General features: G+C 42.2%; 3 protein-coding genes across 3 annotated transcripts in view; 2 read left to right on the top strand and 1 right to left on the bottom strand.

Annotated features, from left to right (window-relative positions):
* ATP4B (ATPase H+/K+ transporting subunit beta) overlaps nucleotides 1-8,338 on the bottom strand; it is a 17,324-nt gene extending 8,986 nt beyond the window's left edge. Inside the window, exons 1-4 of the mRNA XM_077482831.1 lie at nucleotides 8,162-8,338; nucleotides 7,021-7,149; nucleotides 4,823-4,936; nucleotides 382-587 (exon numbers count right to left, since the gene is read on the bottom strand). Coding sequence (XP_077338957.1) covers nucleotides 382-587; nucleotides 4,823-4,936; nucleotides 7,021-7,149; nucleotides 8,162-8,273 — 561 coding nt within the window. The 5' untranslated portion in view covers nucleotides 8,274-8,338. The remainder of the gene's footprint in view (nucleotides 1-381; nucleotides 588-4,822; nucleotides 4,937-7,020; nucleotides 7,150-8,161) is intronic.
* A 37,670-nt stretch (nucleotides 8,339-46,008) lies between these two features.
* Nucleotides 46,009-105,443, top strand: GRK1 (G protein-coupled receptor kinase 1). Its single transcript, XM_077482830.1, has 7 exons — nucleotides 46,009-47,008; nucleotides 74,097-74,224; nucleotides 82,096-82,253; nucleotides 87,020-87,103; nucleotides 92,464-92,588; nucleotides 99,499-99,700; nucleotides 104,708-105,443. Exons 1-7 carry the CDS (start codon nucleotides 46,307-46,309, stop codon nucleotides 104,983-104,985), a joined length of 1,677 nt encoding a protein of 558 aa, XP_077338956.1. The 5' UTR covers nucleotides 46,009-46,306; the 3' UTR covers nucleotides 104,986-105,443.
* Nucleotides 105,444-142,060: 36,617 nt separating this feature from the next.
* The window catches only part of LOC143983303 (cytokine receptor-like factor 2), a 59,407-nt gene continuing 57,288 nt past the window's right edge, over nucleotides 142,061-144,179 (top strand). The window contains exon 1 of the mRNA XM_077482828.1: nucleotides 142,061-142,202. Coding sequence (XP_077338954.1) covers nucleotides 142,109-142,202 — 94 coding nt within the window. The 5' untranslated portion in view covers nucleotides 142,061-142,108. The remainder of the gene's footprint in view (nucleotides 142,203-144,179) is intronic.

The following is a 144,179-nucleotide window of genomic DNA, read 5'->3' as shown; positions in this document are numbered from 1 at the left end:
TGTCTTTCGACCCAGAAAACCAAGGATATCTTGTCAGTGCAGGGCATCATAAACCTGCTTTCTAAGGCAGTGTCACCACAGTGCCCTGCACTCAGAATGTGATAATCTAAGAATGGAGCTGATGTCATTACATGGGGGATTGCAGAGTCCGAATTCGGGATTTAAAATCATGGATGTGTTTATCATGATGTATGTCTATATATGTAGAGGTCAGCTTGTAAAAGAGTCGTACCATCCCTTTAAAGATCTGGATGTATTTTTTTTGCATTATCTGAAGGCAATAACTAGTTTAGTTGCTGCCTGTACAAACTAAAAAATGTATATTCAGTATGAGCAATTGTATATTGCACAATATTGATAGGAACAGTTTCAAATTCTTACCCTGTTGATTCTTATAAAAATGCATGGCTGTCCTTTTTGAAATCCAAAAGGGTCTTTATCATCAAGATTATAGGCACAGTCTCCAAGCTCTGATTCCAAAAACTGGCATGCATGCTTTGAGCGACCAGAAGTGGACAAGAAAGCTGCCACATCCGTGACACCAGTACAATTTTTATTAATTCTTTGCTGTGTTGTTGTGTTGTATGCTGTAAAAATGTAAAATTGTATTATACACTGCAAATACAAAAAACACTATGATGCTAAACACATGGTTATATTTTTGATCTGCTAAAAGCATCAGATTTCCAGTATGCCATTACCAAGTATTTTACTATCTTTTAGCGGGCTTTAGCAAAATTTGCCATAGATTTGGGCTGAAGGGTACTTTAAGGGTTTATAAAAAGGTGCTATCTTAATCTTATAGCACAGGACACCGGATGGATATTCATAGACCATGTGTCATAGGCTACTACCTTCAGGTGATTGGACACTGGCAAAAGCTTTACTGAACACGCACCCAAGGCATACTCCTATAACCACACCCCACTTTTGGAGTCCTTGTTTTTTTGCTAGTGTACTTAGGTGATGGACCTCTTCTCTCTTATAGAGGCGTTTTCTGTGATTAACCAGTTTTACCTTTTTTTAATTTTGAATCTTCAATCAACTATTTAGTGCCTTTTACTATAAAAATAGGGGCAGTGTATCTGGACTGGTGTACCCTTGGTAATACTATGAGAACTGTACCCGGACCCCACACTGTGGAGAGGACTGTAGTGTGCCTTTGGGCACTGGATCCTACTTCGACACTCACCTTGGCATTGACTGCAATGAGTGTAATTATCTGCAGGGTGGTATATAAATCCAGGGTCGTGATCCATCCCTATAATTTCCAGACCCTTAGGACCCCTCTGGTTGTATAGACACCATTATATGAAGCCTGGACCCATATAAGGACCAGCAACCCAAAAAGGTTAGACAGGTTATTTTGATCATTTGCTACTGTAGCTTTACAGCAAATATGAGACTCAGTACCTTTATTACTTGAAATACACTTATTTAAGTACTCCCTGGTATTCACTTTGTGAGATCAGCAGAAAGCTGGGAATGTGTTTGAGTTTATTTGCTTATCAGGTGTTTAAACTTTCAAACTTGAAGATAAAAATTCTTCCATGCCTTGGGGATGACCAGGTGTTACATCACACCACATCTCACACTTTTACAACCACTCTTCCAAACAGGCCTGATCTACTGTCCCTAGGCCCCCTATAACGTCCTGCATGGGTTATCTCTGACTGTCTTTCCAACCTTACTCAGAGCCTGAAAGGCCACTTCGCAATAAATGTTTATACCTGGAAATAATTTTTTGCCTGGTGTGAACACAAGCTTTTTAACCCCAGAAATTCCCCTCTATCTCACATTCTGGCCTTCCTACAATCAGCACTTGACAAGATTTTGGCCTTAAGTACCCTTAGGTGATATACTTCGTCCTTATCCATTCTATTCCAGAAAACTTTGACTTTGCTTTCCCTTGTAGAATCTTTATTCAACATGTCTCACAGATCAGACCCTCATTACAGCACACTGTGCTTCCTTAGAATCTAAATTTTTTTCTCTTTGTCCTGAAGAAGCTCATTTGGACGCATTAGGGAACTCCGCATGGATGATCTTTCCTGCAAAGTGGCCTTTTCGGTGGCTATTATGCTTGTCAGACGTGTTTTTTATTTGGTGACTTTCCTAAAGTTTCATACAGATAAAGTGGTCTTGCACCCAAGATCCTCCATTGTTTGGACGTGGTCAGAGCTGCTAGGGACTAACAGACAGACACGTCTCTATCTGTGAAATGGAGAATTTCCTCTTTGTATTGAAGACAGGGTCCTGTAAAGGACAGCCTGCTTCTAAGTCCACTATTGCTTGGTAGATAAGACAACTCCTTGTGAGGGCTTATGCTCTCAAAGACAAGGCACCTCCAGTACCTATATGTGCTCACATCACCATATCATTTGGAGTGTTCAAAGCTTTCTGAAATCGGCAATCTCTTGTTAGATTTGTAAGGCTTCTGCTTTGTTTTCTATTCATACCTTCTCCAAGTTTTACCAGTCGGATATCTAGGCTCTGCAGATGCAGATTTCATCTGTAAGGTTCTTGCAGTACTTTGAAGTTGGGTCTGTTGATCCTTATTGTTATTTGGCCTGTTGCCACAGTTCTGTGTGCCTAATTGTTGCCCAGACTCTCACTCTTTGCTTGTCAATGTCCCAGGGTCTATGATTATCCAGCCTGTGCCCTGTACTGTATGATTAAGATAGGAGGAAATTTTGACTTCCCTGTAAACTCCATATTTTGAAGTACAGTCCCCTCTGTTAGCAATTTTTTGCTGAAAAACTGAGTACTCACAGAGTGGGGTGGGGTCACAGGAGTACACCCAGGGAGCCTTCCCAGAAAATTGTTGGGCATTGTCCAGTCACCTGAAGGTAGCAGCCTTTAACCCAAGGTCTATGAATATCCAGTCTGTGTACTGTACTTTAAGATATGGAATATATAGTCGAAATTCCTACTTTTAGCTTCTTTGCACATGCTTTTAAATTCCTTGCTATACCTGACTCGCATTTACAAGCTAAGAGCTTTAAAAACTGTACCTTAATGTTTATTATTTATGTTAATTAAGGTGTAAAGTATGTAAAAAAAAAAACGTTTGCTTGCCATGAATAAAAAACTGCTGTTTCCTATCACACACACAGAGATCAAATGCCTTTTGTCTGTCAAACATTGCTGCAGAGGATCTATTGTTTTCAATGAGTAATGAGCACATAGGATAAAATATGGATGCCATACGTACACACATTTTTACAACCTATACATAGAAACATGACTTTTAATTAAAGTGTATGTAAACCCTCACCTTGTAAAATACCCCATCCTGATTAAAATAGAAATCAAAGGCAAAACTGCGTGTGTAGATATAAAAAAAAATTATAAATATCTTTTTTATAGGTGCTCACATTCCCTCTGTTCTCAGCTGTATACCAGCTGAGAGGAGAAACAGCAGCACACTGATCTTCCCAATGAATGGCTGTGCAGGATGCATGTTAGCACAAGTCTGATCATTGGAGGAGAGCAGGCTGAGTTCTCAGCACAGCTAGAGAACTGACCACACTGTCCTTTCATGCCCAGTGCAGTCAGTTTTAATAGGAAAGCAAAGGGACTGGCAGGACAACCAGGGACCTTACACAAAGGAAGCACTACAAAGAGAATAGGATACTTTTTCGTACAAGTACATAGTACAGCAGGCACATAGCATGACTATGAAATGTTGGGTTTACAGACTTTCTAATTAACAAACATTGATGCACAATTTACAGTGACTTCCGTCAAATGTATATCTTCAAAACATTAAATAAACAATAGTTCCCTTTAAAGTGGTTGTAAACCCTAACATATATCCAGTGAAGTGACTGGCCTCAGTTGATACACAGAGAGGAAACAAATCTTCCTACATAAGTTGTACCTGTTTATTTGCAAATTTCACTTCTCTACATCTATTTAAAGTCCAGTTATAAAGCTTGTCTGAGCTGTTAGAAAAAAGGGGGCGGAGAGCTGAAGTCACACTCTGCAAAGCTTAGTGAGGAGAGCTCTAATAGCTTATTCGAGGAAGGAGACACACACCCTTCAAACGGGCAGGCTTTTAATCTGCTGTAGGTTCCTCTCCCTTTACCTGTTTTTCTTTTGGTATCAGGAAAACTTGTCACAAATGACTCATTCCGTTAATTGAGACTGTAGAGCTATGTACTTTGTTCATATTTCATGTCTGAGGTTCACAACCACTTTAAAATGGTAGTAAATGCCTTTTGTTTATGTTTTACATACAGGTAAGCCTATGAGACTTACCTCTAGGTACTGTAAATACCATATCTCCTAAACGTGCACTGTTTAGGATATATATATATATATATATATATATATATATATATATATATACTTGTAAAGCCGCTGGTGACGTCACCAGGGCATGCGCTCTAAAGGAGTGGCATGCCCATGCCGTTCCTTCAGAGCCCTGTGTTGTAAACAGTGACTCCTGCGTGCATGCGGGAGTGACGTCATTGCGGATCCTCCATTCAAAGGATTGGAGCCCGGAAACCCAGAAGGAAGACCAGGTAAAGATGGAACCCCTGTCAGCGGTCACAGTGCACCACTGGAAGGCTTCGTTTTAAGGTAAGTTTTACATAATGTGCTCATATGTGATGCATACAAGCACATTATAATATTTTTTTTCTGTTTACTACTGCTTTAGGTTTACAGTTGGTTTTCAATCAATAGCTGTGAGTAATATCCCACATTTATTTTCCAGTTTAGGTATGGGAAACCTACTACTAGACAGTGACGCAGTATTGTGCAGATGCAACCTTAAACCTTACTTTGAAAAAGTGCTAATAAATAAGTTACATACGCTCAAGAAACTGGATCAGAGCCTTCACAGATGGTTCATATGTTGCTTTGTTGGACATGTTATAATATAACACTATGGCATCATCGCTATATACATCTGGCCTCATTGTCACACCTGTTAACAAAGAAATACACATTTAAATGTATATGTAATAATTGTTGGTGGATGGTACACCTCTTTCTGTTTGCTAAACCAAACAGAAAGAAGTATATGGTTGAGAGTGGCAGAGATTGTGATACATTTCAAAGAAGCAGGGACATAAACAGCCAGCACATATTTCAATGTTACTTGTTTTTACATTTTTGTTCAGCATTAAGTAAATCTTTCCTAAAGATAAAGGAACCACTGCTGCTCACCTGTTTCTGAAATATGAGTTGGCTGTCTGTTTTACTGACCTTTTGTATTCAGTACATTCTGAGCCCTATGCTGCAATGCACTTTCTATAAACAGCCTCACACAGACACAGGGCTGCTATTAGAAATCCTAGGGCCCCATAAAGCCTCATGCCATGTTCGAAAGTCCATTCGTTTTCAGCATGATGATGTAAATGGGACTAAACAAGGAAGTTCAATAGCCAGTAGCCAATAGCTGCCCTTGCTTCGTATTTGGTCAGTTTGGTTTTCCCGATTTAAGTCTGTCTGGAATTGAGTTTGTCGGATAGATTTGAAACATGTTCTATTTCTAGGTTCGTCTGATTTTTTTTTTGGGGGAAAAACGATTGGACTAGCCTACACATGGTCGGATTGTCTGACGGACTGATCCCATCGGACCTAGTCTGACGGAAAGTCCAGGTCGTGTGTACGCGGCATAAGGCCTCATGCAAACTGGACATTTTTACAGCTGTTGCTTTTGGCTTCAGGTGTTTTTTTTCTGCAACCAGTAAACTTTCCAGCATGTTATCCTATGTGTCCATGCACACATAGCCTGTTATCGGCGTTTTTTGTCAGGGGCGTTTTCTAGCTAGAACCGCCTCCCCCCACCATGAACTAGTGGGTTTTAAGAGTTTTTTAGCTGTAAAAATTCTCTATCACTGATAAAAGCTTAAAGTGGGTGTAAACTGTCACATATACCCAGTGAAGTGAACAGCCTCAGATGATACACAGGGATGAAACAAATCTCCCTACATCAGTTTTACATGTATATCTGCTGTCTTCAGCTTTATATATTCTTTAGAAAGTTCAGATCATGTTAGGAGATTTTCTCTTCCTGGTTAGCACTGCAGTGAAGCCTGGCCATACAGCTAAGACAGCTGATTGGAGGAAAGGCACACACCCCCTCTCCTCATAGTTAGAGACTTTCAGAACTATTCATTGAATAGTTCAGCACTCTGCTAATCTATTTATAGCATCCTCCCCAACACAAAACTCAGGCTGCTTTTATCACATGTGACGGAGATCTTGTCAGATGTTATCAGAATGATAACAGAAGAATGGAACAGGAGACAGCCATGGGAATTAGTGCTTTGAAGAGAGATAAGAAAACACTACAGATATATGTGCCCAGCTCAAATTTCATTAATCGGGTTTATATCCACTTCTACACTTATTCTACAGACAACACTACTGGCTTTTTCATAGCATCCACTGTGCATGAGGCCTAACTGTATGGAACTATGACTGAAGTGTCAGACTTTCTGTAAATTAGATGCTAGCTGCAGTGTTCAGAGGTAAGTTGCCCCCATCTTCAGCCTCCAAACAGCTAGAAATGAATCTTCCCCATGCTCCCTACTCCAAACTGAAGCTGGGAACTGCATGAGAATTATATAACCATAAACTGCACATACTTTGTTTTCATGTCTTTTGACATTTAAATTCAGGACCAATGCTGGAAGGTGCCAGTACATGGTACTGGCACTTTGCAGCACAAAAAAGAGTTCCTGGATAGCAGAGTAGAGGTATATGCTGAAAGCATGCACAAGTAAAATCTAAAATGCAAAAAATATTTCTCTAAATAAAATCTAGTTAAATTCCTCAAATTATTTTTATCTCTATATCAGCACTCATTTTACAGTTTTGGTGATTTATGCTATTGGCACTGGATCCAGGCTGATATTCCTTTTGCCTTAATTCTCAATAACTCTTTCATCATGCAAGAATTGCTTCTGTACACCAACTTCAAACTAAAATGAAGTGTAACAACTAGCAAAACCTTTAAAGAGATACTTGGTATGAACAGCATGACTAAGATTGATCAATTACCTGGTGACTTTATTTGGTCCTGATAAAATGGTTCGTAAGGGCTGATGGTTTTCATCAGGGAATAGATGGAAAGAGCAAATATTCCAATCATAATAATGTAAAAAGCTATATAGTAAGACACAATGTACACTGTAAAGAGAATAGAAAAAAATAATTGTTATCAATTTATGATCCTTACCTTGGCTAATAAATTTTTCATCAGATAAGGACATGCAATACTGCCACAAACTAACTGTAAGTTTTGTTAACTTTGTTATATAACACTTTTTATAAACTCTTCCTGAATGACAGACACATTGAATGATTCGTTGAATGTTAATCACAAAACTCAGAATTCAGTAACAGGTATTTATTTCTTAATTAATTAAATTATAATGTATGTAAAGACTAAATGTTTTGTCTTTGTTTCTAATGGAGTATGAAAGGGCTAGACTCTATGCCAAGTTTTTATTGCAGTCTGTATGTCATGATAATCACTGTAGAAAACAAAAAATATTGGATAAATGACAGAGTTGCCATAAGAGCAAAAGGCCATTGAAATCTTTCAGTATAGAGAAATGTTGGGTGTCTAATATGACAAATCCTCCCAATTGGGAGATTTCCTCACACTTCCTGTTGTGACAGGAAATAATAGACTATCTCCACAGAAGAACACAGACCACCAAATAACCCTTCCACATGCTATCCTAAACAAAAAAAACAAAAAAAGTTTTGGCTACTTTGTGTTTTTAAATATTTTCCGATTTAAACATGTTCTTCCATATGTAAATACAGTTTAGTGCTTGAGCTTACAGGTGTAGTCCCCTGTATCTACCGTCTTTTCCTTTTTACTAAAATAGGAAGGCATGATGGTCAGGATACTATATAGGACATGTATGTCACTATACCACCTGATACAGATGTAGACGATAAAAAGAATGGAAAAGATGTGAATATTTTCTATTGCCCAGACATTCGAAGCAGACTGATCTGCCCAGATAATATAAAATAATAATAAACATAGCCTGTTGTTTTTGTCACTTTGTGTTCTTTTTTATATACTGAAAATTGATAAAGAAGAGAGATTGATAAAGAATTAAAAAAAAATATATATTATATTTCTGCTAAAATGAGCTAGTTACAAACATGAAAAGTAATATACCCCATTTGATTGGCGCTCTTCCCATGAATTCTGATGTGTCAGGATTCCATAGAAAGCGGCTAAAATTTTCCATCCGTTGGCTGCATGTCTTCTTTTCATTAAAAGTGGCCATTTTTGAAGATCAAGGTTGAACCCTTCTATACAGTATGCAAAAAGCAGCACCTTACTAAACTAGCTCTCTCTTTTATAGAAGTTTGTGAAGGTTGGTTAGATGTCATTGGTTCTGCTGTCAAATCAGATTCAGTTACTATTCTGGCATTAGCATTGTTATCATGCTACTCCATAAGGCTGTAGATATCAGGTAGCATAGAGTTTGTGGTTATCACATGCCCTTCCATTTTCTTCTACATTCTTCAGAAAGTAGCATTACGCACATTCTGCACTTGTTGAGCACCATGAAAGTTCACCTTGATTGGTTTATTTACCAAGATAAGTGCATATGAACTCATGTAGCAAAGCAGAGACCTCTAGTCACATTTTCTTTTGTTAACCCTGGCCAGCTAAAAGCAGGCACAGTGCTAGTTTATATAGAAGAAAACATAATATAACATTTGTAACCAGTTTTGTATTTTTTTACTTTGAAGCAATCGCATAATAGGGCTCATTCAATGAAGGAATACAAAGATCAATAATGATACATAAATTTAGTCCTCAAAAGCAGTCTCTGTGGTTTACTGCAGTAAGACAACCAAATGATGACTTATGTTTAGGTTCTAATGATTTTCATTTAATACACCTCTCCTTGGCGACTAGTGTATTATGCTAATTGATACACAAATTAATATGCCAATTTCTTTAAAGTTTTAAATTATAAATCCAAACTAAAAACAAACATATTCATTCATATTTTATATATTCCAGTGCCTGTTAGTATTTTAATATTTTTGTTGGCATTCTATGGTGGCCAGTGTTATATATGGAACTATAATGCATAATACCCATTTTCTAGTCATCACCAGTTCAGAATAAGTTTATCTTGATCTCATCAGACCACAGGACATGGTTCCAGTAATCCATGTCCTTAGTCTGCTTGTCTTCAGTAAACTGTTTGCAGGCTTTGTTGTGGATCTTCTTTAGAAGAGGCTTCCTTCTGGGATGACAGCCATGCGGACCAATTTTATGCAGCGTGCGTCGTATGGTCTGAGCACTGACAGGCTGACCCCTTCAAATTCTGCAGAAATGCTGGCAGCACTCATACGTCTATTTCCCAAAGACAACCTCTGGATATGACGCTGAGCATGTGCACTCTTTGGTCGACCATGACAAGGCCTGTTCTGAGTAGAACCTGTCCTGTTAAACCACTGTATGGTCTTGGCCACCATGCTGTAGCCCGGTTTCAGGGTCTTGGCAATCGTCTTATAGCCTAGGCCATCTTTATGTAGAGCAACAATTCTTTTTTTTCAGATCATCAGAGAGTTCTTTGCCATGAGGTGCCATGTTGAACTTCCAGTATGAGAGAGAGAGAGAGAGTGATAACACCAAATTTAACACACCTACTCCCCATTCACACCTGAGACCTTGTAACACTAATGAGTCACATGACACATTTTGGACATTTTCACTTAGGGGTGTACTCACTTTTGTTGTTTAGACATTAATGGCTGCGTATTGACTTATTTTGAAGGGGCAGTAAATTTACACTGTTATACAAACTGTGCACTCGCTACTTTACATTGTAGCAAAGTGTAATTTCTTCAGTGTTGTCACATGAAAAGATATAATAAAATATTTACAAAAATGTGAAGGGTGTACTCATTTTTGTGCGATTCTGTGTGTGTGTGTGTGTCTATATATATATATATATATATATATATATATATATATATATATATATATATATAATGTAGTGCCCTGCTCATAATGGGCAGATGCTATTGCTCTTTTTCAAATTTATTTGTCTGAAGCTGTAGTTTGGCTTAGACTAATTTCTCTAAAAGTTCTGGATTCAGTACCAGTCCAGCTGGGTTGCACTGATTCCCACTTGACCGTAGGTGTCACTGTCACCGTTGGTAGGTGTGGAACAGCAGCAGGCTGGATGCATTGAATGCCACCTCTTGCTCGGAAGTGGTTCAGTGGGTGTGATTTCCCTGCTGTGCATTCTGGGAGAGGGTATTTAAGGTACCAACACCATTTTTCTGGGTCTGTCTATCCGTCTGTTCCCAGGTCCCTGTCTTGGGGTCCGCTATCCAGACCCCTTGGCCCTCCTGGCCTGGGGCTTTTGTCGCATGGATCTGTGCCTCTGGGCTGGCTTGCCTGAGGCCTCGCAACTGAGAGTGTAGGCCCAGGAATGTCTTGGGCCCACTGATCCAGGGGTGGTCCTGTGCTGTCTCGCCTGCGGGGAGAAGCCAAGCGACTAGAGGATCCAGGGGAGGACTTCTAAGGTTGAGGACAAGGCTGGTGTCCCTGGAGGAGCTGTCTTTGGAGCTCTTTGTCCTCTGGATCCGACTAATACCTCTAACCCGCAATTACTAGGTGCCTGAACTCCCCTTTATCCTCTAACTCTCTATTGAAGGACTATCTTTTGTCTTTCTTTGGTGTTATCCCTAAAACAATCTTCAAAAAGGACTAAGTGTCGGATTTATCATCATTTGGGCTACTTTCCACGGGACCCCCCTAACACGAAGAGGCGAGCAGGTGAAGTAATGGTAAGCCCGAATAAAACCAACAGCTCCTTCAGGGGTTAGTGCTATATATATATATATATATATATATATATATATATATATACATATGTATACAAAAGTTTCAGGGACTTTAGAAAAATTATATAAAGTGAGGATACTTTGAAAAATGATGAAATTATCACATTTTAATTGTCATTTAACAACCTACAAAGTGTGGAGAATGGGAAAATCAATAATTGTCAAACGTTATGAGAATGGCTGCGCTAAGTGCTGCCTCCTTGGAGTATTTTCAAGATTTAGATGTCTCCTCGCCATCCAAACATTTCCTCTAGGAAGGTGATTGTTTTAAATTGGACATAAACTGCTGTGTTACATTGGTTTATGTAAAAAAAATGTATCAATCAAACATTACCTCTTTACAAACTCACGCATGAGGCTGGGAAAGACAGAGAAAGTTTTAAAAGATTTGGGGCCCTTGGCAGGATACCCGGAGTACCAGTGATTCCATGCTTTCAATGATGTCTGATTAGCAGACTGATTCTCCACTGTGCTTTATACCCTTTTTGTTACAGTAGTACCGTATTTCCCCCGAAAATAAGTCCTACCCTGATAATAAGACCTAGCATGGTTTTCCAGGATGGTTTCAATATAAGCCCTATCCCAAAAATAAGCCTTAATTAAAGTGACTGTAAAATACTGTAATCTGCTCTGTTATTATTATTATATGATTATGTAATATGCAATGTGTTTGTTTCTGTAACATTATTATGCAAAAAACCTTCTTTAAGCTGGGTTCACACTAGTGCGAATTGGATGCAGGTTTCCCCACATCCAATTCGCATGTCAGGAGACTGTGACTGGCTCTCAATGGAGCTGGTTCACACACCTCCGGGGGGGCTGTGGAGTGGTTTGCAGAAGAGCCCTGTGAGTTTTCCTGGTCTATTTCCAGTCCAAATTTAGCCAAAAGTTCGGGCCAGATTTGTCCCTGAAACAGAGAACAGGGACACACCGGACCCCTGCTGTGAGCCTCTCTGCACGCCAGTACTACAGTGCTGCTAGAAGTGTCCTCCTGCTGTGCTCTCCTCCTCTCCTCCCGGCTGATGTCAGTGAGGGATCTTGGCCCCTCCCTCTGCAGTTCTCAGAGCAGGGAAGAGAGCAGGGAAGAGAGCTCTGGCGGGTCATTTGAGCGCCCAATGGCGATGTACAGAAGGTATTTTTCAAAGTAATGTTACAGAAACACACATACACTGCACATTATATAATACTGTAATAGAGTGGATTACAAGATTCCTTAATGCTAAATGCTAATGACTCCTGAGCTGTCAGGCAGGGAGGGAGAGGGGGAGAGCAGACAGGGGACACAGAAAATGGCAAATGAGAGCAGAGTGTTCAATCTAATGGCAAAATATGAAGTTACTGTACAGTATTTTATATACAGTATTTACTCACTATTTTTTTTATTTTTTTTTATTCTATGGTATTATTCCTGTAAAAAAAAAAAAAAAATAACATATGCGCAAAACAGTTTCCTTTCAACACATCCAAGGGCAGAAAAATAACTTGCATGCTGATTACAGGAAAAGATGGGCCTCCTGCAGGACCTGGCAGGATCAACCAGGTTTTTTAGAACATACTGTAGAGAGGGGTAAATGGTACAGTACAAGCACTGTGCTGTCTATCATGCTTTAAAGGATCAGGATATATATATTTTTTATTTTAGAGTTACAACCACTTTAATCGTATATAAATATTATGATCCCCAGACAAGATGAGTGTAAAAAGAAAGAGCTATTCCATCATGTACAAGAAAGGAATCGTGGAGGACTCCTGAGGCAAGAATTTTATAGCTTTCTGCAGAGATGAAGTTAAATCTCTGAATGGTCCAAAAATGGCAAGAATAGTACGCTAACCTCAGTAAAAAGGTGGGCGAGGGAAATGCTAAGAAGCGCAAGTGTGGATCAGGTCGGCAGCCATTATTTCCTGAGCTGGTAGACATCATCTGTGAATGGATTTCTGACAAGAGAGCAAAGGCTTTGGTTGTGCACATGGCTGATTTTCGAACATTTGCCCTTGCAATGGCACCACAGTTTGAACTATCCCCAGAAGAATTCAAAGCATTAAAACACTAGCTGGATAGCTTCTTTCAGCGATATCAACTGTCTCTAATAAAATCGACAACACTGTTCAAGCTGGAAGATACTGAAGTTATTAAACGTGCACTTGCATTCGAGTTCTTTGTTGATAGCATCGACTTTTCTAAATACTCACTCTCCTACATGATTGCTATGGATGAAACGGCAGTGTTTATGAGCCAAGGATCTCAAATGACAATTGATCAGAGGGGTGCCTCGTCAATCTACATTCCCTTCACTGGTTCCCTTGCCTGTATTTTGTCAATTTGTCTGGATGGAAAGAAAGCACCTCCTCTAATCATCACAAAGGGCAAGAAAGATAAGATTGAAGGTGTTTCAGGAATTTACATGTGTTCATGTAAACATGTGTTCAACCGGAAAAGCCTGGTGAACACAAGCAGTTATAAGGAATTGGGTTGATTTAATGCTGCCACTTGTTTTGCGAGGTGGCCAAAGAGGTCTACTAGTCTAGGATTCAACCAGTACACACCACGCAAAAGACGCTTATCTCCAGACTCTTGATATTGCAATAAACAAGCCATTCAAAGACCAATTGCGCATGGAAATCAATGAATAAACTGAAAATAGATTGGAGAGAAATTGGCATGCAAACCTTTGTGAAGCCTAGCCTGCAAGAATTTGTGACCTGGGTGAAGAATTAACGGGATAAAATAAAAATTTGCACATTCATGTTGATGAATTGGTGGAACTATTTTCTAATTTTATGTTTATTTCACTTTTTGGCACTGCATCACAAAAATTAACATCTATTTCACCCCTCAATGATTAGAAAAATGAACAAACTTTCTTAGAACATTCTTAACCTAAGAGTTTTCTTTTAAAAAACATTCTTAGAACATTCTGAGGCCGCGTACACACACGGGGACTGTCTGCCGAAACTAAGTTCGTCAAACAGTCCGCTCAAACTTTTGAATGAACGAACACGCCCACACACGGCACTTTTTGAGCGGACAAATACGGCAAACTTTGTTCGTCGTACTAAGTCCGCGCAACTTTTGAAATGAACGGACTCGCCCACACTCGAGGCAACAGTCCGCTCATTTCGAGTGCGTGTGCAGGTAGGCGGGGCCCGCGACGGAGCCGCCTGGTATGGACTTAAAGGGGAACCCCAACGCCGAAAAAAAACGGCGTGGGGGTCCCCCCAAAGTCCACAACAGACCCTTGTCCGAGCACGCTACCCGGCCGGCCAGGAAAGGGGGGCGAGCGAGCGCGCCCCCCCTCCCGAGCCGTACCAGGCCACGTGCCCTCAACATGGGGGGTGCCTTGGGGAAGGGGGGGCCGCGCGGCCCCCCCACCCCAAAGCACCTTGTCCCCATGTTGATGAGGACAAGGGCCTCTTCCCGACAACCCTGGCCGTTGGTTGTCGGGGTCTGCGGGCGGGGGGCTTATCGGAATCCGGGAGCCCCCTTTAATAAGGGGGCCCCCGGATACCGGCCCCCCACCCTATGTGAATGAGTATGGGGTACAATGTACCCCTACCCATTCACCTGTAAAATAAAAGTACCCCAAAAAAAAACACAACACACGAGATAAAATATTTTATTGCACAGCTCCGGGGGTCTTCCGTCTTCGGGGGTCTTCTCGCCGGACTCCTCCGCTATCTTCTTGTAGCTCTTTTGCTAGCGGAGGAGTCCGGCTTTCTTCCTCCCCACCGCCGGCCTCTTCTCCCGACTTCGGGGGTCTTGTCCCCCTCTTCGGTTCTTCTGCCGGGCCACCGCGCCTTCTTATAGCTCTTTTGCAGGCGGTGGCCCGGTCTTCTGTCGCCGCTGTCGCCTTCCGGTCGCCTTCCGTTCTTCTTCTTGTTCTTCTTCTCCAGGAGATGTTGACACGTCGCTCTCTCCGGCCGGAATGCCAGAGCCGCGCTGCGCGGCCACTTATATAGTGACAATGGGGCGGTGTCACATGGTATATGTCACATGGGTTGGTCACATGGGTTGATGTCACATGGGGACTATGACATCGTAAGGGGGCGGGGTCACCATGTGACCAACCCATGTGACATATACCATGTGACACCGCCCCATTGTCACTATATAAGTGGCCGCACAGCGTGGCTCTGGCATTCCGGCCGGAGAGAGCGACGTGTCAACATCTCCTGGAGAAGAAGAAGAAGAACAAGAAGAAGAACGGAAGGCGACCGGAAGGCGACAGCGGCGACAGAAGACCGGGCCACCGCCTGCAAAAGAGCTATAAGAAGGCGCGGTGGCTTGGCAGAAGAACCGAAGAGGGGGACAAGACCCCCGAAGTCGGGAGAAGAGGCCGGCGGCGGGGAGGAAGAAAGCCGGACTCCTCCGCTAGCAAAAGAGCTACAAGAAGATAGCGAGGAGTCCGGCGAGAAGACCCCCGAAGACGGAAGACCACCGGAGCTGTGCAATAAAATATTTTATCTCGTGTGTTGTGTTTTTTTTTTGGGTACTTTTATTTTACAGGTGAATGGGTAGGGGTACATTGTACCCCATACTCATTCACATAGGGTGGGGGGCCGGTATCCGGGGGCCCCCTTATTAAAGGGGGCTCCCGGATTCCGATAAGCCCCCAGCCCGCAGACCCCGACAACCAACGGCCAGGGTTGTCGGGAAGAGGCCCTTGTCCTCATCAACATGGGGACAAGGTGCTTTGGGGTGGGGGGGCCGCGCGGCCCCCCCTTCCCCAAGGCACCCCCCATGTTGAGGGCACGCGGCCTGGTACGGCTCGGGAGGGGGGCGCGCTCGCTCGCCCCCCTTTCCTGGCCGGCCGGGTAGCGTGCTCGGACAAGGGTCTGTTGTGGACTTTGGGGGGACCCCCACGCCGATTTTTTTCGGCGTTGGGGTTCCCCTTTAAGTCCATACCAGGCGGCGGGGCCCGCGACGTCTCCTTCGCGGGCCCCGCCTACCTGGAGACGCGCTCGAAATGAGCAGACTTTCCTCCGAGCGGGAACAGTTTGCTCATTTCGAAAGTGGCCTACACACGGGCGGACTGTCCGCTCAAACCAAGTTTCAGCGGACAGTTTTTCGGAATTTCCGAAAAACTTTGTTCGTCAAACTGTCCGCTGAAACTGTCCGCTGAAGCCCCACACACGAGCGGACTGTCCGCTGAAACACTGTTCAGCGGACAAAGTTGAGCGAACAGTCTGCCCGTGTGTACGCGGCCTTAACCTAATGCCGCGTACACACGAGCTGACTTTTCGACGGACTAGGTCCAATGGTCTTTCCGACTGACTTTTGGCAGAGTTCCGATGGACTTCCCGAATGAATGGATTTGGCCACACACCATCACACCAAAGTCCGGCAGATTTGAGCATGATAACGTACGACTGGACTAGAATAAGGAAGTTCATAGCCAGTAGCCGTTGGACTAGCATACACACGAGCGGATTTCTCGATAGGAACTGGGTCCGGCGGAGTTCCGGCAAATTTTTTTTAAGCATGTACTATTTCTAAAGTCCATCAGATTTTTGGATAGCAAAGGTCCGCTGGAGCCCACACACGATCGAATTGTCCAACGGATTCGCTCTGTTGGACCTTTGCTGTCAAAGTCCGGTCGTGTGTACGTGGCATTAGAGTTTTCTTTTAAAATTCTACCCATCTATGGCTAGCCTAAAGCATTTGTAAAGGCTTTTTTTTTGTAAAAATAACAAACATGCTTTACTTAGCCGCTCTTTGCAAAGGTGTGGCCATGAACACACACACAGTGCGGCTCGGCCCCCACTCCCCGCTCTGCTCACAGGATTTGAGAAGAGAAAGAGATGAGAGCATCACTGCAGACAGGCACAGCGTTGGATCAAGATCAGGCTCGGGTGAGTATAAGGGTGGTTGAGGGGACAATACCTCAGTGGAACATTTCTGCCTTTAGGACCAATTTAAGGAACTCAGCAGGTAGTTTGTTTAAAAAAATATGGAAAACATAACCACAGTCCCTCTGGGTATTTAGGTTATCTGTTTTACTTCCGTCTCTTCATGTAATCCCGGAACAGACTTGATTATGCCAAGGCCATTCTAACCACTTGCAGACCGCCCGCCATACATATACTGTGGCAGGGCAGCTGCTCTGTGCCAGATCAGGCACTTAGTATGTGATCTGACACTTCCGGGTCTGGGGCGCGCGCTGCTGGCAACCCACTCCTGCTGTGATCACTCGATGTCTGCCAGCACCTGCCAATTACAAAGTACACAGGCAGAAAGGCATTCTGCCTATTTAAACATGGCAGATTGCCGACCTGTCAGAAGAGGAGGTAGTGATCCTGTGTTCGTCCAAAGCAGGAACAGGGATCCTTACCTTCCCCTAGTCAAATCACCCCCAACACAGTGAGTAAGCACAGGCTAGGCACACAGTTAACCCTTTGCCCCTGATGTTAACCCCTTCCCAGTCATTGTCATTAGTACAGTGACAGTGCATAGTAACTAGTAAATAATATATATATATATATATATATATATATATATATATATATATATATATATATATATATATTCCATAGTTTGTAGGCGATAAAACTTTTGCACAAACCAATCACACCAAAAATATGTAGCAGATTACATATTTGCCTAAATTGATGAAGAAATTTGATTTTTTTTTTAAATGTATTGGGTATGTTTTATAACAGAAAGTTTAAAATATATATATATTCTTGTTTATAGTACAAAAAATAAAAATCGTGCAATTGTCAGTTAAAGTAATGCAGTGCCGTATCACAAAAAAATGGTCTGGTCATGAAGGGGGGTAAATCTTCCAGAGGTCAAGTGGTTAAATAGCTTTATATGTCCTTATTAAAATATCCTCACTTTAGAGCATATAGGCATTTAATACATGACAAAGGATATCCAGAGTAATATGAAATATGAATACTGAATGAGAAAGCACAGCAGAGACATCTTCTTTTGGTGTTCTGTTTGACTGAAACAGAATGGAAGGTGATCTTGCAATGGAGGAACCTGTAAGGTGTCTTGACTAGTGGCGATCTGTCCATTAGGGGCGCTGCCCCCCTAATCCATGCTCCTGACCCCTAATCTATATGCAGAGCACCAGACGCATAGATTTCAATGTTTTTTTTTGTTTTGTTTTTTATTAAACACATGATTAATGTCTAAGGCTCTAATTGGCTTCAAAAAAGGGTAGGCTCAGGGGCGCAGAGCACTGCACCCTAAACCCACCCAGTTGTGTGACAATAGTGAATTAATATTCGCTATTGTCTTCCTGCTTCACCTCCCGGCCAATCAAGAAGCGGGTCCTGAGAGACCCAATTGGCCAGGAAGTTTGTCAAGGGCTTGCTGACCATAGCAGAGAAGATGTACAGAGACATGTTCGCAGTTCCTGGCGAACGCCACTGCGTATGCAAGCGCGTGTATGTGCGCCCATTAGCATGGGCGCTAATTGTAGTATATAGAGATGGCAGATGCACTAGGGCCTTTGCTGTCTGATTTGCAGTTTTCCCTCCGTATCCTGTTTCCAGTGCCTGCCCTTGATCTGATTGTACCCGGCTTCCTGACTCCTGATTTTCTCCATTCCTGACCTCGGCTTGCTTAGATTTGCCAAAATCTCACTGCTCTTTCACAGGCCGTCAAGTCCCTTCAGGAGGGTTATACTCAGTTGGAAGAATGGGTACAGGCTGGCTACTCCACCCAGCTCTTTGACCAGTCCTACTCCAGCCCAGGGGGCTCCTCCACTGATAGTGATGATGCCGCCACCAGAACCACGGGTCCCCACACCTGAACGATTCTCTGGGGATCGGAACAAGTTTCAGGCCTTCCGCACCACCTGTCAGTTATATTTTGCACTCTGAACCTTTTCTCTGGAGGCCACAAAGGTTGGGTTCATCATTGTTCTTCTGCAAGGGGAGCCTCAGTCCTGCTCTCACCAGTTACTGCAGAAGAATGATACACAGGTCCAGGAGATGTCATCTTTTTTCATCCTATCTGGATGACACCAAGAGCCCCAATTCCAGCTTATCACACACAGTCTAACCCAACCATGACACATGCCAGTTCTGCCAGCTCAGCTCCCAATGAGCCTAAACCGATGCAAATCCGATTGATATGCCCTACATTATCTCCTGAAGAGCATCTGTGGTGCAGGCAGAGGGACTTATGCTTATACTGTGGGGAGGCCGGCCATTACATACACCCCTGTCCAGTAAAAACTACGCAAATGCTCCACGGTACCTCCAACCCATCTGTCATCCTTGTCAAGACAAGCAACTCATCTCGCTCTTCTCTCTTTTCAGCTTCTGAACAGAACAGTATGGGTCAACGTCATTATTGATACGGGGGCATGCAGCTTCTTCATTGACCCGTCCTTTGCCAACCAGCAGCACTTCCCATTATGATCAAAGATGCAAGGGCTGTCGGTATACCTGGCCAACAGATCCTGCAATAAATCAGGACTAGTCACTGAGGCGAAAGGGCCCCTATCTGTGACTACACCAGCTTAGCATAAGGAACTCCTAAACTTGGATGCTATTTCATCTCCACTGTTTCCCATCATCCTGGGCCTTCCTTGGCCCCAAGCCCATAACCCTCAGATTGATTAGATCACTGGAGAAATCAAGTTTCAGTCTCAATACTGCCAAGAACACTGCTCTCCCAGGCCTCTGAGGCCGCAACCACCTTTTTATGTATGGACTCCAACCTGCAGACAAGTCAGCCTATACCCAAGGCCTATGAGGAATACCTAGACATGTTAAGTAAACAGGGGGCAGACACACTGCATCCCCATACGACTACCCCATACTCCCTGGGGCTGGGATCCACTTGGGGGCGCATTTTTCCCCTATCTGAGAAGGGGCACTAAGGGAGACCATGGACGAGAATCTAAAGAAAGGATTCATCTGCCCGTCCACATCCCCCGCAGGGGCTGGAATCTTTTTTGTGACCAAGAAAGACCTTACGGCCATGTGTTGATTACAGAGAACTGAATACGATCACGGTTAAGAACTGCTATCCTCTCCCCTTGATGCCTGAATTATTCCAAAAATTAAGAGCAGCAACCAACTTCACCAAACTGGACCTAAGAGGAGCATACAACTTGGTCCGCATCAGAGAAGGGGATGAGTGGATGACAGCTTTTCGCACCAGGTTTGGCCACTATGAATATTTGGTGATGTCTTTTGGCCTATGCAATTCACCAGCTACCTTCCAGCACTTCATCAATTATGTTTTCCAGGACTTTCTAGACGTTTTAGGATTTGTCAACTTCTATAGGAAATTCATCAAGGGGTTTTCAGCCATTATAACCCCTGTCACCCAGTTAACCAAGTCGCACCTGCAATTCATCTGGAGTACAGAAGCACAAGAAACGTTCCAGACCTTAAAAGAATTGTTCCCCTCTGCACCTATACTAAGCCACCCTAACCCAGCACTACCCTACATTCTGGGTGTAGATGCCTCAGAGTCAGCAATAGGAGTGGTGGAGTCACAAAGCCGAGGACTGAAGGACCTGATGCACCCGGTAGCCATGTTCTCCCGCCGACTCTCCCCAGTGGAAAGAAATTATGATGTGGGTGACCGAGAATTACTCACCATTAAAGTGGCATTAGAGGGATGGAGATACCTACTCGAAGGCGCAGCACGCCCCATACTGATCTGCACAGTTCACAAGAATTTAGAATAGCCACAAACTGCCGGTGGCTGAGGCCATGCCAAGGTCGGTGGGCGCTGTTCTTCACAAGATTCTATATCACGTACAGACCCAGATCCAGGGACGTTAAGCCAGATGCGCTGTCAAGGATGTATGACAACTCAAGGGAACTAGTTGTACCAGATACCATTTTACCCGCAGGTAACTTTCTGCTTTTACAACCTGATCTGCTCTCACAGATTAAACAGGCCTCCACTGATATCAGTAGTCCCCTCGGGGTGACCTTGGTAGCCAGAGGCGGATTACGATGGGAGAGTCAGATTTTTGTACCAGACCAAGTCCGGGTACAGGTGCTAAAACTTCTCCATGATCACCCACTAGCAGGCCACTTTGGCATCACAAAGACAATAGACTTGGTACGTCGAACTTTCTGGTGGCCAGATCTAGAAGGGTTCTGCAGGAGTTATGTGAACTCTTGTCCCATCTGTAACTGAAGCAAGACCGCAAAAAGCAGAGCTTGAGGGTTACTGAAACCACTACCTGTCCCGGATAGACCATGAAAAATGATTGCAATGGACTTTATCGTAGAGCTCCTGCCATCAGAGGAATGCATGGCAATCTTTGTGGTAGCAGATAGGCTATCAAAGATGGCCCACTTCCTACCATTGAAGAATACTCCGTCTGCCATGGAAACGTCTTTATTAAGGAAATTGTAAGATTGTATGGGGTTCCGGTGAACATTGTATCTGACTGGGGGGTGCAGTTCACCTCACGGTTTTGGAGAGCATTATGTGAGCTCCTGAATATTGAGCTATCCTTGTCCTCTGCATACCACCCCCAAACTAACAGACAGACAGAGAGGACAAACCAGACACTGGAGCAGCACATTGGGCATTTTACTTCCTTTGTACAGAATAATTGGGGGTTATTGCTGCCCCTGGCAAAGTTTGCATATAATAATGGCAGCCATTTTGCCACAAGGTAATCCCCATTTTTTGCAAACTATGGTTTCCATGTATCTTTTTTACCTGATTTTGTTTGAGTCTTCAGTTCCAGCAGTACAGAATACAATGGAGTTCCCCAGTCACAATAACAAGATCCTACAGGAAGTGCAGATGGATAACAAATGGGCGTTCAACAAGAAGAGGAGAGGGGAGCTGAATTTTCAAACGGGAGATCAAGTTTGGTTATCCACAGCAAACCTCAGGCTGGCATGCCCATCAAAAAAGCTGGCGCCCAAGTTTGTGGGTCCTTTTCCAGTAAAATGGAGATTAAACGAGATATCGTATGAACTATCTTTACTGGAATGGTTTAGAATCCACCCGGTTTTCATGTGTCACTACTGAAACCTGAGATACAGGACCCCTTCCCTGACAGAGGGTCGGGTCCACCTGAACCAGTGTTAGTCAATAGTGATGAGGAATATGAGGTGGAGGCCATTCTGAACTGCAGGAGAAGGAGAAAACAATTGCAACATCTCATAAAATGGAGGAGTCATGGTCCAGAGGACAACTCCTGGGAAATATCCATGCAAAGGAGTTGAATGGGATTTTCTCCATAGGCACCCACAGAGGGAGTGCCATGCAGGCATCCGCAGGCTGCCTGTAAGGGGGGGGGGGCAATGTCAGGGACTTGCTGGCCATAGCAGGGTAGATGTGCAGAGGCATATCCGTGGGTCCGGGTGCATCCACGGTACCAGGCACCAGCAACCTTCCTGCATTGGCAGCCCCCAACCGCAGCTCCACTACTGCTGCCGGCTGCTACAAGTGTCTCCCTGTTACTGACTACAACTCTGGCACTCCTACCTAACCGTGCTCTCATGGCCGCTGTTGCAAACTCAGTGGTCCCTGAACCAGGGCCTTACCAGAAAGGTACATGACAGAGTCTTGGGACTCCTGGCCAATAGAGTCTCAGGACCCACTTCCTGTTTGACTGGGAGGAGAAACAATGCCTGTTATGGCCAGGAGGAGCGAGGAGAAGCCTTCTAAGGTAAGGCCACTGATCGTCGCCGTCCGTCTCCCGCGGTAGCACTGATCGCCACGGTCTATCTCTCGCTGGAGGGGACTGATCGCCGCCCTCTGTCTCCCATAGGAAAAGGGGGGGCAAGTTTGTTTGCCGGACCCCCCCTCAAATAATTGAGGGCCAGCCGCTACTGGTTCCAAAACAACAACACAGAAAGATTTGGCTTCACATACTTTCAGAAACAATACATCTAAAGAGGAAACATGAAACTCTTCCTGTTCTTGCGAATGAGAGCTGAATAATCAACTAAAATAAATACGCTTATTATTAGAAAGAAGGGGGGCGTTGGCTAGTGCATCAGCCAAGGTTTTTTTTTCTGGAATAACTACATAACAAAACAAACATATGTTACCTATACACAATACCTATAATGTTGCCTTACGGAGTGAACTTGTAAAGATTCTACTTACAGGCTTAACCAAATGACTGTCAGTGAAGTGATTCAATATAATTGAACTGCTTACTCTATTATTAGTACTTCATCCTTTCAGACTGTACACTTGTTTATAATGTTTACACTATAGATTAATTGACTTTAAGTAGTTTGTAATGGAGTTGTTCTCCACCTGGGATTTCCAGTTATTCACATATCCTGTCTTTGATCTGATAGAGGTCAAGAACTGTAATCTTGGATTTAAAGGATCAGCGGTGTCATTGCCTACATGAAGCTGCTTGGGGTCATAGCATATCCTATCACATAATTTATTTAGCTGTCAATGAGATTTTGCTATCCTTGAAAGTAGAAATATAATTTTGACTGTAGAGAAAAAAAAAAAATTAATTAACGGACTATGACCTTCTGGTAGTAATGTTGGAAATCACCTGCCATTGAAAGTTACAAGTTACAATATCTGTTTACAGAAATTACAATTACATGTTGCAGTTCAGTCCTTGGGCCATTTGTCATTGAGATTTCTGCCACTGTACATTTTCTGTGCTAACTATACAGTTGATTGAACATACAGTATATAAAACAAGAATTAAGCAATTTATAAAATAAATGTAACACTCGGTTCTAACCACATTTCTTGTGCAGAAGCACAATGTATATCCCTTTCACACTGAGGTGCTTTTCAGGCGCTTTCACACTAAAAGTGCCTGAAAAGCTAAAAAGAAAACAACAATTTCCATTAAAATAAATGAATGCTTTCACACTGGAGAAGTGCGCTGGCAGGATGATAAAAAAAACGCCCCTCTCTGTTGAAATTATTGGAAAGCTCTTCAAAAGCACCTAAAAAACTCTTCAAAAGCACTCAGTGTTTTACTGGCAGTTTAGAAGCACCTCAGTGTGAAAGGGGCCTAAATGATGCATTTTAATACAGAAATACATTAACAGATACATAACATACATACATTAACAGATAAATTAAATATTATAGAGAGCAAAAAATGAAAAACAAAATGTCCTTTCATATATATAGTTGACCTTGTAACTACAAAGATTCATGTGTCCTGTCCTCATTTATAATTGCTAAATACAAATGTATTATCTTTCATTCTAATGCTACAATTATAAAAAGAAGCACTTTTGAATTTTATATGATTGCAGTATTTTGGATTTTGGGGGCTTATTTTTTACTTTAACTACTTCAGATCCACGCGATAGCCGAATGACGGCTACAGCACGGACCTGCTTTGCCGGGAGTATGTCGATTGGCGTCCTCCCATGTCCGAGTGGCCTGCATGCCCCCTGCAGGGCGCGCGTTGCACGCTCTGTGATCAGTGAGTCTATGAGACTTGCTAGATCACAGATCGGAGTAAAGGGTCGATCCAGACCCTTTACCACATGATCAGCTGTCAGCCAATGACAGCTGATCATGTGATGTCAATAGAGCCGGTAATCTGCTATTTTTTCTCCTCATGCTGACAGCATGAGGAGAGCAAAAAAGCAGAACACCGGCGGCCGTGAGAGGGACATCAGTGCCCACAGTGCCACCTATCAGTGCCCACAATCAGTGCCTCAACAGTGCTGCATATCAGTACCACCTATTAGTGCCCATCAGTGCCACCTATCAGTGCCAATCAGTGCTATCTATCAGTGGTACCTATCAGGGCCCGTCAGGGCCATAAGTACTGCCTTATCTGTCCCCATCAGTGCCGCCTTATCTGTGCCTATAAGTGCTGCCTTAACTGTGCCTATCAGTGCCCACCAGTGCAGCCTATCAGTGCCCACCAGTGCAGCCTCATCAGCGCATCAATAAAGGAGAAAAATTACCTGTTTGCAAAATTTTATAACAAACTATTAAACATGATTTTTTTATTTTTTTTCAACATTTTCCATATTTATTTGCTTGTTTAGCAAAAAATAAAAATCCCAGCTGTGATTATATACCAACAAAAGAAAGCTCTATTTGTGGGAAAAAAATTATAAAAATTTCATTTGGGTACAGTGTTCTATGTGTGCGCAATTGTCATTCAAAGTGCGTCAGTGCTGAAAGCTATAAAATTGGTCAGGGCAGGAGGTCGGTTTAAGTGCCCAGTAAGCAAGTGGTTAATGTAGGTTCACTTTGAAGGATAACTCCATAGACCGTATTGGGACGTACACACGATTAGATTTTCCAACGGCAAATGTTCGATGTAAGCGTGTTGTCGGAAATTCCGACCGTGTGTATGCTCCATCGGACATTTCCGACAACTGTTTGGGAGCAGGTTCTCAAATTTTCAGACAAAAAACTTTGTTATCGGAAATTCCGAGCGTGTGTACACAAGTCTGAGGCACAAAATTCTACGCATGCTCAGAATCAATTACGAGACAGAAGCACTCGGTCTGGTAAAACTAGCATTTGTTATAGAGATAGCACATTTGTCACACTGCAAATTTTGAAATATTTCAATGCAGCACATTCTCTTCTTCTTTATAATGCTAGAATAATGAAGTTGTTTTGCTGCTGATATTCTCACATGCTGACAAACTGATTTCTTTATTATTTCTCGTGATCTCCTGAATAATCTTTTTTTTTTTTTTTGCCAGATCTCCAGAACAATGTTTTAATTTTTTTTTTACAGTGATCTAATTTTTTTTTTATCAAGATCTCCTGATTTATAATTTTTTTTTCTAGCGATCTCCAGAATATTTTTTGTCATTTTGTGTCAAGTTACCACAACACCACCAATGCCCAGCATCCCCACATTAGATTTTATTCAGCAGGCCAGGCTCCGAGGAACTACAAATACCAGCAGGTACTGTGCTGAGTTCTGCAGCTCCTTCCCAACTGGAAATCCACAGGTTGTTTCCATCCTCCATCCAGAACTTTTTGAGCACAAATTATTGAACTTTAAGGGAAAACTATGATTAATTTGACTTTATTACTTTTATTTTTATTTCACGTCATCATCCATATTTTTCAATTTTCATTTTTAATATTTATACTTACATTTATGTTTGGAATTGATGTTCACCAATGTGTATGTTATACATGTTTTTTTGCACATAACTGTACTAAGCAATTTTTGCACAGAATATACTAAGCTATTAGGTTTTAAGGTTTAAGGGAGTATTTGCTATAAATACTGATAGTACACATTTTTGATCTCAGGTGGATGAGATCACACCTCACAGAGACTGCACATTGTTTCACTGCAACACATCACTAATAATCTAAATATTTTTAGACAACTATATTTCATATTTCAGATTAGAAGTTATTGTTTGAATCGCATGAGCAGCGCCACATCTACTTTCATTCCCTTTCAAAATTTTCTTACCCCACCCAGGTGGGAGTAATTTGTAGAGGCAGCAGTTATCCTGATTCTTCCCTTATCTCTCCTTTTTTTCCTTGCTGGTACTTTTCCTTTGGGCGGAATCACACATATTTATTTTATAGCTCCCTGTACTTATCAATGAAGTTGGGGAGGAAGTCATGATCATTGAATTTATCCATATTCTCTGCAAGACAAACCCTAATGTCAGGCTAAACTCTCCTACTCTTGTCCCAATATAGTATATTATATATACTGTGCATGCATGAAACGCCGCCCCTGACATTCTTTCTAGTATATTCCCCGCCTCTTCTCTTTTGGCGCAGTGGGAGAGCACATGGCGCAGAGACAACAGGTGCATGCAGAGGAGAGAAACGACAAAAGCCTGGAGCCAGAAACTTTCCGATCCAGGAGGAGATTTAAGGCCTCAAATATGTCATTTGTAGAGATGGTGGAGATCTTAAAGAGGGCGGACTATGATGGGAAATATGGACCCTACAGCAACCCAAATGTGAGAGAGGCCAAGATCATGACTAAAGTTGTGAAAAGTTTGCAGAAGAATTTTGGGGTACGGCGATCCAATGAGCAATTGAGGAAACGCTGGTCAGACCTCAATTTGAGGGAGCAGGATCAGTACAGAAGGATCAAGAGAGTGCTGCAAAAAAGTAAAGTATTTTGTTGTGTGTTCCTATTATTATTATTTCCATGCTGCTCCATGTTCTTTTCTTTACTGTTGTACAGTTTAACAGCTTCAGCCCCGGAGGATTTTACCCCCTTCCTTACCAGAGCACTTTTTGCGATTTGGCACTGCGTCACTTTAACTGATAATTGCGCGGTCATGCGATGTTGCACCCAAACAAAATTGACGTCCTTTTTTTCCCACAAATAGAGCTTTATTTTGGTGGTATTTGATCACCTCTGCAGTTTTTATTTTTTTGCGCTATAAACAAAAGAAGAGCGACAATTTTGAAAAAAAACACAATATTTTTTACTTTTTGCTATAATAAATATCCCATTTAAAAAAAAAAAAAAAATTTTTTTCCTCAGTTTAGGCTGATACGTATTCTTCTACATATTTTTGGTAAAAAAATTGCAATAAGCGTATATTGATTGGTTTGTGCAAAAGTTATAGCATCTACAAAATAGGGGATAGATTTATGTTTTTTTTTTTACTAGTAATGGTGAAGATCTGCGATTTTTTTCGTGATTGCGACATTATGGCAGACACATTGGACACTTTTGACACATTTTTGTGACCATTTACATTTACACAGCGATCGGTGCTATAAAATTGCACTGATTACTGTTTACATGTGACTGGCAGGGAAGGGGTTAATACCAGGGGGTGCTGCAGGGTTTAATATGTTCCCTATGGGAGTGATTCTAACTGTGGGGGGAGGGGACTCACAAGGGGATCGGTGTTCCTCTGTACTGGGAACACACCATCGGTCTCTTCTCCACTGACAGGACATGGATCTGTGTGTTTAAATACACAGATCCATGGTCCTGCTGTGTTCGTGGCCACCAGGCACGCACACCGGGTCCCAAGCGATGCCGCTGGTGAGCACGCCCCCTAGAGGGCCGGAAGTGAGAGGACGTCATATGACGCCCGCCCAGGATAGGAGATCCCATCTGCTGACATCATATGACTTATACGCCGGTGCTGAAGTGGTTAAAATGGCAAGTTTCAAGTTCGTGGGCAAAGTAATTATTTGTAGTAAACAACGTTCGTTCGCCCACTAATACTAAGTTTTTGTCAGGTGCAGGTTAACTACATTTGTTCATGCCTATTTGTATTAAAAGAAGTTTATTACATTGTTGTCTAGATGGCTTTGTCACTAGAATGAAATGCAAACTTGATTCAGTGTAAGGAGAGGACACTCAGCAGCTGTTTACACATCTGGACGCAGGAGTACTAATGTGGCACACCAGAACACCCTTTTTAGGGTGTCCCACACAGGTGTTCCAGTGGATACTAGGGGTGTCTCCATGTGTGAAACTTTACCAAAAAAGGTAAGCATTCCAGTTTTAAGAAAGGGAAAATATCATGTCTTCTGCTTGGAACTCTGCCAAAAGAGACAATTGTACATTACTTCCATGCAATGTTTCATATTCTTATTTCTTGCCTCAAATATCTGTGTGCTAAGTATACCTTTTTTTTTATTCACATAGGGGAGAAAAGACTCGGGACATCTGAGAACACCAAGAACACCACACCTCCTAAAGAAGGGAAAATCCCCACACCACAACCTGAGGATGTGGATTCCGAGGTACATGAATTGGGCAAAATAGTGACCACAACAGGCGAGTGTCTGAGACCACAGCTTCAGGTAATAGATGTATGCCTGCATATTTATAATACATATTGTGTTTTTTATTTTAGGTGATGTGGATGTTGTGGAAGAAGAAATTCATTTCATCAGTGCAAGTGCACACGTCCTCATTGGGAGATCATGGTGTGCAATCGGGATTTAGAGAAGATTAAAAAAACAATCAATGATGTTCAACAAAAAACGAAGAACATCATTGATGTTTTAGGCATAATCTAAAACACACAAAAATTGTACAGTTTTGTTATGGAATTTGTTCTTTTAAATCTATTTTTAAAGTAATTTTAAAGCCACATTTTGAAGATGCACACAGAGGGGGTTATTTACTAAAGGAAAATCCACTTTGCACTGCAAGTGCACTTGAAAGTGCACTTGGAATTAAAGTTGCTGTTGATCTGAGGGGGACATGCAAGGAAAATAAAAAAAAGCATTTTAGCTTGCACATGACTGGATTATAAAATCAGCAGAGCTTCCACTCATTTCAGATCTACCCCTTAGATTTAGAGTGACTGCACTTCCAAGTCCACTTTAAGTGCACTTTCAAGTGCACTTGCAGTGCAAAGTGGATTTGCCTTTTGTAAACAACCCCCAGTGTGTCAACATGTGCTACTGTTATGGATTGTTTAATGCTCTGATTAAATGACTATTTTATATTATGTCAAGATACAGTATATGCTGAATCTCCTTACTCAAAATGCCTCACCTATAGACCCCCCTCCCATCGGAGCCAGTCCAGGAGTCCACAAGCCATCCGCAGAAAACCTGGATGAAACTGGCCACACGACGCCTTAGATAAGGGTCCTCCAATCTCTGCTTGAAAGCACGGAATACACCTTAGATGATGTTTTTGCAAACAATGAGTCATCTCTTACTATAAAGGGGGCTATACGCCCAGAGCAATAAAGGAAGCTCTTCACTGAACAGTGTGTGTCAGCGTACTCCTAAACATGCATGCATGGACATTTGAATTAGACCAGGTGCAGATAATGGCCAGACATTTGTCTGGCATCCAAAACACTATCTGCCATCACGGGATATCAATGTACGCGTTTGTAGGTGCAACCCTTTCCTTGCAACTTAAGTAGGTGAGAGGAAGGGGTTGCACCCCCGAAACACGTCCATTGATCCCCCATGATGGGAGCTAGCACATGTTGACAGGCATGGGATCAGGAGGGAAATCCACATTTTGACTCCTAATTTGAGTGCATCTTCAAAATTTGGCTTTTACAGGGGTGACATCACCCCATCTGATGAAGGCAAGATCAGCACAGTTTTGACATACTAATGTCTGATATTGCCTTCACTTTTTTCAAATTTGAACTTTGTACGTTCCTGAGTTTTGTATGTTATTATGGTTTTAAACATGCCTGTTTAACAAAAAAAAGCATATTTCTAATGTCAACCATAAAAATGTTATACACCAAAGATGTTGGTTTGTTCAAAAACCCTTTTCTATTGCACATGTGAATGTGCACGGGTAAAATGTTTTCTACTCAACAATGTGTGGCTTCTTCTTTCAATGCTCAATACCAGTTTTTGGAGTAAGTTGGTGTTTACAGTGACAATAGGGGTTATTTGCTAAAGACAAATCCACTTTGCACTACAATTGCAGTTTCAGTAAATAGTAAATAACCCCCACAGTGCTCTAAAATTTGCCCCAATCAGGCCATTTTAGGGACTCAAAACAATTAATTCATGGTGCTGAAAAGGATGATTATTTTTATTATTAATGCATTACATACATTAACAACAAAAACAATGTGTGTGTGTAGCAGACCCACAACATAATAGTTAGCTGAAGAAGAGATTGGCACCTCATGTATCAAATAAATTACGTTTGCACTATTGAAGTAAATGGCCAAAAAGAAAAGCCCATTGGAGAACCTAGGAGATATCTAAAATAAACACAAGCAGTAAATCAAATGAAATATTAGTTCAGTTTATAATAAAAATGTATTTAAAAAATGTTTCACACATTCACTTGCAGAGTAATGGCCCCTCTATACTATACAAAGTACTCCAGATAATTTTGTCTCACTTCGCGGGCGCTTTGGGGGGGCAAGCCAGGACGGCCAGCTTCAAGTGCCATCAAATTACTAGTTGGTAATCCGGCCTCAGCCCCAACTGAGGCCACATAGTTTGTAGCAATTTTTTTTCCGTCCCAGCGATTATCGATTTTTGTGCCCATTAACTGGCCAAAAAACAAACTAACTGTCTAAATGACCGAATTTCAGCCTATTTTTCATATAGTGTATAGCCAGCATTAGTCTCTTAGGCTATGTATGTGCAGCTGCAACTTTTCAGTGCAAATTTCTAGTTTTTTACTGTCCAGGTCAGGACAGACAAAGGCCCAAGCCTGTGAGGATGTGTCAGCTGGGAGCTACAGGAGAAATAGTCAAGCTGACAAAGGTACAGCGTTTTGTGCACACGCACTGGGGCAGTGTGTTTGACAGTCTAAAGGACCAAGGCAGGAGGCCTAAGCACTGAAACTGCAAAGAGAGCAACGGGGATGAATTGTTTTCTTGCAATAATGGTGAGAACCCCCTGCATGGGAAATGATTCAGGTGTGAACATTTTGCTTTGTTTTAACCACTTCAGCTCTGGAAGGTTTTACCCCCTTCATGACCAGGCCATTTTTTGTAATACGGCACTGCATTACTTTAACTGACAATTGTGTGGTCGTGTGACTCTGGTACCCAAATAGAATTGATGTTCTTTTTTTCCCCACAAATATAGCTTTCTTTTGGTGGTATTTGATCACATCTGCAGTTTTTATTTTTGACAATTTAGAAAAAAAAAACTTTCTAGTTTTTTTGAAAGGCAAAACATTTGTGTATGCATATTAAAAAGGAAAAAAAAGGTATTCATAATGTTTTTTTACAAGTGATCACATACCCATGTTTTCCAGCTGCATAAGGAGCTCAGAGGACTGGGGGAGGAGAAACAGCATTACACTGAACTTCCCAGTGAATGGCTCTGCAGGGAGGATGTGTTAGTCTAATCAATGGATAAGAACAGGCCCTGTTCTCAGCACAGTCAGAAACTCACTATGCTATGCTCTCATGCCTAGTGTGGTCATTTTTTAATAGGAAAGCCATGACTGGCAGGAACACCAGGTATTTCACACAAAGGAAACAATACAAAGAGAATAGGGTACTTTTTTGTACATGTGACATGGGACAACATGGACAGTACATGGGACAGCAGGCACATATCAGGAATACAAAATGTTGAGGTAACATATTCTTTATCCACTTCCTGACCAGCGCACGACGATGTACGTCGACAGAATGGCACGGGCAGGCATATTGGTGTACAGGTACGTCCAATATTCAATGCCGCCCTGCCATCGGGAGCACGCCACCGGCGGCGCGCTCCCGCGCTGGTCGGGACCCCCGTGAGTCCGGTCGCGGGACCCGTGGACTCGATCGCCGCGGGCATCCCCGCGATCGTCTCACGGAGCGGCCGAATGGAGGAAATGCCGTGTAAACAGCATTTCTCCATTCTGCCTAGCAACTAGTGACGCTGATCTCTGCTCCATGTGATTGGAGCAGAGATCAGTGTTCACTAAATGAAAGCTCAACCCCCCCACAGTTAGTAACACACCCCTAGGAACACTTAACCCCTACACTGCCACCCACTGGTTAACCCCTTCACTGCCAGTGTCATTTACACAGGAATCACTGCATTTATATAGCAGTGATTACTGTATAAATGACAATGGTCCCAAAAATGTCCGATGGGTCCCCCACAATGTCGCAGTCACAATAAAAATCACTGATCGCCGCCATTACTAGTAAAAAAAAAAATAATAAAAAATTATTAATAAAAATGCTATAAAACTATCCCTATTTTGTAAATGCTATAACTTTTGCGCAAACCAATCAATAATCGCTTATTGCGATTTTTTTTACCAAAAATATGTAGAAGAATACGTATCGGCCTAAACTGAGGGAAAAAAATGTTTTTTTTATATATTTTTGGGGGATATTTATTATAACAAAAAGTAAAAAATAATGCGTTTTTTTTTTCAAAATTGTCGCTCTATTTTTGTTTATAGCGCAAAAAATAAAAACCGCAGGGGTGATCAAATACCACCAAAAGAAAGCTCTATTTGTGGGAAAAAAAGGACGTCAATTTTGTTTGGGAGCCACGTCGCACGACCGCGCAATTGTCAGTTAAAGCGACGCAGTGCCGAATCGCAAAAAGTGATCTGGTCTTTGACCAGCAAAATGGTTCAGTCTGAAAGTGGTTAAAGGTTTCAAATTATGGTATTTATTTGTTCTGGGAAAAGGGTGATTTTGTGTCTGCCTACGTCCACGTCACAGGGATTTAGCTTACTTTCTGTGCTAGTGAACACCAAGGTAAATAAGGGCATGTCTGCTCAACAATGGTATAGTGAGCAATTAAAGGCTGGTGTACGTTTTAACATTTCTACAGTCTATCCAAAACAAAAAAAAAGTTTATATTGAAGTGCCATTTAAATACTCCAGCTTTCACTACCATCTGGCAGAGAATCAACATTTTCTAAACTTTTTCTAAATTTTTAGTTTAGTGATGCCACAAGCAGGGTCATATAGATCAGCATATTTATTCTAAGAAGCAGAGCAATTTCTCCTTAGCCATCAATCAGCATAAGCCATGCCCTAAATGTCTGAATTTAATTGGTTGCTGTGGGGAAATAGCCATTTGCCCATTAAAAAAACACATTGATGCATATAGTCTCTAGTTAACTGGTCACATTGAGCTTCATTAGTCCCACTTAACATAGATATTGCTTACCCACACTTTTAGAGAGAGCCTCTGGAGCAAATATTTTCCTTAACTAGATGCACCTATTGTAGCGGGAGAGCGTCATATGACGTCCTCCCGTTTAAACAGGGAATTGTGCGCGCGCATCCCTGTTCCTTCGGTGGCGGCGTGTCACGGAGACACCGCTCGCCACCGATGGGGGTGAACAGCCATGGCTGTTTACCACGTGATCGGCCCCACTGTGCACGGCACATGTGCGCGATCGTGAGCACGCTGCACGTGTACCTCGGTGGCGGCATGTTCCCGGGAACACTGCTTGTCACCGACGCTGGTAAACAGCCATTGGCTGGCTGTTTACCCACATGATCGGCTGTGATCCTTTCACAGCCAATCACTACAAGATGTTACTGGGTTCTTCTCCTCAGACACCGATCGTGTGAGGAGGAGATTGCGGTAACATCTCGTTACCACTTACAGTGTACACCAACACACACTGATTGCCCCCCCCCCCCCCAATAAAGAGGACCTGGCACCACCCATCATAGTACCTGTCACTCACAGTCTATCAGAGTAACCAAGTAACTGTCACAGTCCAATTCAGAGTGCCTGAGTACCTGTCACAGTCCATCAAAGTACCCGAGTACCTGTCACAGCCCATCAGAGTACCCAAGTACCTGTCACAGCCCATCAGAGTATCAGAGTACCTGTCACAGTCTATCAGAGTACCCGAGTACCTGTCACAGCCCATCAGAGTACCCGAGTACCTGTCACAGTCCATCCGAGTACCCGAGTACCTGTCACAGCCCATCAAAGTACCCGAGTACCTGTCACAGCCCATCGGAGTACCCGAGTACCTGTCACAGTCCATCCGAGTACCCGTCACAGTCCCTCTGAGTATGCGAGTACCTGTCACAGCCCATCAGAGTACCCTGAGTACCTGTCACAGTCCATCCGAGTACCCGTCACAGCGCATCAAAGTACCCGAGTACCTGTCACAGCCCATCAGACTACTCGAGTACCTGTCACAGTCCATCCGAGTACCCGAGTACCTGTCACAGTCCATCCAAGTACCCGAGTACCTGTCACAGTCCATATGAGTACCTGAGTACCTATCACCGCCCTTCAGAGTTCCTAAATACCAGTCACCAGGCCACCAGAGAACCTGTCACCAGCCCATCAGAGTACCAGAGTACCTATCTGCAGCCCATCAGAGTACCCGAGTACCTATTTGCAGCCCATGCCTCATAGAATATATGTTGGGGTGTTTGCTTTCCAAAATGGGGTCATTTTGTAGGTAATTTCACTGTCCTGGTGCTCCAGAACCTTAAAAAGTGTGATAGGTAGGAATGAAAGGAGATGTGTCATTTATGCTCCTAGAACGCCTGAAGGTACTACTTCAATGTTTGGCCTCTCTATGTGACCAGGCTGTGTAAAAGTCCTACACATGTTGTATCACCATACTTGGGAGGAGTAGCAGAATGTGTTTTGGGGTGTCATTTTTGCTATATACATGCTATGTGTTAGAAATATCTTATAAACCGACAACTTTGTTTAAAAAAAAATGTGTTTTAATTTTTTTCCACATTTTCCAAAAACTTCTGGAAAAAAAATGAACCATTCTAAAGTCTCATTATACCTCACAGATTATACGTTGGGGCGTTAGCTTTCCGAAATGGGGTCATTTTATGGGCAATTCCATTGTCCTGGTACTCCAGGGCCTTTAAAGTGTAATAGGTGGCTGTGAAATGAGATAATTTTTGCTCGTAGAACACCTGAAGACACTACTTCAATGTTGGTCCTCTGTATGTGGCCATGCTGTGTAAAAGTCTCACACATGTGGTATCACCATACTCGGGAAGAGTAGCAGAATGTATTTTGGGGTGTAATTTGTTGTATGCATATGCTGTGTTTGAGAAATAACCTGATAATACGACAATTTTGTAAAAAACAAATAATTAAAAAAAAATCTTCATTTTGCAAAGAATTGTGGGAAAAAATGAAAACTTAAAAAAACTCACCATGCTACTTACTTAATACCTTGGAATGTCTACTTTCTAAAATGGGGTCATTTGGGGGGTATTTGTACTTACCTGACTTGTTAGTGTCTCATGAAATGAGATATACCTGATGTATTGAAGGCCTGAACAGATGACAGCGGCGTCAGAAGACCGGGCCACCGCCTGTAAAAAAGCTATAAGAAGGCGCGGTGGCCCAGCAGAAGAACCAAAGAGGGGGACAAGCCGGGCTCCTCCGCTAGCAAAAGAGCTAGAAGAAGATAGCGGAGAAGTCCGGCGAGAAGACCCCTGAAGACGGAAGACCCCCGGAGCTGTGCAATAAACAATTTTTACCCTGTGTTGTGTTTTTTTTTGTACTTTTTTCACAGGTGAATGGGTAGGGGTACATTGTACCCCATACTCATTCACATAGGGTGGGGGGCCCGGTATCTGGGGGCCCCCTTATTAAAGGGGGCTCCCGGATTCCGATAAGCCCCTCGCCCGCAGACCCCGTCAACCAACGGCCAGGGTTGTCAGGAAGAGGCCCTTGTCCTCATCAACATGGGGACAAGGTGCTTTGGGGTGGGGTGCCACGCGGTCCCCCTTTCCCCAAGGCACCCCCCATGTTGAGGGCACGCGGCCTGGTACGGCTCAGGGGGGGCGCTCGCTCGTCCCCCCCTTTCCTGACCGGCCGGGTAACGTGCTCGGATAGGGGTCTGATGCGGACCTGGGGGGACCCCCACGCCGGCGGAGTTGGGGTTCCCCTTTAAGTCCATACCAGGTGGCGGGGCCAGCAACGTCTCCTTCGCGGGCTCCGCCTACCTGGAGACCCGCTTGAAATGAGCGGACTTTTCTCCGGGCGGGAAAAGTCCGTTCATTTCAAAAGTACGGCGGACTGGCACACACACGGTCGGATTGTCCGCCAAAATGCAAGTCCGGCGGGAAGATTGGAGTGCAAAACTACTTTCTAAGTCCACCGTACTTTCGGGTCAAAAAATTATGCCGGAGGCTACACACGGGGGGATTGTCCGGCGGACTTCAGTTTGCCGGACTTTTCCACCCGATTGTTTGATCGTGTGTACGCGGCATAACTGGTGTCGCAAAGTGCTGCTGTGCCAGTCTCAGCATGCGAGAGATTTCAGGGCATAAACTCACCCCTCTTTATGGTCATGAAAAGGAACAGCCTGCGGAGGCCGGTTTTAGACGTTGTGCACCTGAGGCAATTTTCAGATCTGATTTACAGGGGGTCCAGCCAGGTGACTGGCTTGTTTGCAATAGACCTAAAGATGCCTACTTGCATGTGCCCATTGTAAAAGACTACCGCAAGTTCCTTTGGTTCGCTGTAGGTCAAGACCATCTCCAGCTCGCTTGTCTACCATTCGGGCTTTCAACATCACCCTATGTGTTTTCAGGGCCTGCATAGTTACTTGGATGTCCTTCTCATACTGTCCCAGAGGGCAGCTGCTGGAGCCCAGAGCTCAGGTCTTTTCTATGTCTCTCAAATTCGGCTCATGGCTGAATCTGCAAAAGAGAAACCTGGAGCCCATTTAATCTCTTGTGTGCCTCAGGGCTCAGTTTAATATAACTAAGAGGACCATTGCTTTGTCTCTGGATCCCGAATTCTAATCCAGAATACTCCTGGTCCTGTATTCTTCCCACCTGCGTGCCTTTCAGTGTCTAAAATGATTGGACAACAAATGCTCTCTACATGTGGAGGTTATCAGGCACAGATGCCCTGACGGATCATTGGAAATTCAGCGAGACATGTGCGTTTCTTCCAGTCCTGGTCAACTTAGGGTTTCTACGAAGTCTCCGAACAGAGGCTATAGAGGTAGTGCAAGTGATGCCTTATTAGCCAATTAGGCGATGGTTCCCCTTGTTAGCACAGTTCAGCTGTTGGAACCCAGTGCTCCTTCTCCTCAGGCCAGACATTCTGTCACTGGGTGCAATTCTACATCAATGTCCAGTATAGATGTGTCTGACGGTCTGGTTCTTGAGATTGGAGGTGCTCGGCTGATCCTCCAGAGTCATATCTGAGTCAGAGTCTTGAATGCTAGAAGAATGAACACAACGTTTACGGGAGAATCTGTTCAAAGGTTGTGCAATACATGTCTACTGCTGACAGATCGTGTAGTGATCTAAAAGTTCTGAATATTCTAGGCCTCCTCCAGTCAGATTTAGATCGGTCAGCTCCCTCAGAGTACAAGTGTTAGCTTTATCGGCCTTGACAGGTGTATGTAGCTGGCCAGCTAAAACCTTTCCTAGGTTGCTAATGTGACTTACATGTGTATACAGCTAGAACTGCTAATAACCATAATACAGTTTATATGCTCACATGTGAGAGATAAAAGCAGAGTTATTTACTGTGATTTTATATACGGATGACATATAACAGTTGTGTATTGTATTCACAGAAGAAAAACAAGAAAAATGTGCCTTTTAACCAATTTCAGACCAGACCACTTTTGCGATTCAGCACTGCGCGGTCACAAGACGTGGCTCCCAAACAAAATTGACGTTCTTTTTTTCCCACAAATAGAGCTTTCTTTTGGTGGTATTTCATCACCCCTGCGGTTTTTATTTTTTGTGCTAAAAACAAAAATAGAGCGACAATTTTGAAACAAAACACATTATTTTTTACTTTTTGTTATAATAAATATCCCCCTAGGACCACCATGGTGGGTATCTATTTATTGGGTGCAACCTCATCTTTTATATTTTACCAAAAATTTGGTAATTTATTGCATTTATGTACCCTACTTTAGTGTATTATATCATGTGGCATAATTTTTTTTTTAGACTACTGCTATTTTTATCTCCAGGCTCTCTACCTTCAGAAAATATATAACATTTTGGAGACTTTAACCACTTAAGGACCGCCGCATGTAATTATACGTCGGCAGAATGGCATGTACGGGCACAAGCACGTACCCGTACCTGCCTGCCTCCAGCTGGTGGGGGGTCCACTGTGTAAAAAAGTTGTCACTGTAATATTCCCACAACTTGTGGCAAAATATAAAAGTTGTCACTAATATTCCCGCAACTTGTGGCAAAATATAAAATATTTCATGGACTCAACATGTCTCTCAGTAAATAGCTTGGGGTGTCTACTTTCCAAAATGGGGTCATTTGGGGGGGGGGGGGGGTTGTGCTATTTTGGCATTTTATGGCCTTCGAAACTGTGATAGGTAGTGAGGAGTGAAATAAAAAATTTGCACCCTTAGAAATTTTGAAGGCAGTGATTGGATTTCGGGGTGGCGTACACAGCTAGACTCCCAAAAAGTCCCCCACATGTAGTATCCCCGTACTCAGGAGAAGCAGCAGAATTTATTTTGGGGTGTAATTTCACTTATGCCCATAGCATGTGTGAGCAATATATCATTTAGTGACAACTTTGTGCAAAAAAAAAACGTGCACACCGCCCACACCGTCTCCTCGGTTAGGGCGATATGTGCCTCTAAGATTGTGTACACCCCTTCAACACATCCCTAATATGGACCTGCCGTGCAGTGCATGCATGGACAATCCAAAACAGAGGACAGTGTCTTGGCATACGTCAACGTCTGGTCTCATCTTAGTCCGGACCGAGAGACAGCAGAGGGGAGGGACCCAGAGCTGAGAAGGAGTGCGGTAGGACAACCCTTCAGATTAGCCGAACACTAAGCTGTGTACACAGGAACTAATGCTCTATAAATTGGATGTTTGTGAGTGCAATGTTTGATGTTTTATAATTAAATAAAAGACTTGTTTTTTATGGAATTACACTATATGTGTTTTTCTGAACATTTATTTTCGAGATATTTAATTAATGAATTGCACATGATGGTGAAGGAGAATTAAGCCGAGAACCAACAGGAGATTCTGATAAGTCTTGCGAAACCAGCTGGTTCTGGTAAGAGGAATATCAAAGGGGGATTTTCATCCATCACATATCCCCCTGTGTGTGGTGTATTTGTGCACGTGTGGAGGTGTTTTGGAGCAATTGGCAGAAGTGCAATATATGTCAAGACACTTAATAAACTTGCCAGAGTCTTCTTATATCTATATCTATATTTGCTGGATAAAGATGGACATTTGATATGGGCTACATGACTATATGCATATTTTGATTTTATGTTTTTTTAGACCATATGAACATTTATTGCACTTAGCAAGCATCTGAGTTTGCATAAATTGATAAGTGCGGCTTGATCTATTGATGGATTGATTTATTGTATCATTGATTTATTTATTTATTTATTTATAGATCTGGTGGGTATTTTTACTGTTTATTCTGTATAGAATAAATTTAAAACAGCTGCAGAAGAGTAGGGAAATTCCACAGCCCCCAGTAAAAATACACACAAATTTTTGTTGTGTAAGCACTTGGGTTTGCACACTTAACTGGGCGGTGGTTTTTGTGACAAAGTTGGAAACAATAAATGCTTATTGCAATTTTTTTACCAAAAATATGTCGAAGAATATGTATCAGCCTAAACTGAAAAAAATGTTTTTTTTTGATATTTTTTGGGGATATTTATTATAGCAAAAAGTAAAAAATAATTTTTTTTATTTTTTAAAATAAGAATTTTTTTTTAAATTGTCGCTTTTTTTTTTGTTTATAGCGCAAAAAATAAAAACCGCAGAGGTGATCAAATACCACCAAAAGAAAGCTCTATTTGTGAGGCAAAAAGGGTGCCAATTTTGTTTGGGAGCCAAGCTGCACGACCGTGCAATTATCAGTTAAAATGACGCAGTGCCGAATCGCAAAAAGTGGTCTGGTCTGTGGCCAGCAAAATGGTCCAGGGCTTAAGTGGTTATACCTCTCTACTGTAATACCCTCTACAGACAGCAGCTTGAGAGGGAAGGACTAGGCAGCATACTAGTACCTGGGAGGCAAAGACTGTACCCCTCTACAGTAATACTCTCTGCCGATAGCAGCCTCAGAGGGAAGGACTAGATCTTGCTACACTCACATAAACACCAGGCAGAACCTGCAAAAGAAAAGACCATTCTAGAAGGTATCTCCAAATATTTATCTTCTTCCCCAGCCCACATCACTGCCGTAAACTCTTTAGTGATTAACCACTTGAGATCCGCGCTATTGCCAAATGACGGCATTAGCGCGGACCTACATTTCCAGGACTACGTCTATTGACGTCGTCCTGGTTACGAGCGGCCTGCGCGCCCCCTGAGGGGCGCGCGCGGCGCGCTCTGTGATCGGCGAGTCCATGAGACTCGCCTGATCACCGATCCGTGTAAGGGGTCGATCCCGACTCAACTGGCTGAAAATAAAAGTTTTTTTATACAACAGAACCATTTTGAGGAGTGAGAAGCAACTGGGCACATGCTAGCTATGATGGCGCATGCGCAGAGGTCCACCTCTCTTATCTTGGCCATTTGTGATGAACAGGGAACCCCCCAACACCAAACCTCAAATATACTGCAATTTTTTAGATCATTCTATGCCTCTCTGTACACTTCTAAGTACAACCTACAGGGGAGCAGATAGATCCAGGGCCTACTACACAGCGTCCCAGCTCCAGCAACTGGAGGCATACACAAAAAATTTTTTGGGGATCAGGGGCTTTCTAAGTCACACGCTAATTTGTTGCAATGTTAATTACTAACTGCTGAAGTTAAAGGGGTTCAGGAATTGGGAAATGTTAGGAATTCGCTATCTGTCCCAAATATACAATGGATCAAATTTCAAGTCCTTTATGAAAATCCAAGTGGAATTTGAAATTCAATGCACCAACTTTTTCAAATACTTACAGCTACGTCATGCAATACAAACACAATCACAACACACTCCCCTTCAGCTGACTGACCACACATTGATACATGGGATCTTTATGGAAGACAATAAGGAGGGAATGATCTCTAGAGCATATAATATGCTTATTAGTGTCATAAAAGACCCTTCCAGCCTTCCCTGTAGGCGGGGTTGGGAGGGGGATATAGGCAACATAGATGGGGAAACATGGGATTTGTGCCTCTCATCTGCCCCTTTGGTGTCGGTATCCTCCTCTCAAAAGCTGTCACCCTTATATTTGTTACACAGAGAATATAGGACTATTGTATGGCTATACAAATGGGAGATAAGGGATACCTCACTTTGTCTGAAATGTGAAGGTGGTCATGGGGACCAAATCCACATCATGTGGAGGTGCCCCAAAATTTTCCATTATTGGAAGGAAGTTCTAGATGTAATATCACAGGTTTATACGATAAATATTCCATGAGAACCAGTTGTATGTCTATTGGGCACACTGGCTCTAACCCCCTCGGCTTATATGGCAGTCATACAATTAGTATATGCTTAAAAGTTATGGTGTAGCACTAAAACAATAATATGATAGAAACAAAAGTTCATATGGATTATTTGTGTGGTTCAAACTCCAAAAGAAGAAAAAATCCATCCGTGTCAGTCCAGAAAGGTAGAGAAAGAAGGGACTATCACCAGCACCCAACAACACTGACTCACTTACCATCAGTGCAATTTGGTAATGCACTTAAAGCACGTTCCTGAACTCAGAAATCCAATCCAGAGCATATCATCAGATGGTATATATATATATATATATATATATATAAATATTGACTCCACCACACTCCACCAGATATATCCTCAATAATAATTCAATGGTCACATGCAGGAATGAAGAAAATAATCTCATTACGCAGATACCATAAAAAATCTGAACAATCTTTATTCAAAACATTCTAATGAAAATACACTCACATTTTGTGTGAAATTTACCAGCATGAAGATAGGGAAGTAACCAGGACTCCCTAACACCAAAATGGAAGCCACTCCTGAACTCCTCCGCATGTCACTAGTCCCCCAACGTTTCGTCACAATCGTGCATCCTCAGGGGCGTGTCTATGACATGAGCTGGCGGTCTTTTTATAAGGAATGTAATTACCTTAAACAGATAAAGCTGTCCACAAGGGGGAAACATCCTTCCACAGAGACAGCCCAACCGAATACCGCTCGTGCTTCAATTCCTGGAAGTGGCGCTATGGCACGATCAGGAACGCCATGATCAAGCCGGTAAATTTCACACAAAATGTGAGTGTATTTTCATTAGAATGTTTTGAATAAAGATTGTTCAGATTTTTTTATGGTATCTGCTCAATGAGATTATTTTCTTCATTCCTGCATGTGGCCATTGAATTATTATTGAGGATATATCTGGTGGAGTGTGGTGGAGTCAATATTTATATATATATCATCTGATGATATGCTCTGGATTGGATTGCTGAGTTCAGGAACGTGCTTTAAAGAGGAAGTAAAGGCAGTTGAAAAAAAAAAAAAAAAGCAACCTGCAAGGCAAAGGCATAATGAGCTAGTATGCAAACATGTCTTCATGTTTGCCGCTGCCATGTATCCCGGAGTGACTTCCGGGTCTCGCTACTCCGGCGCTGTGATTGGCCGGAGCCGTGATGACGTCACTCCCACACATGCACATGGGAGGCGACACGAGCGGCATATCGCCGCGATCTGCGGCCTGCCCAGTGCGCATGTAGACAGCAATGGCTGTCTTTTTGTAAATATCTCCTAAACCGTATAGGTTTAGGAGATATTTCTTGGACCTAGAGGTAAGCCTTAATCTAGGCTTACCTGTAGGTCAAAGTGGTTTGTAAGGGTTTACAACCACTTTAAGCGCATTACCAAATTGCACTGATGGTAAGTGAGTCAGTGTTGTTGGGTGCTGGTGATGGTCCCTTCTTTCTCTACCTTTCTGGACTGACACGGATGGATTTTTTCTTCTTTTGGAGTTTGAACCACACGAATAATCCATATGAACTTTTGTTTCTATCATATTATAGTTTTAGCGCTACACCATAACTTTTAATTATTTTATATTGTATCCAGCAATATTGTGTGAGCGGCTGTATTTTTATTTCAGTTTATTTTTTGCTTATAGTGCAACAAATTTTACTTTTAGATTACTATATGCTGCACGCAAATTAATTGCACAACTATGGATCACCCCCAGGGTAACCACAGAACTGTCCCACTTAAACTCTATTCATTATGGCAGGCTTGGCTAGATGTCCCAGGATTGGCACCACATCAGCTGATTAAGGACAGGCTCTTATAAATGTAGAGGGCTAGTGGAATCCAAGTAAATGTCTATCAATGCTTGACAACACGTACAATCCCAGAAGATACAGAAAACCCTGGAGGGTCGGGGTAAATTCTTCGTTCAGATATATCACACCCTCAAGGTTCTGAGGGAGTTTAAGTAAGTTTAAGTTTGCAAATGTGTACTAACTAAACCCCAGCTTTTAACAGACGGTTAGACATGTTAATTTGGTTGGTGAGTTGAGCTATGAAATTGTTTTTGTCTAACCCAGTTTAAGGAAAGGCCTCTACACTAACATTTCTTAACATATTTGTTTACCTTATATGTATTAACCACTTAAAGTGGTTGTAAACCCTTACAACACACTTTGACCTACAGGTAAGCCTAGATTATACAGTTTAGGAGATATTTGCCCAAAGACAGGCACATTGTGCACTGAGCGTGGCATCGTCAACGACAAAGATGCTGCGCGTGTCGGCTCCCGTGCACATGCGCAGTAGTGATGTCATCGCGGCTTCGCCGAATGACAGCGGCGGAGCTGCGAGACCCCACCGAGAAGATGGATGCGCCGGACTACAGGGGACAGCGATGAATTCGCTGGCTCCTGTGTCAGGTAAGTGACACAAAATGGGCTATGCGATGCATAGTAGTCCATTATGCTTTGCCTTTGCAGGGAATGAAAGAGGAAGTAAACCCATCAGGGTTTACTTCCTCTTTAAGGACCAGGCCTTTTTTTCAGACTCTGTGTCTACATGTTTAAAACAGGTTTTTTTGCTAGAAAATTACTTAGATTTTATTTAGTTTTTTTTTCTAACACACTGGAGAATAAAATGGCTGTCATTGCAATACTTTTTTTCACACCGTATTTGCGCAGCGGTCTTACAAGTCCCCTTTTTTGGAAAAAAATAAGACAACAGTAAAATTAGCCCAATTTTTTTTATATTGTGAAAGATAATGTTACGCCAAGTAAATTGATACCCAACATGTCATGCTGAAAAATTGCGCCCGCTCGTGGAATGGCGTCAAACTTTTAGCCTCAAAAATCTCCATAAGCAACATTAAAAAAATTCTACAGGATGCATTTTTTGCGTTACAGAGGGGGTCTAGGGCTAGAATTATTGCTCTCGCTCTACTGATCGCGGCAATACCTTACATGTGTGGTTTGACCGCCGTGTTCATATGTAGGCGCTACTCACATATGCGCTCGCTTCTGTGCGCTCACTCGTCGGGACGGGGTGTTTTTAAAAACCTTTTTTTTCTTATTTATTTTAATTGATTTTATTTATTTTTACACTGTTTTAAAAAAAAAAATGGATCATTTTTATTCCTATTACAAGGAATAGAAAAAAAAAAAAAAGCATGACAGGTCCTCTTAAATATGAGATCTGGGGTCAAAAAGTCCTCAGATCTCATATTTGGACTTAAATGCAATAAAAAAAAAAAAATTGAAAAAATAACATTAAAAAAATATACCTTTAAGAGGTATGGACGAAAGTGAAGTTTTGACGTTCCTTCTGCCCTCCCATGGTATAGAGATGAGTGGGGGCCATCTTAGCCTCACTCGTCTCTATACCCAGCTAGGAAGAGGACCCGATCGCTTCCGCCGCTACCGACGGCTCCAGTAAGCGGAGGAGGGCATGAGAGGGCGGCGGGAGGGAGGTGGCACCTCTCCCTCTGCCAATAGTGGTGATCTCGCGGCGAATCCACCGTGGAGACCACCGTTATCATACAGACTATTGGCAAGTGAAGAGATGGATATCTCGGTTGTGGCAGCAGCTGCTGCTGTTACCGAGATATCCCTCTTCAAAAATAGGACGTACATCGGCGTGTGCTGGTCGTTAAGTGGTTAAAACACATCATCACTTTATTCTTCAGGCCTCGTTGCACAATATATTTTCTGCATACTGTCATGTTTTTGCTGTTAATAAAGATTGTGATTTCACATTTGTGTAAGTCACCCCCAAGTGTAGGAATTATATCACGCACCTCTGTAACATTTGTGGCCTATAGAATAGATACAGTAGCTAGAAGCTACTGGAATTCAGTGTCACCAATTTAACACACACTCTAGAAGGCATGCACTAATCTGGAGATTTTGTTTTATATATGTCTGTAAAGACTGTAATCCTATTTCCATCACCACAAGAGTACTTGCTTGTCTTTGCTAGATGAACACAGTGCTGTTTATTTTTCTTTCTTCATTCCCCATTAAATACATCTATAACTCAGAATAAATATATGCCTTTCTCCTGAAAAGAATTGAATGTTGAATGCTAGCAAACAGTTCTTTTAGCTAAACAGCACAAGTAGGTAATACAGTCAATTGTAGTAATAATAATAATTTATCCTGTATATATAATGCCATTGTATTGTTCCAGCAGTAAGTTACTATTTAAAAACATTTTTTTGCAGCACAACATAGTGAGCCTGCAGGAAATATCAGAAATAAATAGTGTTTTATTTGTGTGGCTCAGACAACAGAGTAAGTTTAAGAGATAATGATGGAGAGAGAGAGAGAAAGAGAGTCGCATTAACTATGTAAGTGGATAAAGAGTTTATAGAGGTGTTGACTCAGGCGTATTAGTTTCTCACCTGTCATTTAGTTATCTCTTTTAGACAGACATTCTTGCATTATATCATGCAAGCTCTGGATTAATGTTGCACATCTGGAGTGATTTTCCATCTTGCTTTTTGTTTTAATTTTTTGTATTTTTTTCCATTTAGCTAAGGATTTTAGGTCATGAGCTTGTGTGCCTGCTCTTTTTTCATGCACAGTATCACAGACATGCAGAACCCGATTGAAGTCCTTAGTCCATAATTCAAGGGGATTTTACTAAGCCTGGAAGCGCTGATTGTAGTGTGGGCTGGACTTCCTTTCAGTCAAGATTTGCTTTCTCTAGCTACCAAGTGGTTCATGTTTGGTCCAGGAGACTAAACAATCAAAGATGGATTTTGGGGCTTTGGAAACAGTGGTAGCCAACTCAGCATATATTACAGCTCGGGGCAGCTTTGATGGGGGCTTCAACCCTCAAATTACAAGAAATAAGAAATTTCGCTCCAAGCTTAAATTGCCTCCACTATCAGAGTGTGAACATCTGAAGGATCAGCTTGATCTGGAATTTGACAATATTTGTGTCAAGCAACCCATTGGAAAGAAGTTGTTTCAGGAGTTTTTGGGAACTGTGGAGCAATTCGTACCAGCTCTGGACATTTGGGGGGATATTGAGGATTACGATGTTGCAGAGGATGAGGACCGATTGCGAAAAGCTACTGGCATCATCAACAAACATCTTGAGCCACGTTCAAAGTATTTTTGTGTCTATTTAGATGAGAAAAAAATTGCACCAGTAGTTGAGGAGTATTCCAAGGTCCCGGATGGGCTCTTTAAAGACCTACTTCAATCTACTTTGGATTATTTAAAAGAACATGCTTTTCCACTGTACAAGGAGGGAAAATATTTTTCCAAATTTCTTCAGTGGAAATGGCTAGAAGCTCAGCCCGTTGGAGAGGAATGGTTCATGGACTTTAGAATTCTTGGCAAAGGGGGATTTGGGGAGGTCTCAGCTTCTCAAATGAGAGGAACAGGAAAAATGTATGCCTGCAAGAAACTCAACAAGAAACGTTTGAAGAAAAGAAAGGGATTGGATGTAAGTATTTGATTTTTGCATACATAATATGTCAAATGATTATGTAGAGGACGCCTATAGATAATATGTCTTTAGGAGCTATGTGATTGGCTTAAGATCATATGGCCAGGATGTTCTTTAGAAGCTTAGTCTTTGAAGGTCATGGTTAATCACACTTAACAGAATTTGTCTCTGGTTATGATGCTGTTAAAATCTTGTTTTTTTCAACCTCAATTAATAGTTACTTTGATAATTTAGATATCAGGGGCATGCAAATTAGGTAATGCATAGAAACAAAATGTTGATTTTTCAAAAATATTCCCTTATTTGCTGACAATTTACTTGCATTTTATACTTTTCAGAAGGAATTTATTTATTTATTTATTTTTTACTTTTTACCATATACAGTACATGATAATGGTGTATCTTAACTGTAGTCCTGAGGGAATTCTAGGACTATATTTGCCATAGTCTTCCAGGGAGAAACTCAAACTGGATAGATTATAATCATTTTAATACATAACTATTTAAGCTTTTAGTATATGAAAAACTGAAAACCATGGGATAAAGTACCTAGAAGACGATAATGGAAAAGAAAAATAGTGCAGAGCAAAGCTCTCTGCTTGTATATAAAATAAAAGTAAATAATAAACTTATAGAATTGTACCAAAAAAGGGAAATTTTCTATTTTAACAGAAGGGTCAGTAGTAACATGCAATATTCTTTATGAATATTTAACAGCTTTATAAATTATTTAAATGGTACAGGGAGAATAGTCTATCATTTAGGACAAGAAAAAAAAATCACAATTCGCTAGTTTTATCCAATTTATGCTCATTTCTGATCGCTAGCTCCAAAGAGAATACTGGTGTAGCAGAAATTACACCACTTAAAACGAATGTAGACCCTCACCTTGAAAAATAACCCATTCAATTTAAAATAGAAAGTCAAAAAATGTGCATATAGATATAAAACAATTATACCCTTTTTCTCTTTTATTATAAGTGATTACATATCCTCTGTTCTCAGCTGCATAAAAGCTGGGGGAGGAGAAGCTGCAGTACACTGATCACGCCAGTGGGTGGGCATGTCAGATAAGTCTGATCATTGGAAGAGAGCTGGTTGAGCTCCCAGAATAGTTAAGGAACTGACCACGATGTGTTCTCCTGCCTAGTGTAGTAGGTTTTTAATAGGAAAGCAGAGAGACTGTCAGGAACTCCAGAGATTTCGCACAAAGGAAGCGATACAAAGAGAACAGGATACTTTTTCACACAAGTACATGGTGCAGCAGGCATATATCAATAATAGTACATTTTGGGTTTATAAACACCTTAAAGAGGATCTCCAGTCTCTCCCCAAAAAAATAAAAGTCAGTAGCTACATATACTGTAGTTGCTGACTTTTAATACAAGGACACCTACCTGTTCAGGGACCCAGCGCTGTCTTTACCCTAGCTGATTCTTCAATCAGCTTTGGGTCTAGGTGCCTGTGTCTTAACTAAGGGAAACCAGCAGTGAAGCTTTGCATGGGCTACACTGTGTTTTGTGAATTGGCCCCCCAGTCTTCTGGGACCTGTGATGTGTTTCAGAAGGCTGCAGGGAAAGGCTGGGGGTGAACTTTCTGCACAAATCCCACGACGATCCGACTGGAAGTGGGAATGGGTACCTGTCCAGATCCCCCCCCCACACACACAAAGTGCAAATTGTTAAAGAGTAGGGGGGAGGATACAAACAAGTGGAACTTTCACCTTTGGGTGAATTTCCACTTTAATGGGTCAATTCACCCAAATGTGATATTTTAAGTTAAAGGTGGAGTCTGATGGGCTGTGTCACCCTATGGCTTCTAACATCAATATCTCTTTGCCATAATTCCCAATTCTGTTACTGCCCATTTGTGAGTTTTTGGTGTTTCCACCTATCTTTGTGTGTTCCCGCACCTCCTAGTGAATTTGATATACTATAAAATAAATAAACAATCTAACAGGCAAAGGAAAAACCCCTTATAATGCCCACAGCAGGTTTTGCATACAGAGAAAAGAAAGACAGAAAAAATCAGCAAAAAACAAAAATATCAATTTAAGGTGGACTAACCCTTTAAATTTCTTAAAATGTGCACTCTGTAGTAACCATCCTCAAAATCAATACATTTTGTGAATCATGCTATAAAACGAACCATTCTGCTTTTGACTAAAATCTTTTCTATTGCCTTTTTTATTACCGTATTTATCGGCGTATAACATGCGCCAGCGTATAACACGCACCCCAAGTTTAGGAGGGAATTTTAAGGAAAAAAACTTTTAGGAGGGAAATTTAAGGAAAAAAAAATTACATTTAAGTGCCTATCAATGCAGCCTTATCAGTGTCCATCTGAAGCCTTGTCAGCGTCATTTGCAGCCTTGTCATGCAGCTTGTCCATCATTGCAGCCTTGTCATTGCAGCCTGTCCATCATTGCAGCCATGTCATTGCAGCCTGTCCATCATTGCAGCCTTATCATTGCAGCCTGCAGCCTGTCCGTCATTGCAGCCTTGTCATTGCAGCCTGTCCGTCATGCAGTTTGTCCGTCATTGCAGCCTTGTCCCCTCAGCTTTTGTTTTTAAAGATGTCCTTCGTATCTCGGCGGCGCCCAGAAGTTCTCGATGGCTTTCGGCATCCTCGGCTGTACTCGGAGGCTTTCAGCCACCTCGGCCGTACTCGGAGGCTTTCGGCCACCTCGGCCGTACTCTGAGCCTTTTGGCCGCCTCGGCCATACTCGGAGGCTTTCGGGCACTCTTGAAAACCGCCGAGAAGCGCCGAAGGAGGCTGAAAGCCGCGAGAAGGGCCAAAGGTGGCTTAAAGCCACCCAGAGCCCAAAAATCGCAAGGGAATCGCGGCGGATTGGCGTATAACACACACCCGCGATTTTCCCCTGATTTTAAGGGGAAAAAAGTGCGTGTTATACGCCGATAAATACGGTATATGGAATTCAATTACTTTCTCATTCCCACTATCTCACCTACTCAACCTAACAATGCCAAACCTCAAATAAAATCCATATCCTTTGACAAATTGTTCAGTACTATGTAACCGTACTGAAAATCACAGGTAATCACATGGTACTTTCATGATGAGCTTCCTAGAAATCTAGTGGAACTAAGCTCAAATAATTCACTGGTGCAATAAGTGAACAAAAGCAGAAACAAATTATTTTGTTTCTGTGACAATGCAATATTTTACCACAATAATGTCTGCAAAGGTTCATACAAAAGTTCTGAGAAATTCATGTGATATTTGCAAATCCTGTAAGTAGATTTGCCGTTTCACCCAATTCTAGATATTGTAGTAAATGTAACCACACCCACCCATAACCTGTATCAAAGATTAAAGGTACATTAGATACAAAAAATGCATTTTATTCATAAAAAAATATGTTCATATTTATAAATTGTATTTAAAGCAAAGGCAGGATAAATGTTTCACGAGTTCAGGGTGCTTATTCTGAACTCATCAAGTCAGTTTTGTGATTTATATATTATCTTTTGTACTGACAATATTGGCAATGATATGTGGGATCAGGGCTTTGTTGAACATAACAGTACTTGTTGACCAGTGCCCAAAAATCATGATATGGTGTTGATTTACTAAAATTTGTGGGTGTAATATCTGGTGCAGCTGTGCATGGTAGCTAATCAGCTTCTAACATCAACTTGTTCAATTAAGCTTTGACAATAAAACATGGAAGCTGATTGGTTTATTTGCAGAGCTGCATCAGATTTTGCAAGCCCAAGTTTTAGTAAATTAACCCCTATGTGTTTATGTGTGGGTGATCTTATTCCCAAGCAATTACCATACCCCTATCGTGGGGAAGACAGTGAAAAGTTTTTTGAAGCTGTCAAAACTCTCAGCCAGTAGTGATGGCCGAACGGTTCGCCTGGCGGTCGTTTCGCGGCAAATTTCGGCTGTTCGCGGTCCGCCTGTTCGGCGGACTATTGGCGCTGTTCGCCCGGCGGACTTCCGCGTTTACTGTGTAAAAGAACTTTGACCTATGATGACACATCCATCATGGGGCACAGGACAGCCAATTGAGACATTACAGCACTTGGACATTCCCCCTAACTTATAAATACACCCGATCCGGCGGCCATTTTACATTCTTTCTTCTGTCACTATAGGGAGAGGTTGCTGTGTGGAGCAGGGAGAGATTACAGTAACCCAAATCGCTAGCTATTTGGTACACAAAAGTTCTTTTCAGGACTGGTATAGGTGTTAGGTGTATATAGGTTTGCTGTGCTACTGATTGTTGCAGCAGCCTGAGTGTCTTTTGTCAGTTTAGAGAAAGGGACAGGACGCTGTGTCTGCTGTAGGGACAGTCAGTTTAGTCATCATCATTAGCTGTTAGTACTGTTACTATCAGGTCCACAAAAGTGCTATTCCAGTTATTGTTCCAGTAGCCTCTGTTTTGTCAGTTTATATAGGGACAGGCAGGAAGCAGTGTGTGAGGCAGTGAGGGTCAGTTTAATCAGTAGCTGTTACTATTAGTTCCACAAAGGTTCTTTTCAAGACTGGTATCAGTGGTATGGTAATAGGCTTGTACACGTATAATATTCTTTCTTCCAAATATAGAAAGAATATTATACTTGACTGCTGCCCTTCTGCTGCAGTCTGCTAATCATTCACAACTCACTTGTTCCACAAAGCTCTTTATCAGGACTGGTAACAGTACATAGGGTTGAGTGAGGTACAGTCTGCTATTCTATAAGGACTGGTATCGGTCCACAATACATAGGGTTGAGGTGCACAACTGCTGACCTCTGCCCTATACTGCAGCATTCCTTCATCGGTATAGGGACTGACGTACAGTCTGCTAATCACTCACACACAACCTACTTGGTCCACAAAGCTCCTTATAAGGACTGGTAACTTGGTCTGTCTAGGGTGCTACAGTACATAGGGTTGAGTGAGGTACAGTCTGCTATTCTATAAGGACTGGTATCGGTCCACAATACATAGGGTTGAGGTGCACTACTGCTGACCGCTGCCCTATACTGCAGCAGTCCTTCATCGGTATAGGGACTGAGAGTTTTGTCACAGGGTCATTTAAAAAATGACAGGCAGAGAAAGAGGCAGGCCCTTCCGCAGGGGTGGTAGGGGTAGGGCAGGAGCAACAGGCTTGAGCCAAAGTGGGAAGTTGCAGAAGGTGCGTTCAATTACTTTAAAGGACGCACCAGACTTGGTTGAATGGCTCGCTCAGCCTTACTCTTCTGCACCCTCCTCATCCTCTCGATCTGCACCCTCTTCTTCACTCTCTGCTATGTGCACCCCCAAAGACATTACCACCAACAACACCACCACCACCACCACCACATACCTTCCGCTTGAGTCACAGGAATTATTTTCCGATCCATATCAAGAGGACATTTCTGATGTGCAGCCACTCTTGGTATTGGATCAGGAAGAGGAGGTAGCAACAACCGCTACTCAGCAGTCTGACGACAGTACCTAGATCAGCCCAAGGAGGAGGTTGGTCCCCGGTGTTGCTGCCTACTCCGAGATCTCTACTTATAGCGGTGGGGAAGGTGACGTTGATGATGAAGTGTCTAGTGATGTCACGTGGGTGCCCACAAGAGAGGAAGAGGAGGGGAGTTCAGAGGGAGAGATGGACCAGCAGATAGGGAGGAGAAGCAGAAATAACTTACATTGCACAGGAGGGACAAAGCAGACTGCAAATGTATCAGGAGCGAGTCATCGACCATGTACGGTCACATCTGGCGCTCCCAGGACACCGGCACATGGCTCCGCAGTGTGGGCTTTTTTTAACGTGTCCGCTGCTGACAATAGCGTTGCCATCTGCAATCTTTGCAGTCAACGCATTAGTCGCAGTAAGCCCAACACTCACCTAGGGACGACCGCCTTAAGAAGGCACATGGGCAGCCATCACCGAGCCGAGTGGGAGCAACGGAACACACAAAGCCACACTACAGGCTCTCACCGTCCAGCCTCGTCTTCTACTTCTCCTTCTCCTCTCTCCTCACAATTGTCCTCCACTCCACCTTCCATCACGCCAAGCTCACGTTTTTCTGCAAAAAGACAGGCTTCCGTGGGCCTAATGTTAGAGCGTAAAAAAATGATTACGCCGGATAACCCTCTTGCCCTACGGTTGACGGCTGGTTTGTCAGAACTCATAGCCCGCCAACTACTGCCATATAAACTGGTGGACTCGGAGGCTTTTCGCAAATTTGTGGCCATTGGAACACCACAATGAAAGGTCCCAGGAAGGAAGTATTTCTCAGAGAAGGGCATCCCAGAGCTATATGGCCATGTTCAGTGGCAAGTGAATGTATCTCTGGCACACAGTGTCGGTGCCAAGATACATCTGACCACAGACACGTGGTCTAGCAAACACGGGCAAGGAAGGTATATCACTTTTACTGCCCACTGGGTGAACCTTCTGACAGCCGTCAAGCATGTAACCCGTGGCACCCTTGTAGATTTGGTTTTACCGCCACGGATTGCATGCAGGCCTGACTCTTCTTCTCCTCCTCCTCCTACTCCATCCTCCTCCCTCTCCTCCTCAGCTGACTCCTCCTTTTCCGCTGCTAGCGTCTCTTCCGCTGCACCGCCCAAGCTCCCCAGAACCTATTCGACATGCCAGGTGAGACGTTGCCATGCGGTGGTGAGTTTGTTGTGCCTGGAAGCCAAGAGCCACACTGGCCTGGCACTCCTTTCAGCTTTGCGTTCACAGGCAGATCAGTGGCTAACACCGCTCAATTTGACAGTTGGTAAAGTGGTGTGTGACAACGGTGCCAATCTGCTTAGCGCATTGAAACAGGGCAAAATCACGCACGTGCCATGCATGGCACACGTCTTAAACTTGGTCGTGCAGCGATTCGTTGTCAAATACCCTGGGGTCCAGGACATCTTGCGGCAGGCAAGGAAAATCTTGGCCAATTTCAGAAGATCTTACACGGCCATGGCTCGCCTTGCTGACATTCAGCGGCGACACAATCTGCCGGTCAGACGTCTTATTTGCGATTGCCCGACGCGATGGAACTCAACCTTCTATATGCTTGATAGGCTGCTCCAGCAGAAATGTGCAGTTAACGTCTACCTGTATGAACTCTGCGACAGAACCGGTTCTGGGGAGCTGGGGGTTTTTTCACCGCGCCAATGGCTGCTCATGCGCGACGCATGCAGACTTCTGCGCCCATTTGAGGAGATCACCAAACTGGTCAGTCGCAGCCATGGCGCCATCAGTGACATGGTACCTTATGCCTTCTTTATGGAGCGTGCATTGCGTCATGTCATTGATCAAGCTGTGGAGGCGCAGGAGCGGGAAGATGAGGAAGTCGCAATGCTGGATGAATTCCCAGGGGGGGCTACTCTATCTGAGACAAGTCAACAACAGGAGTCTGAAGAGGAGTCAGAGGAGGATGGTGCCGGGGCGGATGAGGAGGAGCAAGAAGAGCATGCTTTAAACCTTTCTGGGATCTCTGTTGTGCGTGGATGGGGAGAGGAGAATGAAGAGGACGACATTATCCTGGATGATGAGCAGGAGCCAGGCCACCACACCGCTTCAACTTTAGTGAAATGGGGGCCTTCATGCTCCAGTGTTTTAATAGGGACCCCCGTAAAAGAAGCATAAGGGTCAAGGACCAGTACTGGGTGGCAATGTACTTAGACCCCCGGTACAAACACAAAATAGCGGAAATTTTACCGCCGTCGCAGAGGGCTGTCAAAATGCAGCACTTCCAGGCCTCGCTTCGAGAAATGCTGCATTCTGCTTTTGCGTGCGCTGGCAGAGGAGCAATTCCCACTCCCAGAGAAGGAGTTGCGGGTACCAATCCAACAGCGCCTGCAAGAAGAGGCCGGTTTGAAGATGTGTTGGTGACTTCGGATATGAGGTCATTCTTTCAGCCGACCCATCGGCAGGTGTCATCCGGATCCAGCATCAGGGAACGCCTAGACCGCCAGGTGTCCGACTACATCGGGTTAACGGCCGATGTGGACGCTCTGAGGAGTGATGAACCCCTGGACTACTGGGTGGGCAGGCTTGACCTCTGGCCAGAGCTTGCCCAATTTGCAATCGAACTGTTGGCTTGCCCCTCATCCAGTGTCCTGTCCGAAAGGACATTCAGCGCGGCAGGGGGGATCGTGACCGATAAGCGTACTCGCCTAGCTCACGACAGTGTTGACTACCTCACATTTCTAAAAATGAATGAGGCATGGATCTCGGAGGAATTCAACACATGTGACCAGTAGACCATGTATATGTCTATAAACAATTTTTTTAATCGAGCACAGAGACCTTCTTTCTTCATTTGTCTCACTTCCTTGTCCAAAAAAAGCACACCGTACTATATGCCCGTACCCTCCTCCTTGAAGAGTTTGAGCGGTGTCATATTTCTACTGGGGCTGCTTATTATGAGGGGCTCCCACCATCCCTGTGCTGTGCTGACATCCTCCTGGGGCTGTATCTCTGCTGTGCATATTATGAGGGGATCCCACCATCCCTGTGCTGTGCTGACTTCCTCCTGGGGCTGTACCTCTGCTGTGCATATTTTGAGGTGCTCCCACCATCCCTGTGCTATGCTCATTATGAGGGGTTCCCACCATCCCTGTGCTGTGCTGACTTCCTCCTGGGGCTGTACCTCTGCTGTGCCTATTTTGAGGTGCTCCCACCATCCCTGTGCTATGCTCATTATGAGGGGCTCCCACCATCCCTGTGCTGTGCTGACTTACTCCTGGGGCTGCTTATTATGAGGGGCTCCCACCATCCCTGTGCTATGCTGACATCCTCCTGGGGCTGCTTATTATGAGGGGCTCCCACCATCCCTGTGCTATGCTCATTATGAGGGGCTCCCACCATCCCTGTGCTATGCTGACTTCATCCTGGGGCTGCTTACGGTGCAGGTGTCAGTGCTGTATATCACGGTGCTGATGTCAGTGCTCTCTGTCACGGTTCTGCTGTCAGTGCTGTATATCACGGTGCTGGTGTGAGTGCTTTATGTCACGCTGCTGATGTCAGTGCTCTCTATCACGGTGCTGCTGTCAGTGCTGTATATCACGGTGCTGGTGTGAGTGCTTTATGTCACGCTGCTGACGTCAGTGCTCTCTATCACGGTGCTGCTGTCAGTGCTGTATATCACAGTGCTGGTGTGAGTGCTTTATGTCACAGTGCTGATGTCAGTGCTCTCTGTCACGGTGCTGCTGTCAGTGCTGTATATCACGGTGCTGGTGTGAGTGCTTTATGTCACGCTGCTGATGTCAGTGCTCTCTATCACGGTGCTGTTGTCAGATGACTCTATCACGGTGCAGGTGTCATTGCTGTATGTCACGCTGCTGATGTCAGTGCTCTCTATCATGGTGCTGCTGTCAGATGACTCTATCACGGTGCAGGTGTCATTGCTGTATGTCACGCTGCTGGTGATCATCTCCTGCACCCTCTTCTTTGCCTACCCTGGTCCCTGACCTTCCCTCTCCTCCATTGCCTTCATGCGCTCCACAGTCCTGAATTGTCACAACAATTTCCCATATTAAAAAAGAATGCTTGTAGCTGTCAATCCCAGATTCACCTCATACATGTGTTATGTCATTGGCCATGTGGTGGGACTATGTTTGCACAGCTATTAATTATTTTGTGGCTGCAAATTTGACCTGTAGGTTTGCGAAGTTCGCCTCCCATTGAAGTCAATGGGGCCCGCCGCGAACGTTCCGGTTCGCGAACTATCGGCCGAGTTCGCGAAACGTCCTGTCGGAAGTTCGTCCATCACTATCAGCCAGTATCACTTCCTGGGGAGGGAATTTCACATTTTTACTACTTTAGCAATAAAAAACCCTTTCCAATCTAAGGTCAGACCCCCTTTCTTCTAACCTCAAATTGTGGCTGTGTGTCCTCCTCAGGGATCTTAGCGTAAACAGGCTATTGCAATTACTGACGTCACCTTTGATATATTTGTATGTTGTAATAATATCCTCTCTCAAGTGCCTTTTCTCCAGAGTGAATAAATGTAATCTATCTGCTAGTTAGAGTATAGGATGCTAGGTAAACTTAGGTAAATTTTGGCTCCTCTATAGTCAGTGTAGCAGTTGTCGATTGTTTTTGCCTGCTCAATGTTTCACAGACTTCTGGTTGATTATTCCCATTCTAGAGAATTCTAAAATTAAAGTGGGAGTAAAGGCCAAAAATATTTATGGGAACCAAGCCAATCCCTGTGCAGTTGTGCCCAGTAGGTGGATGGAGAACCCCTAAATAGTCTGAGGCCCGGAGCAGAGTTAGTTGGTCTTGGGCCCAGTCCTGCAGGAAGAGTCCCTAGCCTAAGGGGGCTCTGCCCCTAAGGGCAGTTCACTGGAACACTGCCATATGCCTAACAAGGTCTCAGCTGTAGCACAACTGGGGGCATACTTCAAAAGCTTTAATCTGGGGTTTCGCTCTGGAGAGCTTGCTGCAGAGTACCCTCTGATACTGTAGTAGGAAAGGTGTCCTTTGGTTATTCTGTACCATTGGGGTATCCCATGCTTACTTTCACCCCATCCAAGTTTTCTACAAGCAATAAAAAGCATAAAAGACTCTCCATCGACTATTTACAAGATAAATTGAACAGCATTGGCCCCAAGACAGAACCCTGGGACTCAGCACTCACAATTTTAATCCATTTAGAGAATAGGGTTGGAGGAGTAATTTATCACTACTTTCTGGACCTGCTCATGTAACCACTTTCCCATCCATGTACTACCATGTCCTACCAACAGACCTTATTTTATTGATTACATTTTTATGAGATGGTGATTTATGATGATAAATTGGCCTGACTATGTGCTTGCATTGGTATTTTCTGAAACTGAGCTCTTTCTAACCACCACTAGAGGGTACTGTTTGAAAACAGGAGACCTGCTTTGCATTGAGCAGCATGAGGAATCCAAAAAAGAAAATGTTGAAGTAACATATTGGCATTTTTTCAAATGCTGCTGAGACAAGTACAAATATATGATTTTTGGGAAATTATAGTTAAAGTGGTGCTCCACCCAAAAAAATAAAAATGTATGAATATGCCTAAAAAAACTTTTTTTTTACTCACCTCTAAATGGCTGTTGCTAGGGGTCCCTCGTAGTCTAACTCCTTCAGTGCCTGGGCTTTTGACGTCACTTCCCCTTGGCACAGGAAGGGCTCAGCTCTGCCCCCTCCCTCTTGTCAATCATCTGGGACACATGATCCCAGATGATTGCGTGGCCAATCACAGCCCACGCAGTGGGTGCCCAGCTGTGAAAACACAGCCAGGCACCCACAGTTACAATGCTGGCGCCACCAAATGGAGGGGGAGATGAGCGGAGCTTCGATCCCCGCATTGCTGGACCCTGGGACAGGTAAGTGTCCGATTATTAAAAGTCAGCAGCTGCAGTATTTATAGCTACTGACTTTTAATTTTTTTTTATATAATGGGAACACCACTTTAAAGCGGAACTTCACCTAAAAGGCAAAGTTCCTATTGTTTCCTTCTCCCCTACCCTGACACATTTGACACTTTTTGAGGGGGGAGGGAGAAGCGGGTAAATGTTTTTGACAGGTACCTGAACCCACTTCTGGGTCAGATTGCTGCGACAATTTGTGAGGATGTTCGCCTCCCTCCTCCTTCCCCTGCAGCCTTCTGGGACACATATAGGTCCCAGAAGACTATGAGACTATTCAGAAAGCACAGTGGGGCTTTCACATGCACAGTAGGAAGCTGGCTGTAAAGCCAGAAGCCCTTACCTAAGATGCCGATTAAAGAATAGCCTCAGGTGCAGACATCACTGGATCCCTGGACACGTAAGTGCTGACTTTTAATTTGTTTGGGGGAGACTGGACCTCCTCTTTAGGAGGAAAGTAAAATATGCTTGCTGATGTTGTTGACATCTTCCATTAAGCTGTTGTGTGGCTGTCATAATACACAACTGGCTCAGGATGGCAAAAAATGCTTACACTTAAAATTAAAATTGGGTTTCGAAAGCTGCACAAACATGGACTCTTCACTTTCTGTGACTCAGTCAGGGTAACGTGTCTGCATAGCATAGTCTCTATAACAGTGGCAGCTCATGTTTTTGTTGTTTGGGGGGTGTGGCAAAAAACCCTGCAGCACCTCAAAGCCCCCCACCCCACCGCTCACTGTCTGCCGGTCGTTCCACTTACCCCATCTAGGCGGTAGGCATCAGGCAGCAGTGGACATCAAGGAGTGGCGGGGATTGGGGCATCGGCGGATATCAGGCTGTGGCCGGCATCAGGGCATCGAGTAGCGGCTCCTGTGTCTTCTGCTCCTTGCTTTAGCCGTGCCTCTCCTCCCCTCCTCTTAGGCATCCTATAGAATTACCTGTCTTTTCAGCCAATCTGGTGATGGGTTTCAGACCCACTTCCCGGCCAGGAGGAGGATCAGTGTTGCAACAGCGAATATTCATTTGCTGTTGTAACACCTGGTTGGGCTCCTAGCGCATTGATCTGTGCCACAAGCTCACCTTATTTGACAGCCTATAAGAGCCTCTGGCTCTAATCAGGTCCTTCAAAAAAACACCCCCCGTCGCTGTAATTCTGGTGTCCTGAATAGGGGGATGGCAATGGTGATAGAAAATCACATTGCCTCATCACTAGAAGGTGGAGGGGGTGGTGGCGTTGGATAGAGGGGGCGGCGCTCATGTACCCCTAATGGACAGACCACCACTGCTCTATAATACTATAACAACAGACAGTCAAGCTGAGAAACACTACTTCAGTAAAAAACTGTTAACACCGGTGAACAAGAGAGATCCAAGACCCAGGGACAATGAAACTGGAGTACTCTAAAAGCAATAAGGGTGGGGCTTCCCTCAGTAGCTGGGTCTTCTGGACTAGCTGTAGGGAGGGAAGCTGAGAATTGTATTACTCCCTGGGTGTGTCCAGGAACCCAGGGAGTTGTGGGAAATGGCACTAAATGGGCCTGCACATGTACCTGAGTAAGTGGGCACTCCGCTACACTACACCCCATTCATCCTTGCTTTGTCTAGCAAGTTTGCAGATGATTCAGATTTATCCTGTGCAACATATACAGTGGTCTACCAAAATGTTGTATCTGGGAGCACCTCAAGGGTTGAGTCCCAGTTCTATCTTCTGGGATAAGAGGTGACTCATCTTTGTCTTTATGGTGCATCAGTGGATGGTGGTTCAGAGGGTTCCACAGTGGGAGCATGGACCTGCGTTGGGTGACCATTGGGCTATGTAATATTATCAGGACCCATGTCTTTTCCAAAATAAAATGGTGGACAATCAAGTGGCAGCCAACATAGAACAGGGATTTGTGGCTCATGAACTTGGACAGGTTCCTCAAAAACCTCTGTGGGTTGTGATGGTTTTGAGGAATTTACGATTAGAAATCACAGTTTTTCTTGGGTTTCTTCTTTCTGGATACTGTAGACTGTTATGCCTGGAATGGGCTGTTGTAGAACAGCTAAAGGAATTTTTGCCTTGGTGTTTTTAATTTTCCTTGCTGGTGTACACCTTTACTTTCAACTAGCACTCTGTCCCCAGGTTGAATGTTTTATGCTTCCGGGTATTCTTTCTCCAACCATGACAGTTTTTTTTTTAACAAATTGTTGAACTTTAGGGAGACTTTGTTTCCACTCCCAGATTTAGAAATCTAAGCGTGTTTAAGTTCTGTTGCTCATAGGTCTGTGACCCTGAGAGTACAGCCAATTATAGATTGGAAGGGTGATCAACCTGTTGAGAAATGTACTGTATAGTGGCATTTCCAAACCACGTTGGCTAAGCAGTGGGCCCAATTCCTTTTTTTTACTCTATGATGTGAAAGAACCAGAGAGGGCAGAAGTGACTTCACACCATCTGGGTGGTAGTCTGGTAACAGGTTGGTACTGCCACTGCAAACTTGGAAAAGTTATTCTCATAATTAGAACATGATGTGATATTCAGTACTTCCAGCAGGGCAGACGTATACCAAGTCAGAAGTAGAATCAAGGTCTCCAGCCCCCTTTGACACTGAACAGACTATACAGTGTCCAATTCATTCAACTGGAATAGACCCACTCGCATGGCTTTTCTCTTGAACCAGGTGAATGTTCTGTGGACACATCAGTGCCCCACTTCCATTTGAATTCTTTCTGCCACAGAGAGGGTCCAGGCCCTTGACAGACCTGCCAGGTCACTGATGAGTTATGGGGAGACAATATTATGTCATACAATATACCATCCTTTGGGATGAGACAGGACCCTTCAGCTAACATTTTGTTGGTTTCTGGCTTCAATCTTTTTTCTGGGACTGGGCCATCACTGTAACCATATTGCCTTTATCAGAGGGTAACCACTGGATCCAATGAGGATGATGTGTCCAAGGGCCTTGATTTCACGTGTAAATAGATCTCACTTCCTGGGTTTGAGCTTTAGAGATGCTGGTGCAGCTGTGCCAAAACAGCATCAACGTGTAATATGGTTTTCAAGTGTGGCAGAAAATCCCACTACATTGCCTAGATAGACCAGGATCCTATCCAGGTTCCTGTCTGAAGGAGAGTGTTCCATTGTCCTCTAGAATCGTGGTTTAGCCAGGATGGCATCCTTTCAAGCTGTCATAGCTCGATTTGAAGAATGAAATGGGACTCCAGATAGTCTGCCTGGGTTACAGTGGTCTGCCCATACTGGTCAGAGTGATCATGTGTAGAGATACATTTTGCCTATCCTAAAGTGGCAAGTGATTTCTCAATCCATGGAAGAGGATAATGGTAACATCATTCTGACAAATAGGGGGAGATGTACTAAACCTGGAGCACCAAAAATCTGGTGCAGCTTAGCATGGTAGCCAATCATCTATTAAATTCAGCCTGCTAAATTAAGCTTTGACAATAAAAAACGGAAAGCTGATTGGTTACAGTGCAGAACTGCACTAGATTTTGCACTCTCCAGTTTTAGTAAATCCCCCACATATAGTTCACACTCAAAAGCAGAGAGTGCCATCTTTCTTCCCAACCAAGATGATTGAAGCCCATATGCTCTTAATCTAGCAATACATGGGTTGAAATTCAGCTGGTTCAATCCATGGGGGCAGTGGTTTTACAGAACTTGATCTACCAATCGACTTCTGTACAACCAACCTGTCAGATAAATGCTGCTCGATCAGTATAGTCTCCTCCTGTCAGAACACAATAGCTCAGTGGTAGTGATTCCCCCATCCAACTCAAATGTATGGATGGGGGAATGGGGTCAGTTTTTTTGTTCAACCTCCTTGTTGAACAAAAAAACTAAATCATCTATGGGCTGCTTTACTTTAATAACTCTTATTACATCATCAGTTCTAGCATCTGCTTGACCTTCATGGCAGGGGTGTGTAGGTATGCTTTGATGTGTCTCCTTGATAGGAGGCCTCTCTCTTGTTAATATCTTATGTTTAGTCCCTTTGCAACAGACCAGGTCATAGTCCTCCTGTGAGAATAGCAATGACCGCTTATTCAATAGTTGCCTTTTTCTTTCTTACTCTGGCTCTCACTCAGGCACTCTGCTCCTAACTGGATGGGTCTCACATCCATGGTGGTCAATTGTAGGAGTGGTAGTATTTGCTCTTCTGCTCACTCTCGGTTTGTTCTTGCTGACCACTAACTCATATTCCATCTTGTCACATAGCAACAATCATAAAACTCTCAGAGCTCTGTGCCCCACCTTGGAGGTAATTTGTGATATTGACCAGTTAGAGCACTGCTGTCCCAGGGAGCAGGTGTATTGAAAGTGCCCTAGTGTTACAGATTTTAAATAGTACTGTACCATGGTAGACTACTGTGAGGATCCCGGCGATAAATGGAGCCACTTCTGAGGGCAAGGGTTCCACAAGAACAGTGAAGTTTTGCAAACCGTAACGAGGGCAGTCACTACCCATTGGCCTATCATTTTTAGTGACGTTAACTCACTGGTAGCTGAGTGACAACCATCAATTATCAGCTATTGCACAGAAGAAATCTTATGAAATCTTATGGAGCTGTTGGAACTGAACTACCATGTGTTCTGGTTTCCCTGTCCTGGTCACTTTCTGGGAGATTGCTAACAATGTCCAGAATGTAGTACATGTAGACGAAAGCTTGTTGGAGAGTATTTTCTACACTCTCAATTTGGCAATGTGTTTTAAATAAACAAAGACTTACATGCACCTAAGAATAAGTGATCTATCTACTCCCTTGCATGTGTGTAAAAAAAAAAAAAATCACTCCATTCAGAGATTGCCTCAATAATCAAAGCTCAGCTATACAACTGGACTTTTCTGCAGGATCCGCCGCACCACTGGACGCATACCATTTTCTTGAACTAAATTACCCAGAGCATAGTATAACGCTGCTCCTCTCTCTCTCCCCCACAATGAGATCTCCTCACATTGGCAGACACTGCCAGACTCCACCCCAACGCATTTCTTCATAGGACAACTTTCTCCAGGGGATTTTTTGTAGGAAAGTGTGCTTGAGGTAGAGCTTGGAGTGGGGATTTACTGTATATAAATACTTTGCTTCATACTTTGTCTCTGCCCAGTGATGCTCACTTTCCAATCTGGAGCCTTTCCATTTGCCCTGGGTACAGCCTCCTCTCTCCCCAGCCATCTCCTTTATGGAGATACCTGTCTCAGCCAGGTCTGTGGACATTTCTCTCCTTATCATTTTCATGTATCTTTCTGTTGCCTGTTGAACTGCTCTGCTATGGGTGCTGGCACCTTCTGTGCTCTCCCTGTTATGAAATTAAACTGTATGGTGTTTTATTCTATCTATGTTTATTTTTACTTTCATCACACTTAGTCAGTTCATTTTACACTGAATTAATTTCAGTTTTTTTTGGGCTTGTCTCTTGATCTATATCTCTGGTCCTGCAGGCTGCAATGTAGTTCATCCCTTATACTTTTTCCTGTACATTTAACTGTTCACCATTTTCTCTTAGCTCAGTCTTGATTCAGCTTTTTTTTTTATGCATTAAGGTGAAAAACCTTTTGTACTGCACCCCCCCCCCTTTTACTTACCTGAACCCAATTGTTCCAGCGATGGGGATGAGCACAGCAGCTACAGTCACTGTCTTGGGTCCTCATTGAATAGATAAGGACCCAAGCCATTGGCTCCCTCTGCTATCAATCAAATCCATTGACACAGGAGCCAGGGCGGGGCCGAGTCCTGCTGTCTGTGTCAATCGGGAGCGTGCCCGCTTGAGTGCCCCCATGGCATGTGGCTCTCCGTGGGGGCACTGGAGAAGAGGAGGAGCCAGGAGAGCCATTGGGGGACCCCAGAAAAGGAGGATGACATTTGTTATTTAAAAAAAAACATTTTTACAATCACTTTAAACAGCCATCTTGCCTAGGCAGCATGAGTTTTGTCATGCCTTTTTCCTTGTTTCTGCCACCTGCCATTAGTGGCTGAGTTTGACTCCTTAGTTTATGCATGAGTTTTGTCATGCCTTTTTACTTCTTTCTGCCACCTGCCATTAGTGGCTGAGTTTGGCTTCTTAGTTTATGCCCTTTTTATATGCACTACTTTTGTTTTTGTTCTTTTTTGCTATCTACTTGTAAATTTTCGCACCATTTTTCTCTAAAACCTTGAGCCTTGCACTTGATGATGTCATCACATGTGGGTGGTAATGATGGAAGGGGTATATGTGTTGTCCTGTTTCACTTCATTCTTGTCCTGAGGAAGACAGGCATTGTGAAAGCATCAACATTTTCCTTTCAAGCCCCAATGAATGCTGCCTTGGCTGCCTTGGATCTACAGTATGTTTATGTTTGTATGTTTTTAATTCACTTACTGTTGACTGTCACACTACATCTGCTGGAAGTCTATTTCTAACATCTACTATCTTTATCGGTAAAATTATTTTTTCCAAGATTTGTTTTTAACTTTCCACCTGCTAGTTTTAGGTCATATTCTCATGTTCTTGATCTGAGATTTATATTGTGAATATTGCCCTCCTGAACCTTATTCATGCCCTCAATGTATAATATTTAAAGGATAAGTTCATATTTTAATAAAAAATAAAAAGGCGAACTAACTCCAAATATCCTCCTCATCCCTTTGGATCCCGCTGCACTTAGTGGCAGTGATGCTTCGTGCTGCCAGTGTAGCAGTCTGTACACTGCAATACACTGCCCCAGAGTAAGTATTCATTATAATGCTTGCAGTGACAGGCATTGCTTGGTCAATGTAGTCATCATGTACAAGAGCTTGTATAACTACTTTTTTAAGAGCTCATTATGTGGGACCGTATCAAATGCTTTGCTGACATCAAGATATGCTATATTTTCAGCACAACCCTGTCCCAAAACATTTGTGATATAGTGAAAAAATTCAATCAGATTAGTCTGACATGATCTTCCCCAGTAAAGCCATGCTGCTTTGGGTCATTCAAGTCCCTCTTTGGGTCCCTCAAATAAGTATTCTTGTCTGTGCTTCAACACAGATTCCTGTCTTGAGCTGCGTCATCCTTTCTGTCAATTTCTGGATGGCCCCCTTCTATGCAGTCTATTGATTTCCCACCTATGATGGCCATGGTTGTGTCTGGGCCTGTACGTCTCTGACCTGTAATACAACAGTCCATCTACAAATTCTTCCTTCTGCCATCCATCTGCATCCCCCCGCCAGACCATCCTACTCTACCCCTTTCTCTCCCAGATAGCAAGAATAACTTGCCACACATTTGTGGCAGTGTTGAATTGTAAGTCTGTTAACTTGCTGCACATTTTTACTGGCAACTTGTACACTTGCAGAGCACTTGAAGCACAAGTTCTAGTTGAGACTTTTCCAGTTTGTATCAAATTTGCGTGGCAAGTCTCTAGCAAGAGCAAAGTTGCAGTGAGAGTCTACAGGAAGAGCTCTGCAAATCTACTGTATGAACATTCAGCCACAGTGACCCCTGAGGTAAGGTGACTATTGCACAACATAACTGGACCAAAACTTGCAAAAGACTTGCAGAATGTTGGCAAAGAAAGTTGATCTGGAGTCATGTAATGTGGACTTGCTGCAATCTCTGCAACCTGTTGACCTAATCATCCAAGTCTTGACCTGGCCCTGTGTATTTGGATAATTGTTGCAAAGGAAAAGCCTGGAATCTGGCCGATACGGTTTTTAAATGTCAAGTTTAACAGCTTCGACCAAATAATCAGACAGGGAGTAACTGTAACTTGCAGTTTACTAAACTGCAGCAAAGTTAGAAGCGATTGTTTATGGACAGAATTTTAATTTTAATAAGGTATTTCTCACACACAGCCATTATACATAGAAGTACACCCCAAAACACATCCTTCTACTTTTCCTAAGTATGGGGATACAACATGTGTGACACTTTTTCCAAAATCTAAGGTGCACCTTTAGGCTTTCAAGAGGCGTCAATTCCACATCTGTATTCCTGAATACTTATCACATTTTCAAAGGCCCTGAAGTGACAGGACAGTAGAAACACTCACAAAATGGCTAGATTTTTAAAGCAAACAAGCCAGGGTTGTAGGAAAGATGGTTGCACATAGATGGTATTGAAAGTTTTATTGAAAGCTAAACATGGACACAGCAGATGCAACAGTGCCTCCCATAGATTGCCTTTCTGATGCATTTTACCCATCTCATGGGGCTTGGTGACACAGATTGTCACCGTAGAAGGTAAACAAATTTATACAGAGCAATACTAAAATCACAAAAATTGAATGGAAAAGCAAGAGTATCACATGCCCTGCTCCACACAGACCCCCCCTTCTCCCCCCTTCCTCTTCTCCCCCCTTCCATCCCATTTAAAGGTACCCATCCCCTTTTTCCCTTCTTCCCCTGTCCTTTTCACAGGATTCAGAGTTCTCCACCAACCCCTTCCTCTCCTCCACCTTCCCTTCACCTTTCCCCCTCTCCCCCCCTCCGTTCCCCTTTCCCTCTATAACCCTTACTTCCTCCCCTCCCTCACTTACTACTTCCCTACTCACAATGGCTCTGTGTATGGTAGGCAGCCCATACATTCATAATTGTTTTCGTTCAAACAGAGGGTTGAAAAAAAATCTACATCCACACATTTGCTGCAGATGGGGGAATCCTACCACTGTGCTATTGTGTTCTGGCGGCGGGGAGCCGTCCCCACCATCAGTATACAATAATCAGTGCTGCCAACTAAAGCTGGTGGCACTGATCGATCAGGAAAAACCCAACAGGCTGGTTGTACAATAGTCGATTGGTAGACCAGGGTTCCCATACATGTATAAAATTTGTATCCATGTATGGCCGGCTTTAGAGGAAGGGGAGAATTAGCTGCTTATCACAGCCAGCATTTACTTTTGTGATAACTTGGATCACAGCAATACAATGAACAAAGCCACTCTCAAGGGCTCTGCTTATTCTGTCTCTAGTCAGCATTGTGCCATTCACAGATGTGATCACAAGCATTGTTTACTGTTGTGATAGCTGTGATTGATCTCAGAAATCACATGGTACATAACCACTTTTATTGACCTTGTAGCGCTTTTCCCTGATCTACACTGTATGATTATACTATGACCACACTTACGGTGCTTGAGCATCAGCAAACACAGTAAACACAAAGATGTTTAAAGACAGGGTGAGTGCGGCATCTGGTAGTTGTATATGGCTGACCCTGCAGAGGTTAAATGGAGCTATCATTATTTTTACAGTTGTGTATGAAGAAATACCTGACAATTCATAATATACAGCAACAACAACATAAAAAAAAAAAAGCCTAACAACTTCTATCTTTTAGCATTAAAAAGCAGCCCTTAAACTCCTGTCCAGTGGCTGTACCCATCTTTTCCTCTGTCTTGCCTAAGTCTAGGTTCACATCTATGTAGTTACGGTTGATGCGTTTTTCAGGCATGTTTTTCAGTGTGTTTTGCAGTTTTAAACCTGCACTTTTGCATGCAGTTTTCATGCATTTTGTTTTCTTCTTTTCTTTCGGGTCCAGCAGTTCGATGGCAGCACAATTGACGATGGATCTACATTGGGCGACATTGTTTTTTTTTATTTTTAATAAGGGATTTGTCAAAAACGGTGTTTTTTCTTTTCAAAACTTTTTTGGTGAATGAATAGGGGTACAATGTACCCCATACTCATTCACATGGGGGGCAGGATCTTCAGGCCTCCTTTTTAAAGGGGGCTTCCAGATTTTGATAAGCTCCCTGCCTGCAGACCCCCACAACCACCGCCCAGGGTTGTAGGGAAGAGGCCCTTTTCCCATCAACATGTCCCCATCAACATGGGCCAAAGCACCCCCCATGTTTAGACAATGCAGGTATGTTTTGCCGGCAATTCTTTTTTTTTGCATTCAGCTGTCAGTGGGGAACCCCGCTGGCAGCTGATGACTAACCCATTGTTGCTTCTTGGCCCGCTTCTTAGCAACCAGCTATGCACAGTGTGTTAAAGGAGTAACAAATAAATCGCAATCTAACGCATCTAAAAATGCAACATTTGCATTTCATACGTTCAAAGATTTTTATTTGTTTAATACAAGAGTACATGAAATACATTATTTCCAACAAGGCATTGAAAAACCATTGTGATTGCATGTACAACAAGCGATTAAAGAATATTAAGACAGTATGCCCTGGTTTGGCTTCATATTCCTTGAGAGGCCATTTCGCATTTTGACTATTGTAGCCTGATTTTTGGGTGAAGTACTTCCAGCGCCCCCAATGGGATCATACTGTGCCTGCAGGACCACTCCAATATACCATGGTTAGGCGTAGGGTAGAGAAGTATTAGTACCAAGCCTTCACGCCCTGTGGGAAGGACCATTAATCAAACTGTCATTAAAGTAACTGACCCATGGGTCTATTTTGGATGTTATAATGGACCATAGTGTAGGAGAGAAGGGAGGAAATGGAAAAAAAGTTGATCAGGAGAATAGAGAAGGAGAGCAAGAAGAGCCAATCAACAGGAAGGGAGGTGTTGGTGAGGTAAAAGTGACTATTTGTTAGACCTGTATACCAGGGATGAGAGAAATGCCCATATGCAGGGCCCAGGGTTTCCAGATAGATTCAAATGTAGCGGTTGTATCCGTTAAGATGCTAGTCAACTTCTCCTGGGACATAATCCACGTGATCTTTCACTTGGCTAAGAAGGAGATCCTGGGTTATTTCCAGGCTTTGGCTGTTGTCAGCTTAGCCCCCAGTAGCATGAAATGGATTAATTTGTGGTTGGTTTTGGATGTCTTAGGGAGGTTCAAGTTAAGGAGAGCAATGGCCGGGGTTCTTGAGATCTGATATTTTGTCACTTTTTGGATCAAGGCAAACATCCTGTTCCAGAATTAACTAATTCTGGGACACTCCCACCAAATGTGGTCCATGAAACCTATGAGTTGGCATCCACGAAAACACTGAGGGTTTGCTGTGGGATAAATGGTAGCCAATTTAGAGGGGGTGAGATACAATCTGGTCAATGGCCGGGCCGGGGTTCTTGAGATCTGATATTTTGTCACTTTTTGGATCAAGGCAAACATCCTGTTCCAGAATTAACTAATTCTGGGACACTCCCACCAAATGTGGTCCATGAAACCTATGAGTTGGCATCCACGAAAACACTGAGGGTTTGCTGTGGGATAAATGGTAGCCAATTTAGAGGGGGTGAGATACAATCTGGTCATTACTTTAAGGCTAGAGTTGATTAGGAAAATGTTCCTTATCCCCTTAAAGGATCTAGAAAAGGAGGTTTGCCATCTCTCCAAGTCCTAATGTATTTGAAGATCATTTTCCCAAACCTCTATATATGGGGCTTTGCAAGACTGGTGAGCGAGAGACTGGTAGATAACAGATATTCCACCCCTCTGTTCGGTGGCTCGTCCACACCATAATTCTTAGGGTGTGATTATGGGTGGGATGGGTTTCCCCTTCCAGATCTTGCAGAGAAAGTGTTGTATTTATTGAAATCTTTATTGTTCCGAGGTCGGGATCTCAAGCTGCTATGTACAGAAGCTCAGTGTAATTGGTCCTGAGGGAGTGAAAAAGTGGCTGATGCGATACAACCCCTTGTCCAACCACCATTTAAAGAATCCAATGTCTTGACTGGGAATGAAGTCTGTATTGTGAAAGATATGGACTAGGGGCTCATTCAGAGGTCAATGCGGTCTCATTTCTAAATTTATCCCATAGAGTCAGGGTTTGTAATATTATAGGTGATAGTATTAGGGGTGGGGACGGAGGGGCGATCTCTGGGCGGGAACCATAGGAGAAAATCTAAGGTGTAGGTGGGGGCTGCCTGTCTCTCTATGTGTATCCACTCTGACTTTTCAAGTCTGGAGTACACGGAGGAAATTTGCACTAATATTGCTGCTTTAAAATACCATAACAGGCATGGTAGACCCAACGTGCCCTGCGTCCTAAGTTGGAATAGGGTTTTTCGAGGTATCCTGTGGCCTGACCCCCCCCCCCCCCCCAAGATTAATTTGTTGACTTACTTTCATTTCCTTTGGAAAGATTTCAGATGATCTTTCCTTATAATAATTGGGATGGATATAAGTAGATAGAGAAATCTGGGGAGGAGTGTCATTCTTATGGAGTGTATTGTTCCTAGCCAGGATAGTTCCCCCCCAGCCCAGTTTTTCAGGTCAGACTCAAGTTTCTGGTACATGGGAGGAAAGTTTGATGAGTAGAGATGTTCTATTTTGGCCATGAGAGTGATCCCCAAGTATTCAATGGAGGAGTCGCTCCACTTAAACTTTGTAATGTTGTGACTGTTTCTGATTTAGGGGAAATCATGGGACTTAGTGTAGTTTACCCGGAAGCCAGATGCCGCTGTAAATTCATTCAATAATTTGCAGAGATTGGGAAGAGTCATGATTGGAGAAGTTAGAAATAGTAGCATGTCATTGGCGAACAGGCCATTTATGGATTTGTGAGCTGCAAGTTACTCCTTTGATATTGGGATTGGAGTGTATGGCTATCGCTGGGGACTGAATTGCAATGGCAAAAATTAAGGGGGATAGGGGCAGCCCTGTCTAGTGCCTCTAGCAATACTAAGGGGTTTTTGAGTAATGTCCCTGCGGGCAAATCATGGCTTTCGGGGTGGAGTAGAGGGAATGGAGACCCCTATGAAGGGCTAGCCAAATCTTCATTGCTCCTTGAGGATTAAAATATAAGGCCAGTCGACCAAGTCAAAAATATACACTCAAAAGAACACTGCGCTGCCTATAAGATTTCAAATGAGTAAAGTCGAGAAGCTAACACAACAAACAGATACATTTGTTTCTAAAAGTAAATTGGTATATAAAGTGTAGCGCTAAATGTGATAGTCTGGTTAGAATGTGCCAGGACCACCTAACTTGCAAAAGTGCAAAAAAATATTGATATAATAAACTAGTGGTCTGTACTAGAGTGATATCAAATAAAATTACAAAAATATTATAATATCAAATTCAAAAGCACAGTCGACCAAGTCAAAAGCCTTGTGTAAATCAAAGGATAATAACATTCCTTCTTGTTTGGGGCCCTTGTCCCAGCTAGATTGTAATAGAGAACAATGTCTATAGCTCTTCTGATTTGGTCTGGCCTTTGTCTACCTTGGATAAACCCCACTTGGTCTTTGTGGATGCACCGACTAATGAAGAAAGCTAGACGATTGGCGAGAATTTTTGTTAGGATCTTTAGTTAATTATTTATGAGGGAGATGGGTCTGTCGTTCTCCACTTGTTTCTGGTTTTTGTTCGGTTTGAGTATCACTGTTATGTAGGCAGTGTTAAGTTGAGGGTCTAAGGCTGGATTCACACCTATGCAGTTTTAGTGCTTTTTGCAGATTTGCACTACAAAAAATGTTCCATAGGAAACCATGTTAAATGAACTGTAGTGCAAATCTGCAAAATGCAAAAAGCACTAAAACTGCATAGTGGGAAAAACAGCCTAAGGGAGATTCCAGGGCTTTTGCATTGAAAACTTTTGCTAAGTATGGGGCCAGAGTGTCAGAAAATGCCTTGTAATAAGGTACCATCTGTAATAAGACCATCTGGTCCAGGGGCTGAACCCTTCTTGAGGTTTTTTATGACCTCCATTATCTCCTCAACTTAAAAGGCTGCCACTATCAGATTTTTATGTTCGGTGGATAGGGTTGGTACCCTCATTTTGGGGATGGTGTGGGTGTGATAACGAGGTGAAAACTTAGAGGCTAATATAGATCCAATTTTGTCTTTCTGTGAGTAGAATATGGCCCTGCTCCAGGGGATGTGTTTCTCTGCTTTTGCTGTGAGTGCTAGAATGAGCTCTAATCTGGCTGTGTCCAGCTGTTCTATTGAGGCCTTAGAAGGGCAATTCTTATGTTTAGTTTTCAGGATTGCAAAAGTTTTTTCAAAATTGTTAATGTCAATCTGTCACTGTTTCTCGATTTTGGTCGCTAGTTGGATTGCATGATGTCAGCAGCTGCATGAAAAAATAAATATCTCCTAAACCGCACAGGTTTAGGAGATAGTAATTGTACCTACAGGTAAGCCTTATTATAGGCTTACCTGTAGGTAAAAGTAAAAAAAAAAAAGACTATACAAACACTTTAAGTTTTTTCTGTATGGTACCAAGCAATATTTTCTTTAATAGTTTGGCAGGTATTATTTGGATAAGCATGAATAATAGTTTTTTAAGCGTCTGAGTCAGCTACTGCATCTACTTTATCATGCAATCTCTCGGTGCAAGTTGATTTCCCTTTTCAGCCTAACAGACATTTCTTAGCTAAAAGTAGACAAAGGTATTTAATTTTTGAGAGACCCTGGGGCATATTTAAAGCAGTGAATGTGATATTAACCAAAAATTCACTGGCGGAAAGTAATTCCTTGTATATTAATACATAGTCACCAAAAAGATTCACAGCAATGCCTTTTAAATATGTCCCTTTTAATTGCAGCATTGAGACTTATGCTTCACTTATGACTTGATATTCTGTTGAGAAAATTGAAAATGTGTTAGCAAAAGTTTGAAACACTTAGCATCTATATGTAACACTTATGCTCGAAGGAGCTGCTGTTTCCTGGGTCCCCTATTTCCTCTGCACAGGAAGTAAGCACAGTAGCCTACAAGTTGCATAACACCGTCTGACACATCTGGGCTGAAGGAGGGGGGGATATTTATTGGAAATATATATATATACTGTGAGATACTGTATATATGTATATATGTACATATATACAGGTATGGGAGGCAGTTTTCAGGCACTTTACAGGAGCTATTTCTACCGCTAAAACATCTGAAAACTCCCTCAGTGTGAAATAACTCTTAATGGGTCCCCTCACCTCCCCAGTCCATGGTGTTCAGGCAGTGAGGAGATGATGTACTGCAACCTCTAGCAACCAATTAGTAAACAGTAATGATGTGCAGTAACCTCTAGCAACCAATTAGTGAGCAGTATTGATGTACAGTAATCTCTAGCAAAATCAACAAGCAGAAATCATGTGCTGAACCTCTAGCAACTAATCAGTGAGCCGTAATGTGAGCTGTAACCTCTAGCAACCAGCCAGTGAGTGGTAATGATACACTGTAACCTCTGGCAACCAATCGCAATCTCTGCCTGATCTGATTGAGTAAACAGATTTTGAGTCTAGCTGCTATTTATTGTATGTCTCAGAACAGATGGAGAGCGAAACTGCATTGAGGAGGGGGGCCCCAAGAACATTTTTGCCCAGGGTTCCATCAATATTAAAGACGCCCTTGAGTTCAAGTAGTTCACATCTTCTTCCTTTGTGTGGTGGTTGGACTTGAACAGGCTACACAAAGATCCATTATAGCAGTCTCCTCTTCAAATCTGTGCCTGTCCCTCTGTCAGCTCAAGCAGGAATGGCAGCAGACTGGAGCTACACATAATAGGTAATCAAGGCCAGCAGAGTTTGGGCATAAAAAACGCTTGATGCTGCTAAAAGCTGCTAAATGTGTCTAATTGCTAGGTGCATTTATAGCTTGAGCATTAATTCATTTTGATGGCCAGAATAAGTGATTTATTCTGGCCAATGAATTGAATTAACTCCCAAGAGCTTGACACGTCAAGCATTTTTTCTGCAAAAACACTGCTGGCTTCTAGGAGAGCCTCAGTATGAGAATCTCAGACCAATTCTGATACATTTTTATATGAACCTAGATCCTGGGTTTCTAACATTCAGGTTATTGATGGTAGTACTTTTAGTGAGATGAAACTTGACTCACAAAATGCAATTTTTTGATTACAGGGTGCCATGGTGGAAAAAAGGATTCTTGCTAAAGTTCACAGTAGATTTATTGTCTCTTTGGCATATGCATACCAAACAAAAAATGATGTCTGCTTAGTTATGACTATAATGAATGGAGGAGACCTACGGTAAGTCATTACCATTATTATAAATTTGTTAACATTTTATGACAATAAATAATGTATATTAGTAATGTTAAGGAGATATATTTCTCATATCTACAAAATTGCCATAATCATCTAGGATGCTATAAATATTCTTGGGTAAGAGAGCAGCACATTCTCACTGGGGTGTTGACAACTATGAGCCAGATGAGAACGGGAACCAAGAACTAAAGCTTTTACAACATAATCATCAATCAGGTAGTAACACCTGTTTTCTCATTAAGAACATAGGTCACAAGGCCGTATAGCACATACATTATTTAGCAAAAACATTAGCAGCAAATGTCTGCTCTACCCTCAAAAAGAAATGGCATGAACAATGTTACTAAAACCAATGACCACTACACCATATTCATACTACTAGACGTCTCTGCGGCCTGGTGACTATCCCCTCTTCAAAACTCTCTGCACACTGGTGACCATCCCCTCTTTAAAAAATTCCACTCTCTTGGTCTCCTGGCTCTCCCCTGGTTCTCCTCTTACCTATCACAATGCTCCTTCAGCATTATCTATAACTCTATCTCCTCCTCACTTCCTCTTTCTGTAGGGGTCCCCCAAGGTTCTGTCCTCGGATACCTGCTCTTTTCCATACACACCCCCTCCCTTTGTCACTTGATAAACTCCCATGGCTTCCAGTACCATCTCTATGCTGGAGACACACAAATATATTTCTCTACTCCTCACCTCACTTCTTCAGTCTCCTGTCACACTGCTAACTTACTAACTGACATACAGTATCAGCATGGACGTCACACCACTTCCAAACAACTTCCAAATAATGTCAATTTTCTGCCCTGGCTCATCGACTTAGTTAATCAAATATGGTTTAAGCCAAGTGATTGGTAAGGAATTATAACTATTCGATCGGTTTCTGATTCAAGTGTTTTTACTTAATCGCACATTAATCGGATAACAAAATTGTAGCATGCATGGCCACTGTAAAACTGCCCTCTCCCCAGATTGCCAATGCAGCTATCCAAAGGTGTCCCCATAGCTCTTCCAGCCAGAGTGGAGATACTAGGTGAAAATAAAGGGAAAAAAGCCTAAACAAGGAAAACGAATGCAGTCACCACATTTAACCACTTTCATACAGGGCACTGCCCCCCTTCCTGCCCAAGCCAATTTTCAGCTTTCAGCACTGTCGCTATTTAAATGACAATTACACGGTCATGCTACGCTGTACCCAAACAACATTTTTATAATTTTCTTTCCACAAAGGTGGTAATTTGATGGTAATTGATCACCTCTGCGGTTTTTATTTTTTGCTAAACAAATGAAAAAAGACTGAAAATTTGGAAAAAAATATATTTTCCTTTGTTTCTGTTATAAGATTTTGTAAATAAGTAAGTTTTCTCCTTCACTGATGGCCACTGATGAGGCTGCACTGACGGGCATTGAAAAAGTGGCACTGATGAGCACAGATGAGGTGGCATCAATAAGGTGGCACTGATATGCAACACTCATAGGGGGCACAGATGGGCACTCATAGGCTACACAGATGGGCACTAATAGGAGGCACTGATGGGTACTTATGGGTGGCACTGATAGGCAGCACTGATGGGCACTGATGAGCATGGATGGGCACTGATAGGTGGCACTGATGGGCACTGATAAGTGGCACTGACACTGATAGATGGCACTGATTGGCATCACTGATTAGGAGGCACTGGCGAGTATTGTTGCTGACCGCTGATTGGCATCATGTGTGGGCACACATTGGTATCATGTGTGGGCACACATTGCCACCCATAGTCACCAGGGATGCCATACCTGGTGGTTATTAGTGGTGGCCATCCCTGGTGGTCCTGGTGGCATCCCTGGTGGTCCTGGCCGAGCATCCAAGTGGGGGGCTGCGCTGATAAACAATCAGCACAGACCCTCCCCATCAGGAGAGCCGCTGATCGGCTCTCCTCTACTCGCGTCTATCAGATGCGAGTGAGGAAAAGCCGATAAACAGCTCTTCCTGTTTACATCGTGATCAGCCGTGATTGGACACGGCTGATCACATGGTAAAGAGTTTCCTTCATAGACTCTTTACCTAGATTAGAGTTGCGGTGTGTCAGACTGACATGCCACAACAACGAGCGTCAGTGGCTTGCTATCCTGACCACGTCATATGACATCTGGTTAGGATATCGCAACCACTTTGCCGACGTAATTTTACTATATGGCGGGCGGCAAGTGGTTAAAGTGATACTGAACCTTATTTTTTTTATCAAAATAAAAAAGAGGTTATACTTACCTGCTCTGTACATGGATATTGCACAGAGTGGTTCTTTAACTCATATTTTTTGGTCCCCTGCTGGTGCTGTTCGTTCCTCCTTCCTGTAGGTGCCCCCTTAGCAAGCCAGCTGCTCTTGCGGAACCCATGCACCCTTGCTCCCAAGCTGGGATGTTTGAGTCCAGAGACAAACACAGTGTGACTTGGCCATGCCCCTCGCTCTCCCTCGTCACAACATTTGACTCACAGCTGTAGTTGCCTATGGATCCTGCTGTTCTCAGATTTTCCTGTGAGACCAGGAAGGGAGAGCAGCCACCCTCTCTTGCTCACTCCTGAGATGGATTGGGGACTATGGGATTTTTAGTATGCATATAAAATTGCACAAGACCACAACTAGCATGCATTGCTTGTTCCAAACAAAGGGAAGTGAGGGGGAAAAGGAAAGGTTCATGAGCTCTTGGATGATATTATAAGGAGGCTAAGAAACACAGTAAGAGACAATTAATGGAAATAGATTACAGGACTATTAAATAGTGGAAGTATATGGATTATTTTTAGAAAAGAAAGATATTGTTTGGTGTCACGTTAAGTTACACTGAGCGGCTTTAAATTACTTTGAATTCACATAGACTTTTATGGGAAAAAAGCAGCTCGGACGAACACAAAAGCGTGCATACATGACCTAGAAAACTTAGCCAAACATGTTTTAGGTTATGTAGTCATTTTCTTTTTTTAGTAAAAAAACGTAAACAACTTATCACTGCTGGGTCTGTATGGTATTTTTAAGGCTTAAGCATGTCTGAAGTAACGATACAGACTTTAAGACGGAAACAGGGGATATAGCCCAATGTTTTCGGGACAGGGGATACCCTAGGTTCATTCTCACTAGAGCTATCAGTATTGCTGAGAATACTTCAAGCAACAGTTTGTTGTTTGATACTAATAAAAAGAAAATATCCCAACATTCCTGTTTTTTCCACCATGTTTAGCATGGCGTTTGGAAAGATCAAAAATACTATCCTAAAATATTAACCAGTATTGTACAATATCTACATTTATGCTCAAATTCTGTTAAAGGGAGTTAGGACAGTGTCTCGTAGAGACCCAACTCTAGGTAAAACGCTATCCCCTAGTTTGTACACCAGCATTAAGTCTCCCACACATTGGTTACAGTTTTTTACAGAGTTTCTGGTGTGGCACGAATGGATGTTCATGTTGCCCTCATATTAAAAGAGGGGACACTATTTGTTTGGTCATAACTGGTAAGCAGTTTAAAAATGTATCTTTTATTAACTGCAATACCAGGTATCTTGTTTATGTCATTACCTGCTTGTCATGTCCAATCCAGTATGTGGCGACCCGCAGGCTAAGAGATTGGCTTCATGACCATTTGTTCGGCATAGAAAAGAACCATTCTAATAATGTGGTTAAACATTGGAATGATCATCATAACAAAAATATTTCTAGTCTAGTCATACAAGGTGTCGATAAGAACGTGTCACCGATTAGAGGAGGAGATACGTTCAGGATGCTATGCAAAAAATAAGTATTTTGGATCTTTAGTTTAAATACTAGAAAGCTCAGGTTTCAAATTTGAATGGGATTTTTTTCATTATAATAATATTATATATATATATATATATATATATATATACAGTATATATATATATATATATATATATATATATATATATATATATATAAAATCATAATTTCATTAATATCATTAATATGAGCAAAGTTAATAACCCATTCATCCCCCCCCCCTCCTTTTGCGCATGTATTTGTTGAAGGAGTTTAGAAATTAATTATGTACAAAAACAACAGTAAACATATAGAGACACATGGTTGAGTAGTTTAGCACTTTGAGATTCATTATTTAGAATTGTAAGATTGCATTATGGCATTTGCTTTGTGTATATTTGGTTATATACAATATTTTCTCGATTTGTCTACTTATGTATATATGACATCATTATCCTTCTGTAGATCTTTAGGTCCTAGTTTGAGCCCTTTGTTCACATATTTGTTTTTTATTGGTTATATTAGTTGAGGAAATTATTTGGATGTGTGAGCATATATATTTAGATACATTAATACTTTTTATTTAGATATATGTCTGGGGTCTCTGCATTTTTTATAATGTCCTTAGCTCTATATACATATATATGTACACTTTTGAGGTTTATAAACGTATATATGGACATGTTCATTTGGTTAATTGATTATTTTTGGTAATTTTTCCAACATATTTGCAACAATATGAATATTTTCTATATATATCATCAGTGATTGTGATTTTGCTATTATATGTTTTTTAGTCTTATTCATTTTTTTATATTTTTCCTTTAAGTTGGTTAAAGGGTATTTTTACAACAATAAGGCAATAGAGAGTTCTGGAATTATATGAGTTATTTTGATCATTCTAGCTATCTTAATTGCCGTAATCACTTCCATATGTGCTCTATTGACTACACACGGTAATATGTAAGTGGACATATAGTCATCTGCTTTATAATAGGATTTTTATAACAATTATCTATGGGTTATATGCCACCTTCAGGTGATGGACACTGGTATAATTAAAGACAGGAAGTTCCACTCCCTATATAACTCCTCCCACACAGGGAAAACCTCAGTTTTTGTAGCAAAGCAATATATATATATATATATATATATCTATGTATGCATCCCAAAAAGAGGGAAGCCTCTGTGTCCCGTGATGTACTTCCAAGAAAAGGATTTTACAAGTAAGCTGTTATAAAAATCCTATTTTCTTTATCGTACATAAGGGGACACAGAGCACCATATTAATTACTGAATGGTATCTGAGGGGAAGGAGACAAAAAAAACGAATGCAGACCGCCATCAGACGTGGGGATCTATACTGCTGCCTGCAGAACACTGCGCCCGAAGGTGGCATCCTCTTGCTGACCTACATCCACTTGATAGAACTTTGTAAATGTATGTACTGATGTCCATGTTGCGACCTTGCAAACCTGAGTCATGGAGGCTTGATGATGAACTGCTCAAGAAGCACTTACTGCTCTGGTTGAGTGTGCTCTAGTCGAAAAGGTGGAATCTTTCCTTTTAGATCATAGGCCTGAATAATGACCTGACAAATCCACCTAGAAATGGTTGATTTTGACACTGCTTGCCCTTTTCTGAGACCTTCTGGCAATACAACCAAGGCATTAGTTTTCCGTATCTGAGCAGTTGCTTCCAGATAGAAATGAACCGCTCTTACTACATCAAGGGAGTGTAGTAAATCTTCTTCTGGAGAACATGGTTCTGGAAAATACGAAGGGACCTTATCCGTATGAATGATCAAGTATGGCTCTTTACTTGAAAAGGCCGTCAACTCCGAAACCCTTCTCACGGAGGTTACCGCAACCAAAAACACCAACTTCCTTGTCACAAGGACCAATGGCACATCACATATTGGCTCAACACTGGGCCCTGTGAAAGCAAATCTGGGCGGGACAGAAGAGTCCAAGGATCCCCTACTTCCATTCTTACGATCTTTGCATGCCAGGCCAAGCCAGAGCAACTAGGGTTACTAGCTTCTGTTCCCCCTTTAATCTGCGTAGAAGACATGGAAGCAAGTGAACTGGAGGAAAGGCATAGATCAGAGAAAATTGATCCTAAGGAGTTACTAAGGCATCTGTTCCACAAGCGAGTGGATCCCTTGTCCTTGACACAAAATTGTCCAACTTTTTGTTGAACCTGGACGCCAATAGGTCCAGGTCCAGGGTACCCCACTTCTGACATATGGCCCGAAAGACGTCGTGATATAGAGACCATTCTCCTGGAAGCAATTTCTGGTGACTCAAGAAGTCTGCCTGCCAATTTTCCACTCCTGGGATAAATACCGCAGATAGGCAGGGCACATGCTCTTCTGTCCAAGTTAGAATATGGTTTACCTCTTTCTGGGCGGCACAACTCTTTGTGCCGCCTTGATGATTGATATAGGCTACTGCTGTGACATTGTCGGACTGAATCCAGACAGGATAGTTCCATAATCTGCCTGTCCAGGCCTTTAAGGCCAAACGTGCTGCCTGAATCTCTAGAATGTTGATTAGCAAGGACCTCTCGGATTCTGGCCACTTCCCCTGGACAGTGTTCCCTTCCAAGACTGCTCCCCAAATTAAGAGGCTGACATCAGTTGTTACTATACTCCAAGTAACGGGTATAAAGAATTTCCCCTTCTGCAAATTTCTGTCTGACAAGCACCAACTGAGACTCTGGTGAACTTTTGGAGTCAAGCACATTGGACAATCCAAATCCTGACTTTTCCTGTTCCAGGGTAGCCAGGATACTGTTTTGCAGAAGCCTTGAATGGAATTGGGCATAGGGAACTGCCATGAATGAGGCTACCATCTTCCCTAACAGCCTCATGCAAAGACAGACAGAAGGACTCTCTTTTGCCCTGACGGGAGGGGAGGGAGGGGGGGGTGAGCATCCTAGAGACCTGACCCCTGAAAATGATCCCTCTTGAGTTGGCTGACACTAGGAGGATGGAGCAGCCCTAGCTGAGGTTCTCCCTGTGTGGGAGGGGTTATAAAGGGAGTCGAACTTCCTGTCTTTAATTATGCCAGTGTCCATCACCTGAAGGTGGCGTATAACCCATTCAGCAATTAATATGGTGCTCTGTGTCCCTTGATGTACGATAAAGAAATATATATATATATATATATATATATATATATATATATGTATATATATATATCTGTGTTTGAGCTTTTCATTTTAGCTATGACTTAGCACCAGTGAGGGTGTGAAACGTGTCAGTTAGCTGTTGCTTGTGCTTCCATGTACTGTATGGACTGCTTTTTATACAAATAAAGGTGATTTTATCGAAGTGTGGCTATCCGGGACTTTTTTACTTCATTGCTATTTACATGCTGAGCCAGCACCCTTTCACGTGCAGGGGAGATCAGAGACTGGATTGCCACCTGGAGCATTACATTACTTGTGTCTGTATGGTATTAGTGCAAAAAGATACCCATAGACATGAAATATTTTTAATCAGATCCCATAATGTATGTGACCTACAGAATATTGGCCAGTCCCTCTCAGGATGAGTGACAATTGGGTAGAAAGCTTAGAAAATGAATCCCAGCTGCTACATTTCTCCACTGTGGCTAGTGGTACTGGTAGTGTATGTCAACAATGACCCTTCTTCCCTCAATGCTAAATGTGGACATTTGGCCAACTTGAATTTGGCTGAGAGCGTAAGATAATTACACAAGTTACAATTGTACGGTTATAATTTTGTTTAGTAAAAATTCCCTTTAAACTCATTCTGTGTGAGACTGATGTGTCTGATGTCACCAGGAATTTTACAAAAGCCCCAGATATTATAACAAAACAGATGCTATCTAGCACTTAGCTCTTGACATTTTAGTTCCTCTGTTAAAATTGATCTGCATATTTATTAAAATCTTAGTTTCATGCCGAGCTTCAAAACAGGAAATTATGAGTTTGTTTTCTTCTTGAAGTCTGTAGGTAAAGACAAAAAATTCAAACTCCTTATTACCGGGTAACAAAATATTTACTTGTTTCAGAATCTTGTGCGTTATGGATGACTGTTTTCAAATCTCTTTGTATTAAGGTTCCATATTTACAATGTTGATGAGGAAAATCCAGGTCTTGATGAATCCAGAGCCTGTTTTTACACTGCTCAGATCGTATGTGGCATGGAACACTTACATCAAAACAGGATCATCTATCGGGATTTGAAACCAGAAAATGTATTATTAGATAATGATGGTATGTCTATTTTTTTATAATTACAAACGTTTTAATGCTAGATGGCTACTGTTACAATTTTTAGTAGCAGGTAACCATAAAGGAACACTATAGTCACATTCATTACAATAAACATTTAGGCTGGGTTCACACCATTGCTGCATGCGGCTCCCAGCAGGGGTCCGGTGTCCTGGTTCACCATTTCAGGTCCAATTTTAGCCCGAATTCAGACTTGAAATGGACCAAAATATGCAAAGGGCTCCTGTACAAATTCACACCGGAGCCACAGAGATATGTGAACCGGCTCCATAGAGAGCTAGTCAAAGTCTCCTGCTGTTGCAAATTGGATGTGAGGAATCTGCACCCAACCTAATAAAGAGCAATAATCCCTGACACCAAATGTATTAATATTGTTGAAATCTTTTTTTTTCCACTTTGAAAATGTGTGCATATGCTCATCCCTGTGGCTGCAGCGGTTGTTTTTTGGTCTTCATAAATTCATAGTTCAAGGTCTTCATAATTGATACATCAACTTCCTGCTGAGTGAACAGTAAAAGAACACATTCCGACACCATTTAGATATGCATGTTGTAGGAAGGGAGCTAGTCACTGGATGGTGTAACCACTTGCCAACCATATAAATTCCATATATGATGACAAGGCAGTCCTCCTGCACCAGATCATGTACTAGGTACGTGATCCAGCATTTCTAAGTAGGGGAGGCGAACACGCACCACTGACAACCTGGCTCTGCTGTGATTATACACAGCAGATGCCAATCAGCAGGTGCCGACCAATAGAGGACTGCCGGCACCCGCCAATTGTTGGGAAGACACACAGGACAGGGCTCTGACTATGTAAACAAGGCAGAGCTCTGTTCTGTCAGAAGGGAAGTAATAGATTTTCTTAAATCTATTACTTCCCTTAGTAAAAGCACCTCACATAGTACACCAAAACAATGGCTAGGCACACATTTAACCCTTTGATCACTCAGATGTTTAACCCCCTCCCAGCCAGTGTCATTAGAACAGTAACAGGGCATATTTTTAGCACTGATCACTGTATTAGTGTCACTGGTTCCCACAAAGTTTCAGTTAGTGTCCAATTGTTGGCTACAATATCGCAGTCCCGCTACAAGTCGCTGATTGCCGCCATTACTAGTAAAATAAATAAAAATTCCAGTATATATACCATAGATTGTAGATGCTATAACATTTGCGCAACCTAATCAATATACACTTATTGAGATTTTTTTAACCACAAATATGTAGCAGAATACATATTGGCCTAAATTGAATATGAAGAAATTTGATTTTTTTTCTATTTTTTTTATTGGATATGTTTTATGTTTTAGAAAATTATCAGCGCAAAAAAATATAAACGCAGTGGTGATCAAATACCACCAAAAGAAAGCTCTATTTGTAGGAAAAAAAAGGACATACATTTTATTTTTGTACAGCATTGCATGGCCAAACAAAATGGTCTGGTCATGATGGGGGTAAACCTTCAGGATGTGAAGTGGTTAAAGAACTTCACTCTCCCAATCAGCATTGATTATTTTCAATCCTTATGCTGACAGCATTGGTAAATTGGAAAGTATATCATATTTTCTTTTTTTAAATTTCTTCAGTTACTGTATGGTTTTTTGCTTAGGCAAATTATGTCCTACATCTTCAGGAGGGGAGGAAAGGATGATGGTTTTTCTCAGCCAAGCATACTCTTCTGCATGTATGCAGGGCAGATGGATTCCAGGAAGTAAATGCTACATGAATCATTTGCCCTTAATCAAGATGGCCAGGGCCAGAAATGCTAGGTGTTGTTTTTCAAAGTGATTTTTTAACAAAACAAAGCATCAAGACATGGATGGATGGGGGAGTTTGCTTTGAATATTAAAAATGCATTAAATCGAGTTTTTGGTTTGTGGTGCTCAGATGCAGTGAAGATCCATTTTAACTACGCAGTTTATCCATCAGTTGCTTGATTGCATTCTCAGACCTGCTTATTGAGAAGTAGTCAAGCAACTAATCAGCACAGAACAGCTAAAGTCTTCACCATCCAGTTGCCAGCAGGGAGGAACATGCTGGTTTAAAGGGGTGCCAGTGATGTGCCCTTCTACTAAGGCTCATCATTTGACAGCACTTAAACTGTCTGCATGCATCTGAATGGGTGGTTATAAAGGACGATATTGAGAGAATTTTATACATGAAGCATATATATAAATATATATTGAAGTGTATATATATATATATATATATATATATATATATATATATATATATATATATATATATATATATATATATATATATATATATATATATATATATATTTGTATTTTGTTAACAGAGCAAACAGAATATGGTTTAACTCATGTGTATTAATCGGAACTAGATTCTGCCTAACTCAGCAAAGAGAACAGCAATATCCAAAGTGCAATATTAAGAACAACAACTACAAAATGAAAAACTAATTTTATATAATTCAGTAATGGCAAGATGCTTTAAAAACTTGTTGAGTTGAACTGGTTAGGTGGGAATGCAAAGTTTAAAGGGTCATCACATTCAAAATACATAACCTGGTTTATGTAAACATTCCAGGAGATTATTTTAAAAGAAGACTTGAAAAAACCAAAGTGCATAGCTACAGATTTTTTCTGTTCCTCGCAGCTGACTTTGACACATTGATAAGTGGGAAGAAAGGACATTTTCATTCTAGTCTCAATTGGGCTCCCCGTACAAGTCTAATACAGGGCCAAGTAACAGGTTCACTTGAATCCTCCCCCCCATTTCACACAACCTTTTCTTCACTTACTTGCCACTCTACTGAACACTCTACCCATAGAACAGCACTTATGCCTGGTGATTGGCTTAGGGCGGTCACATGGAGTGTGTCACATGCTTTTTTTATACCTAGAAATAGTAAATATTTTTTTCACTCCCGACAGCTGAAAAGAGCAGAAGGTAGATGAAAGAAAGGTGAGTATGTGCTTATAGGGAGAGGGGTTATTAAAACAAACCTGCTGGTTTCTCCCTGCATTGGCTTTTCTTCAAAGTCGGAAAGTTAACAGAAGGCATGACATACTTACTTGGTTGCAGAAACCACAGTCCTGGGATTCTAGGCCAGTGATATGACCCAAAACCAAAAGATTGTTCACATGAGCTTTTCTGAAAGGCAGGATTAAAATGTAAAAACAGCTGCTGGGGTCATGTGGCCAGCATTCAGTCCTGTTACAGTCCTTTAGTAACATTTTAAATTTTCACCTGTATTTAGGGTGTAACATGTAACACGTTATTATGAGGCTCGCCTGTTTCCTTTCCTCACCCTCCCTTCCCTGTGACAATGGGCAGGGGTTCCTCTCCCACATAGCCCTTGTCACATTGACCCTGTTGTGTGGGGTTCAGCTGCATCATTCATTTGCAGTATGTGAATGAATGAACTACAAGGGTTTCCTAAGTTTAATGGAACAGGTATTGTAGGTCTGCTTTAACAAAGCTTCAACTACTCAGGTAAAGACAGAAGTTTTTCTTGCATACATATAAAAATACTTGTGAAGTTACACTACTGCATCCAGCTACCTTTGTAAAGTGTGGATTCTAACTCAAAACTAACTCAAAACTATCTGAGTTCCCAGCTATTGGATATATATAGCATATGTGTATATATGTATACAAACTGAGAGTAGGTTATCGGCAGAAAGCCTATTCTCTTTAAAGGTGCTACTACACATCAGAAACTGTAGCACAACTCAAAAGCAATTTAAGACCCCTAGTGTACACCAAATGCAGCTAAAGCAACAATGGCAACCACATAGGTCAATTTAAACCTAGCAAAAAGGGGTAAGGTGCACAGAGGCAATTCACAGAACAATAAAAAAGTTCCCTAGAAAATTACACTTAAGGCCCCTTTCACACCAGTGGACCAATCGAGTTTGCCTGTAAATTTTTCAGGCAAACCAAACCGCACATTCTTCTCTATGGGTTGGCGAATATCAGTGGACATGTGTCCACTGACAACCACTTCCAATTGGGCATTCGATCCGTTAAAATCTGCTAAACCACCCATCCAGCTGATGAAAACAGACATGACCGGACACGGACCTATCATCTGCCTGCTCAGCGGGGATCTGAAAGATCCCCTGCTGAGTAGGCGAATTCCGCTTGGAAGGATCCGCTCCATGTGACCTTAAGGGGCCCTTTTCAGGAGAAAAAGTTTCAACTGTTCCATTTTGATTGTAGCTGTATTAGTGCACTTGCAACATTAACATTGTGTACTGGCCATTATACTTTTGTTTTATTTGCGCTAACATTCAGGTTTTCAGGACAATCTTTTAGAGTATACCCTCTTCTCCTAAGGTCCAAGCAATCCTCAACTATTCAGGTTAAGAAAGAAGGTTCTGAATACATTTGCAAATACAGTATAGCCGTACTACAGCTTCAAGGCATCTATAAAGACAACATTGGGGGAGGGGGTTGTAATTTGATGACATGTTTGCTTCTCTAACAAACATGCAAATATAATAAAGGACATAACAAAGATGATTTACCAACATGAGTACAAGACACGTGATGTATTTTGTCTACCACTGTGTGCAGCTTGCACATATGCATAACAAATAAACAACACTTTTTTCATTATGTTCTATTTAGCTCAGTGATTGAGCTCATATAGTTTCACATTAAAATGTTTTTAGTTTAAAATTATGAACTTAGATCTCTGATATTCCTGGCCAACAGGAAGGCAGCTGTAAAGTGTAGTCTTGTAGAACAAAGTCTGTGTTTGCTTTTCAGGAAATGTCCGTATTTCTGACCTTGGGCTTGCTGTGGAACTAAAGGAAAAGAAAAACAAAATCAAGGGCTATGCTGGAACTCCAGGTAACCTGTGTACATATGACTGTGCAGAAAGTATTTGGTCTCCCGTCCTAGCATAACTACTGTGGAAAATTGTTTTAGGGAATGCAGACAAGCAATGGAAGTAAGTTAAAAGTTCTGTCCCATATTATTGTCAATTCTCACTGAAATGTAATATACAGTTGGCTAAAAAATATTAGACACTCAGATTGAGTCACTTAGGGGTCTCTTTATGTAGTAAGAGGTGTCTTCAACCTTCAACTTTCCTTGATGGCTTAAAATAACCCGCTACCTACTTCTATTAAGTAAATGGCTAGCATTTAAAGTTGCATGTAACTGGTGGGGGCTAGGGATGAGCTTAACTGCTCTGGGTTCAATCTGAGAAGAGTTTGGCAAAGCTAACAGTTGGATGCTGAACCTGAACCAACCTGGTTCAACCTGGGCTAGTAGACTAGTGGGCTAGTAGGCAAGAGGTTGTCAAAAAAATAACGTGGGTGGGGGGTGTGGCACTGCTCTGGGGAACATGTAGCAGTAAAAAAAAAAAAAGTTTGTAGCACCACCCTTGGAGAAGCAGCTGGATATAACAACTCTGTAATTGGAGATGACACACCAGGCTCACAAAGTTACTGTCTTCAGCAGTAGAATTCCAAACGCACTCAGGATGCAATCTCCAGTGGTGTGGCACCTTGGAAATAGACAGTTCAGTCCCTGCACAATACTGCACCGCTGGCCACCTGCATCCTCACCCCTCTACCCTCTATCCTTTTCCTGTCTTTTTAGATATACCTAGACAATTCCAAAATGGTTGCCCCCAGTTGTCTCCTTAAAGATGGTTGTCACATTTCTGTATTATTGAATGTCCAACTAATGATTTTCTTTAAGATGACTGCTGCATTTGTACACAAAAAAACATTCAACTCAACTCTATCGATTATACAGAAGAATAATGCAGCAATAACATGAGGAAAAGCAGAAGTTTGGAGCAACTATAGTCCTGGCTACATACACCCCCCACAAAAGAAACTTTGGTTCCCCAAAATGGTAAAAGACAACAAGAACTAATTCAATTAAATAAATTATTAAACACATTTCCTAGCAATTAAACAGATTTTATGGCATTTTCTGACAAGCACATAAGAGGTCTTTTCCTTTGTGGTTACAAGTAACACTGAACCATCAGGGGACCGATCGATGCATGTATCAGTCTCTTGATCTGCTGTGCCCTGGGTTCAGACAGCTCTGAGGCAGAATTATTTTGTTCAGTCTCTGGTGGCCGTGAGACAAGGGTTTCTCACCCTTGCTCTTGAGTTACTAGAGAAGGCACTGAAGACAATTCTGCTTCTTCCCAAAAGAGTTCTGCAGAAGTCCCTGCTTTGTAATCCCTCACTTCTTCTACCTGAGTGTGATATTTAAAACAGATCAATTCTCTCACCGGCTTCTCAACAGAGACAGCCTTGGAAGTTGAAAATTGGTTGGGCCCTGGAACACTCTTGACAGGCGATGTGGTAATTTCGGTAAAGTCAATATTTCCATCATTTGTGGCATCTGTGACTTCAAGGTTGCTATCTCTATTGTACCCTTCAATCCTGTATGCTGGTCCGATGGCTACAAGGGAAACTATTGGCTACTGGCTATTGAAATTTATTTTCTAGTTCCGTCTTGCGTAATCACGTTCAAAATGAACTGACTTTTGAATGGACTTAGTCCGTTCATGTGTAGCCAAGTCCGTTTGTTCAGAAAGTCAGTCGGAACTCCGCCAAAAGTTCATCAGGAAGACCGTCGGACCTAGTCTGCTGGAAAGTCCGGTCGTGTGTACGCGGCATTAGTGTCCCCTAAAACTATTTGAGGAGAAGATCCCTGACAGAAAAGTTGGTGATCGTCGTCCAAGCACCCATCCATCCATCCCTGCAAAGTGTGTTACCTGCATGTTATATGAAAGCACACACCATTTGGTGAGATTGCGCTACATGTGGGGAAGGCAGAGAATTAAAAAGATTTCCTAAGAGGGAGAGAGAAGAGAAGGGCTACCAGAGTGACATAAAGTGCTGACAGCTAATGTTTAAAGATAAAATACTTCATTACAGCGTTTCGCTGTGCGATTGCGTAGCTTCGTCTGGATGTTGGGGGGATGTTCGAGGCTCCTTTTCACAGTATCCTCTGCTCGTATGGATCCACCCCTTTGTGCAAATTGTTTTCCTTCCTGATCCTCCCAATCTTCCCTTCCCTCTCCCCTTTCCCCCCATGGCTCATTAACTACACGGCTTGGGCTGAGTGGATGCTACATGTGCCAACCTACTTGGTATCCAGACGTCTTGTGTTTAGTGTTACATGTTATATGTGTTATCTGTGTATATATTTGACCCATATCGACTTGCTTAATTAGCAAAGCTGTACCACTTTATATGTCCCTAACTTTGGCCACCCTTATTGTTTTAGAATATTGCTGTAATAAAGTATTTTATGATTAAAAATTAGCTGTCAGCACTTTGTCACTTTGGCAGCCCTTCTCTTCTCTCCCCCTCTTGGGAAATCTTTTTTCTATATGCTTTGGTACTCAGTGACAGACCTTCACTGGGGTGAGGTGCTAGACCATAATGCTTTGACACAAGCCTCATCTCTAAATATTGTTTGCCCCATGTGGGGAAGGCAGCATGGATCACAAGCATATTTTTTATATCACGAGTGTCTACTCTTATTATCTCATATAGTGAGAATTAATGACTGCACTACAAGATTGTTTTATTTTATGGCACTGTTTTGATGTAACATCACGTGACCCCAAGGAGGTGACACCACTTGAGAGCGGTTGCTGATTACTACACCATTACTCAGTTGCATTAAGGGTGTTTGCTGTTCTCCTAAGTGAGACAGCACCTGAGGTGAGGTGCCACTTCTGGTTTTCACATTAACAGGAAGCTTTATATATTATATATTGCATTTTTTTGATTTATGCCATGTGGAGGATCGTATACATCTTTTGTGGCTAGCAGCAACCAGGGCGCATATAATTTTTTTTTCACTTTGGAGGTGTAGCACTGATTTTATGTTTTTTCTTTATTTTTAGCACCTGCTGCTTCTATAGAAACCATTGACAATGGAGAGTTGTCATATATAGAAGATATTCCACTTCTATACATGATACTTGGCCCTAACAAATAGGGGCCAGAATGTGGGCGAAGGTTTGGGCGTTCAACTGAATGTCTGAACCATTGGCTCACCCTTTGTGGGGCACATTGGAGTGCTGCTGTTTGGCAGTCGGAGAACTAGTGTTGCTTCTTTGAAAATAAGAAGTAATTTGTTTTGATTTGTTCTGGGTCAGTAACTCATTGATTCACTGTGACAGCCAGACAACTACTGTTTTCAAAAGAAGAATATCAAAGGCCTTCCTACTTCAGGCTTTTGGAACATAGGTAGGAGTAGGAGTTTGCAGTAATTCTATGTGTTTGAGCTGGAGTGCAGCGTGCTGGAACCAGGAATACAACTGATATCCTAAATTCAAATAGGTTTTTCACTCTGAAAGGGAATTTGCCCCAAAGATTAGTGAATGTGGTAAAAGTTTCACTTTGCAAAGCATACCCAATCACATACAAGGAAAAAAATGTTTTTGCTTGCACGTGATTGAATCATGAAAGCCAGCAGAGTTTCATCTCATTCATTAAGCTCTGGGGGGCAAATCCCCCTGCAAAGTACAACTCAACTACCCATGCAAAGAGAACAGCCTATTTGTCTTTAGTAACTCAACTCCAATGTGTTCTTTCAAAGGATTTTCATGTATAAATAGAGCCTCCCCCACTACAAATCTAAACCATACACTACTTGTCCAAGTAGCTTAAACAGCGTTATTAATCCAGAAGACATTAGGACTTTTCACCCACACCTCTCTATAATAAAGGAGGAAACACATTTAAAGGGTTTGGTGTGGAATTTGGGGGATCCTACCTTTTGTTTTCTTTTAAATTTTTGTCTTGCTGCAGTGGGTTTTAAACATTGTAAGGAGGTGACACTTCACAGACAGGTTATTGGCACCCCATGGCATTTTATTTAAAGAGCTTTTACATTGTTAATGTTTTGTTAGTTAAAGGAATTTTGCATTTTTAATGTTTCCCCAGGGTGGTGCCCAGCCCCCCATGCTTTTACTTTTGACAACCCTTTACCTATTAGCCCAAAATGGCATTTTGATCTGATAGGCTTGGCTCCTATTCATTTCATTGGGATTCAGCATCCAAACTTATTTGAAGTTCGCTAAACTCAGCTCGAATCAAACCCAGGACAGTTCACCCAAACTTTAAAAATGTTCGCCAAACTCTATTTATCTATGACTTCCCTTCACGTGATCATTGTGATTATCTGTCAAAATGGTCATGTGATTGGCAGCCTGATCAGAGACCAGCAGCTGTCTGTAGCAGCTTAGTCACTATGTAGAGGGGTATATAGTGAGTACAGAAACCTTGGACTCCCATGGACACATACATATGGCGTGAGGGGGTTATGACATACCCACCCTGCTGCTGCACATATTACATGGCTTGTAAGAGGTTAAGATATCTAGTGACACACACATTTCTTCTACTTCCAGAAGTCTTTATTCCTCCCTGTTTCCCTGATGAGGGGGTTTACATCAATTTGTCCTTTTGATCATTATCAAAATGAGTAGCTACCAGAACAGCAATAAAGGGAAATTCTTCCAAAGGGTGTTTCAAGTATAACTAAGAGGTGATTTCCTCCTCTGCTTTCAACGCTGAGCAGGGAGGGAGTCACGGTCGTGACATCACTGGTTGTTAGATGCCAGACGGCTATAGCAACTAGTGATCAGGAGTACAGTCAGGTGGAGGTGGAGGCGGAACCAGAGCTCCGCTATGGCTGCTCAGTCCGCCCCTGTCCCATGAATTCCTGAATGTTCCCAGTGTCAGTTTCATTTCATGAAGGTGCCTGGACCAGGGACAGAGATGTCAATTATGGGATAGTCCCGGGCAATCCGGGACATGTGGGCACCCTAGATGTAGTGTAGGTTGCATGCAAACTGAATGTAAACACTGCAATATTTTTACTGTCCTGTAATGGCCACTCTAAAGGCACAGGAATAGGCAATGTTAAGAGGTCATGTTTGCATAGTTTCCCAATATTACTGTATACGTATATAAAATAGGCTAATGTGTAATGTAAATATTCATGATTATTGGTTGGATGTTGCTTAATTTTATTTTCTTATTTCTTGAAATTTGCTTTGTGGGTCGCTGAGTTGTATAACATAGGAAAATAAAAAGCAAATGTCTTTTATTTGTGTAACTTCAATGTCCCCAGTGTTTCTGAATAATACACCCCAATATAATACATTGTACAGCATTTACACATGTACCATATTATTGCATAGATCTTCTTTACAGGATTTATGGCTCCAGAATTGCTGAACGGAGAAGAATATGATTTCTGTGTGGATTACTTTTCCTTGGGTGTAACTCTTTATGAAATGATTGCTGCACGTGGCCCATTTCGGTCCCGAGGAGAGAAGGTAATGAATAATTTCTTCTAAGAATTAATGCTAAATAGCATTTCAGACAACTTAGCATATTACTTTTAATGCTTCTACTGCAAAATTGTGTATTATCACTTTCTGCAATAGAGAAATATCTATTTATGGCAATTTTCTTGCACTGGGATTATGCTGAATAACACTATTTCATCCATTTCTGTCCTGTACAGTTATAAACTTCTAGAAATGCCACTGGAATTGCATATTGATCAGAAATTGTAGAAATTTATTATTATTTACTACATCAGTGATAACTGTTATAAGTAGTTATAAGGCATGTTAATTAAAAATGCTTAGCATTATGGTAGTCAAAAACAGATTCAAATTCCGGAGGAGGACATCAATGAGAGCGATCAAAGGAATTTTACTAACATCTATTATATACCAGATAAGGTTTTAGTTATTTTTGGTTATAATTCTGAGCATCACATCAGGTTATACCCACTATAATTTATGGCGTGGTACAAGTAATTATAACCTATATCATAGGTAGCAGGCTTTGCATAAGCTGGGCCTTGGCTACTCTGAACAGCGGGAGTGAAAATTTTCCTGACATCAGTGGTAGTAAACATCACCACATTTAGTATTAAGGGGAAGAATAGTGCCCCATTGTTGGTGTCAGTGGTAGAATGGTTTCTCATATCAGTGGGAGGAACAATACCATAAGGCCGCGTACACACGCGGGGACTGTTCGCTCAACTTTGTCCGTCAAACAGTTTCAGCGGAAAAGTCCGCTCAAAATTAGCATGGACGGACTTGCCCACACACGACGAACGAACAGTCCGCTGAAACCGTGCGCGATGACGTGAACGGCACGTACGACAGGACTAGAAAACGACGTCCTATACACTGCAATGCAACCTTCGGCGTGTAAATCCTTTCTGAGCATGCGCGGAACTTAGTTTGACGAACAAGCCTTCACACGAGGGGACTGTTCGCTGAAACAAAGTTTCAGCGGACAGTTTTTCGGAATTTCCGAAAAACTTTGTTCAGCAGACTGTCCGCTGAAACTGTCCGCTGAAAGCCCACACACGAGCGGACTGTCCGCCGAAACACTGTTCAGCGGACAAAGTTGAGTGAACAGTCCCCGCGTGTGTACGCGGCCTAAGGGTTAGGTAAAGGCAGGCAAAGTGCTTCATCAGGCCCCCCCCCGGGCCATAGTTTGGAAACCACTGGCTTAAGACACAGTACAACTAGCTAACTGTGGTGCATGCATATATATATATATATATATATATATATATATATATATATATATATATATATATATACACACAGCATAGCTTGCAACTGTGATATTGTCAGAAACCATGAATCAGACTGAGACAGATGTACAGTTAAATTACACTTATTTAATAGTAATAAAAAAAAAGGTAAACAGAGTAAACATAGTCAAAACATAGCCAGAGTTCAGAAACTGGAACGGATAGTCAGAAAAGCCAAAATGTCAGGGAGCCAGAGATGAGCGTTATAGAACAGAAAGCAGGGTCTGGAGCCAGATGCAATGTTAGCCAAGCAAATCTTTAACAGGAACACAGGATAGCGTCTCCATATATATATAGGACCAAGGCAAAGGCAGAGATCACCTGGGCTGGACGGCTTAAGTAGGCAGGACTGACGAGCAGCATATCATCAACAGGTGAGTCACTGTGGAGAGATAGGAGCTGGAAATTAGCCCAAAGGTGAGCAGCCAACTTAGGATGAGCCCTGCCTTGACAGTACCCCCTCCTCAATGACCCCTCCCCCTCGGAGCACCACCAGGCTTGAGAGGAAAACATCTATGGAAATCACGGAGGACAGGGGCATGTACGTCCGAGGATGAGACCCAAAAGCATCCCTCAGACTGTACCCTTTATATTGCACCAGGTACTGTATGCGCCTACGGAACCTACGGGAGTCAACAATGGACTATACTTCATACTGCTCATGGTTCTCAACCTGTACAGCGTAAGGATGAGGCACCGAGGTAGTAAAACGGTTGTAGACCAAAGGTTTTAATAAGGAGACATGAAATACATTTGAGAGAACTTCAGAGAGGGAACACGAAGTCGGAGGTTGCTAGATGACAGCCAGACTCTGTCCCGAACCTGGTAGGAAGGCGCAGGCAGGCGTCTGCGGTCAGCATGGAGTCTGTACCTAACATTAGCATGTCACAAAGCCTCCTGGACTTGTGCCCAAGTGGAACAAAGATCACGGAGATGTCCCTCTAATGCAGGAATACTCTGCGGAACAAACGAGTCAGGCAACATGGAAGGTTGGAAACCATAGTTCGCCATAAATGGGGACAATCGGGAAGCAGAATTCAAGGCATTATTGTGAGCAAACTCTGCCCACAGTAAGAGGTCTGACCAGTTGTTATGATGGTCAGAAATATAGCAACATAGGAATTTCTCCAAGGACTGATTGGCTCATTCTGCGGCCCCATTAGACTGCGGATGATACGCAGAGGAGAAAGCAAGCTGAATTCCCAACTGTACACAAAAGGCTCGCCGGAACCGAGACACAAACTGACTACCCCTGTCCGAGACAATCACCTTGGGTAGCCCATGTAAGCGAAAGACCTCCCAAGCAAAAATGGAAGCCAATTCTTTAGAAGTGGGCAACTTCTTAATACAATGGGACATTTTTGAGAACCGATCACCCACCATAAGTATAATTGTGTTGCCCTGGATGTTGGGTAACTCCACAGTGAAATCCATAGACATGTGGGTCCAGGGCCTTTCTCCATTGGGTATGGGTTGTAGGCGGCCCACTGGAAGGTGTCGTGGAGTCTTACTCTGAGCACAGACAAAACAGGCAGCTACAAAGGCGGTTAAATTAGCACATAGACTAGGCCACCAGAATTGTTGGGAAATGGCCGAAAGAGTTAATTCCTCCCAGGGTGGCCAGCAGCCTTGGGAAAATGGTAAGTCTGGAGAATGGCAGTACAGAAACTCTCTGGGACAAAGTAGCGGTCACAAGGTTTCTCAGGAGGAGCATGGACCTGAGCAGCAAGAATTTTGTCACCCAAAGGAGAAGTGAGACTAGTGCGAACCGTAGCCAGAATACGATCAGGAGGAATCACAGAAACCGGAACCAACTCCATCTTGGAAGTGGAGGAAAATTGTTGTGACAAAGCTCCACCCCTTATATTCTTGGTACCGGGTAAGAATGAGACAATGTAGTTGAAACTAGACAAGAAAAGAGCCCATCGCTCCCTTCTGGGAGAGAGGCGTTTAGCCTCAGACAAGAATGTGAGATTCTTATGGTCAATAAGAATGAGAACCAGGAAAGTGATACCTTTGAGGAGATTTCTCCATTCTTTTAGGGCAAAAATGATCTCTAACAGCTCTCTGTCACCAATCTCATATTAGCACTCCGCAGGTGACAATTTCTTGGAACAGTAGCCACAAGGATGCATATTGCTCTCAGAGGTAGGACATTGAGACAGAAGGGCACCAACTCCGGTCTCAGAAGCATCAACCTCAAGGATAAAAGGTAACATAGGCTCAGGTTGTGCCAACACAGTAGCAGAAACAAAGGCAGCCTCGAGAATCTTAACTCTCTCCGGAGACCAATTCTGTGGGTTACCATCCTTTCTGGTGATATCAGTCAGGGGCTTCACCAGAGAAGAGACGTTACAAATAAACTTCCGATAATAGTTGGCAAAGCCAAGGACAGGGTGCAGAGGGCGTAAACCCACAGGTCGGGGCCACTGTAGGACTGCTGAAAGTTTGTCTGGGTCCATCGAAAATCCAGCAGTGGAAATTACATAACCCACGAATTTAGCCTGTTCACGATGAAATTAGCACTTCTCCAATTTACAAAAGAGAATGTTCTGTGTGGTGGCTCTCCAGGGACTTGGAAAATATGAGGATATCTATGAGATAAACCACCACACATAACTGCAACAAATCTTGGAGGACATCATTAATTCCTGGAAAACTGCTGGGGCATTACAAAGGCCAAAAGGCATTACGAGGTACTCATAATGGCCTGTTCTGGTATTAAACGCAGTTTTCCACTCGTCGCCCTCCATAATCCTCACAAGATTGTATGCCCCTCTCAAATCAAGCTTTGTGAAAACCGTTGCTCCCTTGAGGTGGTCAAATAACTCTGTAATCAACGGAATTGGATAGGCATTCTTAATCTTCAAACGATTGAGTCCCCTATAATCAATACAAGGTCTCAGTTCACTACTCTTCTTCTTCACAAAGAAGAAACCAGCACCAGCAGGAGATGAAGATTTATGGATGAAACCTTGAGAAAGTGCGTCTGCAATGTATTCCTCCATGGCCTTATCCTCCAACACTGACAAAGGGTAAACTCGGCCACGAGGGGGTATGGCACCAGGTTGAATGTCAATTGTGCAATCATATGACCGGTGTGGAGGCAAACTACCGGTTTGACCTTTGTCAAAGATAACGCTAAAATCACAGTACTCCTCTGGCAGGGAGGAGAGTAAAGAGGTGCACAAGACCTTGCCTAACACAACTGAACAGTCATATGAGTCACATGGGCAGGCTGTAGAGGTCTCCCGTCAATAGCCTCAATGGCAAAGGGAGTGTCATGCAGCTGCAGCGGAATCAAGTGTTTTGATACAAAGGCAGCACCAATGAACAGGCCTGGAGCCCCAGAGTTGATTAGAGCCTGTATCTCGACCAAAACCATGGACTTATCCTTCTGGATAACTGGGGATGAAACAACAGCACCTAAGGTCTGTCTGTGACAGGACCTCAAGTTTCGGGCGTTCCCTGGACGGGTAGGACAACACTTTAAAAAGTGGCCTGCCTGGCCACAAAAAAAGGCACAATCTCTCCCTCCTCCTATGGGTTCTCTCATCCACAGAGTGATGTGTAAAGCCCAAGTGAATGGGTTCATCTTCACAGACTGACTCTACCAGGAGGCACGGTAGGTGAAGGAGGCAAGGGTGGGACTGCAAAGTTTGGAGGCAAATGCACAGGAGGCTTCTGCAAGCGCACCTTAAAAGGAAGTCAACAAGGATGGCAAATGTGATCAACTTCTCCAGCTCAGTGGGTATATCTCGGGCTGCTATCTCATCCTTGATGGTATCCAAGAGAGCATGAGAAAAAGCAGCCATGAGGGCCTCATTGTTCCAAGCAACCTCTGCTGCCAGAGTACGGAATTCAATGGTGTAGTCTGCAAAAGTTCTTGTACTCTGATGGACATGAGGCACTTGGCAGCAGAAGTGGAGCATGTGGGAACGTCAAATACCCTTTTAAAAGAAGCCACAAACTCAGGATAACTCAAACTCAGGTTCTTGCGTCTCCCATAGAGGGTTTGCCCAGGACAAAGCTCTCTCAGAAAGCAAAGATATCACAAAACCTACTTTGCTTCTGTCCATGGGAAACACCTGGGGCAGCATCTCAAAGTACATCTCAACCTAGTTTAGACACCCTCTGCATTGGATTGGATCGCCCCCAAATCGCTGGAGAAGCGGAGCGGAACCAGACATACCTCTTATAGAGGTAACACTCAAGGCGGGTGCCTGCACAGAGAATGAAGCAGCAGCAGGGACAGCCTGCAACACAGGTTGTACCAGAGCAGCCACAGTGGGAGATTCCAGGTGAGCTGTGCGACTCAGGAGTGTTTGTAATGCCTTGGCAAACTGATCAACTGATGCGGTGATCCTGCTCATCCAATCTGATAAAACTATTACCAACAAGTGGATTTACGGCATCTTCTGAATTCATGGCCTTCGCCTACTGTCAGAAACCATGAATCAGACTGAGACAGAAGTACAGTTAAATCACACTTGTTTAATAATAAAAAGTTAAACAGAGTAAATTTAAAAACATAGCCAGAGTTCGGGAACCGGAAAGGAAAGTCAGACAAGCCAAAATGTCAGGAAGCCAGATATGAGCAAGGTAGAACAGCAAGCAGGATCTGGAGCCAGAAGGAACGTCAGCCAAGCAACTCTTTAACAGGAACACAGGAGAGTGTCTCTAGACATGTGACCAAGGTGAAGGCAGAGATCATCTGGGCTGGACGGCTTAAGTAGGCAGGACTGACGAGCAGTATATCATCAACAGGTGAGTCATTATTGGAGAGGTAGAAGCTGGCAATTAGCCGACAGCTGAGTGGCCAGCTTAGAGAAGGAAGGGCTGAGCCCAGTCCTGAACACTTCACAAATATAATATACATGTACTGTATGTTGATATTGAAATCAGAGTAAAAACTTTAGAGTTTCCCGGTTATTATTACTAGAAGCAATTATTCTCTGTAGGCACAGTGACATCATTAGAGGAGCTGGGTGCATCTCCCTTAGTAAATCAGAAAAAAAAGGAAAATGACATAGAGTGGTTTTATGAGAAAACAATCTATTCTCAATAAATCCATGTGGTTCTAAAGTCAGAAGGTTTTTCTTTATCTTAATGCATTCTGTGCATTAAGATAAAAAAACATTCTATGTGTAGTAGCCCCCTCAGCCCCCCTAATACTTACCTGTGCTCCATTTGATCCAGCGATGTTGCGCAAGAGACTCAGCTGTCTGAGATTTGCCTTCTCATTGGCTGAGACAGCAGCAGGGCGCCAATGACTCCCACTACTGTCAATCAAAGTCAGTAGGCCAATGAGGAGAGAGAGGGGACAGGGCCCAGCAGTGGCTCCATGTATGAATGAACAGACAGAGCAGCGGCAAGCTGCTTTCTGTGGGGGCACTTGGCTGGCGGGAGGGGCCAGGAGTTCCGATGAGGGACCCAAAAATAGGAGGACCTGGGCAACTCTGTACAAAACCACTGCACCAAGCAGGTAAGTATAACCTGTTTTTTTTTTTTTTTTAAATAAAAAATAAGTATTACTTTAAGTATTCCCCATGAAAGACCATACACTTGCATTTGATTTAGTAGAATAATGGTTTATTATTTGCATTTGTTAATTGTTATATTAGGTTGAACCCAAGGACTTAAAGAGCCGAGTCATAAACGATGCAGTGACATACACAGAGAAGTTTAGTGATGAGTGCAAATCATTCTGTGAAGCCTTACTGGAGAAAGATCCCAAGAAACGGCTTGGGTATAGAAATGGAAATTGTAATGACCTGCGAGTAGTTCCTTTCTTTAGAGAAATAAACTGGAGGAAGCTTGAAGCTGGTAAGTCTTGTACACAAGTCTTGCTATTATAATGGAATACACCTTGGTTGCTTTAACAAGATGCTGTATGTCATGTAATAACCTTATTTTAGATTTTACCTACGTTTAAAGCTGAACTTCAGGCAGACATCTGAATACATAGATAAATAGAAATATGGCAGCAGTTTTACCTACCAGAGGAGATGTGTTTCTGTCTATCCAGTCCTGAAAATTACACAGCTCTGCTGCACAGCACAGCCCTGCATGGCAGGGCCAAAATTGGATTTTCCTTTGCTGCAGTTATGTAACATTTAGAGCTATTGTCCCTTCTGCACCCTGTGATTAGACAGTGAAAGGAGAAGCTGAGGTTATATGAGGTAATCTCTGTCTCTCTGCTCTCTCCACCTATCGGTATGTTCCATGTTAGCACATGCAGGACCGTCTTTAATATTAATTGGGCCCTGGGCAAAAAATTTCTTAGGGCCCCCCTCCCCCCCATGCAATTTTGCTCTCCACCTTCTCTGAGACATACAATAAATAGCAGCTAGACTTAAAATCAGTTTACTGTATCAGATCAGGCAGCGATTGCGATTGGTTGCCAGAGGTTACAGCATATCATTACTGCTTACTGACTGGTTGCTAGAGGTTAAAGCACTCCTTAAGGCTCACTGATTAGTTGCTAGAGGTTACAGCACATGATTTCGGCTTGTTGATTGGCTGCTAGAGATTACTGCACAGTAATACTACTCACTGGTTGCTGCAGCACATCATCTCCTCACTGCAGGGGGCATGATATACATATGAATGCTGCCTTATTTACATATCAATGCTGTTGGCCTCAGCTATTTACATATGCATGTCACTGCTATTTACATATGAATGCTGGTTATTTACATGTAAACACAGGGTCTGCAGATGAGTCGTCTGTACACAACAACAGGACTAAAACCTCAAGGGACAAGGGAATGTAAACTGGGATAGTTGGCAAGTATGAGGCAGCTGCTTTGGGCCCCACAACAATGACAGGGCCCAGGGAAACTGCCCCTTTTGCCCTGCCTTAAAGACGGCCCTGAGCACATGCACACAGCAGCACTATGGAATGGCTCCCTGTGCTGCTTCTTCCTATCACAGTCTAAATTCAGGTGTACTGGGGATTGCAAGAGGCTGGTACAGAGCTGCTGCTCCAATGGATTTCAGAAAGTCCCCTCTTCTAGTACATAAACACTGCGCATGTGTAGTTCCAGAGCCAGATGATTTAGTTCAATTGAGATCTCGCATTTTGTGAGTCATGCGATGTGGAGGGGACTTTTCGTCTGATGTTGCTTCAGTCGACTGACTTATGAAGAGCAGCAAAACCCTTATTTTTTTACAAACCATCTGTAAATTTACAAAAAAAAATGTTAACTGTGTCTTAATTACAGAGCTGTATTATTTGGGCCTTTTACTATCTGCCTAAAGTTCAGCTTCTATCACTTGTTGGCGGATACACCCCTCAGCAGATGACATCTTTCTACATACTGCATTTGCAATGATAGTTTATGGCTATAATGCATATGTTATTTGCTGCAACAATCTTAAAGCTGTATTAAACCACAAACCAAAAATGAATTACAGTAAAACCTTGGTTTGAGAGCGTTTTGCAAGACAGGCAAAAATTTTAAATACATTTTAACTTGATTTACAAGTAGCTTCATGTTACAACTGAGTATAATGCCCTGTACACGTGGTCGGACTTTCCAACGGAACATGTGTGATCGGATTGTGTTGTCGGAAAATCCTATCGTGTGTGGGCTCCCTCTGACTTTTTCCGTGGGAATTTCTGACACACAAAGTTTGAGAACTGGATCTAAAATTTTCAAACAAAAAATTCTGATTGTTTAAATTCCGATCGTGTGTAGACAATTCCGATGAACAAAGTTCCACGCATGCTCAGAATAAATTACGAGAGGAAAACTATCGGCTACTGGCCCGTTTATAGTCCCGTCGTACGTGTTCTACGTCACTGCGCTCGGAGCAATCGGATTTTACGACAACTTTGTTGGACCATGTGTATGCAAGATAAGTTTGGGCCAAAGTCCGTCATAAAAAATCTGATGGATTTTGTTGTCGGAAAGTCCAGCCATGTGTATGGGGCATTAAAGAGAAGAGAGGCGCCTCTAATTCCCCATACACACGGTTGGACATTCCCACTACAAAATCCGTCAGATTTTTTATTTAATTTATTTTGAGCATGCGTGGCACTTTGTCCGTCGGAATTGTCTACATATGATCGGAATTTAAACAATCAGATTTTGTTGTCGGAAAATTTTAGATGCTGATCTCAAACTTTGTGTGTCAGAAATTCAGACGGAAAAAATCAGATGGAGCCCACACATGATCAGATTTTCCGACAACAAGATCTGATAGCACATTTTCCGTCGTAAAGTCCGATTGTGTGTACAGGGCATAAGTGTAAGGTACAGTACAACATTTAACAACCTATTGCTACATTTAGAGGCGCCTCTCTTCTCTTTTACACTCTGTAGCTCCTGCTGGATTTTGCTTCTAATCCCCTTGTGCAGGCTTCCATTTGTGGATAGACAGTTTATGGTTACACAACCTGGGCACATTGCTATAATCTTTGTATATGGACTATAAACTGAAGGACCTATGAATAAATGGTTGTGGAACGAATCATTTGAGTTTCTGTTATTTCTTATGGCGAAATTCGCTTCGATATAGAAGTGGCTTTGGATTACAAGCATGCTTCTGGAACGAATTATGCTAGCAATCCAAGATTTTACTGTATATTGCAGCTTACCAATCATTAGATGTGGTTTATGCATTTGTTTTCTATTTTCAGGCTTTTCTCCTCTGTTTTCACCTTATGACCTGGCCAGTAACACACTTCTTGTATCAGTGAAACACAGCTCAATATAGTATATGCATTAGCAGCCAAGGAATAGAAAAGGTATTGAACATAAGGATTGCCCAAGGATGCTGAATACATAAACAGCAATTTGAAGCAATCCAACTATGGCATGGATTCCATCTGTGGATACAGACAGTGAACCCTGGCTCACACTATCATCCCCTTTTTGTTGGTCAAGTTCCTAATAACAGCTGGTATACATTCAGAGCGGTCTTGCATGATGTCATTAAAAGCGGTTTGTTACAGGTGTCAGGACTTCAACAGGACATACTCATCATAGTCTTTTTTTTTTAACAAAAACAATATATGTTCATGTGCCCCTCCTTCCCCTTGTTGTCTTTTCAAGCTAATGCATAGGCAGACCAGAGAGTATATAAAAGCGTGTATGAAAAACTGTTTTGTAAATGCACAGGCATCATTGTATGGCCATTGAACATATCCAGCACCGGGATAAATGAAACTTGAGGGGCCAAGGATGAACAATGGCGGCACAGAAAAGCGTATTTCCTGTCATGGATATTTTTGAAAGTGTTCGTTTTTAAAACCGTGACATCCATTTTAATCTGAAGATCTGGGAAATCACTTCCTTCATTACTGTATTTGTTACTATTGTTACAATTTAGGTCATCAGTGAAATGAATCAACTGTCCGGGGTCCCCCCCTTCCTTGCCACCAGCACATCAGCTACGCAGGGAATCCACATGAGAACATGCTCACCAAACCCACACATGCTATACACCTGTGTCTGCTCCCAATAGCCCAGGTGCAGGTATGCGAGGGTCAGTGCACAAGCTGCTGTCATTGCTGCTGTCTTTGTCACACTTCATTTAGCAGCCAGTTTTAATGTTTTGCAAGTGTGTGCATGTGTGTGATTTGGTAGTGAACAAACACAGTATGAATGGTGTGGTATGGAGCACATGAGAATAAGTTATCTCAAACTTCTTTGTATGGCTAATCCAAAATTATACCTGCCTTTGCATTGCAGCTACCATGAGGCCCCAGATCTCACTTCTACCTTGTTTGCCCAACACCAGAACAAATACTTGCTACTTATGGGTATGAATATGGGTATGGAGCATGGAGTACACCTACAGGCTTCCTGCCTCCCACAGTGCAATGCTTGGCAAGAGCATGGTCATGTTTGGTGAGGGGGGGGGGGGACTTGATAAGCCTTGTGCAAGCTTAAATATGTTACACAGTTACATAGTTAGTAAAGTTGAATAAAGTCACCAGTCCATCCAGTTCAACCTGAGTGAGTGTCCACAATTGTCCCTATCCCTGCACATTGCATCTCATCAAGATGCTCCTCCATTATATATTATTTGATTAAGGTACCGGTTTATCGCTGTCAAATTACGCAGTGCACCACACACACATTGGTCCCCACACATAAGGAGCCCACAATCCAACGTCGCCAACTCACATTAATATACTAAGGCAATTTTTGGACAGAAGCCAATTAACCTACCAACATGTCTTTGGAGTAGTGGGGAGAATAAATTAAAGTGGTTGTAAACCCTTACAAACCACTTTGACCTACAGGTAAGCTTAGATTAAGGCTTACCTGTAGGTCCAAGAAATACCTCCTAAACCTACACGGTTTAGGAGATATTTACTAAAAGACAGTCACAGCTGTCTACAGCGGATGTGCTGTAGACAGCGGCGTACAGACGCAATATCGCTGTTATCAGCATGCCGCTGCTAACGGTGATATGCCATTAGTGGCGGCTCCCGTGCACATGCGTGGGAGAGACGTCATCTCTGCATCAGGCGCTGTGAGTGGCCGGAGGAGCGACACCCGGAAGAAGATGGATGCTCCATACTACAGGGGACAGCGGTGACATCGCTGGCTCCTGTGTCAGGTAAGTGACACACAATGGGCTACTATGCAATGCATGGTAGCCCATTATGCTTTACCTTTGCAGGGAGACAAAGAAGAAGTAAACTCATCAGGGTTTACTTCCTCTTTAAGGAAAGGGCAGACATATAATGCAGCAGGGTAGGTTTGAGTTTTGTTTTCCTACTGGGTTTCTTACATCTTTTGACAAGTAGATATTTACAGCTGTTATCTTATACTAGTGTTTTGTTCCTAATCTTTTTTTTGTTTACATTTAAAGGTATTCTTCCACCACCTTTCACCCCTGACTCCAGAACTGTCTATGCAAAGGATATTCAGGATGTGGGGGCGTTTTCAACAGTTAAAGGGGTCGTCGTTGAAGAAAATGACAAGAAGTTCTTTGATGAGTTTGCTTCAGGCAATATCCCTATACCATGGCAGGAGGAAATGATTGAGACTGGCATTTATGATGAAATAAATGCAGAATTAAATGATGTCAGAAGAAATTCCACAGCTAATGACAACTCGGCTAAGTCTGGAGTATGTCGAATTGCATAGAAGACCTGCAAGTTTTGTAATGACATATAAGAGAAATAACTAACTTGTATTTTTGTTGGTCTCTTGTGTGAACTGCACATTTTGCTGTGAGAAGATTCAGGCCTGCAAAGGACTTAATTAGAGATAGTAGATTTTTAGCTAATAGTGGCTGTTTGTTTTCTTTTTATCCACATACAAAGTAAAATGTACATATGGAACCACTCATGAAAAGACTACAGGCAACAATCATGGTATTGACAGTTGTAAAAGCTGTTAGTCATTTTATCATGGAAATTATACGTATGGACATCATATGTAGGGTTGCAATTATGTGCTCCTCCAAATTGTGACAGGTTACCTTAATTTTTTTTAAGTTACATTTTTTTTTCTAATTCGTGAATGTTAGGGTTCTCTTCTATAATACATTTCTTATTTAAACAATATTGATTTAATCACCAAAATAAACTTAAGTACTACTAGATCTAGGGTGGTGTCCTTGTTGAAGTTTTGATTACAATTCAGAATAAGTTGGCATTGTCTTGCCTCATACCAACAGCTGGTCTGCTCTAGGTATAGTGGTAGTAGGCATGTACATTTATAAAATATATATCTGAACCTTTTACCATACTGTAATGCTTACTTAACCCCTTTTTCATTTAAATTCTGAAATGTTGCCACAAATACTGCTTTATTTCCTTGATTACCTTGCTAGCATAAAGTTATAAAATTTAAAAAAGTAGGTGTTCATATAGGACATGGAAAGAACAAAACACATTTTTTGGCCAGGGAAGATTATGTCTTTAATATTTTTTTTCAGTTTTATATAGTTTGTGTTATAGTAACACAAATAATGCACTATTATTACCAAATCTAATATTTAGTGTCTGGAAAAGGCTGTGTTCACCACTAGATTTATTTAACAGGAAATAAAAATGTCAGTTTCAGTTCTTTATAACCTACAGAAGTTAGCTGAGAATCTGCAGAGGATAGGCTTCTATTAATATTGATATAATATAACTTTTGTAAGGGTGTTCCCACAGGGGCAACACGACTTTCAACACAACTTTTGGAGGCAACTTGGACACGACCTGAACATGACTTGGGGCGACTTACAACACGACTTTAAGTCGCCCCAGGCCAGGCGACTTTTGCCGCGGCCAATCAGAGAATGAGCTCTCAATGGGGAAACTCCACACCAAATTTATGACAAAAAATTTGGCGTGGGTTCCTCCTCCGAGAGCATACCAGGCCCTTAGGTCTGGCGCGGCCCCCCACCCCAAAGCACCTTGTCCCCATGTTGATGAGGACAAGGGCCTCTTCCCGACAACCCTGGCCGTTGGTTGTCGGGGTCTGCGGGCGGGGGGCTTATCGCAATCCGGGAGCCCCCTTTAATAAGGGGGCCCCCGGATCCTAGCCCTCCACCCTATGGGAATGAGTATGGGGTACAACGTACCCCTACCCATTCACCTGTGAAAAAAAATGTAAAAAAAAAACACAACACAGGGTTATAATAGTTTATTGCACAGCCCCGGGGGTTTTCTCGCCGGACTCCTCCGCTATCTTCTGCTAGCTCTTTTACTAGCGAAGGAGCCCGGCATTCTTCTTCGCCGCCGCCCTCTTCTTCCGTCTTCGAGGGTCTTGTCCCCCTCTTCGGTTCTTCTTGCCGGGCCACCGCGCCTTCTTCTAGCTCTTTTACAAGCGGTGGACCAGTCTTCTGTCGCCGCTGCCGACGCCGCCGCCATCTTCTGTTCTTCTCTTCTCGAGATGTTGCCTCGCCGCTGTCTCCGCTCACTATGACAGAAAACACGGCGTGCAGCGACTTATATAGGGACATCACCGGATGATGTCCCCGTCCATTATGATGTCACAGTCCTTATCAGATGGTATGCTCTCGGAGGGGGAACCCACGCCAAATTTTTTGTCATAAATTTGGCGTGGAGTTCCCTCTTGAGAGCTTATAATTCTGTCAGAGTCGCCTCCGTATAGACGGAGATCCGACTTCAAGGCGACCTCCATTGAAATCAATGGGTACCGGTCGCCTACAAGTCAGATGGAAGTAGTACAGGAACCTTTTCTGAAGTCGGAGCGACTTCAGTAATGTGCATTAAGACGGCTCTCATTCACTTACATTGATTTTTAAATGTTGTCCGACCTGAGGCGACTAGGGGCGACCTGAAGTCGGATCTGAGTCGGTGTGAACGGACCCTTAAGTTGGTCATCTGTAAAAATGGCAACATTCGTATTAATGAGATGGGCTGCCTTTTACCAAACATTCAAATTAAAATGGCTACTAATTGTCTTTTGTTAGGTACAGGAATTTAAATTGTTGATGCTTGTCTCAGGAGCTTTAAATAAATATATAATTTGTATATACATATTAAAATTATTTTTAAAACATGAAGTATATAGCTAGATTATATTATTTAACAGATTTTTTTTGTCAAAGTTGACATGTTAGAAATATTTATTTTCCTAATCTGTTTCTTATAAGTATAACCAGCATGTATGTGAGTGTTGCACTAGTTTTCATTATAGAGGCTTTGAATGTAATCGTTTTTATTTTCGTTAGCATGTGCATTTGACATTTAATCTGAAAATAGCTGCTTTTATACGGCTCAATACAATGTATAGAAGGTGAAATATAAACCAATTCAAATGTTGAAATAAAAAAAAAATCGAAAACATGTTTTTTTTTTTTTTAAACGATTAGAAGTTGTCAGTTAACTTCTGTTTCTCTCACAGAAGGTAGTTCCTTAACATTTGTATAATATAGAAACAAGGTGGCTGTTTCAGCAAAAATTAAACTGGTATGCTAGTTTTGTTTGAGACAAATGTTATCACATCTGAAAATTAATTTATAACACCATAATCTTTGACCTAAACCTTAAGCTATACAATAAATGTATCTATCCTACTCTAAATTAAAACCGAAACCTACCTACATTAACCCTTAAATTTAACCTAAACCCGTAACCAAAAACGTTATACTTGTAAAATTATAGCACAAACAATTGCTAGACAAAAGCTATATTGCAATTTTATGTTATTAAAGTTACCTTTCTGCAACTTCTGTATTTTTCTGTTAGATTTACTGCAATATGGCAACCTGAAGGCATTCTTTTCACCATTGGTGTAACCTAGAAATGTAATTTCTTGCTTGTCTGATTGACTCGCTGATTTTTCCAGTAGTCTGTACTAACATAGAACTCATATTTTTGTCACCCCCTGCAATAGGAATTTCAGTTCTGGTGAGATATTCTGAAGGGAATAAATATTTCTAAATGGATGCTGATGCTGTAGATTTTCCAGGTGATTATAATGAACCAGACCCTCCCATTAAGATCTATAAAGGACATGGTGAAACCAGTAGCTACCATATTTTTCGATCCATAAGACACACCTGACCATAAGACACACCTAGGTTTTAGAGGAGGATAACAAGAAAAAAAAAATATTCTGCACCAAATACTGCTGATTTGGAGTACCGGAGAGGATGCCCACATCCCCAATTAATATACTATAGTTTGAAAATTACACAACCAATCACAACCAATCAAAGCTGATGCCTAAAAATAGGCATCTATCAGGTGTGCCAGATAGCTTCCAGGCAGCAAACAAATATCCCCCTGTCACCAAATTCAGTCTATATACAGTTCATAGGAAATATTACCATCTTATAACAAATTCACCATGCAAGCTGTGAGCACAGTACTGCAGGTGCAGTCTGATAAAGAAAGACCTGAGAATGACTAGACACCTGTCGCCATGTACACAAATTGCACGCTGAAGATGCCGGCCTCCTGTATCGCCCATTCGATCTGACATCACTATCAAGCAGGGAAGAAAAATCATCACTGCGCGTGCACCAGTGACATGAACCCTTGCCAGCCTACAGGACCCAGAAGACATAGCGGGGAAAGGAGAGGGGAGATGCCTGACATTGTAACACTGCGACGGCTGGTCAGTATTTACTCCATAAGACGCACAGGCATTTCCCCTCATTTTTTTGGGGGAAAAAAGTGCATCTTATAGAGCGAAAAATACAGTATATCTTTAGAGCAAAAAAAGGTAGGACTCTGCTACAAAGTGTGTTACAATCCTTGAAATCAATATAGACCACTCAGAGGAAGTTTTCTTTTTTACCCGTGCCAGGAGTCAATATCCAAGCCTCATTCACACCTGACTTGAAGTGTGCTTATAGAAGAGCTATTATGCTGGACAGAATATTTTCATGTTATTCTAATGTATCAGAAAAAGTACAAGAGCTTGTTTGGAAATAGTCAAATGTGGGTAATTTAAGCTTATTGCACAAATTTGCAGATTTGCCTATATTTTAATCTTGAAAGGATATGTAGTTTTAGCCAAATTAGCTGCATTGAAATTGACAAACCATGTGCTGCCAGTAAAGAAAGGTAAAACCTTATCTTTAGTCAAATTGTTCTTTCACACTGCCCTTCTTGTACAGTATGTACAGCAGCTGTAGGAGCCTCAGCTGTAGAAATGGAATATTGGCCAGGAACATAGGGAGTTACAGCCACCCAACAACAGCTTTCTGGTCTCCATCCTTTTTATTGGCTGGACAAAGTGAAGTAACAGTTACATTTACCTATCAGAATAATAGGATAGATCATTTTTAGTGTTGCAGCATGGTGTTAATTGTCACATGCTTTAAAGCAAATACATTCCAACTGTCATCTAGGCTATGATAACATGTTGTCTTCATTTGCATCATGGTTCTTTAAATGCTTTTATTAGCAAGTTATTAAAGTGTTTTATTCTCCATTTTAAAAGTGGATCTAACACCATTGTTTTCTTTTACAGCTATATTAGTTTTATGTAAATATTAAAAAATACATGTGCAAACAGTTATCTCTTAAGGGCTTCTTCCAGTTTCTATAATGGTGTTATATGACACAGCTATTACCATATTGCTTATCAATTTAAAGCCCATCCTTAGACAAAAATGTCACCCTTTCTCCCACTCCCCTGGGTTTTTTTTTAAACCCCTTTTAACTGTGTTTTACTCACCTATATGCATCATCTGGGCTCCTCATTGGTGCTCTTTCCAGGTGCAAGAATGGTAATCCAGCACTACCCAAGTTGGCTAGTCTCCTGCATTCCCGTTGTGCTGACATCACCCCTTGCAGAGTCTTTTCTGTATCATGAGAGGACATTGGTGCTGGACAGCTAATTGGGACTATCCTTTTCATCCACCTTCTTGTCAATGAGTGAATAGGCGTTTGGTGTATGAGGATGTTGTATTTCATGGACTTTTGGGCATGCTGAATCACCATAACATAATTGTTTTCATTTGGACTAAATAAGTCCTGCTTGGACTAAATGTTGTCTAACAAAGGCAATTTATATCATCATAAAGCAAGGCACTCCTATACAAACGTTTGTTTCATAATTATAAGGAGAACTGTCAAGAGAGGGGGGGGGGGGGGAGACCTCTGCACATGTTCCTCAACACAGAAATGAACTCAGCAGAATCATTTCATCTAGTGATGAATCAGTGATTTGTAGTCCATCACTGTGACAATGTTTGAGGAAACAAATACGCTCTTCACTTTTCAATACACAATCAAAAATTACTATATTAATGTCACTGTGTTGCAAGCAAATAAAGAAAAAAAAGCATCTAAGACTTTAGTAAATTTAGTAAAAAAAATCATTTTACCATTTGGATTGAAACTACTTTATTTTAATAAAGCAGTCATTGACCTGACATATATCTTTTTTAGTTGAGGGCATCCTCGGCTCAACTGTTACTTTAAAATATAGGAAATATACTGGGACGCAACAATTTTTTAAGATGCTTTTTGATATTAGTTGTTTTGCTGAGACATATTGTGATTTTTTTTTATGCTGCTAGTAGTGATTTTTATCTTTTGTTTCTGTGTAGCGATACAGAGATTTCATATAACTATTTTCAATGTGCGTGAGAGTGGACTACTGTGTACACAATAGTTTTCAGAAAGATATCTAACAGGGCTATTATCTTACCAGAAATGTGGTGCTTAAACGGAAACATAAAGGGGAAATGGTTAGCAATCAGCATTTAATAGAGATTTGCACCTTTACATAGATTTGCTTTGTGAAACATTCTTCCTGCAACATCCCAAATGAATTGTTCCAACCCAGGAATTGCCTTCAGTTATGTTGAGTCTTGTATAGTCCTGTATAGAGAAAACATGTTGATTCAACCCTTCCCCACAACAAAAAAACAGCTCAGCTTGTACTCACTTTTAATACCGCATGAAAAAAAACCGATTAAAAATAAAAAATAAAATCAAATACCCTGTGTATTTAGGGGAAACAAAAAACAACAACACAAAAAAAAAGAAATAAAGCTGAACTCCAGGCAGTCATAAAAGACACAAAAAATAGCTATGAATGGGCTGCCTATGCTCCATAACACAAGAAAAACTGGACCTGCAGCAAAAATGTAATGCAACACACAGTATGTGCATTGCAGTGCTCTGTATTGCAGGTCAATCAGCTCCTACTGTATTTGGGTGCTGGGGTCCCATTTGGAATGAATGGCACTGCATTACATTGCACAGAGTAGCGTGCATTACCATGCAATGTTTTCACTGCATGTTGGTACAACACATAGGTGGTAAACAAGTCTATATGTATATCTATGTGACTACTGTAAGTGCCTGAGCTTGACTTGGCATGAGCCTTTTACAATCCCCCATACAGCAGCACTCAGACTGGGAGAAATAGGGGTAAGACTGGGAAAAAAAAATCAAGTGTGCTACACACAGATCTCCTGATAAGGAACATGCAAATAAGAAAAGATAGTGAACAAAGGGATGACCTCCCCTCACCTGCTGCTATTCCTTAAAGAAGTGTTCCCCTTAAAAAAAAAAAGAAAATTAAAAGTCAGCAGCTACAAATACTGCAGCTGCTGACTTTTAATAATCGGACACTTACCTGTCCCAGGGTCCAGCGGTGAGGGGGAATGAAGCCCCGCTCGCCCCCCCTTCGCTGTGCAGCACCAGGATTGCAACTGCGGGCATCCACTGCGCATGCGCGAGTGGCGCTGTGCGCCGTGATTGGTCGTGCAGTCATCTGGGACCTGTCATGTGTCCCATATGACTGACAGGAGGGAGGGGGCAGAGCTGAGCCCTTCCTGCGCCAAGGGGAAGTGACGTCAGGAGCCCAGGCACTGAAAGAGGCAGACTATGAGGAACCCCCTAGCAACAGGCATTTAGAGGTGAGTTAAACATTTTTTTTTCCAAATGTTTTATTTTTTTAGGAATTTTAATAATTTTTTTTGTGTGGAACACCACTTTAACTGTCCAGTCAGCAGGCAGTGGTGTCATCCATCTGCTGTGCTGTGTGAGGGCACTTTATACATCTCAGAAATGGATAGAGAGAAATACAAACTTCTTTAGCAGGTAAAACAGCTTTCATATATTTATTTAATCTATGTAGTTAGGGAGGGGATGGGGAGGAGCCTCGACACATAGCAGTGCTCATGTCGGACAGCTAGGATCCCTCCTGATCTACCCCCTGACTGCTGCCTAATGCCTGATGCCTGACACCTGAGGTTGGGAAGGAGCCATAATGCTGAGAGGAGAGGAGAGGAGAGGAGAGGAGGAAAGTGCATGGCTCTGTGGGATACTAGCCTTTAGCCTCCCCCCTCCCCCGTGAGATGTTCTCAGACTTCTGACTCCCAAACTTCCTGCCCCCGTTCTCGGACCATACTTTGAGGCTTTCCTGGAAGCTGCTGGCTATGTGTGAAGCCACTGCCACGGGTGGCCAAATCTCTGCTGTTCTCCCTGTCTGAGCCTGCTGTTGCTTGTCCTCAGATCTTCCCCTGGCTGGGGAGCAGGACTGGAGGATGGGGGGATCCTTCAGTGCAGGTTGATTGTTAGGACTCCTGGAACGGGTGATAGATGCCCAGGGAAATGCTGGGAGAGAAGCCTGTCTGCTGATCCCCAGATACAGCCACAACCCCCCCTACAGGCTCCTACAGATCACTGAAACCATAGTTCTGCCTAGAGGACCTAGGTAAATTCAGGAGAGAAGCAGAACAACCTGGAGGCCGGTAGAAATATTTCTTTTTTTTTGTGATATTGACTCTGCAGGTCTGGATTTATACTTCTCTGCATATTGCCTTGCACTTTGTTGAATATTACTGAAGTGTTTAGCCCTGCTTGCCCTCTCTGAAGTGACTTATATGAGTGCTCTGAGCCCCTCATCTACCTAATTTATTTTGTTATCCCTATTTGAGCATTGCTCAGTATGGACCAAAGTGATTGTGACATATAGAGAGTGAGCAGTGAGGCGGCAAAGCAGAACTGTGTAATTTTTTATTTTTTTCTCCTCTCTTGAATAAACCTGAAGGACTTTTGGTGTACTTGCATCAATCGAGAGGGGTTAACAGGCTATAGCATAAACAGCCGCACTGCCTGGTAAACCTCCCTGCCTTTGACGAGGCTGCTGGAAGCATAACCCTCAGATATATAATTATTTTTTCAGGACTGTGTAATTTTAGTTTTTTGAATAAATCTGAAGGACTTTCGGTGTACTTGCATAGATCGAGAGGGGTTAAAAGGCTATAGCATACACAGCCGCGCTGCCTGGAAAACATCCCCACCTTTGACGAGCCCGTTGGAAGATTAACCCTCAGATATATTTTATACTCATTTTTTTTATAGCAAAGATGGTAGGCAAAGTGAATAAAGCTGCAGCAGCCAAAGGAACATGGCTGCCCCTATCCCAGGAGGCATCCAGCGGTATATGTCAGCAGAAACTAGTATACCGAAGGAGCGATTTGGGACCCCCAAACAAGGGGTAACAGTTTGGTCGGGGGCTGGCAAGCAAAAAACAGCCGTGGATGAAGCCAAGATGGGGAGATCTAATGATTCTACTGTGGCGTGACCAAGAAGTGCTGGGGGTAATGCTTCAGGGGCCCTTAAAACACAAAGAGGGGAGCAAAAAAGGAGAGAAAGAGGTGCAGACCTATTAGCGGAGGAGAAAGTAAGCCCGGGGGAAGCCCAGATAAGCATACCTCAAATTAAAGAGATCTTGGTGGAGATGTTGGTGAAGGTAGAGAGATCACTGAAAACAGATATTGCGGCAGTCCGGTCAGACATTGGACAAGTCTTAGGCCAAGTGGAAGAGCTGGAAGAGAGGCTGGATATGTACAATCAAAAACTAGAATAGATGAATGAGCAGATGAGGTCTCTGCCGAGAGCCAATAGATCTCTCTCGTATAAAATGGAGGACAAATAAAATCAAAGCTGATGCAAAAATCTATGCATAAGAGGCCTCCCAGTGAAGTACAAAGATGAGGCGTTAACAGGGGTTATGGGAGTGTTATTCAATCCTATGCTAAGTAAAGAAATACTAAAAATAGAGTGCATAGGATCACAAGATATCAAACTCAGGCTACAGACATTCCTAGAGATGTGATAGTGAGGTTTCATTATATGCAGGAAAAATCGATAATCATGGAAAGAATAAGGGGGTCGACAATCTCTTATGAAGGAACAGACCTGCAGATATTTACGGACTTATCAGGGGACACTCCGACCAGAAGGCTTTTAAAGCCATTGACTGAGCAAATGCAGACATCCAATATCCCATATCGCTGGGGTTTCCCAGCCTGATTTAAAAAAAGTAAAAAAAGTAAAAAAAACTTTACTGAAGTAAAAAAAATTTGGACGCACTTCAGTACTGAGAATCCCTGAAGATCTAGGGGATTTCTGTACTAAGCTGAATCTCCACCCTCCACCATTACCAGGATGGTAAGAAAGTACAGGAACATCATGGGCCCCAAGAAATACACGATGGACTTGTAGGGAGGGAAAAAAAGACGAGGAGGAATTATTTATTAATGTACTAACAATGAGAGATATTTAAAAAATATAGAGGCCTGAGAGTAGTCTAAGAACAGAAGATGAAAAGAAAGAAAGGTGTACAATTGGTGGAGGAAAAGGGCAAAGGGTAGGATGGCAGTGGAGGGGGTCCAACGGGGGGATTATTCGGATGTGTCGGAAGTGGTGCCACTTTAGAGGTATGGTCATGAGGCGACACCTTGACAGGGATCGCCTACTCTGTACAGTGAACAAGGGATGGAAACTTGTCCAGTCCTCTACAGGGTTATTCTCCTTGAGAGGATGGGTGGGGGTGGTAGGGTGGGGGAGGGTGAGGTGTTGATGTTCTTTTCCCCTTTTTTTCTCTCTCTCTCTCTATTTCTCTCTCTCGTTCTCTCTTTCCTGGGACACCAAGGGGAAGGAGGGTCTGACAGGTAGGAACCAGAAATGTCCCTTAGGAAAACCCTGAAAAAACTGTTGGTATCCAAAGAAGGTAAACATATGATAGCAGGAGATCTTAACCTGAGTATAGATCCAGGGGCAGATACTATAGGGGGCCCACCTCATGTTTAACTCATAGGCAGAGGGAAATAAAGAGATTATTATTAGAGTGTCAGCTGGTAGATGCATGGGGGATTAGACACTTATTCAGGATCCTGAGATAATTAAGAAGATAGAAAAAAACCTTCTAGCTCCTGCTATATTAATGATACATTAGAAATGCTGTGGTCCATTCTGTGGGAATCACATAAGGCTTAGAGCAGGAAGCAGGGAGCAGGAAGAAAGAGAGAATAGAGGAAGAAAATTAGCATCCTTTATAGGGAGATACAGGATTTAGAACAAATGATGAGACCTAAGGGTATCCCAGAGAAACAAGAACTAATGGAAAAAAAAGATGAGCTAGCAGAATTACTAGAACAGGAGAAAAAACGTGCATTGCACATAGTTAATAAAAAGAAGTATCAAAGGGGTAATAAATCCAGCAAATGGTTGGCTAGAGCAAGAGCAAGAGGGAAAATAATGCGTTCTTTATCTCGAAAATTAAAAACGACAAAGGGGAGATGGTGCATTCATCACCTGAAATAGCCAAGGTATTCCACTCATATTACAGTTTCCTGTATAATATGAGACCAAGGGGGAAGGACGGAGGTGGGCGAGGGGAGAATTTGGAAGTTCAAGAGTACCTGCAGGGCCAAGACCTTCCCATAGTGCTTAAGGAGGAGTTGGAACAACTAGAGGCTCTGATTACACAGGAAGAAGTGCTGAGAGTAATAACGAATATGGCCCTAGGGAAGAGCTGGGCCCCGATTCCTAAACTATTCGATTACCTGAATACGCTAGCAGAAAGAGAGAATTTATGGGAGGAGTCACTGCTGACTTATATAAAACTTATATAACTCTTATTTTGAAGGAGGGGAAGGACCCAGCTGCTCCCTTGAGCTATAGACCGATATCTCTGTTAAATACAGACATAAAGATATTCACTAAAATAATCACAGAGAGATTAAAACCATTGCTACCAAGATGGATTCATAATGACCAGGTAGGTTTTGTGATGGGGAGAGAGGGGAGGGATAACTGCCTGAAGTCCCTCTTCCTGATACACAAAGTAAGAGGGAAGGAGACCCCAGATTTACTGCTGTCAATAGATGCTGAAAAGGCCTTTGACAGGGTGGACTTGGGTTTTATATTTGGAACACTATGACATCTAGGTGTGGGGGAAAGGATGATGCAATGGATAAGTGCTTTTTATCATCACCCAAAGGCTAAAATTATAATTAATGGGAATCTATCCCCTCCCCTCAAACTATTTAACGGGACGAGGCAGGAATGTTCCCTCTCTGCAATGCTGTTCGTAATAGCATTGGAACCCCTGTTAGCTGTGATCCGTAAAAGCATGGATATCAGAGGAGCGAGAGTAGGGGAAAGAGAGAAAAAGGTTGTCTGCATACTCGGATGATCTGCTATTTTATATTTCCAATCCCAAGTGTGTTTGAGGAGTTGGGTCGATACGGGGAGCTGACAAACGTTAAAATCAATATGTCTAAATCAGATATTCTGAATATAACTACCCCAAGAGAAGAACAGCAGGTAATACAACCTAAATTTCCATTTGTATAGTGCAGGGAGGAACTATTATCAGGCAATTTCTATCTCTTGGATAGCAGAGTGGATGCACAATAAGGAAGGGAAAATTGGGTAAACTTAGAGATGCCACAAAGTAAAGTTGATTTAGAGAAGATGTTATGGATACCACGACTACACCAAGATTTAGCTAGTAGCACAAACCCACTCACTAGGAACACTTTTAGGATATGGGATGGACTACACAGATAGTATCACTGCGAACACAATGCACCGTTAATTTCTATATTAGGCACTAATTATTTTAAGCCAGGGAAAGAGGAACATGTATACTTTACTTGATGGGCAAAAAAGAGGAAATATTATTGTAGGATGTGATGAAAAGGTATAGAATTTAATTGTACACGGAAATAACACAAAAATGGGGAAATATGCCATTAGATAGATGGGGAAAGGTAATATGAGGCTAATAGAGAAGCTACTCTGCTCTCCTTTTCATTTAAACCAAAGTATATCTAAGCCCTTGTACACACGGTCGGAGATTCTGACAACCAAATCCGTCGGATTTTGTCTGTCGGATTTTGTCCGAAACTGTTGCATACACACGGTCGGTCAAAGTTGTCGGAAAATCCGACTTGATGACGTTATTTCGTTACGACGGGACTACGTTCACGCTAGTAGCCAATAGCTTTGGTGTAGGAATTTGATCTGAGCATGCGTGGCACTTTGTCCGATTGGAATTCTCTACACATGATCGGAGTATGTCCGATCGGAGCATTTTGTCGGAAAATTTTACCAACAAGTTGGAAAACTTGGTCCATCGGATACTAAGACGGAAACAGCCCAATGGAGACCACACACAGTCGGAATATCCGACAAAAATGGTCCGATCGGACACATTCCGTCAGAATCTCCGACCGTGTGTACAAGGGCTAAGATATATAAAATACTGGCAAAAGAAGAAGAGCCTGAATAATCAACTTATATGGGAAAATGGGAGGAGGAAATAGGAACCCTCAGAGATGAGGAAGTAGATCTTAAGATTAGCCTGTTTTTCCTCAAGGGACAATGGAGATGTGCTATAAACTATTGGCAAGATGGCATGTGACCCCACAGAGGGCACATAGGATCGGAGCGGATGGCCTCCCAACATGTTGGAAGGGTTGTGACACTCCAGGGACCTTTGCGCACCTATGGTGGGAATGCATAAAGATACAGCCTTACTGGGAGGGAATTATAGGCGCGATTTATCAAATAACAGGAGAATTAGGTTTTATTTATTTATTTTTTATTATTATTATTTTCTTTATTTTTTTTTCTTTGGGGGAAGGGATAAGGAATACAGGGAACACAAATCAAATGAAACGATGCAAGAATTTAAAGCGGTGCTCCACCCTAAAGTGGAACTTCCGCTCATTGGAACCCTCCGGCGCCGCAATGGGCACCTTTCAGGGGGGAGGGGAGTGCAGATACCTGTACAGTACAGGTATCTGCACCCACTTTTGGCATAGATATCCGCAGAATCTGCGGATATTTACGCCACTTCCCACGGGTCCCCCGCTGTCTGCTGGTAAACACACGGATCCCAGAGACAGTGGGGACCATCCTTATTGCGCAGCGCAACTCGCGCATGCGCAGTAGGGAACTGGGAAATGAAGCCGCAAGGCTCCACTTCCTGATTCCCATACCCAAGATGGCGGCGGCAGCACTCGAGAGACGATCGAGAGATCGGCTTCGGGTGCGACATCACGGGCGCGCTGGGCGGATAAGTGTCCTTATTTTAAAAGTCAGCAGCTGCAGTATTTGTAGCTGCTGGCTTTTTTTTTTTTTAAACGGCGGAACTCCCGCTTTAACTGAAGCATAGAAATGTGTTATTTACTGTGTATTTGTTTGTGTTTTCGTTTTTTGTGGAGTAGTGTGTAGGTTTGCCCCTGGCATGCTGTTTCTGTTGTAAGAGGGATTTCCCCTGGGTCTTGAAAGATTTCCTGTAAAGGGAAGTAAAGAAAAATCTCTCTAACAGGAGCCAGACAAAAGAAAAAAAACATATGAATTTTTACCAATCCCCACTCAACCCAAACCCCAAAAGGTATATTTTGAATAAAGATACTAATATACAGTGCATCCAGGAAAGTATTCACAGCTCTTCTCTTTTTCCACATTTTGTTATGTTACAGCCTTATTCCAAAATGGATTAAATTCATTATTTTCCTCAAAATTCTCCAAACAATACCCCTTAATGACAACGTGAAAGAAGTTTGTTTGAAATCTTTGCAAATGTATTAAAAATAAAAAAACAAAAAAATCCCATGTACATAAGTATTCACAGCCTTTGCCATGACACTCAAAATTTAGCTCAGGTGCATCCTGTTTCCACTGATCCTTGAGATGTTTCTACAACTTTCTACAACTTGATTGTAGTCCACCTGTGGTATATTCAGTTGACTGGACATGATTTGGAAATGTACACACCTGTCTATATAAGGTCCCACCATTAACAGTGCATGTCAGAGCACAAACCAAGCCGTGAAGTCCAAAGAATTGTTTGTTGACCTCTGAGACAGGATTGTATCGGGGGAACAGATCTGGGGAAGGGTACAAAAAAATTCTGCAGCATTGAAGGTCCCAATGAGCACAGTGGCCTCCATCATCCGTAAATGGAAGGAGTTTGGAATCACCAGGACTCTTCCTAGAGCAGGCCACCCGGCCAAACTGAGCGATCAAGGGAGAAGGGCCTTAGTCAGGGAGGTAATCCAGAACCCGGTGGTCGCTCTGACAAAGCTCCAGCATTTCTCTGTGGAGAGAGGAGAACCTTCCAGAGGAACAACCATCTCTGCAGCACTCCATCAATCAGGCCTCTATATTAGAGTGGCCAGACAGAAGCCACTTCTTAGTAAAAGGCACATGGCAGCCTGCCTGGAGTTTGCCAAAAGACACCTGAAGAACTCTCAGACCGTAAGAAACAAAATTCTCTGGTCTGATGAAACAAAGATTGAACTATTTGGCCTGAATGGAAAGTGTAAAAACACTTGAGGCTGTAATTGGTGCCAAAGGTGCTTCAACAAAGTATTGAGCAAAGGCTGCGAAAACTTATGTACATGTGATTTTTTATTTTTTTATAAATTTGCAAAGCTTTCAAAATTCTTTCACATTGTCATGGGATATTGTTTGTTGAATTTTTATTTAACAAGAATGTAGCATTATGTAAACGATGAAAATAAAATAGGCATTGATTTGCTAAAGGCAAATATACTGTGCACTGCAAGTGCAATTGCGCTAGGCCTGAGGGGAAGCTTTGATATGAGGGCACGCGCTGCTAAGTTCTATCATCCAATCATGTGCCAGCAAAAGTGCTGTTTTTTGGTTTTCCTTGCATGTTCCCCTCAGGTCTAGAGAAACTGCACTTGCAGTGCACAGACTATTTTTTAGTAAATCAACCTCAAAGGCTGATGCATAGCTCTACAGAACTGTGTAGCTAGAGAACCGCACATTAACCATGTACTTTTAAATTAAAATGCAGACTGTCCTGTACAGAGAGACCGTGCCAAACAAAGTGCATCGCGCAGAATCACTGTGTTATACAGAAGTCTTCCAAATATCCCCACACTAACCCTTCCTCACTCTGTATATAACTCATTTTAATATATTTTGGCTAGACATACACTATATTGCCAAAAGTATCGGAATGCCTGCCTTTACACACACATAAACTTTAAAGTGTTACTAAACCCAGAACCTGCATTCACTATATCTGGTCTCCCACAGTACACAGAACATGATATAAACTGATAAATACCTTTTCTCACCAGCAGTATATAGCAGTCTTGTGACTTGTATCAGTTCCTAGTAAGGCTTGTAGGAGTTTTCATTCTCCCTGATCCTCTGCTTGGACAGTGCTGTTGGGCCCTGTGCTGATCATATGCACTATCCCAAGAAAAAAAAAACTCTCTAGCATTACACACCAAACTGAGCATGTGCACCCCGTTCCCTGGCTCTGCAAATATCAGGTTATTTTTTGGAGACAGTGGAAGAAGAAGAACAGAGAGACAGGATCAACCAGCCTTTATATACAATGCAAAGGATTAACCCTATAGGTTCCACAGTGAGTATAACAAACATGCTTTACTGCAGATACAGACAGATTTTACTGTTGTGGTTTTAGTAACACTTTAATGGCATCCCAGTCTAAGTCTGTAGGGTTCAATATTGAGTAGGCCCAATCTTTGCAGTTATAACAGCTTCAGCTCTTCTGGGAAGGCTGTCCACAAGGTTTAGGAGTGTGTCTATGGGAATGTTTAACCATTCTTCGCAAAGGTGTTCTGTGGGTTTGAAGTAGGGACTCTGTGCAAGCCAATCAAGTTCCTCCACACTATATTGCCAAAAGTATTGGGCCACCCCTCCAAATCATTTGGTCGAGAGGGGATTATAGTGTTGAGTTGTTTTTCAGGGGTTGGGCTTTACCCTTTAGTTCCAGTGAAGGGAACTCTTAGGCTTGATTCACACCTATGCATTTTTAGTGCTTTTTCTTTTTCAGATTTGCACTACAGATCGTGTACCATAGGAAACAATGTTAAATGGACTGTAGTGCAAATCTGCAAAATGCGAAAAGCACAAAAAAATGCATGTGTGTGGTGTGGTGTGAATCCAGCCTTAAGGCATCAGCATACCAAGACATTCTGGATAATTTCACACTCCTAACTTTGTGGGAACAGTTTGGGGATGGCCCTCTCCGGTTTCAATATGACTGCACAACGCAAAATCCATAAAAACATGGATGAGCAAGTTTGGAGTGGAGGAACTTGACTGGCCTGCACAGAGTCCAGACCTCAACTCGATAGAACACCTTTGGGATGAATTAGAGCAGAGACTGTGAGCCAGACCTTCTCGTCCAACATTAGTGCCTGGTCAAACTTTCCCATAGAGACACTTCTAAACCTTGTGGACAGTCTTCCTAGAAGAGTGGAAGCTGTTATAGCTGCAAAGGGTGGGCCATCTCAATATTAAACCCTATGGACTAAGACCAGAGGCGGCTCTAGGATTTGTGAGGCCTTAGGCAAAACTAAGACATGAGGCCCCACTCACGCCTGTCATGTGAAAAATAATGAAAGTGATCGATAAAAATAAACTATTAGTAGGGTACAGTATAGGGGGATTGTAGGTGGACAAAGCAGGGGGCAGGAGGATGGCACAGTACGGGGGGTAGGTAAGTGGGCACAATACAGGGGCAGTAATGAATGTTACAGATATGGTCTCCTCAAGCAGAGCTGCGCAGGGAAGCTGCTCTCACAGATCCCACCTATTCTGGCAGACTGTCACTGGGCTAAATATCACTGGAATGACAAATCCCCCTCTATCTTCCCCTCCAGAGTTTTTTGCTCTCATGTGACACTTCGCAAGGGTGAAGGAAAGACCCTGAGGTGGAAAATCTTATTACTGTTGCTGCTTGTGCGGGTGGGATGTGTACAGCGCCAATCACATGGGATGAATAGGAGAAGAGGGTCAGCAGAGACAGAGTGAAAGAAAGAAAGAAACAAATATAGATAGAGGGAAAGAAAAAAAAAAATATAGATAGAGGGAAAGAAAGAAAGAAAGAAAGAAAGAAAGAAAGAAAGAAAGAAAGAAAGAAAGAAAGAAAGAAAGAAAGAAAGAAAGAGAGAAAGAAAGAAATATAGATAGAGGGAAAGAAAGAAAGAAAGAAATATAGATAGAGGGAAAGAAAGAAAGATAGACAGAGGGAAAGATAGAAAGAAAGAAAGAAATATAGATAGAGGGAAAGAAAGAAAGAAAGAAAGAGAGAAAGAAATATAGATAGAGGGAAAGAAAGAGAGAAAGAAATATAGATAGAGGGAAAGAAAGAAAGAAAGAAATATAGATAGAGGGAAAGAAAGAAAGAAAGATAGATAGAAAGAAAGATAGAAAGAAAGCGGGAAAGAAAGAAAGAAAGAAAGAAAGATAGATAGATAGATAGATAGATATAAAAAAAGATAGATAGATAGATAGATACAGTGCCTTGCGATAGTATTCGGCCCCCTTGAACTTTTCAACCTTTTGCCACATTTCAGGCTTCAAACATAAAGATATAAAATTTAAATTTTTTGTGAAGAATCACCAACAAGTGGGACACAATTGTGAAGTGGAACGAAATCTATTGGATATTTTAAACTTTTTTAGCAAATAAAAAACTGAAAAGTGGTGCGTGCAAAATTATTCGGCCCCTTTACTTTCAGTGCAGCAAACTCACTCCAGAAGTTCAGCGAGGATCTCTGAATGATCCAATGCGTTCCTAAATGACTGATGGTGATAAATAGAATCCACCTGTGTGTAATCAAGTCTCTGTATAAATGCACCTGCTCTGTGATAGTCTCAGGGTTCTATTGAAAGCGCAGAGAGCATCATGAAGACCAAGGAACACACCAGGCAGGTCCGTAATACTGTTGTGGAGAAGTTTAAAGCCGGATTTGGATACAAAAAGATTTCCCAAGCTTTAAACATCCCAAGGAGCACTGTGCAAGCGATCATTTTGAAATGGAAGGAGTATCAGACCACTGCAAATCTACCAAGACCTGGCCGTCCCTCTAAACTTTCAGCTCAGACAAGGAGAAGACTGATCAGAGATGCAGCCAAGAGGCCCATGATCACTCTGGATGAACTGCAGAGAACTACAGCTGAGGTGGGAGAGTCTGTCCATAGGACAACAATCAGTCGTACACTGCACAAATCTGGCCTTTATAGAAGAGTGGCAAGAAGAAAGCCATTTTTCAAAGATATCCATAAAAAGTCTTGTCTAAAGTTTGCCACAAGCCACCTGGGAGACACACCAAACATGTGGAAGAAGGTGCTCTGGTCAGATGAAACCAAAATCCAACTTTTTGCCCACAATGCAAAACGATATGTTTGGCGTAAAAGCAACACAGCTCATCACCCTCAACACACCATCCCCACTGTCAAACATTGTGGTGGCAGAATCATGGTTTGGGCCTGCTTTTCTTCAAGATGGTTAAAATTGAGGGAAAGATGGATGCAGCCAAATACAGGACCATTCTGGATGAAAACCTGTTGGAGTCTGCAAAAGACCTGAAACTGGGACCGAGATTTATCTTCCAACAAGACAATGATCCCAAACATACAGCAAAATCTACAAAGGAATGGTTCACAAATAAACGTATCCAGGTGTTAGAATGGCCAAGTCAAAGTCCAGACCTGAATCCAATCGAGAATCTGTGGAAAGAGCTGAAAACTGCTGTTCACAAACGCTCTCCATCCAACCTCACTGAGCTCGAGCTGTTTTGCAAGGAAGAATGGGCAAGAATTTCAGTCTCTCGATGTGCAAAACCGATAGAGACATACCCCAAGCGACTTGCAGCTGTAATCGCAGCAAAAGGTAGCTCTACAAAGTATTAACGCAAGGGGGCCAAATAATTTTGCACGCCCCACTTTTCATTTTTTTATTAGTTAAAAAAGTTTAAAATATCCAATAGATTTCGTTCCACTTCACAATTGTGTCCCACTTGTTGGTGATTCTTCACAAAAAATGAAAATGAAAATTTTATATCTTTATGTTTGAAGCCTAAAATGTGGCAAAAGGTTGAAAAGTTCAAGGGGGCCGAATACTTTCGCAAGGCACTGTATAAAGAAAGATAGATAAAGGGAGAGAGAAAGAAAGATAGAAACACAGATAGATAGAAAGAAAGAAATATAGATAGCTAAAGGGCGAGAGAAAGATAGATAGATAGATAGATAGATAGATAGATAGATAGATAGATAGATAGATAGATAGATAGATAGATAGATAGATAGATACATACATACATACATACATACATACATACATAGAAAGATAGATCGATAAAGATAGATAGATAGATAGAGAGATAAAGGGAGAGAGAAAGAAAGATAGACAGAGATAGATAGATAATAAATAGAAAGAAAGAAATATAGATAAAGGGAGAGAGAAAGAAAGAAAGATAGATAGATAGATAGACAGACAGATAGACAGATGGATAGATAAAAGGGAGAGAGATAGAAAGAAAGAAGGGTGAAGAGAGAGGCAGAAGGGAAGGAAGGGCACCCCTACATCAGTGTACAGTGTGTACTCACTCGAAGGCAGGAGGGACAGGATGAATCAGACTCCATCTTTGCTTTTGGTTTGCTGGGCTTGAATTTTCCCTTAGGCAGCAGAACAGTGTCTGTCGGGGAGAGAGGGCATACACAGGAGGAGAGGATGGGAGGAGGGGGGGGGGGGGGTAGAAGCAGCTACTCTCCTCTGTCTGGCTGTGCGGGCAGCAGGGGAGGGGGAGAAGTGTCAGAACTGACTGTGATACGCCCAGCTCATCTCTCTCTATCTGGAGCTCTACGTGAGCTCCAATCCCCCTGCTCTGTCCCGCTCGTGGCCGGTTCTTTCTGTGTCACTGGGAGGACTGGTGGTGGGGATCTCTGCTACTAGAAGAGGCGACTCTGCTATAAGGTAAACTAGGCGGCCGCGTGAGGCCCCTCTGATCGCGGGGCCTAAGGCGACCGCCTTAATTGCCTAATTAGAGAGCCGCCTCTGACTAAGACTGGGATGCCATTAAAGTTTATGTGTGTGTAAAGGCAGGGTCCCAATACTTTTGGTAATATAGTGTAACTGTATACTTCAAAAAATGCTGCAACTACAGAAAAATATGTCAGACATCCTGTAAGCTCCTAATTTCCTGTTTGGGCTGACAACACAGTGCTTTTGCTGAAATGATGTCCTATGTAATGATGATGTTCTCAGCCTTGCCTGCTGAACTACAGAATTCCAGCTAATCTCATCTCTCCCTGTCCATCGCCACATACATACACTGATTTCTTTCCCAGCACTGTGTGTATTATCGACATGAAGTTCTGCTCTTGCAAGAGTTTTACAATCCTAGGGATGATGTCACAGGAGGTAATAAAAGGCGTTTCTCAATACAGGAACGCGGTAAAAGAAAGAATTATGCTGGATCATACTAGAAGGGAAGGGATGTTTGTGGTAAATCTGGGGAATGTCTGGGCATAAATGTTCATTAAAATTCAATCACCACTTCCAGGATCCATGGATTAAACATACATCCTTTACTGGAAATTCATAACATACTGTATACAAATTTGCAGGCAGGCAAGCGTTATAAGAAAAACATTCCAAAGGAATGGAAAGCTTTTTCCCCCTATAGCTCCTGTCTACACAACAAATCAATGATTTGCCTCTAATTAAGGTAAAACTATTAAACAACAATACTGCGCAAAACGAGCAGAAAAAAGAAGGACAGTTGAAAACAAAGAGAAAGGATGTATAATAAGCTGTAAGCTGCTGACACGCTAAAATTAGGGATTTTTTAGCTAGGAAACATGTCGAAGATAAAGTGTAAGCGCTCAACTTATATGTATGTGTTTTTTATGGTGATCATACGTGTTCCTGTGTCTCAAAGTACATATAAAATAACCCCAAAACAAAGGGGGGAATATTGCAATTTAGTGACGAAGAAATAACTATAAGGTTATCTATAAATATATATGTGAAAACCAAAAAATAATAAAAACTGTGTGGGTAAAAATTATCCCAGTGAAAAGGAAGCCAAACAATGACTATAATTATATACAAACATTGCTAATAATAAACGAAAAAAGGCATATAGTCCATATGGGAATGTGCAAGGTATCAATCCAAACGTGTTGTGCTGACAGCCAGGGTTCCGTGATATTAAACCAGAGGAGATGCTATTTCACCCTGTGACGGTCCCACCACCTTGTAAGGTACAGGCTTACCGGATCTAGATGACCCTAGCAGACATACGTCTCAGGGGTCAGTCAAAGCTTATGGTCCTAGCCAAGGATTGGATGTATCAATCGTGCCGTGTACAATCTCCACAAACGACTAGATGTAATCACAGTTCTTCATATGTATGTGCAAATCCGACAACAACTCAGGCATGGAAGATGAAGAAACAAAGCCAACATGGCATAATAACGTTTTTAAAAAAAAGACCTTTAATAAAAAATATTCTCAAACTCACATTTCCAGGATGGATAGTAAAGCATGTCAGAGAAACAAAGGTGGCAGTAGCAGAGTCCTCCCCTCCCCGCTTACACTTTATCTTCGACATGCCTCTAATTAAGGTGTTTTGAATTAAGAAATCCTGAACATGATTAGAAATGTACAAAAGTATTAAAAATGCAGCAAAACAAATGAGGCACTTAATACAACAGGACAGAATCATGACTATAATAACATCGACAACATGATTGTGTATAGAAAATTGTAATATTTTTGTCACCACCCTTATAACTAGTGATGGACGAACGTTTCGCCCGGCGGTCGTTTCGCGGCGAATTTCCGACATTCGCGGTCCGCACGTTCGAACGCCTTTTTCCGTCGTTCGCCGCGGCGGACTTACGTGTTTAATGTATACAAGAACTTTAACCTTTGGTGACACGTTTATCATGTGATACAGGACAGCCAATTGAGACATGACAGCACATGGACACTTGGACATTCCCCCTAACCTATAAATACACCCGATCCGGTGGCCATTTTACATTCTTTCTTCTGTTACGATAGGGACAGGTTCCTGTGTGGAGTAGGGAGAGATAAACCACTAGCTATTTGGTACACAAAAGTTCTTTTCAGGACTGGTATAGGTGTTAGGTGTTGATAGGTTTGCTGTGCTGCTGATTCTTGCAGCAGCCCGAGTGTCTTTTGTTAGTTTAGAGAAAGGGAAAGGACGGTGTATGCTACAGGGACAGCCAGATTAGTCTTTCATCATCATCATCATCATCATCATCATTAGCTGTTACTATCAAGGTCCACAAAAGAGCTGTTCCAGTAACCACTAATCGTTCTCTTTTTTTGCCAATTTGTATAGGGACAGGAAGGAAGCAGTGTTGTCAGGCAGTGAGGGTAATTTTAAAGACTTGCTGTTATTATTAGTTCCACAAAGGTTCTTTTCAGGACTGGTATCAGTGGTACAGTAATAGGCTTGTACATGTATAATATTCTTTCTTCCAAATATAGAAAGGATATTATACTTGACTGCTGCCCTTCTGCTGCAGTCTGCTAAACATTCACAACTCACTTGTTCCACAAAAGTTCTTATAAGGACTGGTAACTTGGTATAGGGTGCTACGGTACATAGGCTTGAGTGCGGTACAGTCTGCTGTTCTGTAAGGACCGCTATAGGTCCACAATAGATAGGGTTGACGTGCACCACTGCTGACCGCTCACCTATACTGCAGCAGTCCTTCAGCGGTATAGGGACTGACGTACAGTCTGCTAATCACTAACACACAACCTGCTTGTTCCACAAAAGTTCTTATAAGGACTGGTAACTTGGTATAGGGTGCTACGGTACATAGGCTTGAGTGCGGTACAGTCTGCTGTTCTGTAAGGACCGCTATCGGTCCACAATAGATAGGGTTGACGTGCACCACTGCTGACCGCTGCCCTATACTGCAGCAGTCCTTCAGCGGTATAGGGACTGACGTACAGTCTGCTAAACACTAATACACAACCTGCTTGGTCCACAAAAGTTCTTATAAGGACTGGTAACTTGGTATAGGGTGCTACGGTACATAGGCTTGAGTGCGGTACAGTCTGCTGTTCTGTAAGGACCGCTATCAGTCTGCTGTCAGCGCTGTATGTCACGGTGCTGCTGTCAGCGCTGTATGTCACGGTGCTGCTGTCAGCGCTGTATGTCACGGTGCTGCTGTCAGCGCTGTATGTCACGGTGCTGCTGTCAGCGCTGTATGTCACGGTGCTGCTGTCAGTGCTCTGTATTACGGTGCTGCTGTCAGATGCCTCTATCACGGTGCATGTGTCATTCCGGTATGTCACGCTGCTGGTGATCATCTCCTGCACCCTCTTCTTTGCCTACCCTGGTCCCTGACCTTCCCTCTCCTCCATTGCCTTCATTAGCTCCATAGTCCTGAATTGTTAGAACAATTTCCCAAATAAAATAAAAATGCTTGTAGTTATCGATCCCAAATTCACCTCATACATGTATTATGTCATTGTCCAGATGGTGGGACTACGTTTTACCCCCTAATAATTACCACGTGGCCGCAAATTCGACATGAAGGTTTGCAAAGTTCGCCTCCCATTGAAGTCAATGGGGCCCGCGGCGAACGTTCGGTTTCGCGAACGTTTGGGTCCGTTCGCATTTCGCTTTCGCGAAACGTCCCGTCGGAAGTTCGTCCATCACTACTTATAACATGCCAATTATTATTTACTAATAATACACTTACCACCAGCTCTAAGCAGTGGCAGCCTGGCCAGGTTTTTTTTTTTTTTTTAAGCACCTGATAAGAGCCAGAGGCTCCAATAGGCTTCAAAATAGGGTAGGCTTGGGAAAAATTCAAACGGAGCCCACCTAGATGTGCTGCAACAGCGAATGAATATTCGCGGCATACTGTTTGCTGCCCCCCCCCCAAAAAATTCCACCAGTTGCCACTGGTACTAAGGCTCCATGCACACTAGCTTAACCTCCCTGGCGGTATGATTATTTCAGATTTTTGATGCTCAAAGTGGTACAATTCTTTTGCATAGAAATTTGGCATTCTATATTGTAGGCCTGTAATTCTTAGGAATAAAACTCTTAAATCTGTCCAAACCAGAGTCTAGTAGACATACCGGGTAAGATAAAGTTTTAAACACAAAATCATAAATTATAATATCACAAATAACTATAAATAATTATAACATATAATAATGTAGCAGATAACATTTTGGACAAAGTGTCATATGCATGTAAATGTAGTTTTTTGCCTGAGAACAATAAAGGTTCTGGGGGTTGATTATGTAGGTGGGCCTTAACACCAGTCTGGCCAGGCTGTGTTAGAAGTTCTGCCTGGTCATGTGGACTGTGAGGTGCCCATAACAGGCCAGAACCAGGTCTGGTTGGATGTTTGGGTATCGGCCTTCTTGGAGCCAATCAATGGGAGTGACGGGGCCCGCTGAGGAGTCTGGGAAGGGGGTTCTTAAGCGGTGTGGGTCACGTGGTTCGAGAGAGGTGTTCGTGTGACCCGTGTGGTCTGTTCTGGTTCCAGGACCGGGGTAGCCCCGTGAGGGGTCCCGGTCATGGGGTGTTCGACATCCCGCAACATGTTGCTGTTAATGGCCCCTGGTAGCCCCGTCTGGGGTAGGGATCCGTCTGTTCCAGAGTCTCGGACCCGGCTGGTCCGAGCCGCAGTAACTGAGGGAGGATTCAAAATGTCCGGGTGTGCTCTCGGCTTGGACCGGGGGAGGACTCTTCAGAGGAGGGCCGGCAAGTGGCATCCTGAGAAGTGCCTGTTTACTGAGTTGGGAAGGACATTGGCGAATTCACACTTTTCCAGTACCATTGAGAAGACGGGAAATGCTCCAAGTACAACGGAAAAGGGTTCCTGTTCACCCTTAGTTGATTGATCAAGTTTCAGTCAATGTGCTGACTGCCATGATCTCTTGCTAGAGATCTGTTCAGCCTCGAAGTACCCAGCTGCGAGTGGCTAATCTCTGGGTGGAAATAGAGACTTTACTAGACCTGCAGTTCAAGGTGCCTAAGTTCTTCACCTGTTCCCTCTGTTCCCTAAGAGACTGGGTTATTTGAAGGTTCTTGATGCAAAATAAAACCTTTTAAAGAGGACTTCATCTGTGTCAGTGTTCAAGTCGTTGAGTATCATCCCTGGGAACCCCTAGACGTGGAAGAGCAGACCATGAGAAGTTAACTGGTAAGCTCATTAAGTCAAGCCCACCCTGCAACGGGTTTTGGCTGCTACAATAATAATAAAAATTATTCAATAATGTAATCAGATCAAAACCACTGAAATTTGCTCAGTTGCAGAATTGTCACTGTCATTACTTTCAATGTTTTGATGATGAATTTCCCCAGGAATCACTATTGCTTGATTCTGCAAGTGATTCTAATTTATTATCGCTGTTTTACAGCTGGTGTAAAACCACTTTTGATGTAAAGGGATGGTTTTGGTTGCTATGGACAATCTCCAGTTTCCAGGCAGAAAGAACAGTATTTATAATATAAAACGACATGCAGGGCACTGGACAAACCACTAGGGACAAAAGGGATGTGAAATTATTTCATACAGTAATGTAATCTGTAAGATTACATTATACTGTATGTAATGTGTGTGTTTCACTTTTCGAATTTGGCGCCGTGCTCCATCCCTGTGCGTCGCAACGCTCGCAGGGAACGGAGCTCGGCTCTGTGATAGATTGAGTGGAGACACAGCCACCACAAACTGCGGGGAGACATCGCAGGATCCAGGGGACAAGGTAAGTGAGCTGTACCTGGATCCTGCGATGCAATCCCAAGTGTGGCTCGGGGTTACCGCTTTTGGCACTGAAAATCCAAACCGAGCCAGACTTGGGAATACCGCCAGGGAGGTTAAAAAAATGCTCCTAGCATTAGCTTTTCAAAAAAATTTCTGCTTATAGGAGCAAATAATGTTATACTATGGGGTTCATTTACTAAAGGCAAATAGGCTGTGCACTTTGCAAAGTGCAGTTGCTCCAGAGCTTGGTAAATGAGTTAAAGCTTCAATTAGCAATTTTACCTAATCGCTTACAAGGAAAATAAAAAAATAAATAAAAATTTCCCTGCACATGATTGAATGATGGAAGTCAACAGGGCTTCTGCTCATTTACTAAGCCCTGGCGCAACTGCTCTTGCTGAGTGCAATTGCACTTTGCAAAGTGCACAGTCTACTTCACTTTAGTTAATCAACCCCAATGTGTTCATACGCACTATCTTAGTCAGGAAGAATTTTGGAGGCTTCAGATTTTTTTTGCATTTTTGGAAGTGATTTGCTAGCAGAAATAAAGCAGAAAGCTCCTAACTGATGCTAACTGCAGCTAAAGTTGGCACAAAAATGCTTTTATGAGAGTTTTTCATCCAGAGTTTTTCTGCCATTTTTTTTTTTTTTTTTTGTTTTTTAGCTTAACGTGTGCATGGAGCCTAAAGCTGGTCATACACTATACAATCTGATAGTACAATCACCTTTAGCTTTAGCAGAACAATGTAATATGAAAACACACCTAAACAATCCACTCAATATACATCAACTGAAAGAGGTCCTAGTTGATAGTAGATCAAACGAGATCATATTTGTACAGTATGCTTACACTTATCTGCAAGTCAGACATGGGAATGGTGAAAAAAACTTTTTTTTCCCATTACTGTGCTTTTCAGCTGTAGCGTCGGCTCCTGAAGAGCACGCGCTATGTGTTTTATTTCTATTTAAAATTCCTAAAGCCACAGTTGGGTTTTAGGGTCAATTATACCAAATTATGGTTTCAGTACCAGTCTAGCTGGATTACACTGGGTTCTGCTTGGCCACAGGTGTCGCTGTCGCCACTGGCAAGTGTGAGAGCGCGGTTTAGCTAGGTGCATTGAGTGCCATTATTTCTCGGAAGCATATTGCTGTGCATTCTGGGAGAGGGTACTTAAGGTACTGACATCACATGCTTCTGGGTTCCAGACAAGAAGATCTTTCTGTCTGTTTGGTCCTCCTGACCAGCCCCCATGGCCCTCGTGACCTGGGGTGTGGATCCATCCAATTCCGAGTCTCGGGGCTGCTAGACCGAGGCAAAGTAACTGGAAGGAGGATTCAAAGGTGGTCCGGTGCTGTCTCATCTGAGGTGAAGCCCAACAACTGAGGAAGCAAACAGGGGAGGACTCTTTGGGAGAAGGCCACGCTGAAGGCTGGCTTCTCAGAAAGAGTCTGGTGGCTCAGTTGAAAGACACCAAATGAATCTACACTCATACTGTATCGTTGGACCGGCTGCGATATACTGGTATCGTATGATAGCTCTCTAAATTTACCTATGTCCTTCAGTTACATCCAAGTCTGTGGCAGAGACTTTATTCACAATTGCTCTACATCAAGTCTGTGGCAGAGACTTTATTCACAAGTGTTCTACATCAAGTCTGTGGCAGAGACTTTGTTCAAGTGTTCTACATGCAAGTCTGTGGCAGAGGCTTTGCTTTACTCAAACACTCTATCGGCTGCTAGGCCTAGTGAGAAGAGGTCTATCCGGTAGCTGTGAGAATCCAGTTGTGAGTGGCCATTCTCTGGATTTCTATAGTGAGAGACTTCCTATCTTTTGCAGTTCCAAGAGTACCTGAACTTCTTACCTAACCCTCTACCCTTCATTGAGAGACTGTTCTGTCTACTTGTTGTCAAATACATATCCTAAAAGTGGATTCAGTGTCAGTTTCTGCAGTTCTTTGGGCGATCTACCTCGGGAAACCCCTAGAAGTACACAAGGTCAAGAGGGTAAAGGGTAAGCCCAATTAAACCAGCCGCTCCTTCAGGGGTAAGTGCTACACAGCAATAGTTGGAAAAGTTCTACCCAGAGAATAGATGGGTATCCAATGGTATTTTTTTTATTATGGTGCCATAAACACATGGGTAAAAGACAGCAATATTGGTGTGATTTGGATCAACTGAAAAATAGTTTTGAATCATTTCCGACACCTATTTAGATATGCAATTGCTGTCTTTTGGTTCTTAGTCTGACCATATGAAAGTAGTCTGACCATTGCAGGGTGTAAAAATGCATATCTTTATGTGCTTCGACCAAGTGTCAGCATCTTAGTAAGTTAATTTCTTCGAAAATTCGTAGAAAAAGACTAGGTGACCCAAGGAAGGAAATGCACAGAAGCTGGAGTTTAGAGTTGTGATATTTATTTCTGTAGAATAGCATTTGCGCCAAAGGTCATTCATAAAGATACGGGAGTAACACTAAGGAAGGATGCCTCTGCGCATAGTACTATAAAAAGTTTTCAGTAGAATTCAAGAACATGACCCCCTAGGCAGGCAGACAATCTGCGTTATCTTAATAAATAATATACAAGAGAATTGATCAAATTCTGAAAAAAAAATCTGGCAAGGACAGATTAGATACTGAAATGCAAAACCTTGTGAAACGGAACATGTAATGACACAATCTTGAACTCTTTCAAATGAAGGCATGCTGGCCCACACACTCCAAAAAGTCTGGAAGTCTGTTGCTTCTGCTGAAAAATGTGTGTGTGTGGGGGAGGCAAGGAGTGATTATCTTACAAGGTGACCCTGTGGTGTAATGCTTAAGGGGGCAGAGCTGGCATTGTAGATAGTGTGTTTGTAGTGGGAGGAAGCAAGCCCAAGGAAGTACTGGCATACATTACATGATAGCTCGTGGCCTTCAGGGGACAGTAACCCATGTATTCACCCACAAACTGCAGCCTACAAGGATAATGTCCCACATGAAATACTGATTTCAGACATTTGCTATTTGTCTGTAGTGCACTTAGCAATGTGCATGAATTTTATTTAGAAATATAATAAACAAGGCTTTTTTTAAATGGATTAAACTACGACGGTCTGTAGGCTTTACCTCAGAGTTATCATTGGTGGTGTATTGGATTGCTGTATATGGTGACAAAATAGTTGGAGGAGAGTCCAAACTGCATACATTGAGCATCCTTAAAGGGACATAACATAATTCAAAGTGGGAGGTGAGCACCTTTTGAGTGATATACAATTGAAACACAGCATGTGGACATACACAATACAGCTATTCTGACTCTGATTGTTGTGAAGCAACTATCCCTTGTGAGACCACTATTCTTGGCCTGTATAAGATATAATCACTGAGGATAATCCTCATCAGATAGTTTGAACTCACCAAATACAGATTCCATCCACCAGATGCTTTTAATCTGAACATCAGGTTACAGCAGATGACAGGATACAAACAGGTGAATAGGTTGTAGTATTTATGCGGTAAAAAGATGATATTGTCTGTAGCTTACAATGCAGAATACATGTGCCCTGCTACATGTGGCTTGTAGCTGCATCCATGACACAGGAAGTACAAACACAGGAAGAAGGGTGGAGCATTACATACAAAGGAAGTGTGTCATAACATAAGGGAAAATAAACTTGAGAAAACAAGTGCATTACCACAAAAGGTCACTGTAAGGAAATGAAGAGAAACTGCGCAAGAACGTGCACTCGGCGCCAATTGGCACCAGGTAGCCTATTTAAAGGGGTCCCGGCCACCAGTCTCTGCTGTGCATGGTAAATGACACTACAGTGGTGTGAAAAAGTGTTTGCCCCCTTCCTCATTTCCTGTTCCTTTGCATGTTTGTCACACTTAAGTGTTTCGGAACATCAAACCAATTTAAACAATAGTCAAGGACAACACAAGTAAACACAAAATGCAATTTGTAAATGAAGGTGTTTATTATTAAAGGTGAAAAAAAATCCAAACCATCATGGCCCTGTGTGAAAAAGTGATTGCCCCCTAAACCTAATAACTGGTTGGGCCACCCTTAGCAGCAACAACTGCAACCAAGCGTTTGCGATAACGTGCAATGAGGCTTTTACAGCGTCCTGGAGGAATTTTGGCCCACTCATCTTTGCAGAATTGTCCTAATTCAGTTACATTAGAGGGTTTTCGAGCATGAACGGCCTTTTTAAGGTCATACCACAACATCTCAATAGGATTCAGGTCAGGACTTTGGCTAGGCCACTCCAAAGTCTTAATTTTGTTTTTCTTCAGCCATTTGGTGGTGGACTTGCTGGTGTGTTTAGGATCATTGTCCTGCTGCAGAACCCAAGTTCGTTTCAGCTTGAGTACACGAACAGATGGTCGGACATTCTCCTTCAGGATCTCTTGGTAGACAGCAGAATTCATAGTTCCTTTTATCACGGCAAGTCTTCCAGGTCCTGAAGCAGCAAAACAGCCCCAGACCATCACACTACCACCACCATATTTTACTGTTGGTATAATGTTCTTTTTATGAAATGCAGTGTTCCTTCTACGCCAGATATACTTGGACACACACCTTCCAAAGAGTTCCTTTTTTGTCTCATCGGTCCACAGAATGTTGTCCCAAAAGTCTTGGGAATCATCAAGATGTGTTGTGGAGAAATTGAGACGAGCTTTGATGTTCTTTTTGCTCAGCAGTGGTTTTCTCCTTGGAACTCTGCCATGCAGGCCATTTTTGCCCAGTCTTTTCCTGATGGTGGAGGCATGAACGCTGACCTTAACTGAGGCAAGTGAGGCCTGCAGTTCCTTGGACGTTGTTGTGGGGTCTTTTGTGACCTCTTGGATGAGTCGTCGCTGCGCTCTTGGGGTAATTTTGGGCGGCCGGCCACTCCTGGGAAGGTTCACCACTGTTCCATGTCTTCGCCATTTGTGGATAATGGCTCTCACTGTGGTTCGCTGGATTCCCAAAGCTTTGGAAATGGCTTTATAACCCTTTCCAGACTGATAGATCTCAATTACTTTCTTTCTCAATTGTTCCTGAATTTTTTTGGGTCTCGGCATGATGTGTAGCTTTTAAGGATCTTCTGGTGGACCTTACTGTGTCAAGCAGCTCCTATTTAAGTGATGCCTTGATTGTAAACAGGTGTGGCAATAATCAGGCCTGGGTGTGGCTAGAGAAATTGAACTCAGGTGTGGACAACCACAGTTATAGTATGTTTTAACAAGGGGGGCAATCACTTTTTCACACAGGGCCATGATGGTTTGGATTTTTTTTTTCACCTTTAATAATAAACACCTTCATTTACAAATTGCATTTTGTGTTTACTTGTGTTGTCCTTGACTATTGTTTAAATTGGTTTGATGTTCCGAAACACTTAAGTGTGACAAACATGCAAAGGAACAGGAAATGAGCAAACACTTTTTCACACCACTGTATATACATCAGAACAGTAGTTATGCAACTGCAAATAACAAACAGTGTAATTTGCTAGATGTCTTAAAGTCCTGGAAGACATAGAAAGAACATGCATATAATGCAATAACAATAACTCTTAATCCAAGGCTTCACGTTATGTCAACTAAAGTTCAAGACACTTTCTTCTTGAAGTCACAGGTAGGATCCAGCAGCGTAGGCAAACAAGTTCATTCTCCAAAGGGTAAGAGCAGAATAAGTTCCGTAATAGGTCTGATGAAAGTCTTTACAGTCCCTTGTCTTGAAACCTTCACCTCCACCTTACGCACCTTACCGTTATCAATAGGAATGCTCTTTACAATAAATCCCATGGGCCATTTGATTCTTTCAGTTTGCTGGTCCTTAAGGAGAACAAGATCCCCAACTTGTATGTTAGGGTTCAGCCGTTGCCATTTCCTGCGGTTTACTGCATAGACGCACTTGTGTTGTAGACTTGAAGAGGCTCGGGCATTTGGAGCTGAGAGGTCTCTGTGTGAGTCAGAACAGTGTTGTTAGAATGCAGAATACATGTGCCTTGCTACATGCGGCTTTTAGCTGCATCCATGACACAGGAAGTACAAACACAGGAAGAAGGGTGGAGCATTATATACAAAAGGAAGTGTGTCATAACATAAGGGAAATTAAACTTGAGAAAACAAGTGCATTACCACAAAAGGTCACTAGATAGCATCATGTGAAATAAATATAAACGTCCATAGAAATGATTAGGAAAACCATCTATATAAATTCTATGCCCCGTTGGGGCAGCTACTACAGTGATCATTCAATGCTATACTTCGCTCTATGTATACATGCAATAAAATTAAAATTCATGAAAAAATTAATTTGTCCTTAAATCAATATCAATCTTGATAGTAGGGCTTCTGTTATTATATTACCGTGCTTCTCAATAATTCTTATTGCTTATTGAGAAGCACGGTGATATGATAATAACACTGGAGCACTACTATCAAGATTGATATTGATTTATGGGACATTTATTATGATTTTTTAATGAATTTGAATTTTATTGCATTGCACTGTAGTAGCGCTGCACTGTGTGTGCCTTTTGGTACACACACACACACACACACACACACACACACACACACACACACACACACACACACACACACACACACACACACACACACACACACATACTCATTTAGGTACCACTTGCTAGTACCAGGTTGGACCACCTTTGGCTTCAGAACCCTCTTAATTCTTTGTGGCATAGATTCAACAAGGTGTTGGATACATTCCTCAGAGATTTTGGTCCATAGTGACATGATATCATCATGCAGTTGCTGCAGATTTGTCAGCTGCACATCCATGATGGGAATCTCCCATTCCACCGCATCCCAACGGTGCTCTATTGGATTGAGATTTGGAGGCCATTGTTGTACAGTGATCTCATTGTCATGTTCAAGAAGCCAGTTTGAGATGATTTGAGCTTTGTGACCAGGTACATTATCCTGTTGGAAGTAGCCATCAGAAGATGGGTACTCTGTAATCATAAAGGGATGATCATGGTCAGCAACAATACTCAGGTAGTGTTTAACCACTTAAGGTCTGGGCCATAGCCGAATGAGGGCTACAGCACGGGCCTCAATTCCCGGGAGGCCATCATAGGACATCCTCCCATGTGCACGCTCCCTGCGCGTGCCCTGTTATCACCAAGTCACTGAGACTCAGCTGATCACTGATCCGAGTAAGGGGCCGGTCAAAGCCCCTTACCATGTGATCAGCTGTCAGGCAATGACAGCTGATCACATGATGTAAACAAAAGATTGGTAATTGTTTTTTTTTTCTCCTCACGCTGACAGCGTGAGGAGAAAAAAAAGCCGATCACCAGCTTATGTTAAAGGGACATCGGTCCCAAAGCATCACAGGCACCTCATCTGTGCCAATCAGTACCCCCTGCCAGTGCCACCTGTTATTGCCACCTGCCAGTGACCACAATGCCCACAAGGGCCCCCTATCAATGCCCACAAGTGCCCCCTATCAATGCTCCCTAGTGGTGCCAATCAATGCCACCTATCAGTGTAAGCAATCAGTGCCCATCACTGCCCCTTGTCAGCGTATATCAATGAAGGAGAAAAATTACCTGTTTGCTAAATTTTATGACAAAATATATATATAAAAAAAAAATTTAATTCGGTCTTTTTCAATTTTTTTAACAAAAAATAAAAACCACAGAGGTGATCAAATACCACCAAAAGACAGCTCTATTTGTGGGGAAAAAAATATAAAAATTTAATTTGGGTACGGTGTTGTATGACCGTGCAATTGTCATTCAAAGTGCATCAGCGCTGAAAATTGGTCTGGACAGGAGGGGGGTTTAAGTGCCAAGTAAGCAAGTGGTTAAACGATGCTCAATTGGTATTAATCGAAAGTGTGCCAAGAAAATATCCCCAACACCATTACACCACCACCAACCTGGACCATTGATACAAGGCAGGATGGATCCATGCTTTCATGCTATGAGTAAGCACTGATTACGGTGCGAAACGCGTCAGTTTCCTGTACCCAGTTATTCCTTTTGCTGTGGATTTTTTGATTCTGTTTTGATGTGACCCCGGTTGTTCCAAATAAAGATGGGATTTCAAGTGTTTTTCCAGTTTGTGGCTTTTCAGAGTTTTGTCCTGCTTGTTTATCCATGCTTTCATGTTGTTTATGCCAAATTTTGACCCACTATGTAAATATTGCAGCTTAAATCGAGGCTCCTCAGACCAGGCAACATTTTTCCAATAGCAGAAAACAAACACTCCTGCGCACAAGGTTGGTGCGCCATTGTTTTCTTTCTTTCCTTTTTAACATTTTTCCAATCTTCTATTGTCCAATTTTGTTAAGCCTGTGTGAATTGTAGCCTCAGTTTCCTGTTTTTAGCTAACAGGAGTGGCACCCAGTGTGGTCTTCTGCTGCTGTAGCTCATCTGCTTCAAGACTCGATGTGTTGTGTGTTCAGAGATGGTATTCTGTATACCTTGGTTGTAACAAATGGTTATTTGAGTTACTGTACCACCAGGTATGCCACCCTAGACCACCAGGGATGCCAATCAGTGCCCACAATGGATGCCAATCAGTACCCACAATGGGTATCACTGATTGGCAGGCATTATTGTTTGGCACTGATTGGCATCCATCAGTACCATACATTACAGTACATCAGTGCCACCTATCAGTGCCCAACCATGCCAACTATCAGTGCCCATCCGTGCCGCCCATCCATGCCCACTCGTGCTCATCCGTGTCGCCTATCAGTGCCCATCCGTGCAGCATATCAGTGCCCATCTGTGAAGGAGAAAACGTACTTATTTACAAAGTTTTGTAACTGAAACAAAAAAACATTTTTTTGTCAACATTTTTTTATTTGTTTAGCAGAAAATAAAAATCCCAGAGGTGATCAAATACCACCAAAAGAAAGCTCTATTTGTGGGAACAGAATGATAAAAATTTAATTTAGGTATGGTGTAGCATGACCGCGCAATTGTCATTCAAAGTGCAACAGCGCTGAAAGCTGAAAATTGGTCTGGGCAGGAAGGTGTATAAGTGCCCTGTATTGAAGTTGTTAAATAATTTAGTGTTTATAGACTTCAGCAATTTTTGAACTAACAAGAATAGTACTACACGTAGCTCTGGATGACTTAGACTGTGTTTTTGTAATAATCCAAGAGGATGGTTACTTTTCATAAAGCTAATGTTTCCAGACACTCATCAGCAGTTGTTAACCATACTTATGCCCTTGAGTTTCTTCAAGACCCCTTTTTCTTATATTGCATGCTCCCTATGTAGTGGAATTGATGATGTAATAAAGCCAGGCTATTCCGGTTCACAACATACGTTTCCTTTCTAGAGATTCAAGCCTGGAAACAAGCTTGTTCCAATTACACCAACTTTATCAACTTCATATACTCATGGACACCTGCCCAACCTTACCACCCTTTTTGCTAGATTACAGATTATAATGGCTGCAGGTTAGGCAATACTATTATCAAGAATAAGGAATTGTGTCAGTCACAGGTACTACAGTAATAAATATGAAATGTCATGACTGCAACCACTTGCGTGTCATTTATAATGTGCAACAATGCATACTTCAATGTGTAAAAAGACATGCATATCATAATCCATACCAAGCACCCATTTCAAAGCACTGAAAATCAAGGATGTACATGACAGCCAGGAAAATGGCAATGGATAGCAGTTAACGTCTTAATTCCAATCTAAATTTTTTTTTATAAATAGTGAGGAAAGGATAGAACTTTAAGAAGAGAAGCATAGAGAGAAAAAACACATGAAATGAATGCTAGAGCTCCACCTGTATGCTTCAAATGAAAATACAAATTGCAAATAATATTTTTAAACTTTTTTCTAGTTTTAGCCATAAGGATTAAAAAAAAAAACAAAAAAAACATGCAAAGTGGCCACACCATCCTTTCAACAGGTGTCACCAAATAGCTACCGGCTGAACTCACTGTTTGACAAATGCAGGTATTGCGCTTGCAAAGAAGGGAGACATTTGACAGCAGAAAAAATATAAGGAAAAAAAAACATTTTGGTCACTTTATGCCCTGTACACGCGACCGGTTTTCCCGTTGGAATAAACTCTGAAGGTTTTTCCAACAGAATTCCACTGAAACTGTCTTGCATACACACGATCAGCGGTGACCTACAACACATACGACAGGACTAGAAAAAGAAAGTTAAATAGCCAGTATCCAATAGCTTCCATCTCATACTTGCTTCAGAGCATGCTTTGTTTTTGGTCCTTCGAAACAGCATACAGACGAGCGGTTTTCCCGATAGGAATTGGTTCCGTCGAGAAGATTTAGAACATGTTCTATTTCTAGGTCTGTCAGAATTTTCGAAAAAAAAAAAAAAAAAAAGTCAGATGAGGCATACAAACGTTCAGAATATACGATGAAAAGCTCCCGTATGACTTTTTCTGTCGGACATTCCGCTTGTGTGTACACGGCATTAAAATTGCTGCCTACCATATACATGGCAGAGAAATCCATTAATCTGGTTGTAGGCTTTACCAAAATGGCAGCTAATGACCCCAGTTATGGATGCCTTCTTTCTGCTTTGTGAAATCTGATATCATTTTTCTTATTGACATTGCTGTCCACAAAAGCAAAAGCATGTGCGAAACATTTGTTTTCAACATTGCAGATATTACATACTGTAGTTTTATTAAATTGATTGCTTTTTCAATCGATACATACTTTAAAATACATAACCATTAAGAATTGAGAACAGTAAGAATAGGAAGGTGTTGGTATCTTTGCAAAACAAGTTGTGTATTAATTTCTAGACTCTAATAATAATAAATAAAATCTGACTGTAGCTGTCGCAGAACCATGCATATATTGTATATATTGATATTCTGTATTGTAGTTCTTCCTGTTGTCATTTCCTCAAACTGTTTCCCTTGGTATAAATCAGTGAAGATCTTTTTTCCTGACAATGGGTCACAGCAGTCATAAAAAAGCCTGGTGTCTGCCTTGCAATACATCAAATGTTTCACAGGGAAAGATTGGCGCTGGAAATGTTACTTCTTTTCTACACTCTACTAATTAATGATGGGCAAGCAAATATCAATGAATTTGAAGGTAACTTCAATTATGCTTTTAGTCTGACAGCTGCAGGAGAAGTATTGGGACTTTGTTTTCTTTTTAGAATAAATGTATTTTTTTAATTTGTATTTACATGGCGAATGACATAAAATCACGGCTGTCATTTTTTTTAAATGTAAGGTAAGGGTACATTTGGTATTTCAATTTGATGTCATTGTTATAATGCTCTGCTACAATTTATAGTACTGCATAAGAGTTCAACGTCACTTGCTTGACTGGTCACAGGAATTGTAAAGACTATTACTATAATCGTTATAAGGAGAAATTTTATCTTTGTTTAATGCTTACTAGATATGCATGTATACCATGGCTATGCATGTAGAAACCAACAGTTTTAGATGTGTGTGTGTGTTAGAACCTCTGTCAGAGTTGTATTGCTGTCTGTGTGCTCAATGGAGAGATAAACTTTGTCTGTTTGTCTATTGTCCCAAAAAGTGGGAAAAAAAAACTACATTTTAAGATGACACCAAAACAGGAGAAGAGAGGTTATTTTCCAATGAGAACACTTGATCATGTAACTATTGTCTAAGATGGGATTTCCCTTATTTTGGAGAGATTTTCTCTTACATCCTGTTGTGTCTATGGGAATACATTCTCTCTAATGAAATACAGACAGCAAAAATAAAACAAAGACAACCAACAGGGGTTTTAACTATTCCCTAGCCTATATGTAACTAAAAAAGTTTGGGCTTCAATATGCTTTAATATATAAAAACTTTGTATTAATTTAGATACATGGGGACAACTCTTATTGTTTTTGGTATCTTGCCACTGATTACAAATAGACTTTCTACAGTAAAGATTGGTAGCCAAAGACCATGTGTATGTAGGTCGTCTATGCTATAAGCTAACAACATGTTTTTTGTATTAATGGCAAGAGTTACTTTTTATTAAAATAATAATGTGATATGATAATGCTAATATGTGTCCTGTTGATTCATGTGAAGTGTGAATACTTGATAGGCTCACTTTAATCTCAGTTGCTACACAAGCTGCTGGGGCTATTACTGGTTTTAAGCAAATTTAGCAGTTTGTGACAATTGTTGTGGCTATGCAGTAAGTCAAACTAACTGCTTTGGTAAAATAAATATGATCAGTTTCAATATAGAAGGGGAAACATTTGGTTGCACAACCATTTACGGATAGGTGTGTGCAGCCTATTGCATTAGGGTATTCACCCCAAAGCTCAAACATACGTGTGTGTGTGTGTGTGTGTGTTTTATATACATACATATACATACACATAAAACACACACACTCTTAACCCCCCTGACGGTATTCCCGAGTCTGGCTCGGGGTGGAATTTTTATACCAAAAGCGGTAACCCCGAGCCAGACGGGACCGCATCACTGGATCCAGGAGGATGTTTACTTACCTTCTCCCTCGGATCCAGCGATGTCCCCGAGCTGTACGAGTGAGCCATGTCTCGCTCGATCTATCACGGAGACGATCTCCGTGCCCTGCGAGCGTTGTGACGCACGGGGACGGAGATCGGCGCCAAATTCAAAAAGTAAAACACGCACTATACATACAGTATAATGTAATCTTACAGATTACATTGCTGTATGTAATTATTTCACATCCCCTTTGTCCCTAGTGTCTGTCAAGTGCCCTGCATGCAGTTTTATATAATAAAAACTGTTCTTTATGCCTGGAAACTGGAGATTGTCCATAGCAACCAAAACTGTCCCTTTACATCAAAAATGATTTTAGACCAGCTAGAAAACAGCGATAATAAATTAGAATCACTCGCAGAATTGAGGGATAGCGATTATGTAATGACAGAGACAATTCTGCAACTGAGCAAATTTCAGTGTTTTCGATTTGATTACATTATTGAATCACTTTTATTATTGTTATATTATTATTTGGTACAGTTATTATATTATAATTTATGATTTCATTTTCAAACTTTATCATACCCGGGATGTCTGCTAGACTCTGGTTTGGACA

The sequence above is a fragment of the Lithobates pipiens genome, unplaced genomic scaffold, assembly GCF_037356315.1.
Source record: "Lithobates pipiens isolate NorthernLeopardFrog02 unplaced genomic scaffold, aLitPip1_a1.2 Scaffold_16, whole genome shotgun sequence".
Taxonomy (NCBI): Eukaryota; Metazoa; Chordata; class Amphibia; order Anura; family Ranidae; genus Lithobates; species Lithobates pipiens.
This window is presented reverse-complemented; position numbering and strand designations above follow the sequence as displayed.

What these genes read in the sequence shown, in the direction of transcription:
- GRK1 (XM_077482830.1), top strand. Translation starts at nt 46,307, where the DNA reads ATGGATTTTGGGGCTTTGGAAACAGTGGTAGCCAACTCAGCATATATT. An exon ending in TGTATTATTAGATAATGATG is followed by an intron (nt 82,254 to 87,019) that starts GTATGTCTATTT and finishes TTTGCTTTTCAG; the next exon opens with GAAATGTCCGTATTTCTGAC. An exon ending in GGGCTATGCTGGAACTCCAG is followed by an intron (nt 87,104 to 92,463) that starts GTAACCTGTGTA and finishes TCTTCTTTACAG; the next exon opens with GATTTATGGCTCCAGAATTG.